Source organism: Fundulus heteroclitus, chromosome 22, assembly GCF_011125445.2.
Source record: "Fundulus heteroclitus isolate FHET01 chromosome 22, MU-UCD_Fhet_4.1, whole genome shotgun sequence".
NCBI lineage: Eukaryota > Metazoa > Chordata > Actinopteri > Cyprinodontiformes > Fundulidae > Fundulus > Fundulus heteroclitus.
In genome coordinates, this window is record NC_046382.1 from 24,000,234 (window position 1) to 24,144,412 (window position 144,179).

The 144,179-nt window shown below is 40.6% G+C and overlaps 1 protein-coding gene across 24 annotated transcripts; it reads left to right on the forward strand.

Moving 5' to 3' along the window:
- Positions 1-40,137: 40,137 nt before the first annotated feature.
- pax2a (paired box 2a) lies at positions 40,138-80,243 on the forward strand. Of its 24 annotated transcripts, none has more exons than XM_036126275.1 (13): positions 40,138-40,245; positions 40,803-40,951; positions 46,885-47,015; positions 47,967-48,164; positions 51,372-51,457; positions 51,576-51,695; positions 52,624-52,668; positions 64,432-64,607; positions 67,289-67,409; positions 75,633-75,848; positions 76,701-76,802; positions 78,060-78,146; positions 79,850-80,243. In XM_036126275.1, the coding sequence occupies exons 4-13, from the start codon at positions 48,079-48,081 to the stop codon at positions 79,969-79,971; spliced, it is 1,161 nt and encodes a 386-aa protein (XP_035982168.1). In that variant the 5' UTR covers positions 40,138-40,245; positions 40,803-40,951; positions 46,885-47,015; positions 47,967-48,078; the 3' UTR covers positions 79,972-80,243. The 24 variants fall into 24 exon arrangements, with proteins under 24 accessions (XP_035982168.1, XP_035982149.1, XP_035982158.1 ...); XM_036126256.1 differs by lacking the exons at positions 40,138-40,245; positions 40,803-40,951 and adding exons at positions 45,019-45,665; positions 47,542-47,562 and having other exon boundaries at positions 46,870-47,050; XM_036126257.1 differs by lacking the exons at positions 40,138-40,245; positions 40,803-40,951 and adding exons at positions 45,020-45,665; positions 47,542-47,562 and having other exon boundaries at positions 46,873-47,050.
- The last annotated feature ends 63,936 nt before the right edge of the window (positions 80,244-144,179 follow it).

A 144,179-nucleotide genomic window follows, 5' to 3' on the forward strand; every position in this document is an offset into this window, starting at 1 on the left:
GCATGGAATGTCACAACAACAAGCGCCATGTTTGAGCACAACACAAACATAAATGTACTTGCTACCAGGCCACTTTTGGATATGTTGTTATGTCTCTTCATCCATTTCTCCTAATTTAAGTATATATCCTCCTTAAAAACATACACATTACATTGAATACAATAACTTTATTTGACATGTCTTTGAACACAGCTTAAACCAGGGATCACCAACCTTTTTGAAACTGAGACCTATTTCATCGGTACTGTGCCTGTACTTACCTTTGAACTACAAGAGTCCAAGCTCATCTTAACTTTATACAATATAAATCTTTTTTATTGCATTTGTCATTTTTAAATCTATGTAAATACAAGTATGATTAAAAAGAGTGCAGAATAAATTTTAAATGCAGCTCACTGAAGGGTTGTGCGTTTTCTTTGAACAGGCTTGAGGGCATGACATTCGGTCCTGGGGGCGTTACCTGGTGCCTGCGGGCACCATATTAGTGACCCCTGGTTTAAACACTAAGCAGAATTCTTCACAACAAGAATGAAAATGAAAACACAAACTATGAATTAGGTTGGAACAGAAACCTAACTTAACAGAATACTTTACAGAGACCGAATTGCATTTGTTTTCTCAGGAAAACTCATCCCTGTAAAAGGTGGTCATGATTTCTATCTTTAATTCACGCCACTTTTTGGGTGAAAGGTTTCTGAGAAGTGGAGTTAGGCTTAAAAGAAAGAGGTCCTCCTCATCTTCAGACTGGTTGAGGACTTTCAGACCTTACCTTCACACTCATCCCTCTGTCCCTGCTGTTTTTTTTTTGGATTTCTGTTATCCTTGTGGAGCTGTGGGTGCCTGTGAAGTGCAAGGCACTGAAGGAGCATAGTAGGCAGCTGAACCTGCAGGGGCATGGTAGGATGAGGTAGTACATTGGTGCACCTAGGACACATCAACACCTGCTGCTAAACAATGGGAGAAATTGTGCTAACAACAAAAATTAAAGCCAAAGCTAAAATATAGGTATGTTTAAAAAGTAGACTTTTCAGGAGGCTTTCGCTAGAGAAAAAAAAAGAATGAATAAAGTAATTTATACCTGACCAACCAGACTTAATATCATAATCTGCAACCTCTAGTCAACACCCAACCCCCCCCCCCCCCCTCCCCAATTTTTTGGTATGAGCTGCCGCTGGTTATCAACAAAACATCGTTGTGTACGCTCTACAGTAACTCGAAGGAGACAACATTCATCTACTTTTACTGGCTTACTTTCACTCCTGAATACAAAAGAGAAAAATTGTTTGTATGATTCAACTCCCAAACCACATCTTGAGTCATCAGAGGGTCTGACTCGAGTCTGAAGTCCTTTTTTCCGCGAGTCTAAGCTTTGAATCTGAGATGCCAACTCTGCCAGTTAAAGACATGGAATCAGTTTTAAAGTTTCCGAAGAACACAAACCAGTACATCTCTGATTAACAAAAATAAACATATCAGAAGTTTCCTCACCATGGTTGCTGAGGCGGTCTCTTCATCAAAAGGTTTTTTTTTTTTTCAGTATTATAATCATCATAAACAATGTTGATTAATTATCTAGTCAAAATCACTGAGGATTATCTGTGCAGAATACATCACTGTCAGTAAGAGTGTTGAATATTGCATCTACACCAGGAGCGTTTTAATTACAGAAGTCTTAACGGATTAATTAGAGTTCAGAAGAGAACTGAAAAAAGAAAAAAAAACATTACATCGTACTCACAAATGGAGCCGGTTTTATTTATCTAGACACTGGGTTTGATTTCTCTTTGCAGCATAACTTTTCAGCCTTTGGTTCTGTCTTATTTCTGTTAGTGATTTCTTTGTATAGTTCTGTTTTTTTTTCCTATGGAAGAATGGGAAGAAAACACAGAAGAGGTCATGACAAAAACTGTATTAGTGGCAAAATGATGCCTGAAAAAATGTCTAATACAACTGTCAATCACATTAAAAAGCCAAACTGTGCATAAAATGAATAGCATGTGATATCTAATAGTTATAACCATAGTTTCTGACAAAAAGCACAAAGTTTATATTTTATAATTATACCAATACTGATTTTATTCAGATAGCCCCCTTATTATATCATATTGTTTTGTATAATCGTGGCACCATCATATTATTCTTCAAGGAGTAATCATATGAGGTGAGAAAGTTGAAATGTAGCACATACGTGCATGTACATCCTGACACTAGGACACTGATATGTTCGTTCTCTGCTAAAGTGATAATATGAGGTCCAAAAGGACAGCTTCAGATATAATAACTGTGAGATATATGAAACTTTTACCACCAGGTGGGATGCTGTTGAAGAACATATTTTAAAGTTGGAAATTAAGATTGATGTCTTATATTGCTGTTAATAATATATTGATGATCCTGTCAAAACATTACAAATCAGATTTTTTGTTAATATTGATACATTAGCTGAGATAATTGATTAGATTTCTGTAAGCCCCTTAATTGTTAACCATCTGCTCCAATTATAAGAGCTCCCATGGGAACGGTCGTAATAGGTGCAAATTAGTGGTTTGAGGAGACTGAACGCTCCCAGTAGCTATTTTTTTTCTTCTTCTTTTTCTTTCTTGGATAACATTAGGTATCAGGCATGAAGCCCTGATTCAGGTTTCTGTCTTTTGGCTTTACTTTTTTGATTCACTCATTTTGAGATTACTTTGTGTTCTGTATCTGTTTGGACATTTTGAACAAATGACATGACCTCAGATTATTATTTTGGGGCGTTTTATAGTAGGACAAATTGTGTTTTATAATAAGTTTAAAAAACCCGAAATGCACAAATTGTATTCAAAGATGAGGATGATTGATTTATGTTGTATGCTAAATTAGCACACAGTCAGCTAATGTCCACTTATACTTGTCGCCCATATGTTCTAAGCAGAAGCCTCCTGTGAAATGATTTGCTAAAATAAACTGCATTGTCCACATGTAGGAAAATTTTTTAACTAATGCTTACCAGAGATGTTTTGGGGTATTTCTGCTCATTCAATTGAACCCAATTAAAATTGTTTATACAGTACTTTTCCAACACAAGAGAAACTCAAAGTGATGTGCAAAGCAAACGGGCAACATGAATCAAATAGACATTTAAGTAAGACAATGAAATGCAGTCAGGATAAAAAGTTCAGATCTGGTGCCCTATACCTTTCTCGTTTCAAAATGTCATGTTTTTCCATAAAAAAAGTTCCTTCTTTATTAGTAGTTGTACTTGTGGGTTCCACAAAACATCCGATTTTTGAAATATGGCATTGTGACCTTTCACCGCTTTTTTGGCATCTGGAAAACTTATGACCAGCTCTTTTTCAAAATCTATAACTTGTGCTTGTCAAATAAGGACTGGAGTATTCTTTAATAAAAAGCATGTTTTTTAAACTACAAATTTTGTTGACAACATTGGAACCTTTATTTGATTTGGTACATTGCTATAACAAGCCCTCAACATTTTAACCAGACTCAGCTGAAAGACTATGGGTCTAGTTCAACCTGGACTTAAAGTTCTGTAAAAGTCCAAACAGCAGTAAACTGGTCCTTTTGATTTTTTTTTATTTTTTTTTATGAATATGCATTCAGTCATTAAGTCCAAAAACAGAATTCTTATGGGCAACAGATCAAGTTGTGGCATGTCAGATTGAAATGGATGGATGGATGAATGTTATTTAACAAATAATTATTAATATTATTCATATTTTCTTGAGTACAACTTGATTCTTGAACATAACTTGATGCTTGCCCTCGTTTGCCTCCACCCCACCCCCAACAGTGACCATGCTTGGAACCTAAACCTTGAAATCAGATGATCAGAAATCAGTGGGTTGATCTGCAACAATACCTATAGGTGGAGGCTAAGTAACATGACAGCTAACAGCTTATTTTTTAGAACCAGCATTAACTTCTTCTGAAGTTTGAGTAAGACCTTACCTGTGTTCATTTGTACAGTTTGCTAACACAAAGAAAATATGACATTAATTTGGGCATTCTATTAATTTGGGAAGTGAATTTACCCAAACGTTGAGTGTTGATGCAGAATACTGAAAGTCAAAATTACATTCTAATTTAAAGGGTTGTCCTTCAAAACTATTGTATTGTATTGTGTTTTTATCATTGCATGATGAAAAATTGCAAGCCATAGTGCAAGCTCACCCCATGAATTAACAGACAGCAAGTTTGATTTTTACCGATTTTATTGATTCTGATTTATTTACTTTTTTGCCACAGTAGAAGTGATGGCAAGGTAATTAACAACCATGAAGTTAAACACATGAGACTGCCACATATACTCAATAACTTGTACTTAAAAACACAAACATGCTTAAACTCTTGACTTGATTGTTGGAGGAAGACTGGAGAAAGCATTTAATCTTTCAGTAATCATGACAGGCGTTGATGTGAAATGAACTGTAGTTACTCTCCTTGGCCAGTTTGCAGTGGTCAGCGGTCCACGTCCAGGAGACTAGATTGGATTTATTGCTGCTGGGCCAAAGGTAACAAATACATGCAATATAAAAGGTGAAGATGCATTCCATTATCACTGGATAGATTGTGTGCCCATCATCAGGGGCAATCACATGGAATAGATTGATACTGCAAGCAATAATTTTATATTAGCCTTCTATATCTTAACCGGACAATTCACTTACAGGAGGGCGAAACAGGATGCAGACTAACAAACAGGCTCACGGGATTAACTTTAGGCACCAAAAAGTCTGTTGACAAAAAAAGTTCTTATAGATTACCTTTAAATGTGAAGAATCTGACGGGTCAAACTCTGACTCCTGTGGTTACTCAGAAACCTTCGTCACCCCTAGTGGTCTCGCTCAGCTGAGGCAAGAATATCTTCATCTCATGTGCAGAGCTGACCGGAGGTTTCCTGGATGCCTCAGAGGGATGGGATGAGGTTATAGGAGGTCATGTAGAACAGCTCGGCGTGACAACAAACCAGAGCCCACCCTTCTGGTCTTGGTAAAGGAAGCCAGGAGATGAAACCAAAGATAACCCCACAGTATGTGAGTGTCTCACTTTGTCATAAACAGAAAACTTAAAAAAAAAAAATTTTTTTTTTTTGATAACATTCAGCTGTGCTTGTTTGTAATAGTAATCATTTATTTGGAAAACAAAGACATGCCACATATATGTTTTAAAGTGTTTGGTAATAGATTTTTAATGTTCATTTGTCTGTGCCCTGCAGGCTTGTATCTTTGACATTTGAAATAATTGCCGTTCGAAGGATCATCACCAGGGGAGCGTTGTGAATAGTGCAGGGACGATTTGAGTAAATGAGTGTGTCAGCCTGTTTATTTGTAACGATACTGCCTCTGGCGCTGCCGCAGGACAGCTATTAGAGGGTCTGGCCATAAAGAGCTGGAAAGAAAAGCCCAGAGATCACCCAAAACTTAGCACTTAATGTGACAACTTATCAAACAAAAGCTCCCCCATGGAGAAAGGAAAAATGATGAAAGGAGGGAGGGAAGGAGGGAGGCAGGGAAGAAGACATTATTGTCCACCAATAGAATAATACGAAATGAAGCTGAAGTAACTGGATCATAATTATTTCAAGCGGCTGTCCTGTCAAATATCACATGTCTATTCAGACTGTCAAGCATGTCCCCATATGTTTTCACATGTTGCAAGATGGCGCCAAATCCCTTCAGGCCTGAGAGGACGCAGGGAGCAGGGTGGGACGTCCAGCACTATATTTAATTAGATATTTCTGGTTCCTCACGTCTTTGCAGTGCCTCAGCGTAAGTGTGCCTACGATGTGGTCTTTAGGAGCTGCTCAATAAACACAGCTGGTGCCAGCAGTCCTGAAATTATAAGAGGATGTTGCTCCTAGCATTTAAATACTGTAAGACTCTGACCTCTTGATGGACAGAAAGAAGAAGGGAGGGAGATAAAGTCATGGATTTTTTTTTTCTTCCAACAAAAACATTTGTATGGATCACAGAATAAACATGCATCTTATTGTTTATTTAGCTAATTTGAAGTACAATGACGGGGTAAAGCTTCCTCAGTTAGACTGACATGTACTTAGATGCTGAATTATGAAATTCAAAACGTTCTTGACTTTTTTCCTGTCTTAACAGTGACCCTGGGTAAATTCACCTCTTCAACAAATTGCCTCCACCTTCATCCATATCTTACTTCCAAGATTTAAAATCATCTTTTAATTTTAACGGCATGTTTCTTCTAACTGGAAGTAATATGTAACATTTTGGAGTGTATTTACTCCAAAACTTAACTCCATTAAGTTACATCTTTGGAGGTAACTATAGATTAGGGTTAACAATTAGTTCATTACCAAGATTAATTGTCAGAAATACTACTAGAAACAAGCAAAACGTTGATCAGGGGTTATAAGCAATTCTCTATTGCTGAAATGATAATAAAGACTTTTCAATTCATTACTGAAAACGGTGTAAATTAAGTTAATTTGATTAGTTTAGGTCCAGTTATGAGGTGTTCCTGGCCTGCACTGATTTACATTGGTCAGTATTTTTCAAAAATGGTCCACGGAAAGAACTGTGAGCAACCTCCAATAGAGTGAAGAGTGGACAAGGTTTAGTGATTCAGTGATTTGTGATTAGTGATTCAGAGTTTGAGAAGCTGAGCTGGCCTATGACTCTGATATCAGCCCAATCAAGTATCTTTGGGATGTACTGAACAGAGGATGTCGATCCATGGATGTACAACCTTGCAGGGCATAAAGCACCTGCTAACCTCTAGGTGGCACAAACCACACCCCACCTTGGTCCAGTGGAGTCCAGGCCTTGACAGATCAGGGTTAACTTTTGGGGCATATATGTCTGGGGGACATATATAGTGGGCTTATACCATTTTCCAGTCTTGGGTGTTCAACAACACTCTTGCTTAAAAACCTACCTTGTAACTATAGGGCATTCAAACCTTACTGAACCATGAGCCCCGTTTACACTACCCTTGTTAAACCGATCCATGCCGAGCTCGGACCGAGCTTGGATCAGTCAACCGTGCCGAGCTTGGTTCTGACAACCGTTTCCACATCACCCTAGAACGGTTCCTCGCCTCCTAGTGACGATCTGCGGTACTACTGCTCTCAAGGATTGAAGGAGGGACTCAAGCAAATAAAAATGGCGGCGCCGTAACATTCAGGAAGTTATGCTTGGTTATAATTGTGATATTTCATTGTTTGCGGCGAGTCAGGCAAAGAAGGCAACCTTTGGTGAATTTACTTGACAGAGTCGGCTTTTGGGAAGTGGATAAGACAAACGAACGTCTAATCAGGATTTACAGACGCAGGAAACAACGACAGACGCTGAGGTTCATCACACTGCTAAGCAGAATCATCACTGGAAACCGTGTGGCACGGTAAGGAAGCTAGTATTATTATGAATGTCTGAAACCGCAAAATGAGTCAGCTGACTGTAAGGAGATAACGCGGTCTGCTCATGCGCTCTTTGTTATCAGAGAACCGAGCGACTGAAAATCCGGGCCGAGCCCACCCATCGAACAGCTCTAGATTTAGCGCGGTCCGGTTGTGTCCGGCACGGTTCAGTTCAGTTTGCGTCCCATTTACACTCGATAGTTATCTCAGTTACCGAGCTCGGACCGCTCTCGTCATGGTTAAAAAAGGGTAGTGTAAACGGGGTAATACTGGGTCAGACGTTTTCAGGTTGAACAGGGCTTGTGTCAAGGCCACTTTAACAAGAAACGGACTACTGAACAAAAACAGCAATGAACACGGGAAAAGAGAGATAAAGGCACTGTTGGAAGGCTACTATTGCAGTAGACCTATGAAATGAGAAGACTGTAGCAAACATGGATGCTTTGATTTCCACAGCCCAGGCTACCACTGAAACATCTAGTAACCTAGGGTTCCAACAACCACAAATGGCAGTTGTTTTCGCAACTAGACACTAAGGACATACAGCACATTAGTGTAATGGCAATAAGGAGGACACAAGTTTAGAAGGGATAGTTATCATTACCTCTCTCCGTATGCCAGCCCACAAATGCAGGAATGGATAGGAGAGTGACTGACCTGATTTCATCACCTGTCAACCCCGATATGACTAACAAAGGTGGTTGAAGTACTAAACGATGTGAACTCAGCACCAGGTACAATTCTTACTGTGACCATCACAGAAACTAATAAGCTGATATAAAGAACAGTAACAGTGATCCTAGGGGCACTTGGCAAAGGCAACGTTCAGGGCAACCAGAGTGGACAATGTCCACCACGGAAGAGAAGGTTGGAAGCTAAAATCAAGGCAACACTTAAAGAAGTAAGCCAACCAGAAACAGAATACCAAAGAAATGCAAACAGATGTCTGAGGCTCTAGAAATGCACAGATCTAAAGTCTTGGCCACCCGACTGAAGAGATACACATGGGGGACAGAAGCCAGATTAATAAACCGGCTGTTCTCCACCAAAGCAGCTAAAATGTACTCCCAGTGGCAGAGTAATGACACACTAAAAAAAACACTAAGGCTGGAGATGAACTGTACTAGAAAGACATATGGGAGAAGAAAGCATCACATAACAACGCTACACTTGCTGACATTTAAGCTTGATTTTGAAAACGGTTTAAGTTTTTCTATGCACTGGTATGTAAACGTGTATGCAGCATGCAACTGAGGCACTTAGATAACCACACTCTCTGATAAAGATTGGACTATAAGACTAACTGTTTTTGCCTGAACAATATTTCCCATAAACTTCAGTCACCTTGTCCATTTTTTTCTTTTGTAAGCGTTTGTTTTTACTGTGGTGTCCAAAGCTGGACTAGAAGCTGAGCAGGTAACTGCAGCCTTCTGCAGCAGTATGGACTAAGGTTGAGCGCAGTAGCAGAGAGTTGGAGGCTTCAATTGCAGCATTAATAGCCTTGATATTCAGTCACAATCTATGACTGATGATTTTGACAGCAATGCACTGCAGAAAGGGAACTAAAAGTCAGTAAAATCTTCTTGAAATTAGTGTATTTGTCCTCGATACGAGTAGGTAAATAATATGGTCTGCCAATAGAATGAGTATTTTTACCACTAAAATAAGATAATTTGATATATTCACTTAAAATAAGTAGATGGAGATGAGTTGTTGCCCTTTTAAGTGCAAAAATCTTATTTCACTGGGAGATCATCTTATTTACCTGCTTAAATCAAGGGCAAGTACACTCATTTCAAGAACATTTTGCTTACTTTTAGTTCCATTTTTGCAGTGGGACAGCTTTTCCAAACCTATACAAAGTCCATGGAAAGGTCTAACTATAACAAATTTTAAAGAGATTTCACCAATGCACACTCTCTTGTTCTTTTGCTGTTGAAACAACTGGTAGGCATGAGGAGGAGGAGCTGCAGTCCAGATTAAAGTGTGATATTTAGGCTTTAAACTCCTGGTCATTTCACAGTGTTTACACTGTGAATCTGAATTAAAAGGTCTTCAAAGTCAGAGCAAGTTTGTAACATTCACAGCTAATAAACAAAGCCTAAGAGACAAGTCCCAAAGGAGTACAAACAACACACACACACACACACAGACAGAGCGGTAGCAAATGCCGATGATTAAAATCAATTAGAGATAAACTGATATGCAATAACACATTTTGACGTGGACTATACGGGCAATTTCTCAGCGGCAAAAAATATAACTCTTGTTTCAGCTGTGCCTTGAAGACGTTTTCTACTGCATTAATGCGCAACCAGCCTGTCTGGTTTTGACATTTCCCACTTGCTGCAGAGAATAGAGAGACTATTTTGTGTACTTTGTGCTTGACTGCACAATATTCTATCATTTCCCATCATTTAGAAGACGTCCAACATTATGATGGTCCAGGGTAAGCCCTCCTCTTGCTTCACAGCTAGTAGGACTGAATTATATAGTTGAAAAAGTCAACAATTTCCATTGGTTGGCACCATCCCTCCAAAACACTCTAACCAAAGCTCCCTGGTAAATAAAAACGTATTGCTTCACATCCAGAGCATTTTTGCCTCCAATTGGGGTGAAGTTCTACAATGCTAAATGAAACATTTATCATCAATCCTGTTCAATCAATGTTTAGATTCTGACTCAGGTTTTTATCACATTAAATGAATACTTGTAATCTCCTCTGGCAGGGATAGATCCCATGGTTCAGGCAGGCTGTCAAGTGGACGATATTATTGTTGCCTAAAATCTCAGAAAGCATGAAGATGTGACAGTGGGCTGGATACCAGAAGAGGAAGTGTCATCGTAGGTATTAAATATAGCTGAAATAGATGAGTTGATGGTGTGGAGATGATGCTACAGTTCAAGTCACATTTTTAATGAAACCTCTTTATAATCTTCATCTTTTCTCAACAACTCTCTTTTTCTGTCATTGTTTTCCTGTATTACATGAACTGTTCTGTTTAGTTTTAGAAAAACATCATCCTGTTGACTGGAAACATTAATTAGAAGTAATATGCAGCACAAAGTGTGTGTGGGTGTGTGCGTGTGGCTGAGAAAGGCCAAAGGGGAGGGCCCAAGGTTTTTGGAGATTATGCTAAATCAACTCCAGTTAGAGGAGGGGGTGGAGCAGAAGGCCAGACAAAGGCCGAAGAGGATGCTGCTGCTGGTAGTTAAATGAGAAAGAGGATGAGAAATTTAAAAAAAAAAACTAAAGGAAAAGAGAGAGAGATAGCCAGAGTTTCTCTTCGACACCAGATACTGTTTTTCTGCCTCCTCAAACAGATGCTGAGGCAGATGGTGGTGAATTAACAGAAGATGGGAGAAGAAGAAATGGAAAAGCCTAAAATGGGCCCATGGAGGAAAGACATTAAAATATCAAAATGTGCGTTTGTGTGTGTGTGTGTGTGTGTGTGTGTGTGTGTGTGTGTGTGTGTGTGTGTGTGTGTGTGTGTGTGTGTGTGTGTGTGTGTGTGTGTGTGTGTGTGTGTACATACTTCTGTGTTAGTGTGTTTGCGAGGGCTTGTGTGCAGAATACATGGGTCCAGGAGACAGACTGTTAAACAGTATCTCAGCTGGGAGGACTAAAGAGGATGGGTGGAGGATTCCCAGTCAGAGACAGAGCTCGCGATAATAATCACAGGCGTGAAATTACAATGCTGATATTTGTTGCACCCCAGGGTTTGGTTTGGAGTGGTGGGGCTATCGGAGCTTGGAGAGCCCACATATCACCAGAGGCCCCGCGCTGGCTGACGGTCGGTCATCAATGATCAGAAGAGCGGCCCCTCACCCACACCTCTGCCAAGCGAGGGATCCAGCTCATTCACCAGAGTCACAGTGTTGAAAATAATAATATTCACCTGGGAAGTGAGAGAAAATACATTAAACTGAAGTTTTATTTATTGCAACCCCAACAAGTATTCAAATCCTTTTTGACATCTCTAATTTGCAGTTCAGTTTTGTAAACAAACCAGAGTTGTAATTAATAACAATAAGTACCAGTTGCTAAGTCAGAGGTGTTACTTGTTTGCTGGGGAGAGGAGGATTCAAAAGCTCTTTAGTTTGTTTTATTAGTAAATGCAATTTAGCGTCTCAGTTTAAAATGTCCAATTAAAATTGTAATTTCTAAAAAATATATCCATATCTTCACTTGAGAAAGCAGAATTCCACATACTTTTTGCAAATGAAATGTGTAAAGTATTTTAAATCAAAATACATATAATATAATAATGACATAATATCAAGTCAGGCTACACATGTGTCAGGTTTATTTTATTTCACTGTTATAGCATGTTTTGAAAATTGAGATAAAACACTATGTCATAAAAGTGAGAAAACCGCATTACCTTTTTGCAAATATTTTATGATATTTTTTCATGGGACAAACCTGACAATATGACACATTAATACTATGTAAAGTAGTCAGTGTGCAGCTTGCATAGCAGTGTAAATTTGCTGTTCCCTCAAAATAACTCAACACACAGCACTTAATGTCAAGATTGCTGGCAGCAAAGGTGAGTTTGCCCCTAAGTGAAAATATCCAAACTGTGACTAAAAGTGTCAATATTTTGTGTAGCCAACATTATTTTAAATAACTGCCTTAAGTCTCTTGGGCCTGGAGTTCATAGAGTTTTACAGGTTGCCACTTGGAGTCCTCTTCCTCTCCTCCAAGACCAGATCACAGAGCTGGTGGATGTTTGAGACCTTGTGCTCCTCACCTTTAGTGTGAGGATGTCCCACAGATGCTCACCAGGGTTCAGGTCCCCAGTTTCTTTAGCAAGGCAGCAGTTGTCCTGGAGCTGTGTTTAGGGTTATCATGTCAGAATACTGCCCAGCGGCCCAGTTTCTGAAGAGAGGCAATCATGCTCTGCTTCAGTATGTCACAGTCCACGGAGGCATTCATAGTTTCCTCAGTGAAACGTAACTACCCAAGCCTACAGCACATGCAGCCCCAGACCATGACACTCCCACCTCCTTGCCTGACTGTAGGCAAAACCCACTTGTTTTTGTACTCCTCACCTTGCTGCCACCGTACATGCTTGATACCTTCTGAACAAAAATAAGTTTATCTTCATCTCAGCAGACCACAGGACATGGTTCCAGTCCTTAGTCTGCTTGTCTTCAGCAAACGTTTTGCAGGCTTTGTTGTGCATCATCTTTACAAGAGGCTTCCTTTTGGCATAACAGTCATGCAGATCAATTTGATCTAGTGGGCTGCATGAAGTCTGACCCTACCCCTTCAACCTCTCCAGCTACGCTGGCGCCACCTTTACGTCTATTTTCAATAGACAACCATTGGATATAGTGCTGAGCACATGCATTCATCTTCTATTGTTGACCGTGGCGTGGCCTGTTCTGGGTGGATCTGTTAGTATTACTCTTGTTCTGATTTACACACCACATGTATTATTTTCTGAAGGAAGAAAGTAATTACAGTTTAAATTAACAACAGTAGTTTTCTGTGAACAAATCCAAGACGTAGTAAGCATTGCTTACAGGCAGTTAGGTGTACACACCTATCATTACTGCAGTCTCTAACATGCGTTACCATAAGTTAAAACTCACACAGTCATTTTGTTTTTTTTTACATTTTCTTACAAATAATGTGTGACGTGGAGTAAATCTGCTCTTTTACGTCCACTGATCTGGTTTGGTAGTAAAATCAGAAGCAGTAAAGAGGCTTGAATATCTTCTTGGCCCAACACCAAAACTCCCACATATATGACACCACATTTTTTCAGTTCACTCTGTGATGGAGGGGGGAAGAGAGGAGCTAATTTTCATGTCCATCATCGCTTAGTCCTGCCAGTGCCTCTGTGAAAGCCCAGTTTGCCTCCTCCATTTCTGGGGTGAAAGTGAAAAGTAGATGCGTTATCAGGGCAAAACTGATAATGGCTGGGAGGCACAGACTGATCCCAATTGCCCTGCTTTCAGCCCCTGCCACCCCCTACTCCCTGACACTAAAGGGTTCACTGACAGATGGGACTGGGGAACTGTCGGACAGAGTGCTGATCTGGCATCAAAAAGCCCCCCAAATAGGCTTTTTCTTTCCTGGCATCATGCGTATGCAGACTTCTTTTTAGCTGCTTGAATCATTATTTTAGTTTGTACGGTTCTCATCTGCAAACATTGATTTAAATTAATCAATTAATTTGGTTACTTGAGCTCCTGGTGCTTATTGTTAGATTTGGGATGCATTCAAAACTGGATTCCAAAACTCGAGGAGCTGAGCGACATTGCCCTTCCTCTGCCCACTGTGTTTAATTCCTGCCATTTGTAAAGTAGCCGAGTGGCCATAATGCCTGGTGGTTATTACTTCACAGGCACTTTTCACTCAGATAAGCTTCACCTCTCAACAGGACAGAGAACTAAAGGGATCTATCAGCAGGGGGAGTAAAAAGTGAAGGTTATTATTGTCACGTTCTGGTTTATGTTTAAGGTATTTTGCCCTCCTTCCTTAGGTTCTCTGGTTGCTTTGAGTTTTGTCTTGTCTAGGTTCTTGTTTACTGTTAGTTTATCCTGTTTTGTCATCAGTTTTAGTCTTAGCTTTATTTTCTGTTTTAGGTTTGTATTTCAGGGTTGTTTTGTTCTTTATTAGATCGTGTTTGTGTAGTTTGTTTCTGTCCACTTATCTTGTCAGCTTTTTATATTTGTCTGATCTGTTCTTGTTTTGAGCCTCAGCACTGATGTCTGGTCTAATTACTTATTCTGCACACCTGCCTAACTCCACCCCTGCTGCAATCACTTCTCACCGGTTTCACCTGCTTCCACCTCCATATAAACTGTTGAGACCAGACATCAGTGCCAGGTCGCCTGTTTGAGTATGGGTGAGTCTCCTGCTGCAAGTTTCTGTTTATTGGTTTAATTTTGGATTTTTGACCCTTTGTCCCCAGAGATCTGAGCCACCCTGTTTCTGTCTGTTCCTGCCTTGTCTGCCCAACTGGACTGTTTGTTTCTCTGCCCTTTTTGGTTTTTGGATTTTGTTAATAAATATTATTTTACCGAACCTCTGCTGGCCTGGCTGAATTCTGGGTCCCTTGCCTCCGATTCATGACAGAACGACCTGGCCAACACAGGACCCATCGCCAGACCAGCACGTTCACTTTTTTGTTGTTTTTTCCCTGACTTTTTTTTTTTCTTCTATGATGAGCCTGCTGCGGCCCTGGAGCTCTGTACCCTACAGAGCTAATTTGCAGTGGGCCTCATTTGAGGGTTCCAGGCTGGCGTTTTGTCCCCCTGGTGTTGGTCCCAGACGCCACACCCAAGGGAGGAGCACTCTGCCGCAGCCGTCCCTCCGCCGCAAACGCCGGCGAGCGGTTACTCTGGCTGACGCATCGGCTCCTGTCCCTGAGGGGTCGCCGCCAGCAGGCGACGTGAAGACCCAGGAGGGTCCGCCTCCGCTCGGCGACGAGGAGGGAGATTCCGAGGGTCCGCCTCTCCCCAAGTCTCCAGAGGGGGCCCTGGAGGGTCCGCCTCTCCCCAAGTCTCCAGAGGGGGCCCTGGAGGGTCCGCCTCTCCCCAAGTCTCCAGAGGGGGCCCTGGAGGGTCCGCCTCTCCCCAAGTCTCCAGAGGGGGCCCTGGAGGGTCCGCCTCTCCCCAAGTCTCCAGAGGGGGCCCTGGAGGGTCCGCCTCTCCCCAAGTCTCCAGGGGAGACCCAGGGGGGTCCGCCGCCAGCGGGCGACGAGGAGACCCAGGGGGGTCCGCCGCCAGCGGGCGATGAGGGGGTCCAGGAGGAACAGCTTCCACCCAAGCCCCAAGAAGGGGTCCTGGAAGACTCGCCCTCGATTTCAGCTCCAGTGCCGGCTCACCGCAGCTTTAAAGCACTGCCTCCAGTGCCGGCTCCCAGCAACTCAAAGACTCAGCCTCCGGTGCCTGCTCCCCGCAGCTTTAAGACACCGTCTCCAGTGCCAGCTCCACGTAGCTTTAAGGCACCGTCTCCAGTGCCAGCTCCACGTAGCTTTAAGGCACCGTCTCCAGTGCCAGCTCCACGTAGCTTTAGCGCACCGTCTCCAGTGCCAGCTCCTCGTAGCTTTAGCGCACCGTCTCCAGTGCCAGCTCCTCGTAGCTTTAGCGCACCGTCTCCAGTGCCAGCTCCTCGTAGCTTTAGCGCACCGTCTCCAGTGCCAGCTCCTCGTAGCTTTAGCGCACCGTCTCCAGTGCCAGCTCCTCGTAGCTTTAGCGCACCGTCTCCAGTGCCAGCTCCCCGTAGCTTTAGCGCACTGTCTCCAGTGCCAGCTCCCCGTAGCTTTAGCGCACTGTCTCCAGTGCCAGCTCCCCGTAGCTTTAGCGCACTGTCTCCAGTGCCAGCTCCCCGTAGCTTTAGCGCACTGTCTCCAGTGCCAGCTCCCCGTAGCTTTAGCGCACTGTCTCCCGAAGCCTGTAGTCAGGCCCTGTCGCCCGTAGCAGCCTGTAGCCAGGCCCTGTCGCCCGTAGCAGCCTGTAGCCAGGCCCTGTCGCCCGTAGCAGCCTGTGGCCAGGCCCTGTCGCCCGTAGCAGCCTGTAGCCAGGCCCTGTCGCCCGTAGCAGCCTGTAGCCAGGCCCTGTCGCCCGTAGCAGCCTGTAGCCAGGCCCTGTCGCCCGTAGCAGCCTGTAGCCAGGCCCTGTCGCCCGTAGCAGCCTGTGGCCAGGCCCTGTCGCCCGTAGCAGCCTGTAGCCAGGCCCTGTCGCCCGTAGCAGCCTGTGGCCAGGCCCTGTCGCCCGTAGCAGCCTGTGGCCAGGCCCTGTCGCCCGTAGCAGCCTGTGGCCAGGCCCTGTCGCCCGTAGCAGCCTGTGGCCAGCCTCTGTCTGTAGCAGCCTTTAGCCAGGCTCTGTGTGTAGCAGCCTGTAGCCAGGCTCCCCCTTCAGCCTGTAGTTCGGCACCTCCGGTAGCCTTTAGTCCGGCGCCAGTTTTTGTTCTCCCTCTCTCCAGGCGTTGGCCTCTGAGGGTCTCGTTCCACCGTCCGGGACGCCCGCCGGAGAATCAGACACGCCGGGGCCGTCGTCCGGGACGCCCGCCGGAGAATCAGACACGCCGGGGCCGTCGTCCGGGACGCCCGCCGGAGAATCAGACACGCCGGGGCCGTCGTCCGGGACGCCCGCCGGAGAATCAGACACGCCGGGGCCGTCGTCCGGGACGCCCGCCGGAGAATCAGACACGCCGGGGCCGTCGTCCGGGACGCCCGCCGGAGAACCTGACTCGTCGGGGCCGTCGTTCAGGATGCCCATCAGACTCTGTTTTTTGTTTTTCGACTTTCGCCCGGTTTGGGTTGTTTTTGTTTTGACTCTGGCCCTCCGTCCAGTACCTCCCTCCACCCACCCGGTCTAGTCTGTCTTGTTTTAGGGCGTCTGGAATCCGCCCTTAAGGGAGGGGCTCTGTCACGTTCTGGTTTATGTTTAAGGTATTTTGCCCTCCTTCCTTAGGTTCTCTGGTTGCTTTGAGTTTTGTCTTGTCTAGGTTCTTGTTTACTGTTAGTTTATCCTGTTTTGTCATCAGTTTTAGTCTTAGCTTTATTTTCTGTTTTAGGTTTGTATTTCAGGGTTGTTTTGTTCTTTATTAGATCGTGTTTGTGTAGTTTGTTTCTGTCCACTTATCTTGTCAGCTTTTTATATTTGTCTGATCTGTTCTTGTTTTGAGCCTCAGCACTGATGTCTGGTCTAATTACTTATTCTGCACACCTGCCTAACTCCACCCCTGCTGCAATCACTTCTCACCGGTTTCACCTGCTTCCACCTCCATATAAACTGTTGAGACCAGACATCAGTGCCAGGTCGCCTGTTTGAGTATGGGTGAGTCTCCTGCTGCAAGTTTCTGTTTATTGGTTTAATTTTGGATTTTTGACCCTTTGTCCCCAGAGATCTGAGCCACCCTGTTTCTGTCTGTTCCTGCCTTGTCTGCCCAACTGGACTGTTTGTTTCTCTGCCCTTTTTGGTTTTTGGATTTTGTTAATAAATATTATTTTACCTAACCTCTGCTGGCCTGGCTGAATTCTGGGTCCTCTGCTCCGATTCGTGACAATTATAATGTCATCACAAGTTATCCAGTCCCAGGGGCTGAATATTGCCCTCTGGAGAGCAGAGAAAAGACATAAAAAGGAAAAGACAAGGGACAGTTATAGAGGGAACGAGGGATATGTTGACAGAATGGGGAAAAAAATCTATGCAAATGACTTACTAAAATAAATTAAAATCCAGCACAAATTATTCCAAATGTTGTTACATTAGAATAAGTAATGTTTAGGCCGGCTTTAAGACTTATGCCACAGAAAATAGATGTGTATGATGCCTGTTTGTCTTGTGGACATATGTGGACAACGGATTAAATATTCAGTCTGAGATCTTCTTTTTATTATTCTTAAATATTACAGTGCCAGTGATCTCTTTCAATGTGGGGCCTGACAGCCAGTCAAGTCTCCACACACACACACAAACACACACACACACACACACACACACACACACACAAAAATACAGTAGGTCAGGATTGTGTGAGTGCCTCAGTATATTGCTGTTTAAGCTTTGTATCCTACAAAATCCCAATGTAGAAAAACGCAAGTAAAGGGATCCATCATTTAAAAATGAAAGTCAAATGAACAGATTTACAGAAGAGCAAATACTCCCTAAAGTGATTGCTCTTCCTTAATGTTATTTTCTAACGCTCTGCAGCAAAAGCCCTGCGAGTTTTATGTGTCTTTCTGATATTTGCGAAGTAATAGAGACAGATGTCCAGTTACGACTTCACAGTAACACAATAAGCCTCATCAGATATTGGTAATTGACCATTAATGAAGTCCCTGTGATAGCCCCCTGTGGAATACACACGTGGGCCCTGGGGAACACGGGGCAGTGGGAGGAGAAAAAAGGGTCTTGTGGCATTAGCATGTTCCCAAGGCTATAAGAGGCTTTTAAAAGGCCAATCAATACACAGCATTGGTTCATCATGCCCTCTGAGGGACCCCAAAGGTGTTTGTTGCTTGTATTAAGAAACACCACAAAAAAAAGGTAGAACTGGATACCCAGGACCCTCATTCTTCGGTAAACATGAAAAAGGCAAGCTTAACATGGGCTATGTTTGGTTTTGAATTTTCCAAAACTCAAACTGTCCACACTTTATCTTTAAGGTTGGACGATCTAGAAAAAAAGCATATTGCTAAAATAGTGATTATACTGATCGATATTGATAATTAGCTAAAAAATTCAAAACAGATATTTTAAGTGCAGCCCAGGCCATTTTATGCTGTTGCTTAATGACATATTTTTAAATGGATTCAAACACAACCCTTTATTCAACCAACCTTTTAACAAAACTGTAAGTCTTAAAAAAAGGAAAAAGAACACGTGCTCTCTGATCTCTTTGAAGCCTGGTATCTGTGTTTGTGATTGGTTGGGAGGATGTAGTGACTGTAGTATTAGCCTACATTATAGGCTAGAATAGACTGTTCCTTTATTGAACTTTTATTGAGCCCTTTTTTTTCTATTGAACCACACGTCTATCGATCGATATATATTGTTATTGAATTATCGTCCAGCCCTACTTTATCTATTAAGAGCTGCAACTGCATCTTTAAATCCAGGACAAGGGCATCACAAATATTGAGTGACATTTACTTTATCTCTCCCGTTAGATAGCGATGAATAAAGCCGGACTTGCTTCTCACTGAGCAGTTTTATTCTTAATTCTCTCATTTGTGTTATACGACACAATGAAAGGGAATGTCATTACATAGAATAGCACTATCATACAAATACACCCTGTGTCCTTGAATGCAGCACAATAAATGCTTCATCACCGGCAACCAAATAGCAGGGAAAATTTATGGCCACTGATCTCTTCTCATCATCAGAGCAAAGTACTCAGTAAAATTTCATTGTAACTTCCAGGAAAATAAATAAATTTGCCCCTTGACCTTGAGAGAGAAAAAAAATCATCCCCTCCCACTCATCTCAGCTGAGATGATGGACCCCTGCCTCCATCTCTCCCCCACCATTCTCTATTTCTATCACCTCCATACATCTTACCTTCTTTGGCACTGTATCCATACATATATAGCAGGCTAAAGATAGGTTATCTCACCTCCACCAGCTGTAGATCCCCAGAGATTTGTGGATCGTCTCTTCCTGCCTCTGCCGAGGCTCCAGCCACCCCTGAAGAGCCCCCCTCTCTAAGGAATGGGGAGCAAGAATGCAGAAGACAGCGCATCTGGATGGAGGAAAATGAGTGAATAAAAGAGGAGTGGAAAAGGCGGAGGCGGGTGAGAAATGACAGGAGAAGAATATGCAGAAAGTCTCAGTTTAAATCATGATAAAAGACAGAAATAGAAAATAATAGAGGAACAAACCCCTGGATGCAGCCCTCCTCTAATGGAAACACATGGCTGAGGGCGAAGGTGTTGTCAGCAGTCTGCCTGAGCACAGTGACATTCGTGCCTGATAATCCAGACTGCCACAAAATTAGAATAGCAAATACCCCGTTGACAGAGATGCATGTCCTCCCTCTCTTGCGCCACATGAAAAAAAAAAAAAAAAACTCCTGCCGGTGTCTCAGAGCAGCGCGAACCTCAATTTAAATTTACAGCACTGCAAAAAGGCGAGGTGATACGCATTCAAAAATTTTAATAACCTATTAAGTTATGACTTCAATTTTCTTTTATGAATATTTTCCTTGGGGAGTGCTGCCGTCACTAGAGTAAGTGAGGAATTTAAAAGAGATAAATAGTGCCATTAATCTATAACATTTCACTTCCATTATTCCTGAAAGTGAGAAGTTAGTTTTCAGATTGTACATAATTAGCTCCTTATAGACTTGACACAAAAAAAAAGCCTGGTATTCGACTGGGGGAAAAATTATTTGTTGAATATTTAGTCTTTGTGAGCTTTTAGATTTGAAGACAAAAAGGTTTCCACGGCTTTGTTAAAGGATATATAATAGTAATGTTTTGTTATCTTTTCTTCTAAATTGGATCAGGCTTGAAGCTCCCGATAATTTTATTCTGTTTCTTGTCCCAAATTGAGAAACAAAAGGCATCTACTATGATGTGAGCCATGGGCATTAATGTAAAAACACAATGGCTACCCAAGAAGAAAGTGATAGTAAAGTTTGCAGCTCAAATGTACTTTCATGAGCCAAGACTGTACAGCATATGTTAATCTTTCCAGTGAGGAGGAGGAAGTCAGGAATAAGGTTGCTTGAGAACAGGAGCTTAGAGACCCAATAAACCGGCACCCTACTCAGCTTTTTAATGGCTGAAATTAAAAAAACGCAGCATTCAGATAGATATTTGAATGTCAGGCATGCACTTGAAAGTTTCTAGGCGAGGCAGTTTCAGCCACTGCCTCGCCTTAATAAACTGCTTTATATTAGCGAACCATGTAGTAGATTGTGTCATTTACAACTTTCTCCATATAATCAGTATGTTTGATTTGTAAAGGATTTAACATCACCACAGCATTGTTGATGACATTTTTCTGAGGTCCCCATCTTTCATGCCATTTAAACTGTGTCAGTCAGTCTAGTCAGTTTTCTCACAGTAAATGTCCAAATGTTCAAAGATACACGTGTGTTGGATTTAAGTAAAGTTTAATGGCCGATACGCAATCAGACCGTGGCTGCGGTCAAATGCTCTCTTCCTCATTTAGCTCAGCCACGAAGAAAATAAGAATTAGTGCTGCAGTGCTTAACTTCTTTATGCTAAATAATAAGTAAATAAAAGCCACTAATGTCACTCCGTCTGGCGGTTGACTCCCTGTTAAACCTGTCTGTCATGGCCATGGACTGAATTGTGTTTTGTTCATATTTTTTTATATATATAATTTTGGGGTAAAAGTGTTTTGAATAAAACCGCTCTTCACCTATTTATTCGAAAAAAAATCTCCCATCCCTGTATGGAGGATCTTTGAAGAAAGTAAGAGTGTCGCAAATATACCCAGTATGTTACTTTTTAAAAAGGTCTTTTTGTGGTTTCACAATGACAGGTTTTCTGTCTGTCAAGTATGATAGTATTAGATTTTTGAACAGTACTGTTCTGTTTAGGAAGTTCACTTCAGTATGCTTAAGAACGTCGAAATGAAGCAGAACTGTGGCAAAGACCTGGTCCCTTAGAAAACCCCCAACCACATAAATTCTCTCACGTTTATAGCCCACCACCATGCTTTACTGCATAAACTTGATATAAGCCGCAAAACTATTAAACAAGTCATCATAACTCCACTTTGAGCAGGGTAAGTGTGGGAGTGCAGCAGGGAATAATGGCTTTAATCTGTCTGTTGTTTGTCTCATGGGCATTAAACACCATCTTGATATGAGTGAGACTACAGTGCACACAGGAGGGGGTCCTCATAATATTTAATAGGTCATCAAAGGGAATGGGGGGCTGACTGCTGACATTTGCCTGGATAGTTAGGAGAGAACCCCAGGAGTTGTCATATGACTCATTACCAGAACATAGTCGACTTGGTTGCATCATCGTTCAAAGAGACTGTCTGGCAGGAAAAAAAAAAAAAACATAATAATAATCAAGCTGATATGACTATTCAAGTCCCAATGGCCCCATTAACTTACATGAGATTTCTTGTTTCCTCTCTGAAAATAGAGACCAATCACTTGACAAAACTCTATTACTGCTAATGTGAATTACGTGTTTTAGTTGCTGTCATTAGGTTGAAAATCTCTATAAACACAGCGGCCTGAGAGCGTCACAAACTGCAGGGTAAACAATGCTTCCCTTCAGAGAGACTGCATCTTGACAGCACTCCCTGAAGACCAACAACCCCATGCCCACCTCCTCACTTCTTACATCTGGCCAAAGATTAAAAGCTGGAGCCCTGAAACTCATAGGAAATGAAAGGCTATCATTTGGAGCTGCTAGATTTTCGTACAAGAGGGGAAAAAAAGGGAAGCATGCTGGTTGGGCCAGCTGCTGACCTCCTGAGGCCTGTCGGACAGGAGGTGTCATGGATGATGGTGAGAGAAGAGGTTAATGTGAGCCTCACTGCCTGTTGTTGTGCCCTTAGTTATGTTTAAACAGACAACAGATAGCTGTTGAATGGCAATACAGAAGACTACAGGAGTTGACAGCTCTTTAACATGTTTTACCTTAAACATCAAACATTTTTATAGTTAATAAAATGCACCTAAAATGAGAAAATTATAACCCTAAAGGGCTGCATACTGCTACAGTTTTGAGCGCCGTTGCCTCCTCATAGTGGGTTCAAAACCTTGCTGGGGCATTTATGTTTGGAGCTTGCTTGCCTCGTCTCCCAGAGCCTGAATTGGTGTTCTCCATCTTCCTCTTAATAATAATAATAATAATAACAATTCCCAAAAATGTGCATGTTTCAGCAGCTGCCAGTTCTGAAATGTCCATTGGTTTGGAAGGGAGCACATATAGTTGCCCTGTGATGGACTGGAGAATGCTTCAAGGTGTATCTCACTTCTCAAGTAAAGTGGTCTTGTCATAGCAGAACAAGAATATAGCAACCTCGATAGAACTGCTTTACTTGTCAAGATTATGTCGATGTTTTAGTGTTATTCTTGAGATCAAACAACATTAGCAAGGGGAACAGCAGCTGTTGCATGTCTTGATGTCAAAGCAGCCGGAGGACTTTCTGAAGAAATTAGTATGGCTTCTTGCTCAGCAAAGCCTGTTCTAAAGGCTGCATTCAGTCCATGGTAAATGACCACTGTGCAGACAAATAATTGTTGGTGGTCTCTACTACTTCAGTTTTCACCTTAGATATATGCCACAACAGCAGACCATGGACAAAAAGATGACAGTTTACAGTTGGTTACATCCACAGATGCTGCTATAAAGCTGCAAATCATATCAGTGTTGTTCATGCTGCTGTAATGAAAGTTTTCCGAATGACATACATTCAGGGTTTAAAGTAGTAGTATAGTTGTTTCTCGCAGGTCGTGCCCTACAAAATATTCTGCAGCTGAGCCTTGGTCCCCAAGTAAACCATGGTCCTTTTATCCCCATTGGGGCAGATAAATAGGAGTTCCCCATAAAACTCATCCTCCATACCAAGCGATCTAGAATCTTTCAGATATTATCCTTGTTGCTGTTGAAAAGTGGAAAACATGCAAACTCTGGTTTGAAGAGCATGCAGCCAAAATAAACTTGTTATTCCAGCTGTGTGCAGTCATTCTTACCTATTGGCTGGAGATAGGCTCCAGCAAACTCCATGCAGAAATACTCCGGGCAACAGTGTTACCAGCTGGGCCACTGTGCAGCCAAGAAGGCATAAAGAGTTATACATCAATAGAATATTATTAATAAGTTAATGTACATCTGTAACTCAATTCATCAGGAGAAACACAATATATAGATTAACATAGATTGATGATGTTTTAAAGCCTTTGTTTCTGTCAAATAGGGATGGGAATCGAAAACCGGTTCCTGTTCAGAACCGGTTGCGTGTTTTTCAATTCCGTGGCACCATTTGGCAGCTCGCTTAACGATTCTCAGTGTCAATTATGATTTTTTTTAAAGAAATTTAAGAAATCATTATTTAAGATTACAATATCGCATCAGGTGAAAAAAAGAGCAAGCTTTTTTTCTCCAAAAGGTACTATTAATCAGACCACCAAGCTGTTTAAATAATTATACTCTAATTTATTGAACATGACTGTATATATATATATATATATATATATATATATATATATATATATATATATATATATATATATATATATATACAGAGAGAGAGAGAGAGAGAGAGAGAGAGAGAGAGAGAGAGAGACATATAGATATAGATATATTCAATCTTTTATGTTTAATTTTAAATAGAATCTCATGTTCAGGCCTTTTACTCAAATTTTAGCATCGAATTAGATTTCTGAGTCCCTCTGACAAAATCCTGTCTCAGTCGGTAGCTCCAAGGCTTTGGACAACCCCCTCACTGCTGCACAACAACAACAGCACTCAAAGGCCCCTCGCACATTGATTCCATTCCCAGGGGCCCTAACCAATTTCTCTTGTTTTCAGACATCGTCCCTTCCAGAACCTGAAGTGGCCATCAAAGACATTCATCCATCCACCTGGGATGACTATGACTGATCTTGCCACCAAACGATCAATTTGTGTTTTGCTTTCTTTCTTCCCTCCTTTCTTCTCCGTGGCTTTCTGTCCCGCTTTCTCTTCCTGTATTTCACCCCCCTGCAGTTTTTCTGATGTACAGAATATGATAAAACAGCGAGAGGGCAGATCATTTGACATTGTTGCATGCGAGAGTTACAAAGCAATCTTTGTTTTACCATGAAGAGCAACTCATTCAAATCTTCATCCATCTATATGTTGGACACATGTATAACTATTTCAGCAGCAGGAAACAGACCCTCCATGTAAACAGACTGTAATTTCTCACAGGTAGGTTTGAAAAATTCATCCGCAAAAAGGGAGTCCTGCAGATATCAACATTTACAATGAATTGATTTCTAATGGGACTATGAATATGAACTTAGCACCAGATGCCACTAACAACCCATGTATTCTAAACATACCAAGAAAGCAAAACAAACAAGTTCAAGTGTGGTGATATGTCTAATAAAGGGAAATACAACGTTGAAAAAACATTGAAAAATCTTACTGAAATTTATTTAATGCTAAATCTTTTGTGATCACAGGTTCAATTCATGGTGAAATGTAGGGCTGAACTATGTAGAAAATGTTTTTATACAATAGAAATCAGATAACAATAAAAATATACATATGTATATATTAAGTGTAGCCCTGGACATTTTATGCTGTTGCTTAGCCAGCTATTTTTAGATAGAGAACACACAAACACTGAATTCAAATTTAACTCTTTATTCAGCCAACTTTTAACCATAGCTGAAAGTTTTTAAAAAAGAAAAAAAGAATGTGGGATCTCTGAACTATTAGAAGGGGGCGGAGCTTGGGGTGGAGGGTTCCTGGGTCTGTGTTTGTGATTGGTTTAATGATTGTAATATTAACGTATATGGCTAAAATGCAAAAGGAAGGAAAACTGTTATTCTATTGAACATTTTACTGACCCTTTTTTGCTATCATCGATAAAAGTCTATCAATCGATATATATTGTTATTGAATTATCGTCCAGGCCCAATTCAAATATATAGTAAAGATATTATTTTGATCCATTCTTCCATACAAGATGCATGTAATCTTGAAGGTTCTTGGACCTCTTCTGTTTTTTCACAGTTCATCGTGCTCTTGAGTTCTTTCCATGACTTTTCAATTGGATTCAAGTGAAGTGATTGTCTGGGTCATTTTAACAGCTTTATGCTACTTCTCTGCTTGACAGTTTCCTCATTGATGTTTTTTTTTTGTGTGTGTTCCTTTTTGCCAGTGAATCCATCCAATTTTCATCTTCAGATTCTTATTGAGAATGTATTAGTACGTCTGTTTGTTCAGCCTTTGTTCATATGAAGTTCGAGACACCATGATGCTCCCACTTACAGATGTCACCGTCAAAGTTGTTTTTTGGGGGTAATGTGCATTGACATTCTTCCTCCAAATGCATTGTGGACAATGACACCCAGAGAGTTTGGTTCTGGTGTCATCTGACCAGAATGTTCTCCAAAGTACTTTTCCTAAACTTTTTCAGCATACTTTCATTCGAAGTAGCTTCAACACAGAGATGGTGAATGTTTAGAACATCATGGTTGATTGCATTACTTGACGTTTTTGTGTGGAAGCTGAATTTGCTGGTTCCAAGTTGATGAAGCTTTCTGCAAGTACTCCTTGGCTTTTGGGAGACCTCTGTGGGTATTCTATTGAGTAATAATAATAATAATAATAATTATTATTATTATTATTATTATAACAATAATGTTCTTTATATTTTTCAAATCATGGCCCCAGAGCTAGAACTTCAGAAATATGTCTGTAACCAGTGTTGCAAATATATTGTATAATAATGTTTGATATCTGGGCAATGAGAAACCCTTCATAGGCCATCAGTTAGGACTAAACCAGTATATATGGGAGGATTGCTTTGTAATACACACATTTCAGGTGTTTTCTTGGCTTTTTGACACTTTACAATTCCTTTAATTCAAGCATTCCAAAATTATTTCTACTGTCATTCCACTTAATTGCACATAACTTAATAATCTGTGATTATTTATTTATTTTTTACTTTTTTTTTGCATGAATGAATTACTTGGTTTGTTTCCGACTTTCACCAACAGGCTCATTACAAGTATATCTACTGAGAAAAATGTTGATGGTTTTCGACACTTATTTTCCAGGCTGTAAATTATCTCTATCATACAGACAAAGAAAATCATCTTAAAAATATACAGCAAGTTAATTTACAGAGGATTAAATCCGCCTAAATTGTGCTGCAAGTCTCCCCTTCATTCATAAGCTGTAATTGGATGTGATTCTCATCCAGGAGTGCAACATTTTCAGATTCCTCCAAGGCATGGAAGGTGATGATGAAGACGCTTGAAAGAACAGTTAATCCATCTTGTAATTGCGCCGAGCAGATTAAAGGCAGCACAGAAACGTTTGTTACCAGATGTGAACAATAGCTGGTATTGTTTATTTAGGTGTATTAAAAGCTTTTAAATGTGTTTTTTAGAGGATCGATGATGTGTGTGTGAATCTGGTCCAGCAAAGTAAAACGGAATGATTTTTTTCCATATATATTTTGGTGTGTGTGTGTGTGTGTGTGTGTGTGTGTGTGTGTGTGTGTGTGTGTGTGTGTGTGTGTGTGTGTGTGTGTGTGTGTGTGTGTGTGTAAGTGGGGGTTCCCTCTCCTTACCATTCTCAAACAATTTGTAAAGCCGGCTGTTGAAGTCAGGCCGAAGCCCGTGGAACAGCTGGAGCCCCTCCATGATTGATAAACGCGGCAACGAGAACTTCATCTCCCCGTGAATGAAGACAAAAGCCCCACAATGCACAGCCAGTGTGTTACGCCTTTCTATCGTTAAGTGTGGATCGCGGACCTGCCCCGGTCCTCAGCTGGGGGAGTCGGGGCGCCAAGAGGGAGGTCAGGACCCAAACTAATTACCATTTTATGACAAAACGGTTCCTTTGTCGCAGTTATATAATTGATTTACCTTTCAGGGGGAGATCATTATGAAGTGGCTTGGAGAGGGGAGGGATTAAAGGGTTTCAAGAGGGTTTTAGCTTCAGCATGTGCTCAAAGCCATGAAGGAAGCATAGTGATACAGTATGACTACAAAGATAAATGTATTTTGGAGCGTTGTTAAGGCGAATAAAGTAAATAATGACTTTGTATTTGGAAAAAAATCAAGAATACAATTTATTTACAATTTAAAAAGGAGAAGCAACATTGTTTTAAAGGGGACATATCATGCAAAATCCCCTTTTTAAAGCTTGGATAATTTTGTTGTGTACTGGGAGCCTCAAGGACTGCAAAAACTGTGGATGTAGTCTTTCCAGGTGCTGCATAGATATCATTTTTTTTTTGTTTTGGGACCCTGAGAAACTCCAGCTCCAAAGCTCTCCGTATGCAGCAGCAACCTCACAGGCTCTCTCCTCTGCCTCAGCCTCTTGTTGCTGGTGTTGAATCATCTTGGGAGGAACCCTCAGATTTCCTTCAGCTCCTGACACCACATGTAACATTTGGCCAACCAGTTGAAGGAGGACTCACAATCTTGATGGTTTAGCTGCTGCCGGTTTCATGGATCACAGCAATAATTAGGATTGGAGGCTGAATACGGAGCTACACTCCTTGAAAATCCAGAAATATCATCAGCATAGGGATTGAGAACTGGACGATGTCTTTCTTTTTGCACTTCTTCCGTTAAGGTCATATTTGTGGACTGAACAAGTAATAGTTGTCTGGTCAACAGATTACGCACAGATTGAATATATTTATTAAACTGGCAATTTCTGAAGGCTGCATTCGATTTTATTGAGGGATCTTAGGAGGGTAAATACTGTATACATGCAGGTCACACTTTTCAGATATAATTATTAAATTACTTTCTGTTGTCTGTCACCTAAAATCCCGATAAAATGCATTGATGTTTTGGTTTGTAACATGACAAAATGTGAAGAAGTTCAAGGGATACAAATATGTTTTGGGCAATTTATACTTATTTTATTTTACGATGTGAATCAAAGATAACTAAGTTTAAATGAGCAAAACGTCCCTCTTGTACCCTGCTTATCGCTGCTTTAACGCACCTCAACATATTATCATGTTGCATCAACAGTGTAACCCAAGTGTTACAAGTATTTTTTCAGAAAGAAACACCAGATTTTTTTCGCCCACATTCTTTGTTTAATTCTAAGAGCAATGTAGCACATATCAACCCTTAACCCATTCAGTGTCTGAGCTCTGTTGAAGAGCCTTCGCCAAAACGGAAAAGCTTTCTGTCAGTAAGTAAAATGTATGGCTCCGCTTGCTTCCATATTAATTCCAGACACAATTTCAAACATTCATGACACACACAAGAAAGGGGATCTGAGGCCCGTGCTTGTTGGCATTTCAGCTGCCGGCACACACACCATGTTTGAGTGAATACTGATGAACAGCAAAGATGTTCAAAAGCCATTTTTCCTTTATTTTGTTGGTGTGGCGGTGGAGTGAAGAGGAGAAAAGCTGTGCCCCTGTGGATCCCCCGGGAGTGTCGAAGCCCTATCCGTATTCAGATTATTCCCTGTGAAGTTCAGAAAGAGATATCAATCTCACTTTGAGGCTCTGTGCCGTCATTTGTTTGCAAGAGATGCGGCGTGCTGCTCAGATGACTGTGCCAATTCTTCAAATCCCACTTACAGTAAGGAGTTCACATGAGCACACTGTGCACTGAAGAACATCTGCCACTTCTCAGAGTGCTGGGGATCGGCAGTGCTGGAGTCTGCAGCCTGAAGTGCTCTCAGTATCTGAGAGCCGAGAGTAAAATTGACTGTTTGACCTTTACGTCAGCAGAGTTTATTGGCTAAGATTTTCTTTCTCCGTGTGACATTCGCAAAAGGTGAAAGGAAAGCTGGAGAAAGAGCTTCCGCGTGTTAGAGACAAAGACGGGACATGGTCAATTTATCAAAAACTTCACTCTCAGTTATGTATGGCTAATTTAAATGCACAATTTTGGAGATTGAGAGTTACTAAAGCAGGAGAGAGATATATTACAAGAACATAATGTAAATGCCTTTTCAAAGAAATAATCTAAAAGGCATCTCTAGGTGGTAATGCATTTGTAGTGACAAGGGTGCATTTAAGGATCATTGCATCTTAAACTGTGAGGAAAAACAGGGCAGATTTCCATTAAGTAAGATTTTCTTACTTAACAACATTGGAAAGAAGGAATTTTAGCACCTCATCATATCCACCTAAAAATATTCCCTTTTGACTAAACGGACCTCTTCAAGTAGGTTTGCAAAACTGTTTCTGATTAGCCTTGCATCTTAACTGAGGCATTTTTAAACATTGTATATTAGGCATTTATACATTTTATTTTATTTTACTTGTTCTTCTGTATTTCTTTTTTTATATTAGCTCTTATTTTTCTTACAAAAAGTTCAGATTTTTTTTAATTATTCAAGTATGGTAGTAAGCTCAGTTCTTTCAAAGCGGTTGAAATTATTATGGTTTGATTTATTTTTATTTTATACAGTGAAAATAGAATGTAAACAATACGCTTGTGTCTGACAACAAGGGCTGTAACCACCAGCCAGAACTACTAAATGTAATTGTTGCAAAAGTTATTATATATTTTACATCTGGACCTATCTTTCATGACCCTTAAAAACATTTTTATGTCAGCTGCTACCGAGTGATAGATAAAGATGTCAGTAAACATAAACAGTAAATGAGAAAATTTTAATTAACACAATTTGGACCTACAGAGGCACATTTTAAGGTTGCTGATTTCACAAATATGTCAGCCATGTGGACTTGGAACAATACAGCACCAGGTTTCAGTAGCAGAGATGCCCCTTTTAGTGTGTGTTGTGGTGCTGTGCATGCGTGATAATGGGGGGGGGGGGGGGGAACAAAAAACTTTTTTTATAATTTCAATGTAGCTTTTAAAAAATGTTAAGCCTCTTTTTTTAAACTGGATAAATAAGGATATATTTATTGAAATAAGTGTAGGAGAACAAAACTGACTAATAATAGCACATCGTGTAGATAATGTGGTGCTTTCCATGACTTTGTTAAACATGCAAACCCAAACAAATTAGTTTGCTTGAAAATGTTGGGGGGTGTACTTTATCTCAGAGATCTGGGTTGAGGACAATTATTGAAAGGTAAGCGATAAAGTTGAAGGAAACACATGTTAGATGTCCGTAGAGCAATGTTGCACCATTACCCTGTTAACCCCGTCCATGTATATTTTTAACTGCTGACAGAGGGGCAGGAGGAAACAGTACTGATGCAGAGATGTTAAATAATTATTTCAACGCAGGCACCCAATGTTGACCTCAATTAACTTCTCACTGGGTTTCCTACAGTGCATGTTGAATTTCTGGATTCCAGACTACTAATAAAAAGAAAACGCATTAATTGAAGATCATGTTGGTTTTTACCTTGGGCAGCAGAATTTGAGGAAAACAATTGTTGAATATTATGAGAATATTGGTTGCAACTAACCTTCATTTTTCTCACCTATCTTTCTTCATCCATTACCGTGATGTCTCTACTTGTCTCTGTAGGTTTTATCATACATATCACTAATGCCTACCACAGGTGGGAACATAAAGGATGGCTTAAGTCCTTCTAAGTGAGGAAATATATTCTAGGCATGTAGTATGAATTCATTTCACATTAAATAAAGTAGCGCTGAAAATGTTGTATCCAAAGAGACATTTGTGGTGGTTAAATTACACACTCCGATTTTGTGATGTTGTTTGTGATTTGCTATATTGGGCAGTTAAGGTTTTAAAACTTTCTTTTTTTCACTTTTGTTTGGATGTGTACTTTTAAGGTTTAATTTGAGTCTTTCTGTTTGTTTTGGTCTCTTTTTCTAGGACAGCAGCATGCCAGGCGCCCAGCCTGGCTGTGTTGTGGTTTTAACAAGGCAGTGGGCCGTGCAGGCCCCACACAGGGATTCTGAGCAGAGGTTTTGCCCTCACATGCATTCTGTTGGGCCCATTTTACCAACACTATTGATTGCAGGTGATGTTCTGGACTCTGTCCAGCTGACCTCGAAGGGGAGTCAGATACATCATTGTCCACAGAGGAACCTGTGGGACCTTACTGAAACAGCCCATGTACTAAGCAGTCCCACTCTGCTAGAGCACCTGTCAGCGCCGTGGAAATGCATTACTGCTACTTAACTCATTTTCTATGACTCCAAACAAAAGCGGCTGTGCAGAAAAAACATGTTTCAGCTGTTGTGCTGTTGGAGTGATCACCCATGCATCACATATTTCTAAACCGCTTCACCTTTTCCGTTTGCCTGCTAATTACAAATCTTCCCGCACAATCCTGTCAACATTGGGCCTAATTTGTGCTTTGCGCCTCTTTGTTTCTTACACACCTCATAGCAATTGATGGATATCCAATGAGACGCAGAGTCCCAGCCAAAGGGAGCAGCTCTGCAGCTTGTGACATATCACTGTGACTGGGGGGGAAGTACGCCTTAAATTAATTAACATCGGACCTCTTGTAGCTGTTCACTTCTGTAAACAAACATTTTAATATGCGGTGATTAATTAAATCTGCCAAGCTCCTCTGCCCCTCCCATGGATCTTCCTTCACTCTTACTTTCGCCATCTTGTTAAAGAGTTTATTATACTGCATATTGTGTGAGATTCACAGCTTTGTCCAGCAGGATTGCTTCTCAATACAAATTTCAAAATGGTTATCTGGAACCTGATTGGGTGTTTTTCATATGACAACCACAAACTTCTGGCCTTTATTGAATTGAATTGAATTCAATTCAATTTTATTTATATAGCACCAATTCATGAAACATGTCATCTCAAGGCACTTTCCAAAGTCAAATTCAATCTGATTATACAGATTGGTCAAACAATTTCCTATATAAGGGAACCAGTTGATTGCATCAAAGTCCCGACAAGCAGCATTCACTCCTGGGGAACCGTAGAGCCACAGGGAGAGTCGTCTGCATTGTCCATGGCTTTGCAGCAATCCCTCATACTGAGCAAGCATGAAGCGACAGTGGAAAGAAAAACTCCCCATTAACGGGGAGGAAAAACCTCCAGCAGAACCGGGCTCAGCGTGAACGGTCATCTGCCTCGCCCGACTGGGGGTTAGAGAAGACAGAGCAGAGACACAACAAGAGAAACAAAAAAGCACAGAAGCACACACTGATCCAGTAATCTGTTCTACATTAGATGGTAATAGCGGGTGAGCCGTCTTCTTTGGATGATGTCACAGCTAACAGAACGTCAGACCAGGTGTACCTACTATGAAGAGAGGAAGGAAGAAAGTCTTTGTTGAAAGCAAGACCAAAGAAGTCCACTACAAGTAATGTAGCGGACAAAACAAAGATGTGGAGGAAGGAGTTCTGGTCAAATGAGACTAAAACTGAACATTTTTGCCTACATGCAAAGCACTGTGTGTAGGAGAAAACTAACACTGTATTGCCCTGAACGCACCATCCCTTTGTTGAAACATGGTCGTAGCCACATCATGCTGTGGAGATAACCCTTTTGAGGCAGCTAAACACTTCAGATTGGGGTGAAGGTTCAGAACAGTGACACTAAACTCACATCGGGTTTAGATCACAGCATATCCATGTGTTACAACGGTCCACTCAGAGTCCAGACCAAAATCCGACTGAGGAGACTTGAAAGGTGACGTTCATAGAGAATTTCTGGCCAGTCTGATCGAGTTTGAGCTATTTTGCAAAGAACGGGCAACACTCTCTGTCTCTAGGTGTTTAAAGCTGCGTAGAGACACACCCCAAAAGAACTGACCCTGGGCTCACACTGAACATGGTGCGGGTTACGGTCCCGATCCAGTGCTGTTTCTCCGCAACCCCCCCACCCCCCTCACACCGTTGCTAGGGAAACAGCGGCCAGCTGCGGCTCAAGCTACGGAAAGGTCACCCACAAGAAAAGAAGTTAACGTGGTTCTTTCTGTTGCTGTCTCTCATAAATTATTACAAAACAGCCATGGTTTCTGTTTTCTAGGGCAAAACTTGTTATCCGTGAGCATAAATATCCTGTTTCATCCGCCAAAAGCCCCTCTGTGTGGTCGTTTTGTTTACACTAGTCAAGTTAGCGTAAGTTGGTGGGTTGAGTTTATTCTGAAATTCAGTGTTACTTTCTCCTGTCTTGCACATGACATTTCCTGTTTGGCTCATGAAATTCGGGAGTTTGACCCGGGGAACGCTGCAGCGTCCGGCCAAATTTCCTTCTTACTGATTTGTTTGCAGCGCCGCAGGGCCTCGGTAGCCAGACCCGGACCCGCACCATGGCTAATGTGAGTGTACACACTAATTTTATTTAGTTGGGTTCTTTGTGGCAGCCACTCTGTATCTGCAAGGTATTCAGTGTGAGCCCAGTGTTACAGCTGTATTTGCAGCAAAAGGTGATTCTATAAAGTGTTGACTCAGGGGGAGCTGAACAAAATTTTCAAATTGTATTAATTAAAAAATAATAATTTAGAAACCATGTATCCTGTTTTTTCCACATTACTGTTATCCACAACTTTTCTTTTTCTTTTTTTTTTGGGTGGGGGATAGGATGGGGAATCACATAAACTCCCAATAGAACATACAAAATGTTGTGGTTGTAACGTGAAAAAAATGTGAAAAGGTTCAAAAAGTATGATTCCTTCTGCAAAACACTTTTATATGGCTTAGATGCTGCTGGATTATTACACTGTACCATCCTCTTTAATAGTTTCTGGGTTCTGGATCTAAGAAAAATAAAAGATCCCAAAGCCTTTTGGCCTTCTGTGACCAAGCACAATAAACAATATGTGGTGAACAAACAGTTGTGTTTTAGTGTTTTCGGCATTTCAATATGCCATCTACTAGCGACCAGGGACCAATCTGTTTTCATTATTCAACGGTATGATTTCATGAAATAAAATGTTATTTTTAAGTGCAAGTGCTTGAACTCCATAAGTTCTCACCCAACATAATCAAGATTGTCTTCATTGTTTAAAATCTTTCAAGCCATTTGGAGTTTATCCTTTTTTTTCAAAAGATAAACAAGAGAAAGAGTAATAGAAGTTAATTGAGCTGGATCTGTGTGCCAGCCAACACAATCCTGACAAATATTTATGGATTAAGATTTATTTTTAAGTCAAGATAAATAAATTCAGGCACTTAATAAATCCCTCAAATTATCTACAGTGGATAGTTTTTGCATTTATCACATATGAAAAAAAAATGAATAAATGAATGAAAACCCTGCACGAGTTTATGGAAATCCACATCAGCGGGGGAGTGGATGCAGACTCAAGGGGCATCACTGCACAGGTAAGCTGCTTTTGGAGGGTTCATGTAAATCCTAAAGTCCAAAAAGTCAATTACTGGGGCATCTCAAGCGTGTGTTACTGAAAGACTCTGATGTTTTATTGAAGAGAGGCTTTAATTCATCGGGCTTCTCGGCTCCCTTTCATGCAGCTTGGAGAGGGAGAGCATGGTACCTCCTTCAGATGGCTAGTGTCATATATCACACACACACACACAACACACACACACACACACACACACACACACACACACACACACACACACACACACACACAGAGAGAGCAAAGGAAAGAAAGGGCCAGCAATGGGAGAACACACACTAATGCCCAAAAACAACTCTCAGGTGGTCTGCTTCACTCCACTGACCAGACCATTACCCCTCACACACACACACACACACACACACACACACACACACACACACACACACACACACACACACACACACACACACACACACACATACACAGTTCTCTCATTGTGGACCACACAGACTAAACAAGAAACTCATGTCACCCTATTTTATATTATTGACATTTAAAAAACCTAAAGATAATGCTTTCAGATCTGACCAAACTCCTTTTTTTGGGGGTTTGCTGGAAAACATCCCTACTTGGCGTGCTTGATTCTCACTGGAATATTTATAAGCAAACGCAGACTGATGCAGAGCGAGCGCTCAGTCTGGCTCTAATGTCTCCACAGCTGGAATAAAGGCTCACGGTGGCATTGCCCAGAGTGAGGCAGGCAGACAGCTTATTTTTCCACTGTGATTAGCCAAACTGTGCCGCTCATATACAAATGGAAATGGGATGTGCATGAGTGTGCCTCCTCTTCTCATCCTCTCTCTCCCATCTGTCAAGACAATAGATTTTAATCTTTAATCCATGAGCAGCCATTGGATGCTGGAGAATCACAAATTACAGATGTTTTTTTTTTCCTCTGTGCTTCTTCTTTTTCGCCTCCTCCTCCCTCTTTCTTCTTCTGCTGCTCCTGCCCCTTTGTCTATCTGCCTGTCTGCCAGTTCAGGCCCTTCAGCTATTCTCGCTATCAGGATGTTAACACACAAAGGTGTTGCCACAAACAACTAAACAACGAGCAGAGACAGCGACAGAGAGAGAGAGAGAGCGAGAGAGACAGAGAGAGAGAAAGAAAAAGACACACACATTTTAAACACTCTGTGCCATATGACACTGTCATCATTTGGTAATTAAACCCTTGCTGGCTTTAAATATGAAAAGCTGGCAAGAGTTGATGATGATGATACTGGCTGTCGCTCAGCCCAGATTTCAAACAAACCATCCAGACACCAGGCAGGAAGCATATTGTTTCATTGTTGTCTTAGTTTAGCCCATCAATTTCCTCTTAGATGAGGAGAAACAGATTTATTCTGCCATTCTTATGTTTACTATACCGTAATACAGTTGTGGAATTCAACAGCGGCAATATGGCTCTCTGCCCAGGGCGTCGTGGCCTAGGGAGTGCCAAAAGACAAGCAAAAAAATGTTAATTTATTAAAACAGAATTTTAAAAAATGCTGTTTTCTTTTAACCCAGTTTTCTATTGGTTATTTGTCCAACTAAGAGCAATGCACAAATGCCATGCACAAAGTAAGCCCTGAAAGGATGCAAGTGGTGTTTCCTCGTGGCTGGCAAATCATACTAAAGCAAGTGCCTGCTTTGCATTGTACGATTCTGAATAAAAGGTCTTCTGTAGTTTTTAGAGAGTCAGGACTGGATTTGTTCATCTTTATTTCAATATCTTAGTTATAGGCTCCTTAGACCTCAACTTGATCCAAATGTTCCAAATCAAACAGAAAAATTTTCAAAAACTAGTCTTTTCTCAACATTAGTGACACCGGCTCAGCATGAAACATCTGCATCTCAATGCATTGAGTTGATAAATATCGACTTTTCCCACAGTGACTACAATTGTTTCAAAATAGTTCCTCAGTTAAATTCAATAAAATTGTATTTATATAGAACCAATTCAGAGTTCATGTCATCTCAAGGCACTTTACAAAGTCCAATTCAATCAAATGATACAGACAGATTGGTCAACAAATTTCCTATCTAAGGAAACCCAGCAGATTGCATCAAGCAGCATTCACTCCTCATGAAAGAGCAAAGAGCTACATTGGACAGTCATCTGCCTTGTCGATGGCTTTGCAGCAATCCCTCATACTGAGCAAGCATGAAGCTACAGTGGAGAGGAAAACTCCCCTTTAACAGGAAGTAAAACCTCCAGCAGAACCAGGCTTTAGTGTGAACGGTCATCTGCCACGACTGACTGGGGGTCAGAGAAGAGAGAGCAGAGATACAAAAAGCACAGAAGCACACATTGATCCAGGAATCCTTTCTATGTTATATGGTAATAGCGGATGATCTGCCTCCCCTGGATGATGTCACAGCTAACAGAACACCAGACCAGGTGTACCTACTATCAAGAGAAAAAAAAACAGAGAGCAAAAAGTTTAAAGTTTAAATAACAACAAACAATGCATATTAGAAAACAGTAAGAGAACTTGGCGGAGTGAGAAAAATCAATCTTGATGTCGTCCAGTCTGCTAAGCCTATAGCAGCATAACTATAGAGGAAGCTCAGGGTAATCTAAGCCACTCTAACTAGAAGCTTTGTCAAAAGGGAAATATTTAAGATTAGTCTTAGAAGTAGACAGGGTGTCTGCCTCACAGATCAAACTGGGAGTTGGTTCCACATGAGAGGAGCCTGATAGCTAAAGTATCTGCCTCCCATTCTACTTTTAGAGACTCTAGGAACCACCAGCAGACCTGCAGTCTGAGAGTGAAGTGCTCTGTTAGGAACATAGGGGGTAATCAGAGCTCTGATATATGATGGAGCTTGATTATTAAGGGCTTTATATGTGAGAATGAGAATTTTTAATTATATCACTGATTTAACAGGAAGCCAATAAAAGGAAGCTAAAATTGGAGAAATAGGATCTCTCTTAGTTTTTGACATGTGAAACCCTAAGAAGTTGATCAAGAGTCCAATTATTTTTTTATCATAGAAATTGCAATAAAAGTTAACCATGCAAGAACCAGCAATGTTGGAATGTAGAATGTGACATGGATTGTTTTTATACCTGAAAAGGAGCAGAAATTAGAGTATCTCTCAACACTGTGACAAAGGAAACGTACAACCTGCTGAACAGAGTCACAGTGGCTTCAAAGTGAGGAGAGGGAGGAGTTGTCAGCGAGAGATGGTGGAGCGAGCAGGGTGAGAGGTAGGAGGGTGTTCAATGTTCAGCACATGGGCAAGTGGCAAAACGGAGGGGAGGGGAGAGGTGGCTGGGCCGGAGTTTTGAGAAAAAAAGAGGAAATGTGCAGGTGAGAAGACATGAAATGTAGAGATACCTGAAGATCACATCCACCCTTCACACTACTGCTGCCTTCCTCCCCACATGGGCGGCCCTCTCGGACATAGTAGACACTGTTGACCAGTCTAATGGACTGCGCCATAAAGATCTCTTCCTCCAGTAATCACTTCTCTTCTTCAGTTTCCAATCTCTCTCTCTCCTCTCATCGCCCAGAAATGTGGCGTGTGGCTCTGAGAAGACTTTAACTTCCATTGCTAACAGCTTTATCGTTTAGTTTGCTCTGTTTTTGCTTGTCTGTTTGCTTGTTTCTGCATCTTCTGCAGATGGAAGCTCATACTGTATCTGGCTCTGCTGAAGGTGTCTCCGGGGTAAAAAGTAGTCATTAATTTCTTGTATTGCCATATGTTTCGTTCAAGGGGGGGGGGGGGGGGGGGGGGGGGTTGCTGCAAAGTCAACAGCTCAGTGCAATCGCATGAAATGCAATTGGTATTTTATTTGTCAGCTGACTTTGATTGCACAGTAATAATCAAGATCAAATGTTTATTAACTGGATCTGTTCATTTTGTAAGGTGACTTGACATAATGTTTGTTGTAAAATGGCCCAGAATAAATAAACACAACTGCATTAACTGCATTTCAATTTGACACAATTATTGAAGAGCATGGTTGGTTACTTACACTGATTTTATTAAAATTTGGACCGATTTTGATTTTATATTTGGACAAGAATTTGGACTGTTTGATTAGTAAATGACATGTGTTGTAATGTTTAAGCATATAAAAAAGTTATATTGAGTTGAATTAAATAATCTTATTTTTAATGAGGCTCACTGAGTTGTTTAGAAATCAAACAAATAGAGATGACCCTAGAAAAGAAAGATAACTGTTGGTCCTAGAAACCTGAGCACACAGGCTGTTAGTTACGAATTATATTGTTCAGTTTAAAACACATATTACAAAAAAGTAAATATAAAACAAAACTCTTCATTGTTTTTAAACTTATTCACATAGATCACATTGTGAAATAATTAATTTAATATCCCACAATATTTTCCTTTTTGAGGATAGTTCTTTATTCTTATTTTTTGTGTGTGAAAGATTTTTTTTTTTCCTGTGGCTTTAAATCCATGAAACTAATTTAGATGTGCAGCACGCTGTGACATTATAATGTTTTCAAAAGCTGACAGAAAAGTGTCCCTCTTGTCTAAATGACATTTTAAGTAAGGAACAGATCACTTCCATCTGAGTATAAAGCGCTCCACAATATCCATTACTGGTCCTTGGTCCAGTGGCAGCCTTATAGCCATGTCTGAACTTCAAGCACTGTAAAGAGCCTTATAACACAAAATGTTTGTTAAATAGCCGATAGAAAAGCTATAATCTTTTAATGCTGGCTTTTATGGCTTCACCACGCTCTGCCGTTCTTGTGGATATTGTAATATTGCATTTTTACTGGTTATTCATCTGTTAATGTTCCACTTACTAAGTTTTATACTCTCCCCTTATACATTTTTTAGTATACCCGGACACTGTTAAACACACAAAGAAAGTTTCCTGTTCAAGAGGCTTTCCTGAGTGCTCAGCTCTGCAGCAGATGAAAGACACCACAAACAACTGATATGAGATTAAAATCAACCGATTGATAATTGTATCACACTCTGAGTGTCTGAGAGTTAAACAACCACAAAATCAACCACAGCGAATTATAAATTCAATGAGTAGGGCCAAGATCATCACATGATAACAAAAAAAAAAAAAGGAAATGCATTTTCATCGTGCTGAGTTAAACAGTGAGGGTGCAGCTGTATGCAAACTAAAGTCTTAATTTTTATTCATTATTGGCGAGTTTTACAGTTCCATTTTAATTCAGATTTCTTTTTTTCTTTTTTTTTTCTTCTTCTTTTTTTTCTTTTTCTCGCTCCTTTATCAGTTCGTAGCTCATTGGAGCAGGGTTGCTTCCTCTTTTTGTTGTCGCCCAAACCGTTTAGTTTTGGATGATCGGTCAAAGATTCTGACAACCAGCGGGGAGAAGCGCGCACTCCCAGCCGGGGAGGGAGCGCGGGAGGCCGGGCAGATCTACTGGGCTGCGTCGGAGGGAGACGCACCATTAGACAAGGGAGAGCCATGCCTCACAGCGCGGGTCGATCAGGTAAGGATCTCTGCCTCTCTGCCTTACACTAATGTCAGCATTTGTTTTCAGGCATCAGACATCCTGCTTGTAAATTTGTCAGGAAATTTAATTCAAGCCATTTTTGTTTTTTTGTTTTTGAACATAAAACAAAACAATTTATTTTAATCGATTACCTAATTTTATTTTATTTTTCTTTCTTTCAATCATGTCAATACTTAAGGTAAGATATATTATTATTATTATTATTATTATTATTATTATTATTATTATTATGATTATTATTATTATGATTATTATTATTATTATTATTATTATTATTATTATTATTATTATTATTATTATATTATTATTATCAGTCAGTATTTCTTCCGAATATATTTGTTTGTGAGTTTAATTGAAAGCATAGATCACTAGCTAATTCACCTCTCAATTTTGGGGTTTAATCTGGGGAAGATCAATGGGAAAACAGTTGTAATGATCTAATTAATTATGGCAAAATTAAAAGCAAGTACAAAATCAATCTGGGCTGGTGTCGAGAATGGAGTCAAATTGATATCCATCTGCTCCCGTTATAGAGCACATGAATAGGCAATCTGAGGACGCAGCTGATATCCTGCAGTGTGGCAGAGCCTACCCATATGGTTCCGGGTGTGTCAGGAGACTTCAAATCATAGTGGGATGCTGCGAGGGACTCCTGATATGATGCTGATGTTTTAACTAATAGGTGCGTGTGTCTTATTATTTTTTTGGATGGGGGGGGGGGGGGGTGGAGGCAAGGGGGCTCTTGATTTTTAAAGAGCTCCAGCCATACCTTCAAGTCAGGGTTTTCCCACATTTTCTTCAGTACGAGTAAAAACAAAACTGTCTGACTTTATGACACAGAGGATTTCAGATATGCGTGGTTTGAAATGTGTAACTATGCAAATACATTGTAATAAGTTTATTTTTTCAGGTGCCACCAGGGTTTCTCTCCACATTGCTTATGAAATTATTAGCTATGAATCATATGGAATACTACTTTAGATCGGTTAGGTAAAACCCGTGCATGGGTTCAGATGACAACTTGAAAACGAGCCTTATCGATCGTTGCATGTACGTGTGCGTCACAGGCCATATGTTTTTAAAACGGAAGTAAAAGATATGTTTGGTCCTCAATAGAAATTCGTCACCCTCCCCTTCCTCTTTAAGCTTCCATTTCCATGTTTTGTTTTTTTTTTTCTCGTTCTACTGATTGGTTTAATTATTTTCTAGATCACCTCCAATTAATCCGTGTTGTTGTTTTTTTTCCGACAACACCAGTAATTTTGGAAATGTGTTTAACTCTTTAAAGTGTCCGTAAACACTTGGAAGCTATTGTACCGGAGATCTTTATTGCACAAGAATCGAAAAGGTTGATGTCACCAGGCCCCTCAGTGGCCGGGCTTTTTTTTTTCTTTCATTCTTTTTTCTTTTCTTTTTTTTTTTTTTTTTTTTTCATGGGGCGGGGGGGTTGGAGTCAGGACTAACAGCTTCTTAATCATCGCGCCGTTTGTTTTGCTGTAGCGCCGTGACACGGGAACGTCATTGTAGCAGTGCGGAGAGGTATACGGGGGCAAATAGGGCTGTTGTGGGCGAAATAGCAGCAGCTTTAGGGCAAAAGTGCACTGACGTGTGAAATTACAGCCGATGGTGCTACATATTGTACCAGAAGCTCCTTTCCACCCCCTTTCAAAAAAAGGGGGGGAAAATGCAGAAACAACAAGAGACATCGTCCTCAAACTTGTCCAGAGGGGTACGGTGGACGCCATGAGCAGCCATTAGTCCATTAAAGCTCTAAATAACAAGTAAAGATTGTTCTGGTGATGGTTTTGCTCCAGCGTCTTTAAAGTGTTGCTGCATAAATATCAGATTGAGGAAAAGAAGAAGGGTGGAGGGAGAATGTGTTGCGTACACTATAAAAATGAACTTTGGAGTGCATCAAATATAAACCATTAAAATGACCTAAAGCTGGCATATGTATTTGTAGATGTAATGGCTACTTTTGCTACTTTATGACAACTCATGTCTTAACATTTTGAATAGAACATATCTAAAGACGTTTTTTTTTTTTTCAATTTCATGTTATTTTCTATCATGGGTGTGCAGCATCCAGCAGAGAGCAGTAAAGCTTTTTGTTCTATTTTCTTATTTTTCTTCTTTTTTTTTTTTTTGGAGGGTATCACGAATAATTATATCAACTTAAAAAAAAAGTTAAGAGCAATCATAAAAACTTGCATTTGAAAAGGTCATCCAAAAAGAGACATGTTTACACTTCAGCTTGTTTAAATAGGTGTTCAATTTTTATTACTGGTTTAGTATAAAGGTGTAAGCCTTAATCACCAATCAGTCCTTGCACAAGCCAACTGTTATTTTGAAACATAAAACTGATGAAACATATATTTTATTTGGCTTTTTATCAATATTTCTGAATGGCATTAACCCAAATCGAACTGCTAAAATGTTTCTAAAAAAGTTAGAGCTCAAAGTTTTACATTGCATTTACTCAGCAAAAATAGTTCAGTTGTAAATAAAATAAAATAGTTTACTTAAAATAATGAATTTGATTATTCAAACAATTTAGATAAGTTCTAAATCTTATATAAAGATCATCCCTAAAAACCACAGCTGTTTATTCACGATAAAGGCTCAGCCTGTTAGCATGTTGAAATATAGCATTAGCTCTATCGCTAAACTAGGTAAAGCTGCATGTAAAATTCTGTCCTTGCTCCAGCTAAAAGATTTTCTCAACCATAAGTTTTTAACTAATAAAAATGTGTGGTTTTTATTAGCAAATGTACAATAAAATGTCATGTAAAGTGTACTGGTGGTATCTTATTAGCAGTGGATACAGTATAGTGAGTGATTGATAGTTAACAAGGTTAAAAGGGCATGGCCAAAACATCTCTAGTCTCCATTTTAATGGGAATTTCAATTCACCACTAAAGGAAGCCCCACATAATTTGAGGTTGATTATTACCATCTATTGTAAAATTTGCAAATAGCTGATCAAGTTATTAATATTACCAAAAGTTGTTATGACACTTTGTGTGCTTTTGCTGTTTTCTGGCCTCCCTCTATCTGCTGTCACTTGCTCTTCTCTCTCGTTCCTCTCAGTCTCAGTTCGCTCAAACAACAGTTTGCAGTACGGACATGATATGACAGCATCCTTTTTATTCCTGCAGGATTTCTTTTTGTTTTTGTTTCTATATTGCTTAAATATATGGATCCTCCCCACCCCATCCCATCTCCACCTTCAATAAAACTGTAATTTTGGATGCATTTCCAAAAAAAAAATTCCAAAAATAGTAGCTAATAATGCTGGAATCCATTCACTGGACAATACATTTATAGATAAAATGCTTTATTAAAATCTGAATTATTCTAATAACTAATTCTGAGCACACGTCAAAGTAATTGTTTTTAGTGGATTGCAAACTGAACAAACTTCACCCTGAACAAGTGGCACATCTTTGCTGTGGCTGACAGGGAAATGAGTTGTATATCCCCTTGTTACATCAGATTTAAAATGTTTATTAGTATTTCAGCAAAGTGTTGTTGAGGGTCTAATCATAAACCAATTTTTTATTTGTTCTTCAATTTTTTTCCCTTGCAGAACAGACAAGATATACAAAACTTTGTTAAATATCAGCAAGCATTCAATGTTGCTCACTATGTAAAAAAAAAAAAAAAAAAGCAGTGGTAGTTTAAAAGAAATATTTAAGAGCCTTTCAGCTGTCACAGGTACGCCGTTTCGCTTCGGAAGAAAATAATCTAAACAGAAAATGTTTGTAAATTGTTATGCTAATTTCATTGGTTGGGTACCCTACAGTTTCATTGGTGAAGAAATGCAGAAGTTATAACAACTTCATACATCTTATTCCGATTTACACGTGTTTAAATGTCTGAGCGCTCAAACTGTTTCCTCTTCATTTTCCTCTTACTTCCGGAGGAGATTAGGGGGCGCGTAATTCACTGTAGTCTCGGCATCGACCTTTGACCAGGCCGCCCTCGGCTGCTCCTGCCCAGTAAACGCCGGCATGCACGCCTGCATGTTCCAGCACAGCGGGCTGCCTATCCTACTGTATGAGCGCCATCTACAGAGCAGAACTGGGCACAGGCAACTGGCAGACGATGATGATGATGACGATGATGATGATGATGGGGGTGATGATGACGGCCTACTCTGGCTGACTCTCTCACCTTCTCCTCCGAACACTCTCAGTCAAATAGCCTCGCGACAGAAGTGGCTTACAGTCTGCAAATGGCACTTTTATTTTACGTAGAGTGTTTGTTTTTATATGATTCAGGTGAACAAAGTCAGTAATGGATTCGTGTAAAAAGTCCAACAGTTTTGTGGGATAACTAAAAAGAAAAAAAAAAACATCCTGAAAGAATCCCTGAGTGTTTCTTCTTGGCAAGCCTTCATGTAGGCCTGCACATCTCATAGAACATATCCTGATAGCGCTTTACCTCTCCTCTAACCCCGTGCCTTTAATTTCCTTGATTCTTCACCCCAAAGTCTCATCATTTCCCATTCCGTCTCCCTCCCCTTCCTGGCTGTCGGATGCAGGGACCTCCTCGTTTGAGCTGCAGGTTTTTTTTTTTTTTTTTTTTTTTTTTTTTTTTTTTTTTTTACGTGGGCGAATCACAAAGTGTTGGAATCTATTGCCTTTGTCTGACAAGTCATCCATCTCTATGCAAGGGGATCTGTGGGATGGAGGTAGGCTAGGAGGAGAGGAGGGGGGGGGGGTGTGAGTGGGGGGTGGGTGGTATGGGGGTGCGATCTGTGGGACTGCGGCTTTTAGAAACAGAGACAGAAGGAGAGGGGCTTCATTCTAAGCCCAAAGCTTCGCACAGGCACAGCCCCGTTCCGGAGGTTGAGGGTGGACGCGCTGCTCTGTCTCCGCCGTGTCCATATTGTTGTTGTCATCTCCGCCCCTTATCTGACCGACGCGCAAGAGCCCCGCCGGTCCAACACGCTGTCAGAGCAGAGAGGGGATTTTCTCTTTTTCCTTCCTTCCTTTCTTCTTCTGAGTGGAGCCTCAGAGCTTTACGTCGGCGCTCGTTTCGTTTTCCCGCACGATGTCCTCCAAACACGCACAGTGACCCGAGTTTAAAGCCAAATGTTGGCGCAGCCGGTGCGCTCTACACACGCGTGGGTCATGCGCTGCACCTGACAGGCTCTCTTCCAGACTTTTCTTTTTTTTTTTTTTTTTAGGAAAACTCAACAGGAAGAAGTTGAATCACCCGCGGACGGCTGCTTCCTACGCGGACTGTTTTTTTATTAGACAAATCTAAATTTTTTATCCGTTTAAAGCTGCATCCCAAAGGCGAAACGGCGACCTCAGTCGATTACCTTTCTTTCCTTTGCTATCCCATGGATATTCACTGCAAAGCAGACCCCTTCTCGGCGATGCACCGTGAGTATGCTGAATTAGTTTATAGAGCGAAACATCTCTGTGATGTGGCTTTCACCCCGGCTCAAATTAGATTATCTGCGGCAGTTAGCCTACTTACACCAAAAAGACAGCTCAAGTGATTGAAAAAAAAAAAAAAAAACAGTGTGCATTCATGGCCCCAAACCCATTTGGAAACTATTTTTCTTTAAGAGTTAAACGTTTAAACATCAGTTGAAAACATAAATCCTAACTTTTTCTTAGTTTCTTCGAAACGCCATTTTTTGACTTATAAAAAAAATTAAATCGTTTATATTAATAAACCAGGATTCAAACAACAGCAAAAATATCAATCAGGAAACTGGAAAGAAAAAAAAAAAAAAATATTCTTTCGACTTTTTGATACTTAAACACGGGGTAGTTGGGGTTTGTTTTATTTCTTTATTTTATTTTATTGTATCATTATTTTATTATTAACTAACTTTTAAAACTTCCCCCGGAATTGACCATTTATGAACACCTCGATTTAAATACAAAGCATTTTATTACCTGGGGCTCCACCAGCCTCGTCGTGAGCAAACGAGATCTCGCTGTGTGTAAATGCACGCAAACGTGTCCCATTATTCACTATTTGTCTCACTTTAAGACACCGGGAAGACGAGAATAAAATTGAGCTGTTGCATGTATTATTATTATTTTTTTGTTCGATTGTTCTGTTGTTGTCGTTTTTTTTTTTGTATCCTTTTTTTTTTTACTCCATATGATATGGGTAAAAGAAGACCCGGGCTGTGGCTAAATTATTAATATGTCCTGCTTCGCACAATCCGCGTTGGTAATATGAGTTATCAAAGCTTATTTTAATTATTTACAATAATTGTAGCGAGGAAAATTAAACAGGTTGGAAAGATGATACTTGCGACATGTGTTCAGCTACAGAGGGAGAGATGCTCATGGAAAATATTGCCTCATTCGCAATAAGATTGTTATTAATATCTGTATTATAAACACGAAAAGCTTGATATTATGAGGCCATTACTATTATTATTATTATTATTATTATTATTATTATTATTGAATAAGAAGAATATTGCAGATGTAAATGGGCGTTTGTTTTTCTTTAACAGTAACCTTTAACTTTTTTACTGCATTCGTTTAAACGGCCCTGCACATACAGCAGAGTGTGTCCTGTCTGCAGGTATGTAATGTTATGTCCCCCCTCGCGTTGTTGTTGTATCCCACGCAGGGCACGGCGGTGTAAACCAGCTCGGCGGGGTGTTTGTGAACGGCAGACCCCTCCCGGACGTGGTGCGGCAGCGGATCGTGGAGCTGGCCCACCAGGGCGTCCGGCCCTGCGACATCTCCCGACAGCTACGGGTCAGTCACGGCTGTGTCAGCAAAATCCTCGGCAGGTAAAAGAGAGGGGGGCCCATCATCGCGCGCGCGCGCGTGTGTGTGAGTGTGTGTCCGCGTGTGTCCGTGTGCGTGTCCAGCATCAATTTTAGAGTAGGTTATAAATGCACATCCCGCTCTGTCTCCGCTTCAGCCATCGCTGACAGAGGCAGAACCTTTATGTCCTCCTTTTTTGGTTCATTTTTTTTTTATTTATTTTTTTTCCTCCAATTATTTGGCGGATTGTGACACCTTGCATGAGAAAACACACCCCGACCATGTCAAAAAAAAAAAAAAAAAAGCTGGAGATTTTGTTAACAGTGAAGACTAAATAACAAAAAAATTTCCAATAAAACATAAGAATGTGTAAGAAGTGAAATCGTATCAAATTCCATTTTAGTCAGAGATTTTTGCAGTCAGTCTTGTCCAGGAAAACAGCGCCTGCAAAAACATCTAAACCAGGTTTTTTTCTTCAGAGCACCAATAATTTTTTGACATATATTTTTTTCAGCTATCAGAAGGCATTTCAGAGGTATTTCATTTCACACACACTGAATGTTTGTCACCAACATTTACCAATAGGTCACGGTGGCATTTGGTGCATGCTACTAATATAGTGGTGAAATTTAGAAATTAAAAGTGGGCTCCTAAAGCATTTGTTCTGTCCTGTCTGCCCTGCTCATATTTTATTTTAATTACACTCCCTTTTTTTTTGTGCTCGCCTTCCAGCTGACACTCAATTAGCTCCAAAACGCTCCCGGGCCAATTAATAGATCCTATTCGGATTTTGCCGTAAATGTGCGTTAACTGCCGAAGCTCGATGGACTAAGCGTTGCTAAAATGTTAAAAAGCCACCTTTCTTATTGATCATATAACATTTGAAGTTGACCGGAGGCGGGGAATCCATTCAGGAAGGCTCCCTCTGTCCCCATGCAGGTACTACGAGACCGGCAGTATTAAACCCGGAGTCATCGGGGGCTCCAAACCAAAGGTCGCAACTCCGAAAGTGGTGGATAAAATCGCGGAGTACAAGCGCCAGAATCCCACCATGTTTGCGTGGGAGATAAGGGACCGACTACTGGCTGAGGGGGTCTGCGACAACGACACGGTCCCCAGTGTTTCATCCATCAACAGGTAGGTGCAGATTGTTGTTTCCTTTTAATTTACGACAAGGATTCAGTGCGTGCCAACGTCGACCCCGAAGTGCGTAAATTACCCTTCAATCAAACGTATATATATATATATATATATATATATATATATATATATATATATATATATTTTTATTTGGGATGCATTTAAAAAAAAAAAAAAAAGGAAAGTTGAATTTTGAAAAAGAAGAAAAAAATGCCAATAAAGACTCTGGTTGCCGAGAATGCTCGGGGGGTGGTCCCCCACCTCCCTCCCCTCTCCCCAATGTGAAGGCCTCCACAACACGCAGGCAGCACGGGGCCGCGAAGGATCACATCTGTCTCGATAAAAACCGATCGATACCTGCGTAACCAGATCCAGAGGCGGAGGGAAATACCCGACACAGGCGTTCGATACGCGGACCACACTGCCGCAGAGGCGGCTGCAGCATCGTCGCTGCCAGCCAATATTTCTGTTGTCCAACACAGTATTGTCAAATATAACATTAAAATGACCATATTATTATTATTATTATTATTATTATTATTATTAATATTATTATTATTATTATTATTATTATTATTATTATTATTATTATTATTATTATTATTATTATTATTATTATTATTATTATAAATAATAAATTATTTGAATAGTAGTTTGAGCCTAAAAGAGTATAACGTGTAAAAACCGCAAACAATAATGTATTTTGCATTGTGGAACAATATATCCACTTTCCTCGTTGCACGTCAGGCGCCAGCTTTGGAAGGAGTTTATTTTATTAGGATGCAGGTTTAAGAAAATAGCCCGCTGAAAGGCTTGCAGAATTAAAGGAAAAAAGTCCCGCGGTGCATGCCAGCGATGAACTTTAGTTAGGAGGCACTGTTCCAGAGAGCTGGTCCTCGGCATTACATTTTAATGAGCTGAAAAGAGTCTCATAACACATCCAGCTAAATTCAAGAAAAAGTAAACGAGAAGAAAAGACCTTTCGGAGATTCATCAACAGGTTCCTGAAAGCTATTCTCTCTTTTTTAAGCTGGTTAAGAAAATAAGGAGTTGCAATTATTTGTTTCTGTGCCGCTTTGTTTCATGTTACTGTTGGAAACATTAGTAATAATCTGCTATGAAGAAGAATGTGTCCATAGAAACCACATTGTTTTCTAGTTTGCATTTTAATAATTAACAGCACGGTTGTAGCCAAGCAACTCTAAGATTTCACCCAGAGTTTTATTCCTCCGATGTGCTCAGATATAAAACCCGATTGAACTTAACTATTCTTACTTTCAAAATGACAAAGGCTAATTGTAAAGCTTGCACTCGTTCCAGCACGATGAAACGCTAAAGGCGCAGAATGTGTTGCTGTGTTGTTGTTAGAAGATAGAGAAGAAAATGCATGGAGGAGAAGCTAGAGAAAAGACCCCTGGTGGTGGTCTTTGTGGTCAAGTGTCTGACTTCTGCTCTGTTGACTAAAGAGTTTGGTTTTAAACACAATTTCCCTCTATGAATTATTAAAGATCACACAAAGATGGGGTTGCCCTTTGTGATGTAGTCCCATGCCCACTGGAGAAAAGCACAGCTACGAGGCTTTCCGTCCACATTGATCAGCATTTTAATATTTCTTTTACTTGATGGATTCGTTTTACACACAAGAGAGAGAAACTCCAAAGTCGTTAACTCAGCCACACAGATTGCTTTTTCAATACGAGCAGCAACACAACTCGAAACAAAGTCCTTGAATTTACGAGACTCCCTCAAGTCATGAGGTCAGATAACTGTTGTGATGAGATGTTGGGAAATTCAAATAAAATATTGATGTGGGATTTTGTGGAGGAGGAGGAGGAGGAGGAGGTGGGGGAGGCTACTTGCCTTTTGTTGCCCTGCCTGAAGGAGAGAGTTGTTGAGGACAGAGTGAGATAGTGGGGAGAATGAAAAGAGTCTTGAGTTTAACCCTTTGGCTGACGGATTCCTGGTCACTTTGTGTTCGTGTGGGTGTCAGTCACCTCATCTGCAGGCTGTGAAACGTCTGTTTTTGACGCACGTTTGCAGCCAGATGTGATTCCACGTGGGGTTTATGTCGCTGTCTGTTAATCAATGATCTCATGTTCTCCTGTCAATCAAAAGGATCATGGTTTAATGCGATCATGTCCCAGAAGAGCTAAGGCGGACTTTACAGCGTGGCAGCAGGATTTGGTCAAAGCCTTTCTGTGAGCTTATGCTGCAAAAGTCTCTCTTAATTCTTGCCAATTCAAATAATTCTTCTGCTTGCTTCTTTTTATATAGATTTGTTTACTATCTCAAAGTGATTAAAACAACGATTAAAACACGCTGGACACCGCTTGAGCCGTTGAGACACTATTGCTAATCTGTCACGTTTAATTTATACATCACAATTTGCATTAACCGTGCCTCTCCCGGCGTTTGTCGTCAACTTTTCTGTCTGAGAGTTCGAATCAATAGGGCCTGAACACATAGGACTTCTGAGTCCGATTTTTAGCCGGTAAAAAAAAAAAAAAGAAGAAAAAAAATAATACAGCGCAGACGTACAAAAATGGACGAGACGATTGTAGAAAGAAAAAGTAAGAAAAGCCAGGAGAAGTGGGTTTGAGAGGCAGTCGTTATAAAGTACAGTAAAGGCAGCACTTGACAGAAAAGAGAGGAGAAATGAGAAAAGATGGAGAAGAGAGATCAGCTTTGAGAGATGGCGGGAGAAAGAAGAAAAAGAGTGTGCGGGCTGCAGGGAGAGGGAGATTATTAGAGTTGGCCAGGTAGAGCCAGTGAAGCTGATCATTGAGGTGAATTGATGTGATTTCATGCTTTGTTTGCAAGATCATTCAGACCAAAGTGCAATGAAGACTTTCCCGCCACATCACATCTTACTTGTATGGGGGGGGGGACTTTATCATATTTCTAACCTCAGAATCCGGCTAGATTGAATCCACAATCTCCAGGGGGCAGCCCTTATTCAGCTGCACACAAGGAGCAGGGAGATTGGCCCTAAAGCCCAGAGATTGGCTATTTGTGACAGGGACAGGCCCGAATATGAGGATACAAGCGAGCCCACAAATGGCGGGAGCGCTTTGTACATGCACAGACATAAAGTGGACGTGATGCGGCGTGTTTAAGCGTCCGAGGCTGGGCTGGTTTGATGTGAAATCTCCACGCCGTGGAAACCGGTATCGATTGATCCGTGTCTGTTGTTCGCTTTATCAGGATTATCCGCACCAAAGTCCAGCAGCAATTCCACCCGTCCCCCGATGGATCCGTCACGCCGCTCTCCACGCCCGGCCACACCATAGGTGAGCAAATGAATGAAGCAGATTAGAGGACAGAAAAAAATATAAGACAACTGGCGCTGCTGCTGAGACAACTCAGGGCCAACTTGAAAACACACCCTCACACAACTTTCTCCATCAGTGCCCAGCACGGCGTCGCCTCCCGTGACCAGTGCCTCGAACAATCCAGTGGGGTCCTACTCCATCAACGGCATTCTGGGTATCCCCCGCTCCAACAGCGAGAAGAGGAAACGGGATGATGGTAAAGACAAAACACAACATCCCTTTGTTTGTCATCCTTTTTAATTCATCTCATCTCTCTTCTACTTATTTTTTCCCTCTGTGTGTGAAGAAGTTGGCATTTATGACAGTGCTGCAGCCAAGAGAGTGCTTCTGTGTGCCCCCCAGTGACTTGTTATTTGTTACATCAGGCAGGCCCGAATGTTGAGAGAGAGAGCACTTTGATCCAATCAGCTTTCCTTTTTTTTACCCTACAGATATATGGCTACAGAGAAGCATCTCTATCTGATATCACTAACACTGCATATAGCTGTCATTACAACTCTAATCCCCCCTGACGAGTCATCAGCATTGCTGCCTCTATCCCCATAAAGTCACAAAAAGGCAGAAAAAGCTCCTCTGTGATCTTGATTTTCTCAGTTAACTTCTGGTAGTTTCACATTCAGCACTGCATAAAAACTTAGGGACATTTTATTTTATTCTTTTCTTAAAAAAGGGACAAATAAACAGTTTTTTTCACTGTAAACGAAGGCTGAGAATTGGCAAGAAAGCAGACGTAGACACACTCAAAGATTATGTGAAAGGTTTTCCAGTCCAAGAAAAGATTTTTTTTTTTTCTATCTTCATTACTGGGCAGAGCAGGAGAGTGGACACACAACGCCCGAGGGCTAATAGATTATCGGTTGTGCAAACAATTGGCTTTTTTAATGCCTATGAATTAACATGTCCCCGGTGGAGGCCTGAACAGGTGTAGGAACAGACCGGTGGAGGCAGGGCAGGGGCTGTGTGTGTGTATGTGTGTGTATGTGTGTGTGTTTGTGTGTGTTTGTGTGTGTTTGTGTGGGCACATCATTGAGGTTGCTGGTTGGGATGATGTGGTTTAAAATGATCTCAGAGAGCACTGATAAAAACAGGCCACTTCCTTTCCTTTTATGTTTCTGTCTCTTTAGTTCTCTGGAGTGGCAACCACTTGGATGGAAGGAAAATAGGACATTGTAAGTTGAAGTTAGACAACCTATTTTTTTTTTCTTTTTTGCTTTGCTCAATCAATCCAACCACACATCTTCTCCTCTCACCTGCAGTGTTTAGTTTCCTATTTATTTATTTATTTTTTGCTCATCAAGTGTGGCAGGAAAATATTTTTTTTTCCAATAAATAATCTCCAGGGAAATTGAAATAAATTAAGCTAAAGTAAGTGTGGAAAATCATATTTTCCATTTAATGACAGGCAGTTCAATACTAATCTACTCTGTGGGGTTTTTATAACATATACTTGCTGAGGTTTTTATGTTTATGAAGAAGAATAAGATGCAGTATATTGCTAGCAGACCTCTTATGTCCTTAAATTAAAATATGTGTTTAATCTGTTGTTTAACACCATGTTGAGCTTTTATGTTTGGCCTCAGTCTCACTTTAAAAAAATATAATGATAAAAATATCTTGCTTTGCCAGTGTGTTTTTTTTCCCCCATAGCTCTCAGGGATGGTCTCACCTGCTAGACTGCAACATCTCTAAATTTCTTAAATCAAAAGTTAAACAATTAAGCTACAAAGCTAAAGTGTTTTATCAAAAGATGATTTAGTAAATATCTGGAAGTAGAAAAGTTTAATACTAATGATAAGAAAAGATTGAGTGCAGCTTACTTTCTACTTTGTTATAACTTTATGCAGATGACTTACAGGTGTGTTTTGTTTTGGAAAAATAACTATTTCATGTTTGAAAGCATCAGTCGTCCCGCTGCTCTTTAGGGTTAAAATTCTAGTTCAGATTTTTCTTTAATTAAAATCTCTATTCAGTTCAGTCAGTGGCAAAACAGTGCAGCTTTGGTTTTTAAGCCAAGTTTTAAAAAAAATAATAATGATAGACTCTTTATTCAATAGAATATCTTTATGTTTTAAAAGCATTTGGGGATGATATTAACTGCAAACTGTGGTCTTTGTAAACTAGTTAAATCACGTTATATCATACAAGAAATCTTAGTGAATACATCAAAGTAGAAATAAGAACATGAGTTCCAGTAACAACAAGAAAAGACTGAGTGCTGCTGAGATTTTTCTTTTACCCTGTTACAACTCTTTGCAGATGACTCATTGGTGTTCATTGTGTGTTTTTGCATAAAACAATCAACTATTTTAAAGTATCGCGTGATTGTCTCGGCATATTCTAAATCCTGACAGGGCTCTTTATAAGGAGAGTTGTACCGTCCTAGTACGGCTTGTGTCACAACGGTGTTGGCTTGTGCTCCTTGTGTGACTGAAGTCAGCGGTTGCCCTTTCAGGAAGAAAAAGGTCCCCATTACTGCAGCGGTGTAGAGATAATGTAGTGTGACACGCGTTATGTACACCTGGTCCCCCGTAAGATGAGCCTCAGGGACGCCGGTGCTATAAGAGCTATTAATCTGTCCTTGTCATGTGTTATTGCAAATTAAAAGTAGCATGTTACACAGGACAGCTCATGCAAGAGTAGGAGGAAAAAAATCTGTTTTGTGAGGAAAGGAGGGATAAGGCAGGTCCTGGCAGACTAAACGAGAATGGAGCGGGGATTAGTTTTCGGATTTGTGGATGTTTATGACTCCCACCTTTACTTGGAAATGCGTTTGCGCGAGAGTTTGCGGCTCCGGATGCTCTTTGCATCCAGAACATAGTGACATTTAAAAAGAATTTGCAATTCTGCAGAGAAAAGCTATTAATTCACAAATTAACCCCCCTCGTATGCCCCCAATCCCCTCCCTCTATCTTGGATGTGCAAGCTATTGAAAAGACAAAAGAAATAGCCTTAAGGGGGGAAAAGAGAGAGTCTCGGCCCTATCTGTGGAGAGATTGGTTTGCATGTCTGCAAGCAGTGATACCAATTATGCCAGGGTTGGGAGTCTGTGTCTCAATGCACCCCTCTCCTTTGCACCCTCCCCTCCCTCCCACCATCATCACCACGCACACCACCACCACCACCCAGCTCTGAATCTATCCATAGCCAGATTTATTTGTGTATCTCATTACAGGGAATGGAATGCTGTTCCTGCCAAATGCATTAATAGTAAAGTGGAGGAAATTAGCCTGTTGTACAGCATGTTCTCCTTCAGTCATTTAAACCTATAGCGTGGAGTGGGAGCCAAGAAAAGTCAGAGAGGATTGGGCGGCGACTGCTGAGTGTTAAAAAGTTTCTCCCATTCAGTTAAATTTTTAGGATTTAGAGCCAGTTCATATCCAGACTCGCTGCAGTTTCATTTAATTTCTGTTAGTTTTATAAAGAAATGGCAACAACCAGAACAAGGCTAGAGAATAAGCAAACTTTGAGATTTATTAGGTCCCCTGCTGGCCTTAGGGCCAGAACCACACTTGAATTAAAAAAGGGTAGATTTACAAAAACATCAACTGTATGCGTACAATGGAAACCCTTCAGGACTGTAATAGTAATTTAGTCATTTTTGTTGCTGTTTGTAAGTAAATCAGTGACAGCATTTTTATTTCTAGAAATGCACACCAGTCAGAGTTTGGAACCAGCCAGTTGTTGATTAGTAAACAATGTAGTAAAGAATCAAAAATCAGATTTTTTTTTTCTTTTTTTGTAACTGCATCAAAACTAAGAACTCCTAGAATGTTTTTATCAACGTTGAATAAAAAATTAGACTAAAGTTTACTACATATAGTTTCATCCATAAATGAGGATAGTCTTATAATTCTTAACTTTTCCGTTGAATAGAAAATAATTACCTTGATCCAATAACCGAAAGAACATATTTTTTTCTTTCTATGTGTTGTAGTCTTTTAACAGAAAATCAGATTTAGTCAATAATTGAAAATGACAAGCCAGACACTGATGAATTGTCTAGGAATGAACCTGATTAGTGTATCTCTACACCACGGCTATTTGTAAACAACACATACATTTTCCGTCTATCCCCCCTGACTCCTGTACACTTGCAATCGGCTTCACTGAAAGTTGCTGCGTCAGATTAAATTCTGATTAGTGACTCACACAGCAACAGCTTAATGTAAATTTCGTGCTCTCCTGGTCTTACCACGCAGCAATAGGTTACCCCTCGACACTCTTTGCAGTCAGGTTGATGTGACCTAACGCTGTGCCTTCTCCTCATGGCTGGACGGAGCCCAGAGGAGCTCCTGGGAGGACAGGCAGCAGGGAGCCAGAGTGATAAATTATATGGAGAAAGCAAAGGTCATAACTTGTGATTGTAGCGTGGGTGTGGGATGAGCGCAGAAGGGGAGCTGATGAGTGTGTGAGAGCTGAGAAAGAAATATTGCCTCTTCATTCATGACAAAAAAGAACGATCATGGTCAGCTACCTGAATCATATCAACCTCACCCCCCCCCCCCCCCCCCACAAAAAAAAAAACAAGAAGCGAAAACACAATTTTGATTTGTTCACATTCAATATTTATTTATTTTTCGGACATTGTATGGACTGAATCGTTCAACACATATGACCCATTTGTGAAGTTTAAATCAGTTAGTGTACGGATTTGAACCCGGGCCTACAATGGTTGGCTAGTCAAGCTGCTCCATGACAATGAGTCAATAGAGGATCACTTTAAAAAATAAATGCATCCAGACTGAGACAGAAAGAAATGGAATCATGAGCGCCATGATGGCCTTGATGGTGGTGTGTGTGTGTTGGGGGGGGGGCAGGTTTGAGAGGAGTCACAGAGCGTAACATAGAGACAAGAAGCTGTTAGAGCCAACAGTAGAAGAGGCACAAAAGGGGTCCACACCGCTTTCCTCCCCCCTCCTCCTTTCTTCAACATTTCATTTCTCCTCCCATTGTCCCCTTCTTCTTCATCTGTCCTCAAACGGCACGGCTGCTTGAGACCGCATGTATCGCTGTAAACAACGCACAACGAGAGCAGTTTGAAAAATATGATATAGTAAAGTGGGGACTAACTCGGTGGAGAGGAATCATGTCAGAGAAAAAAGTCAATTATGGGCATCAACGCTGAGAATTAATGGAGCGACACGTTGCTCTGCATGAGGAGGGGAGAAAAAGGCACAGAAAAAGTAGGGAATTCATTAATTGCATTTCCTGAAATACACACCATGCAGGATGGCAACGCTAAACGACAGGCTGGTACACAGGAGGGAGAAGAAAGCAGAGGAGAGCAAAAAAAAAAATAGAATCAGAGATAAGAAACGAGTCATATTAGCAAGCCAGACATGTAAAATTGGGCTTGTTGGCAAACTATACTCACTTTAATTCAATCTTGAATTAAGATTTCTGAAAAAACAAATCAACTGAACACAGACGTAAATGTATGAACATTTATATTTTAACAGCGGTGACTCTTGGAAAAACTGTGAATAGAAATCCAATTTACATTAAGGGATAGCTCAGGATTTTTTAATTGGGGTTCTGTAAAAAAAAAAAAAAAAAAAAAAAAAAAAAAAAGTTTGACAATAACACATATATCAAAAATGTCATAAAATATTTTCGGAGCCTTGAAAGAATAGTTTCTCTGAATATCTAACATGAAAAGTAAAGGCAGAAGCACGCCAAGTCATCCGATCTGTCCGAGCTGACGAAAAATTGCGTCGTAGCAATTAGATCTGGTAGAAGCGAATGAGGCCGGGCAGACCGGCTTGCAGTTTTCAGCAGATGCGCTGCGTAGCTCTGAACAAGGTAGACCCCTGCGCCATCTTGGTCAGAGATATGTAGCAATTTGACAGGAAATCCAGGAGCCAGACAGGAAGAGAGACGCTTTGGCAAAGTAAAATACGCCCACTTTGGGGAAAATAAAAAATAAAATCTCCGAACCGCAAGGTTAACGGTACACATCCTCCAGCCAGGTTCGTCTCCATATAGTTTTTCCCGGAAAGCACTCAGCTCAATAACTAATCAATAAAACATTTCAATAAACAGTGTACTTACCTGTGGTACGAGCTCAGAAGTACAGCGTGGAGATATGACTGTGAAACAGCGATCTTCTTTGAGCTTTTAGCAACTTTACGTTTTCTGCCCGACTTGTTTTAGCTGGTGGAATTTCGGGATCTTGCGGTACTGTATTCTCCAGGGAAAACTCGATCTTGTGAGTCCAGTGGTCTGTAGAGGGAGCCTCTACGCTGTCAGTAGGAGAGGAAAAAAATCTTTAGGGGTCTGTTCGTCGGATCGGACGCTTTTGTGTGTTTCAGCCTTAAGCTTTGGATTCAACTGGATTGAAAAAACTTTGTACCATTGTACAAGCCCAAGTATTCCCATATTTTGGAATGATGGTAAATCCTTGGTGCTTAGCTTTGCTCTTCGGTTCATTATAGCCATTAGGAACTCTGTTGATACTCTGTTGGGCATGCTCCGATGGCACAGGGGTAGTGAGCACAACCCATGTACGGAGGCCTTAGTCCTGTCAGCCTACTTTTAAAAAATAAACTCAGAACAAAATGTTAAAACCAAAACTTCAGTTGCCTTGCGGGCTGATGTGGGCACAAGAAAATTAAATAAAGTTGATTAAAGACCACTTAGCACATAACAATAACAGTTAGGTTTTTGCTAGAAGCTAAAGAAAAGCACAAGATGGAAATTTTGTTTATTCTCACCAGGCTTTTTGATGTCAGGTTTTGCTAAAAGCAGCAAAGCAGTTAATATCTCACATGCAGGAGATAACTCTCTTTATGTCTTCATTTATTGCAAACCAGATTAGATGGTCCCGGAGGCTGAAGCTAATGGCAAGTCCTAAGAGGGGCCAAGACCACAAAGGACTTTTACCACCTTAAAACTATTCTAATCTGAAAAATAAGTCCTAGTGGCTCATATAAACAGAGTTTTACTAACCTTTAATTAATGTATGTTTCCGATATCCAGGTATATATAGAAAAGTCTGATTATTTACATTTAATTTGAATGCTGGAGACCATGAGTCATCAGCGAACTAGCTTTTGCATAAATTGTTATGTTTATGATAGTATGATATTTCAAGAAAAGTTGTTTTAAGATAGTTGATCTAAGCCCCTCTCAGAAAAGCTTTTAGTTTCAGTTTCTAGGACCAAGTAAGGTCCTAGAAACTGAAAAAGTTATACTAAATAAAAACGCCAATCGAGTTATGCATGATATTAACTGCTTATTGCCTTTCAACAGAACCTCCGTTCATAAATCCTGAATAATTCTTTTAAATGCCTGGTATTCCTGAAATTATGTATGTGCTTGTGTTGATTGTAAACTCTCTGAATCAACTTCACAAGATTAAGGTCTAAATAAAATATTATCGACACCTCAGCGCTGGCAGTGAGAGCAAATATCAAGTCTGCATCACTATGCCTGCTGACTGTCAGTACATTGGTTGGTGGTGCTAAATCGAATTAATAAAGCTCTTAAACACGCCACAACGTAACAGAATCTTAACAGCCATGGCAGTGTTGCTGCCCCCCCCCCCCCCAACCATCACCACCACACCCCCACCCAGCTCTCTCCTTTCCGCTTCAGAGGTTTCATAAATATAGCTAGCTTACAGGGAAGGAGTGTTCACCCTCTGGGTATACCAGTTTGTTTGTGCTCGCTCTCTCTTGTTTTTTTTTTCTTCTCCTAAGCTCAACAGCATTTTAAAAATCATCAACAAATGATCCACAATTTGCTATAGCATCATTTCACCTATCAGCGCAGGACCAATGCGCGAACGCCTGACTCGCAGCCTCTGATCTGGGAAAACCCCACATGTCATTGATTTATGGAGCGAGCCGGGCCGTGCGTAGGAATTCATTTGCCTTTCAAACAAGCCTCCTCCTCTACTCTTCTCTGAGTTATCTTATCTCAGGAACAGAAAAGATGAAAGAAGGACATTTAGTACCACCGTGCCGTACCAAGTGGCCTGTTTTGTACTTGCGGCCGTTAACAGACGTGCGTATGCATGTCAGTATTTCTTTCTGTGATGCTTTTTTCACTTGAATGTGCATCGTCCACTCCATCCTCCAGTAATATCATGACCTTGTTGACTAGAAGGTCAAAAGGCATCCGTTTAGGCTGATCAAAGGAACCGTCTTCCAAAACTAAAACGTGTGAGCGTCCCTGTGGGAGATTCTTGTTTTTATCTCTTCACACGTCGGTGTTAAAACAAAGGGATGCAGTCAGCTGGTGCTTTGGGAGTGATAAGAGAATACCTGCTGAGACACCCGAAGGGGTTGAAGAAACACTGGAAGAAAACGAAACGAGCCAGTCAATGAGACACACACACACACACACACACACACACATACACACATACACACACACACACCCTCACAGACGCAATCTGACAGTCGGGCTTCACACTCCACTTGACACACTGACTGTCAAAGGATGGAGCTGATTTATTTCACCTATCACATGATATATGTAAAACACAAACCTTTTAGTGGCAAATTCTAAAAGCTTTAGAACTTGGATTTGAAGATAAAATGAACAAACTGAACATTATTTAATTATATTTTTACTTTAGTTTTAAATAGCGTAAAATTAATCATCGGCTAAGCCAAAGAATGGTGTCCGAGTCAAATAGCAGTTTCCAGAGTTATCTCTTGATGATAAGATGGAGAGTGCTGTTCACATTACATCACAGGAGGCGTACCAAAATTAAGCATATGATGAAAATGTGGCTGTTATTTGCTGCCTCGTCATAAATGTTTGAGGAGAAAATGTATGTGCTTCTGTAGTGATTGACACATACTGTCTATTGATTAAGCTTGACTCTTTGTTTCACATCAGCAAATACAATGTTCAGGGTTTTTAACATGAGGTTCTGGTAAAAGACTTCAAGAACTTCCTGTAAAACACCCTAATTGCATCTTGATTTGGCATATGGCTAGATTAGTTAGTTCTGCAGGCTGAAGCTAGTTCGAGAGGGGCTTTTATAAAAAGCTACAAACTAAAAAAAATTTATTAAAAAAAACATCAAAGCTATTTATTAGGATGCAATTTTATGAACCTTTAAACCACAGACACATTTGCACTGGAATGTTTTTCACAGAGAAGCTAATGATTACTTACGAGGGAAATGGAGGCAGTGTGCTGCCATTTGAGTTTATTTTGTGAAAAATATGTGAACAAAAGAACATGAAGAGCATTTCTGGTCACAGTGTAAAAAGCAGCAATAGCAGTTTAAATGAATGCTAGTTTATGGATTATTTCCACTGCCTGACTTTTAGATATTTACCATGACCACATACATTTAGATGTGTTTTTGTTACAAAAGAAAGGTCACTAGGATCTCCTACCTCCTCTTTCTGTATAAACAACCAACTAATTCTCTGTGAATATCAGTCCAACACTTGGTGATAACGGTTTATAGGTTCATAAATTAACATTTGTCTAAACCGCTACCTGCAGCAAAAATACTTTCTGAATGTCTTCATTTTGCATAAAAGCAGATTAGGTTGCTGCAGAGACCATAACTTATTGCTAGCCTGTTACGGGCTAACACCAGCGAGGACCTCTACCATCCTAAAACAGCTGAATGCTCAAAAATGTTATAGTGATTTATGCTACAGAGAAGCCAATGATCATTTAACAAGCAAAGGAAGGTAAGAGGCAATGCACTTCCGATGATCTTTCTGCATTAAATGCACAAATATATATATATATATATATATATATATATATATATATATATATATATATATATATATATATATATATATATATATTGTAAATGAGGTTCAGTGAGAATAACTTCTTAATAGAAAAGTAAGCCAGTGTGAAAATCATTAAATTGCTTTCACTGAAGCCACAAAAACTGTTTTTGCTTTTTTATGGGCTGAAAATAGTTTGCATGTTTTTTCTCTCAGTACTTCAAGAGGGCCACTGGTGGCACGCCACATCCTTACTTCCTATTTTCTCATATAAAAAAGGCTGTTCTGTCAATAATTGAAAGAAAATTTAAGGGTTCATAAAAGAGTGTTACTATACATTTCTGAGACCTATTTTGAAATTGGATCTGTTTTAATACAGGATAGGTTCCTTTTGGTCTTGGTCAATCGTGAACAAGCTTTCTATTCAGCCTCTGTTTCCGTCTTATGTGGATTTATTATAAATGAGGATCTATATGACCCATCTGCTGCACGTAAGATATTAATTGCTTATGACCTTCTAAGAGAACCTCGCTTCAGAAATCCTGAGCTACCTCTTTACTGTCTCTGGCTTCCTTCCTGTAAGACACAACTACTTAGTTTCACTTAACAACATCGCTGCTCTCCATCTCAGAGAGCTGTTGGGAGATGGAAAAGAGCTAAAATATGTTGTTAATCCATGGTTGGAAAAACACATGTTGTGGGAAAAATGCTATTCCTCTGTCAATGTTACCCAAGGATAAAGTCAAAGTGCTGTATTTTCGCAGCAGAACTCCGATCTACACTCTACTCATTCCCATTTGCCGTCCTCTATTCCATTCTCTCAATGGATCTATTTCTCGGAGCGAATCGGGTTCATCCCGTGGCCTCAGCCATTGAAAAAAGGTCAAGCAGCCGAGCAGAATGGCAATAACGCCCCTGAAATGGTACCATCAGTGGAACATGATTGATCAATTGAATTCCATAGCACAGAAAAATGTGGGATTAAGTAGAGTATTATACGCACAATGAGTTGAGGCATGATGTTCATTCCAACTTCATTTCGCCTCCCTCCTCTGCGAGCGGATCAGGCAATCAATAGCGGCCTTGCATATCATATATCACTGCTGCCTCGCCCAGGAGAGAACATAATCTGCTGCAAATTTAGAATGACAGATTTGTACGGGAGCTGAAGCCCTCATCCGCTGTTGGTGGCGCAGTGTGAGGAGGAGAGGGAGGGTTGGTGGTGGGAGGCAGCCAGGAGAGAGTGCAGGTTCCTGGAATACTGGGCAGGAGGTTTTAACTTAAGATTTTTTTTTTTCTTCTTTTAGTGCTCAGGACATGATGAGTGAGCAGAGGGAGAGTTGCGGCGGCGGCGGCGGCGGCGGCCGGCTCCCTGCCTGGGTTCATAGGGTCAGAGATCAGAGGAACCAGGAAAGCATAGGCTCATTTGTTTATATAGTGTGTGACCAAGTGAGGAAATGCATACGCTTGCCCTCGTCGCCCCATCCTCATTCGGTCCCCGACTGTTGCATCCCCGCTCTGTTCTGCTTTCCAAGAGACAGGCAATATGTGGGGGGATGGAAAGAGAGAAGCGGGTACGGGTAATATGTTCAGGAGGAAATAGTTCAGTTAAATAATGGCTCTCTATTTCCCAGAGGCAGAATGAGAGGCTCTGTATATAATCGTCAGTCCTACTTTCTCTCCTGAAACACGCGCTCTCCCTTACAAGTATATATTTGCACTGAAGGTAATCCATCAATTACCATGGACCTATCAGATGATGACTGTGCTGATGGCGGCAGCGTGGGGCAGTGGGGGGGGGCGGGGGGGGGGGGGGGGGGGGGGGACGCAGCTTGAGTGGGGTGTTGTGTTTGGAGAGCAAGAGAGAGTGACTGGAAAACAAAGAGAGAAGCTGAGAACAATCAGAATTTTGTAGCTCCTGTTTTTATCAAGCCTGACCTACTCAAACCAATTTTATTTCTCTATATGACTGAAAAGATTTTAAAAAGGCAGCGCTGAATGTTTGTTATCCTCCTTGCCATGATCAGTCATTAACTGTTTATTTTAGAAGTAGGGGTGGGGGGGGTGTCACTGAGCTGTGTAGGTCACAGTGAAACTCTGTGTGATGGTTACTTTAAATCAAAGATAAAATTAACATAGAGTTTATATTTTAATGTATTTACAGTGTTTCATTGTGGATTAATATGGTTCGCATGCCTAGCATTGCAAATACAGCCAAACAAAAACCCTTACGTTAACTCTGACATTTATGAAAAGCCTACATCATTTCTAAGCGTGCTCCATGATCGATATCCTGTTCAGCCTTCCTGTTATCGGCTAAAATTCTTGCACTCTCCCTCTCGTAGCCTGAACAAACCACAGACATGTCTCGACACATCCTAGAAAATATATTCATTATGAAAAAGTTTCATAAAGTCAAACAAAACCCTGGATATTTTCTTTTTTCATTCATCCTATAATGGCAAACGTGAAGTATTAATGCTAGTAACTTTGTACCAAAGCACACCTATATAGAGTAAAATATATTGTATTTTGTTATCTGTTCTGTGTTTTTCACGGGTGCTGCCGCCTTGGGATCCTCAGCGACTCAAATAACACGCTGTCGCTCAAACCACACCAGAATATTCATAATCGTGAAATACCAACTGCACCAGGTGCCGGAATATGACCATGCACTATATCTAAACATGTCCGAAAGCCAGGCATACCGTTGCAAAAATAATTATCATTTGAAGAAATTCTGCCATTCTGCAGACAGAATTTCCTTCCTGCCTACCGGTTCAGTTAATAATGGCCGCTCTCGAGGCTTATGGCCTGCAATCGCAAACATTTTTGGGGGACGTCAGGAGGTTATTATGTAGCATGTGTCAAATATGAACGCACCAATGTGTTATACTAAAACTATGGTGCGCTTTACATGGAAATGGTTGTATGCTGCTGTTTGACTTTCTTCTGACTTAAGTTTGAAAAACAAAATGTTACTGAGGATAAGCAGTCCAAGGTGTTCCCCACCTCTCAAATCAACAAAAAAAAAACCCTGCATGGATAAAGTGGATGTCTGGATGGAATATACTGAAAAAAGCTAACCAGGCCTTCCTCACTTAGTTACAATGTCTACAGCGAAGAGTGCCGTCATCAGCAGGGCATAGTAGCAGCACATCTCTTGATTTAAAGTAATGGCTTGTGAATAAACTGGTCCTTCCTCTCTTCTTTCTTTAGATGGGTCAGATGGCTCAGGCCCTGGCAGCGACTCTCAGGGCAGCGTGGAAAGTTTGAGGAAGCACCTGAGAGCGGACGCCTTCACCCAGCAACAGCTGGAAGCCCTGGACCGCGTGTTCGAACGGCCTTCCTACCCTGATGTCTTCCCCACTTCAGAGCACATCAAACCAGAGCAGGTCTGTCACTTTCTATGCAGTGAACGTTTTCAGTCTGGATTATTTGAGGATGTTTTCTGAGCCGTCAACAGAACCAAAAATGTTTGCTTCCCCTTGATGTGGACCACCAGTCAGCCGTCTGAAAGGAAGCAGCCACATGTTCCCCTCACTTACAAGAAAGACAAATTAGTTTTCTGAAAAAAAATCCTAGTTCTGCTGCATTATCTCAATGTAATATTCAGTTGTGTTAAATTATTTTAAGCATAGTATAAGTACTTAAGGCAATGAGGTCATGTTATGCGTTTGTTTAAATGTTACTGTGATCCCAATAAACCATGGTAGTTATACTTGATTCAGTCTCAAACTTCAGGAGTCTGACAGTGACTTGAATTGTTTCATGAATGTCTGAAACAATGACTGCCCGGGACTTTGAACTGCAAGAGATGGCCTGGATATCCACCACCAGTTATTCAGAAAAGGCTTAAACATGGAGCCATAGTCATTAGACTGTAGCCAATTGGTTCCCAGATGCCATGGTAATAAAACCATCCCAACCACAGGAGCGGCTACAAGTTTTACATTTAATTTGGTTTACAGACTGTAGAGTCTTTCTTCTTATTCATTTTTTTCTACAAAAAAAAATCTGCAGATGTCAAAACTGACAGTAAAAGTTATGATGAATTTTTCTGGAGTTTTACTTGCTTTCAAGCCTACTCATCATGACTATGTTGGCCAATTCTGATTTAACCAGATTTATGGTTCTCCATGTGGACCAGTGCTTTCTTTTTGAAACATATTTGTGTTTTTGGTCAAAATATGCTGAAGCTACTGTTAATTTTTGGTAAAAAAAAAATGGCATAACCTCTAATTGCAAACTGGTGCCTAAAAGTAGCCTTGAAGCCTACAACCTATTACAGAGGATAAGCTTTATTTACATTCATTAGACTGTTAAACAACAAGAGACTATTAATTTTTCCATTGGAACTCTATCTGGGTGCCCACACAGCCTTAGCTGTGCCCTAATTGAGTTCATTTTCATCTCTTTGCGATCGTGGGGAATTACAGCGGCGATAAATCAGAGGGACAGCCCCTCAGCCTGCTTTACAGCCCCTAATGCAGCTAATTACCAAAGTGATTTCTATGGCAAGATCAATACCAAAACGAATTGGAAATGACTTGCAATCACAAAGAGTGGAGGAGAAGGTATTAAAAAGCCAAGAGGGGGGTGAGGGAAGGGGGTGAAAAACGGCGTCAGAATGGTCCAGAAAAATCAGTTTTAATTTAATGTAATATTAATCAGCCTGCTTTCCACTCTTTCCATGCACCTCCTTTTTTTTTCTGCCCGTTTCCAACACCCCCTCCTTTTCTTAAACTGATGAAAAGGTGGGATATTAGGCTATTAGGGGCTTGTCTGGTGTCTGCATCAGGGCATTAAAAAGCCATTTTGAAGAGGCCAGGCTGAATAGGCCTCATCCCTCCCACACTTCTGGCAGCCATGTGGTCAGGTCATTCAGTCCCCTCTGCGCTCGCCACTCGCCCTCCGCCCAGGCTCTGCCCAGCCCCTACCCACATCCCATCTGCATGACAAAATGGCTCTTGTGCGGCTGAGGCCCAACGGGACAGAGAGGAACATCCAGCCTAGTGCCAGGGAACAGTTGTAAGCAGACAATTAGAGTTTATCTGGGATAGAGGGAGACAAGACTGGGGTCACCATCTTGCCCCTCTGGGACCCCATATCCATCCACACACCCCCACCCCCAAACCCAGCCCTTTGAGACAAACAGATGCACACACGCAGTCTGACGCAAACCCTCGCAGACGCAAATGTGCAAACACTTATCCTTTCAAATAAAGATCTGGGTCAGGAAATGTCATCTCATTAACAAACAAGATTCATCACAACTGCAAACAGAGCCTTTAGCAGAGATTAAGGTGCACAAAACAAGAGATTATATGCTCGCACCGAGTTGTCTATCGCAGCACAGACATAATGAGATTTGTAAAACGTCAGAGATGGAATTCGCAGCAGCTGAGATTAAACGCTTCCAATAAAAAAAAAAACAAATAAAACCATAAAAATCATAAAACAAGATGCAAAATCCTCTTTTTATGCATTTATCCTGAAAGTGAATCGCAAAGGCAGAATTTAAGGTTTTACACCCCCATATATTTTTTTAAAAGAAAAGATAAAAATAAAAAAAATAAAAAAACACACCACATGTCTCCTGTAACAAAGCCCTGAATGTCTCCTCCCTTGACTGGTCACAGGGATGACTGCAGTGGAGCACAAAGAGCCAGCTGACACCCCGTCCTTTCACTCCTCTTCCAATCCCTCTCTCATCCCTCTCTCCCTCTCTGCCATCTTCTCAGACAAGCCCTAATGCATGCATACATCATCACAGGTCTCGCTGAAGCACAGGGAGCACAGGCAGGGGTGATGTTCACAGAATTTGCAGGAAATATCCCGCGTGGGAGAATACAAGATACACCAGGAGGTGTCAGTCAATCATATTTGCACGTAATGTCATCTAAACTGGGGAATCTACTCCGGCGACTGGAATGAGCCTGTGCGCAGTGCACGAGCAATATTAATCAGATCGCCACCTGACCTGGTGGAATGTGAAATTAAATAAAGGCAAAGTGAGCTGCATGTCTGTGATTGCCACCTGCTCATGTGTGTGTGTGTGTTTGTTTATTTGCAGGCGAATGAGTACTCCCTCCCGTCCCTGAATGCCAGCCTGGAAGATGTGAAGCCCAGCCTCTCCACCAGTGCCAGCTCCGACCTCGCTTCCAGTGTCTCGCAGAGCTACTCTGTTGTGACAGGTACAATCTGATTCATGCTGCACTGGGTCTTGAAAGACTGCGCGCAGGTGCAGCAGTGAAAGACATATATACGCCAAGGTGGTCAGCGAGAGGAACACAGCAGAACAATGTCTTCTGTGTGTTTTTAACTCCCTAAAAACTCCTCCCTTGACGCCATTCACTATACTAACTTCCTAAGTATTCCTAAGTATAAAACTACATGATATAAAAGCTCTTAAACTTAAAGAAACGTTTGGCACAATGCCCTGATAACGAATCTCTGACCAACACATTTTAATACACATCGTTTTACAGTTGAAAAAGCCTAAAAGTTTAAAAACAAACACTTTGCATTGCAGAATATTTATGCGCTTAAAACGTTTTCCACATTTTATCACACAATCACAAAATTCCAGATATTCTGTGGAGAATTTAAGTGGTTGAACAACACGTGTTGCATAGCTGTAAAATCAAAAGAATATGACAACAAGTTTTTAAAATGTGTTGCAAAAAAAAGAAATAAAAAAAATGAAAAAGCTGTTCCATGCATTTGAATTCAGCGCCATTTGCTGACATACTCCTTAATAAAACCCAGTGTGATTTATTGCCCTCAGAAGTCAGCAAATTAAATGAAATTACCTGTGTGTAATTCTGTCAGTATAAGTGCAGCTGTTCTGTTCTTCTTTTCTAGAGAACATTAATGAAAAAAAAAAACAGAATAACAAAAACCAAGGAACATAGCGGCAGGTCATCGAGTAAGTTGTGGAGAAGTTTAAAGCAGAGTTAGGTCAAAGAACAATACTCTAACCTTTGATCGACTCAACATAGAACTACTAAAAATCCATCAAGATATAGCCATCCACCATAACTGACAGGCCGGGCAGCTAAAAGTAACACTTATGAAGACAAACATTGCAGTTAGAGTTGTGATAGGCATGCCCTTCCTCTGCAAACTGTTACTTTGTTACCAATTGTTGAACACGGGCAGATTTTATCTGCAGCAACATCCACTGTTTGAAGCAGGAACTGCATGGAATGTCATGCTCCTGCGGTGAGGGACTAAAGGTTAGACGTCAAGTTGAATTTTCTCCAGAAGTCTGGGTTGCAGAGGTATTTCAAAGAAATAGCCAAGGGCCCCATAGCAACCTAGAGGAGCTACAGATATCTGCTGCTCAGGTGGGAGAGTTAGTCGATAGGACAATCAGCCGTGCACTGCATAAAACTGCACATTATGGAAGAGTAACAAGAGGAAAGCGTTTGTTGAAAGGAAGCCGTACTGATTTCAGTCTGGAGTTTGCAGCCATTTAGGAGACAGCAAGGATGTTGGGAAATGTACATTGCACGTCACGCTGAACACGCCGTGCCCATAATGAAACATGGTGATGGCAGCATCATGCTGTGTGGAGGATATTTCTCAGTAGCCACAGGATGGCTGGTCAGAGCTGATTGGCAGAAGGAAGATGGTAAATACATGTGTTGCTTTCCTTCAACACTTTTGGCAACAATTTTGAAAACCACGTGTCGTTTTCTTTCCAATTGGTCTATATACTGCATTATATTTCGAGTCTTTTAAATTCTCTTGCAGGGCACCGTAGATTTACAGATTTATACTTTTTCCAACTGCATCAGTTCAAATTACTTAGAAAAAAAAATATCTCTCTCAAAGCACTTTGTGTGGCTTTTTGTTGTGTTCATCTTTGAGGTACAGACTGAGGGGCGATCCACCGCCTGAGCCCATTAGAGCCTACAGGCCTTTCACAATTACAGCTCCTACCCTCCTAACTGGCTGCTGTTTGCCCACAATCGCTTGCTAACAGATTGACTGTGAGTGTTTCTGGTGAGAGACAGCTGCTGTCCTCGCCGCTGCCTGACACCGCCATCTAAGGCTCATATCTCGCTGACTGACAGTAGCTGGGATGGGACCGTGGCTGGCTGGCTGGCTGGCTGGCTTGCTTCGGACAGATGCACTCACATAGAAAAATATTCAGAAAGCAAAGATGTTTTTTTTTTCTTTTTTTTTCTTCAAACTGATGACGTGTTTGCACTTTTACCTTCCTCTTAGAAGAGCCAGCAGGCAGGTGCAGTGTATTAGATGTCTTGTAGCGGCTGTATTGCTCTTTGGCTTCCTTAGCTCTGCGGTCCAGGGTGATAGCCACCTGGGTAATTGAAATATTGCTTTATTGTGACGGTCGAGGCTCTCTCCCTGGAGAGGTTAGGTTTACCGAGGGCCACGCTGACTCTCTAAATACGCTAGGGTTTTAATAAAAGTCCCATAATGGTGCAGTGGGAATCAAAGTCAGTGTGTGTGTGTGCCTGTGTGTGTATGTGTGTGAGCTAGTCAGGAAAAAGGACAGCATGATTGAAAAACTGCAGTCGCCCGTCTCATATGATCCCTGTAGTCTGACCCCAGACTCAGGCACGGAGTGATGGGAAAAGAAAGACCCCCTTTTTACTCCTGAATATGTGGGAGGTAGCTTTGCCCCGGAAAGTCGGGCCTCAGGAGAAGAAAGGTGTGTTTTTGTCTTTTATGCAGGGCTCCTCCTATGAAAGTGGTCTCGCTCCGGGGAGCAGACTCATAGCAGGTGGCCTCCAAGTCCAGCTGGGGGCCTGGGGCCTCCTGAAGCGATATGTCGGAGGACCTGAGGTTGCGTTAAGAGAAGGCGAAACTTTTCAAGAAGTGCAATTTCACAGAACGTATCAGCGCAGCCATTTAATTAAACAAATGTGTCTGGGTGCCCTGAACACAAACAAAATTAAACTCGCAGGCAATATCCAGTAAACTTTATCACTTCAACTATACAAAGTAATACATGGAAGTAGTGTGTAGGTTGTTAGGGGGCGATATTATTATTTTTTTCTGCCATTAGCAAACCCTGTAAATAGGAATGTATGCCAAGGCTGAGAAACTGCTAAATTACCTTCCTCACTTAGGCTGGAATCCAATTATCAATAAATTATGCTCTCGTACTGGATGGAGCAATGAGATTATATTCATTCCTTAAATGTTTTCTACTCCCAATTAAAATGCATACCGTTATTGATCTTGTTGATTTTTATGTCCTGGAATTTGCATAATCTATTAAAGATGAATGATTAATGAAGTGCTCAGTTTTGCATTCCAGGGGCCCCCGTAGAGAAAGCAAAGTCGGCCATCTTTTGTGTCCTCTGTTTACCCTAACGGGTCAAACGATGCAGTTTATCTGGAGGAAGGGTGGCAGCAATGTCACAGAGTTAGTTAGCGCACTGAAGCACACCGTTGGCATTTAGGAAGATCATTAAAAATATACAATGTGGCTGTTAATGTTAAAAAATGGAACAATTAACAAATTAATCCAGGGAATCACACATTCAAACACAGCGCCCTTTACGTTTCTTGGCACCACTGGTAAAGATGTTTAAAAAGCCCTAAAATAAATCCTTCGATTTTTGCATTAATGTAAGTATATATAGTGGAGGGGGGAAATCAGCAGCAACACACTGTTCTTAATAAAGTCTTCAGTGGCACAATTATTGACAGTCAATACTTTGAACAACCTCTTTTTGCCAGTGGGACAGCACTTAGTCCTATAACGTTTCACAATGGTGCATGCATAAGTAGAGATCTTTGATTGCTCCTCTTTGCACAATTTCTCTAGATCCTCCAGATCTAAATAAGGGAATAATTGATTTGGCTTCAAGTTTTGTGCGAGTTCAGAGATGTTTGTGCAAGCTGGGTTGGATATTCACTGTCAGCGCATCCGTCCGGGAGGGCCAGGTGTAAATGGGCACCCCTCCGAAGCTGAACAACCAGCAGATGTAAAAATAAAGCTGGTAGTACTACATTTATTTTTGTCTTCTTTTTTTTTTTTTTTTTTTTTTTTTGCATCCACTTCACACCCATTCTGGGTGACAAATGGTAAAGCTAATCAGCTGAAAGAGCTGAGTGCTTTACTTTAGAGGACATTCAGCTGCACACACACACACACACACACACACACACACACACACACACACACACACAGACGCGAACTGATAGAGGCTGGTTTTTTATGACTTGGCAGCACCAGCTTTTTCTCTGCTGAGTTGCAAACAATAAGCAGCTACCTAACCTGCAGTGCCTGGTGTGTGGCCTGGTGACAAATGGTTCGTCGCAGCTCAGTTAACGCCTGCAGCCCCGAGCTTAGAAATTAATTCTTTGCCTCCCCCCCTCCTCCCTTAATGCTCACGCTAACCTTTAAGTACACATTTGATAACGAATTGTATTAAAACTGTGGAGTGTAGGTGCGTAATTACACTTTGCAAATATTCCTTGCTCAACCAAAAGTGGACGCGAGCTTCTACTTCTGCTCCTTCGTCCCCTAAATGTAAGTAGTCGTAAATAAATAATACCATCATTGGTGATCCAAGGCATATTTACAAGCCTACCGTTGAATCACTATTTTCTGCACAGGACGGAAGTTTTGCTTGCTTGAATGGATGGAAACTGTTCTCTATTTGAAGGAAGAGCTCAAGCAACCAATGTGCACCAAAGTTCCTCTGTGTACATTTAAAACTAAAGCGCTCGCTTGAGAGTAGCCGGTTGCAGCTATATCTGAAAGCATCTCTCCGAGGATTGCTACAGGTTCTTAACAGTTTATTTCTATGGTTGATGGGGTCTGTAGATGCGGTATCAGTGGCTGAGCGGAGACAGATGTTGGAGAACTCTATACCATCTTCCCCTCTCTCAGAGATGTGTTTGCAGGGGAAAAAGGTCCCCATGGACTCCCAAGTTTATCTTCCATCTCCATCATCAGGGCCCGGGATTTGACAGCCTCCCCTTTCTCCCCGGCACTGCCTCGTCTCCAGGACAATAAGCAGCACCATGTCTGATTAGTTTCAGAGTTCAGTGGTCTCGAACGCAGCATTTGTATCAGTTGTTGGCGCTCTGTTACTGCCGAATGTTTCACAACGGTTGCTCGGTTTCTGAGAAAACACAAGCCAACGGTCGTATATGCAGGAGGCCTCGAACGGAGGGGAAACAAATTTGGGCTGGACCACCAACAAGCCGATGAAATAGTTCACTAAATGTGTTGTCTCGAAGCTGCTTGTCGCACCTGACCAAGCAGCTTTAAATTTCCCTTTAATTTCATATTGTTCTTCAGATTTAAGATCCAAGATGCAGCAATGCCATATCTTAGTTTGAGGACATTTAAGTTTGATTCATGTTTAAAGTGAACGTTTAGGAGTCTGTTATTAGGTTAGAAGCAACTAATACCATACCTGTAGTGTGGTATTGGCGTAGATAACTCTCTTTGTGTCGTTTTTTAAGATAAATCCAGATTAGTTGTACCCAGAGGCTGAAGGAGGCGACAACAAAGGCTCCTGAAAACAACTACAATCTTAGAAATATCACAGTGGCATATGTGAATGTTGTTTTGTGAACATTTAAACAGTTGGCAAGTTGGCAATGAGCGTATTTTTACACGGAAGCTGCTTATTATAGACACAGAAATGGATTATGGAGGCAGTGCTCCTCCCATGTGGAACTTGTGGTTGCAGCAGAGTGCAAAAATGCAACAATACTAATCCTTGTAAGATGCTACCTGTTGTAGATACGTATGTTTCTTAGTATCTTCATTCAGTATAAATCCAAATAAGTTGATCCTGTATTTCTGAAGCTAGCAGCTAGCCTGAGAGGAGCCAGAGCACTCTTTACAGTCTTAAAAATACTTTAGTCTCAAAAGATGTTGGTGGTTGATGTGAACTCTGTGTTTTTAATCTTTAAACCATTGTCACATTTATTGTGGGCGGCTTTAAACAGATGACATACATGTGAAGCGCTCTAGGAGATATGTTGAAAATTATAGATATTCTAAAAATATACCATACAAAAATATACAAAACAGACTAAATCCTGTAAGTAAACAAATAATAAGCAGCAGAAGATGAAGGTGACACTGGGACACAGCGGCAATGCGAGCGGCATGTAAGCTGTATGAAAGTGGCCAGTATGGTTATGGCAATGGAAGAGACAATGCACTGAAAATGCTAACTGAAATGTAGAAGGTAAAATGTGCTGGTAGTGGTTTTGTCCGAAGCTAATTCAGGCAAAGATGCAGAGCCTGACTGAGGAGCTGTGGGGATAAAGGGTCTCCCTAAATCTGTCATTGTTAGTTGTTAGTCAGTGAATCAATAAGCCTAAGTTTAGCAGCCTCAGCAGACAGTAACTGCGTTGGGAAGTGTGCCTAATGATTTTGATGCTCCATCCTCTAAAACCCTTAAAATATTAAGGTATTGAAGTACTTTTTTCTTTTATATCAGACAGTTTTACTGATCAGAAAAACGGTACATATTCAGTTCTCAATCAGTACATATTTCACGCAGGAGGATCATTGGCGGAGCACCGGATCCACCCTCCATTTCCTATGGAAATAACCATTAATCTCAGTGTGTAAACAACTCCCGAATGTGAAGTTGAAAATAGCCTAAAAGTTCATTAATCATGTTTTCATAAATCGTTATGTTTTTGAGGTCAGAGGTGTTTTGAGAGCGTAGAAGCCCGCTTTGGCTTAGTCCCTCTCTGGCTAGCTGTGAGCTTTAGCCGCCTGATCATAAATAAAGACAAAACAGTCCGAAGCTTACAGGAAATACATTGTTTCTAACCTTTAACCATAACCTCACTTCAAAATGTCAGTTTAAGGTTCCCTGTGATTATGGATATGGGATACAAACCTCATATCGTTTTTTTTGGGTTTTTTTTTGTATTTTTAGCAAGAAGCTAACTGCAAATGTTATGTGCCTTCCTAAGTCTGCAGGTTAACTAGACTTTTGAAAGCTATTGGCTTAGATGAGTACATGTTGGGTATAATTAACTGAAGAGCAAGGCAAAGCAGAGCACCAGGGTGTTGCCATCATGCCCAAATATGTCCTCCTTGGATTTAGTGTGTGACAAAGTTTTGGTCCATCCAATTAAATCCCAAGCGGACTCGCCCTGATTTCAAATAAACTATTTTTAATGACCCGATTTTATGTTAAAACCAACATTTGTCAGTTTTTCTCTGTTTAAGTGAACATTCAGAGCTATGAAAGGGGATGTGAAAAGCCCGCTACAAAGCACTGAGCTGCGCTCCCTGATTCTCTCGCATTAGCTTCTGAGGGCTGACAGTGTTAAATCCCCCTTCAGCCCTTATCTTAATGAGGAATCGCAACGCACAGTCCTGTTGTAAAACAACAATGATGGGGGAAGCAGCTAATGAGGCTATCATGGTGTCGGGAGGGGGAAAGAGCCATCTCAGGCCCCGGCAAACAGAGCGGGGCTCCACAGCTCCGGCGTGGAGGGACCGGAGAGAGACAGAGCTTACATTGATTGCACAGGTTCAAGAGGCAGAGCCGGATGAAAAAAAAAAACGAAAGATGCCAAAACTCATCAGCCGAATTAGATCAAAGCGTGGCGTTTTGAACTGTCTGCGAGCTGATTGTTTGGTTATTTTTGCTCCAAGAGAGCCGCCGTGAGATTATGCTGTTTGCTTTCCCAAAACCTCAGGGAAATTTTGCATGCATTTGAGCTTGATTGATCCGACGTCTGATCAATCATTCCACCGATGTATGTTTCCACTCAGTTGGGTGAAATACTGCAGGGTGCAAATAAGATTATTAATATAAGCTATGTAAATTAACAAATCAGACACCACATACTGTTTTTTTTCTGCTCAGTATTTATCTCCCATTCCTCATCCCGAGTTCCCAACAAGGTATAACGTTTAAGGCAAGGCAAGGCAAGGCAAATTTATTTATATAGCACAATTCAGTACAAGACAATACAAAGTGCTTTACATGATTAAGATATACCAAAATAATAAAATGTAGATAGAAAATAGAATAAAAGCAAGTAGGGATAGAATGTAGTAACAAAAAAGAACATTAAAAACAGTAAAACTGTTTAACTAGAACAGTCAAAGGCAATTTTAAACAGATGTGTTTTTAATCTTGATTTAAAAGAACTCAGGCTTTCCGCACTTTACAGTTTTCTGGAAGTTTGTTCCAGATAAGCGGAGCATAGGAACTAAATGCTGCTTCTCCATGTTTAAGGAGGATGACTTTTAAATTGTGTATGAGTAAATCTGTGTGTTTCTATTACTATGCAGTGTTTGATTGACACAAATAGTCTCCATCTCATCCTACATGTGTGACTGACTCAAATGTACAGAACGTGTGGCAATGTATGTTTGCATCCTATCAAGTTTTTTCTTTTTTTTTTTTCTTTTCTTTTTTTTCTCCACCTGCCAGACTCTCACCCGTCATATCCGCCTTCCATGTGTGTAAAGCGGGAGCCCCATGAGGCATCCTTTGCCCCCTTCACCCCCTCCTCTGTTGGGGATTCGGCTCTAGCTGACATCTTGCCCCACCAGTCCAGCCTCTCTGTAGATGCCTCCACTCCCAGCTACCTCCCCCATGCCCACGGCCCCTGCTACAGCCAATATGCCAGCCAGCCCTTTATAGCAGGTACAGCCTTACCCACGAGGCCCGAGAGCCGAATAAAAACGTGAAAAATGTCCAACTTATTTACCTCTTTGCTCACTTTTTCCGCAATTCTTAGCTGTGCGCCGACTTAAAGCAGCCACCTTCTCGTGCTGCCTTTTTTTTGGCTCTGCTTGTTGTGTATACAGGAGCCGAGCTGACTGTTGGCCCTCATTATCGGCAGCCATGCTCGTCCCCTCTCAGCTAAACTTCTCTCCACGTCTGACCCTCTGCTCATCTCTCAGGTCTACAATAGACCTACCAGTCCCTCCAGCCTCGTGACAGGCTCAAAGTCAGAGGGGTCAGAGGAGGTCCAAAAAAAAGGACCCTTGCTCACCCAGAGCCAGTGCTGTCACTGTTAATTAAACGGCTGAATATGGAGCAGAGAGCAGCGCTAGTTGTCACCGGTACAATGCTCCTGTCAGTTTCAGCTTCTTGGGTTGTAATTAAATAACTAGTGTTGTGTTGCAGTCTCTTGTCAACAACGCTGTGCATCACTTTATAGATTTTATGTCTCTGCGTGTTTTGTTAGCGTGCGTTGCAAAATATAGAAAACATTTTTATTTATTTTTTTCGTTAAAACCGGTGCTTCACTTAGATGCAAACCGTGCGTCTTAGATAACATCTGCAAGAAACTAATTTTGAAAAGTAAATCCATTTGCGCATGCAAAAGAGAAATTTCCCACACACACATAGCATTTTATTTAGGAAAACTTATATTCTTTAATGATATGTGAAATACAATACTCGGTAGAAACAGTATAGTTATTCAGTTGTATTGTTTTTTCTTTTTTTATTAGAGCATCTTAGTAATGAAGTCTTTCTGTGCACCTGCAGGTCGAGACATGGCAAGCACCACTTTACCCGGCTACCCACCCCACGTCCCCCCCACAGGACAAGGCAGCTACCCCACCTCCACGCTTGCTGGCATGGTTCCTGGTAGGTGAAGCACATTTCTTTCTGGGATCCTGATAATTACACTGCTAATAGGGCCTATGAACCCTCCTTCAAGGAGTCTTGCAGAACTTTGAGGTCATGTGGGAGTAAACACCTGCTCGCTACACATTAAGATAAAACAAAGGAACAGTGAAAGCGGTGTAACGCCTTCCTCGTGGATTGAAGCAAGCTCGTTATAGCTTTAGAAGTCTGCGGTTAGCGCGCGGTTAGCGTCTGTGGATGAGGACATTAGATGAACTCGATAGGCGATCACCACAATCAGTGGCCGTGAGATAGGACAGTTCCTCTCAGTTACACTCCAGCTCCCAGCGCTCATTACCCTCGCCGCTTCCACATGCAGCGCGCTCTCACCAGCCCCGTCGATAAACACTGCCTGTGCTCCTCGCCTCGCCTCCACGGACACCCAGGGCTACAGAGCGTATCTCTTTCCCCTCTACTTAACCTGTAGTTCAGGTTCACAGCAAACAGTTAAGGGTCAGAACACAGAGGCGTAGAGGGCCTGTAAATATTTAAATCACTATCTCTCTCAGGGATGAGCTCGAGTTACACAAGCAGCGGCGAGGATGCTATGGCTGCCCGTGTGTGTAAATCTGTCGTCCAAACAGCTGCAGACACAACTCCCTCTGTTGTTTAAAGACGCGCACGGCTCCAAGCGCAGGAAGCAGCGCTCGAAACAGTCTCGCAGACTGTGCCAGTCGACTTGGAGAGCGCGATTTGTTATGGAGCCCTGGTGCAATGAATATACAGTTTACCAATCAACAAAGACCAATTAAATGGAGGCAATTTTTAATGTTCCTTACTACAGAAGTAAAATACAAATACCTTGTTGTGGGCTTTCTCTGTCCATCAGTGACTCAGATTTACTGACTGGGCCTGAACACAAGACTCATTCTTCAGCTACCTGATGTAAAACTCAGTCTGCATAGTCCCATAAAGAAAAGACACCTGGAAATCTGAACATCACCCTCAAGCCCCTACATCCTGGACAAGAAAGACAGCGAGAGAACCTGAACGTATTAGGATGCTTTAACGGAGAGGATCGCTGCATAAAATGACAGACAGGATATCTGGATTTATTGCAGAAGAAATCTAATAGAATAATGAAAGACTGTTAAAACAGAAGGGCCTGATGAAGGAAGAGAAATATATAGCTGTTGTGGAATGTTACCTTTAGAAAACATTTTTTTTCCTTTTAGCAATTATCGTCAGTAATATCTGATTGTGCCTGTTTTTCTCTAGGAGGGGACTTTTCTGGAAATCCTTATTCTCATCCCCAATACACAACCTACAATGAAGCTTGGAGGTTCAGTAATCCAGCGTTACTGAGTAGGTACATCCACTGACTTTGTCCTAATTACTGTGCCTTGTTAAAACATCCCTACCCCTTTACACTTTAACAAAATGTCACACATTATAATCATAAACGTTAATGTTGATTAGGAGGATTTTATTTTGTTGACCAACATACAATAATCCCTAACCATGATATGAGGGAAAAGGACAAAAGGTTTTCAATTTTTCACAAATAAAAAGAAAAGAATGTGTGACAAGATGTGCATTAACATTCTGCCCCTTTAATGTGATAACCCTAATTAAGATCCAGGGCAACCGATTGTCTTTAGATTCAGTTATTTATTAAATAAAATCCATCCAGATGTTCTATGAAGGCCTCAAAGGTTTGAGTTAGAGAACATGAGTGAACAAGCAGCACGGTGAAAACCAAGTATCACAGCAGACTGGTCAGAGATAAAGTTGTGGAGAAGCTTAAAGCACATTACAGTTTAAAGCAATATCCCAAGCTGTGAACAGAACTTGATATAGTGACAAGGAACGCTGTTCAATCCATCATCCAAAAACAGAATAAGTATGCACAAATGCAAACCTACCATGACATGGTAAAAAAAACTAAATAAATAAAAAACAGGCAAGATGAACAATAATCAGAGGAGAAGCCAAGAGATCCATGGTAACTTTGGAGGAGCTGCCGAGATCCACAGCTCAGATGAGATAACTTGTTAATAGGAGGAGAAAATGGGTGAGCAAGAAGAACGCTGTCGAAGAAGCTTCTAAGAAGTTTGTGGGGCAGTTTTCCACAAACCACGTAGGAAAGCACCTTAAATACGTGGAAGTCGGAGCTCTGGTTGGATGAGGCAAGAAAAATGTACAATATTGGCCTGCATGCAAAACTCTGTGAGTAGATGGTAATCAACACTCCATCTGAATAGTGAAACACGGCAGCAGCACCATGCTGCAGGATAGTGTTTCCTCAGTAGGGCCTAGAATGCTGGAGTAGATGGCAATATGGGTGGAGCTAAAGGCATGTTAATCCTGGAGAAAAATATTGGGGAGACTGCAAAAGACCATTCAGAAGGAGACAGAGCGTAAAACATACAGCCAGAGCTATAAAAGGATGATTTAGATGAAGTCACATTCATGTGTTGGAAGAGTCTAGTCACAGTATAGCCTTATATCCAATTCAGAACCTGTTGCAAGCCTTAAAAAGTGATCTTTACACACACTCTCCTTCCAGTTTGACTGAGCATGAGCTGTTTTGCAAATGAAAACAGGCAAAGGCTTTATTCTCCAGATGTGCACAGCTGGTAGAGATATAGGCTACCACAAATGATTTGTAACACTATTCTCAAAAATATTGTTCCAAAGACAATTGACGTAGTGGGGCTGAATACAAATGTATGCCACAACTTTCTGTGTTTTAATAAAGAATTTAGAAAATCCTTTTCTTCCGCCATACAATTGTGCACTACTTTGTGTTAGTCTATCACAGGAACTCCCACTAACATACACTGATGTTTGTGGTCGTAATGTGACAAAAGTGGTAAGGATAGTTTTGCAAGGCACTGTAACTGTTGAGACTGACATATTCCCTTTTTGCTCCTGTAAAAACCAAAAGACTGTAAACACCCCCCCAAGCTGTGAAGATTCCCTGTGTGAGACGTTTATCCTGCATAATGTTTCCAACGGTTTCCAACGTTCTTCTGTTAACTTTCAGGTTCCCCTTATTATTATAGTGCCGCATCCCGTGGCTCCGCGCCTCCCGCTGCTGCCACTGCCTACGACCGCCACTAGTCACCCCGGAGACCGGTTCAAAGCGCAGGGCCGGAGCTTCGGCCTCCACGTTGTTCCTGTCTGAGAAACACTGGGACCCCGCTTCATCTTACGCCATGTGGAGGAAGGATGCACGGGGCTGGAGCCGCTGGACCCCGCTCTGGCTTTACACATTTAGGGACAGAGATGGGGGAGGGAGGCAGTGGGGGGGCTGGGGGGAGATTGGAGCCTGTAAATCTCTCACAGGCCTGAACATTTTCAGAATGACTTCAACAGAATCTATAAATATATATATATTATAAAATATAAATTGAAGAAAAAAATGTGTGAAGAATACCATGTGGAAAAAAATGTTTGTTGGATTTATAATTTAGTTGTTTTTTTTTTTGTCTTTTTTCGTTGCTGTTGCTGTTGTTGTTATTTTATTCATGGATCCTCACATTCCTTTGTGTAATAAACTGCAGTATTTTTGGTCTGCTCTGAAGAGACAAGTCCGGGAGAGTTTAATGATGGCCCCACAGCTTGATAATGTAGCAACTTACACCAGTGTTGCAGGCCTGCTTCTCACTCCTAAAAGACATGGGTGCTCCATATTTTCTGTCGATCAAACCGTTTTTTGTTTTTTTTCTGGTGCTTTGACAAAATCCAGCGGCTCCCTTTCTTCTCCAGTCCACCCTGAGCTGTCGGCACGTCCCTCGATGCTTAATGGCCCGGCGTACCAACAGAAACGTCACATCGGTGGCAAACAATCAGATGTAAAAATGTAAATCTTTTTGCAAAGTAAAAGACGTGTGGTGACCATGAATTTATAAAGGGTCATGTCAGAATTTTAAATACTTCTCAAATGTGGGGGGGGGATTTTTTTTTTCTGTCAAAGTCTTTAGGGGAAAAAAATTCTTATCAAATATTTTCTGGATTTGTTCCTGTCATGTTACTTTGCTCTTTTTTGCACTAACATCTCGGCTTTTTGACTTTTTTTAGTCATCTTTTTTGTGGAACATTTACCTAAAACATACCAGTTTAAAAGCACATAACTGAGACAAACAGACACATTTCAGGCCACTACTCTTTGGCTAAATGAAGCCTCCTGTTTCTGTTACTTTTGTAAAACCTGCAAGATGCCCACAGCTTAGTAAGCAGTTGTGACAAAAAAAAAAAAGTAACCATAAATTAGCTTCAATAATTGCATCACAGACTTCTCTTGTCAACCTCAAATCCCACATATTCACCTCACCATGGTGGCTGAAAGGATTCTGCATCCTGCTGAGCATTTGTTTTCGTTCGTTTGTTTGTTTGTTTTGGGAGGACATATTCTGTGAATGGACTCCTCCCACCGCATTTGCCAAAGACTTAGTTTGATATTTAATGTTTTATTTACAGTGAGTTTAATATTTCAGTATTATCCTTTAAATGAGTTAAGACTCAAAGTGCACGCCGCGACAGGTGAACAACACGATGCATACGAGGGAGGCGAAATCCAGTGGCTTAACACTCCAACAGCTGCAAACTAAGTGCTGCTTTAGAGAAAGATTTGTGAATAATGTGAAGACAATTCGTCTCTGTAAATATATAACGTCACACACAAACACCGCTGCAGTATCGTACTAATGTACCGGCTCACTTTGTAGATAAACAGACTGAAGCTCATATATATATATATATATATATATAAAAAAGAAAAACAAGCATCACATTTGTGTCTCAGCGTAATGTTTTTGGGGAAAGTATAACCTATGGCCATAACAGTGGCCGGTTTCAGATGCTAGCATCCACATAGGTTGTCCTTGTCTGTTTTTTTGTTTGTTTGTTTTTTTCCTTGTTTTTTTTTTTTTTATTACTATTTGTTGTCATGATGGTGTTTTATGTCACTATGCAATGAGTTGAATGGCTTTTTTGCCGCAGTTTTGTTGTCTGGCTCAGAATAACCGGTCCCCATGGAGAACAGTATAAAGATTAACTAAAGGGTTCAAAAGACCTGTGGTGAGAAATTATGTTTTTTTTTTTTTCCCCTTTTATCATTTTTGCTTCGCTCAAATGAAGACGTCACTGGTAACAATCAAGAGTTTCACCTTGTTTGCTGTTTGTAGATGTAATCATCCCCCCGGTTTAGAAGATCCGTGTCTCCTTGTGCAGAAACGGAGACTTTCCAGGCACCAAACTTTCCACCATCCCTCCATTCTGCCATCGATATGACTGTTAGCAACGGGCAACCAAGCTGAGACGTAATCGGCTGTTGGGGAGAGAACCAGAAAAAAAAAGAAAAAAAAGAGAAACAGAAAAACACTTAATCTACAAGCTATCTTCTACAAATCGCACTTGGGATTTGCTCGGGATTTCCATACCTGAAAACGTAATGACGTGGTCTTTTCTCTTGGACATGGAGCACCATTGCTGGACCGGGTCATCCGCTGCTGTAAAGATGATACAGGACACGTGTCACGGACATTAAAAGGATCTCTGATGAAAATCTATAAGGAAAGCCTCGTGGCCTCAATCATTGTTCCTTTTCAGTTCTGTTCCAATTCTTTTCTTGTGCACATGAGAAATAAATTCTTTTATATGTCCGCTGCTGACTTGATGTGTGCTCATTATTAACCTCATAAGAAATGATTCAAGGATCAAGGTTGCGGGGAAGGTGGGGAGGGGGGTGTAGTAGAGTTCCTCCTCAGGTTGTATTGATGTTTGGCTTCATGAACAATGCACTCATAGATTATTACTCTAAAGTATGAAATACACAAAGTTTCCCAGCAGGACCTTTAAGTGTATGGCAGTGAGAGGCAATGATATGAATTATGATTACTGTTTAATTAGCCCATGTCTATCGTAAAACGAACAACAGCGTTTTATGGACGTGCGTGTGAGCACAGGCTGAGAGCAGAGAGTCAAACAAAGAAGCAGGACAGTTAGGAGGGCAGGAGAGCGTTGCCCCGGCTTCTGACTTCCAGTATTTTTAATGATGCGTTGGTCTCACCCCACCGTAGCTGTATGCTGCTGCTGCTGCTGCTGCCGCCTCACTCTCACTCTGAAACATGCAGTCAGTTGTAATTCAATTTCTCTGCTTCCCTCTGCCTATTGTTTATTTCATGGATCCCCTGTGAAGCATCAAAAGCTGCTGTTTCTGTCAGCCCCTAACTGTCCTACGTGTTTGTCATTCAGGGCTTGTTAAAAGATAAAACACACACACACACAGACACAGACACATTGCACTCCCTCTTCCCCCAGCTGAGAATTCCCAGTGGTAAAATTATTCCATTTAGATGGGAACTTTTTTGTCACTACCCTGTCTAAATTGGCATATCTAGCTCTCTCGGAGAAACCAATAAACTGTGAACCCGGATGCATCTGTCAGTCAAGCTCATCTTTACTTTACTGGGGCCAGATGACAACAACAGCAGCAGCAGCAGCAGCAGCCGAGAAACACACACCAGGCAGAGCGCGGCGCACTGATTGGCTCTCATCAGTTAGGCATTACGAAAAGCACCTGTCATCCTCGGGGCTTCTCAAAACCGACACGGAGAGGCCCCTGCCATGGGGCCAACGGGGGCCGGGGCGCGAGATTTACTCAAACATTTTACCCTCATTGTCAGGCTGGCCCGCTGATGCCCCACAGCTTGGCCTCTCTGGTGTGATTCATGTCTGTCACTGCAAATATATACAGCGAAAAAATATGCCTCAGCTAGCAGGTGGAAACAGTCCAGGGGAAAGGCTCGGAAATAAAAGGCTTCAGGCATAAACTGACGCATCAAATGTTGGTTTTAAATATTAAATCTTCCTAAACTTGAATAAGCTTTGTGAAGTAACTTGATTCCACTTATTGTGTTTGCTTAAGATCAACATTGTGCATTAATGAACATTTTGAACACCCTGAAAGCATCCAATTACAGCCAAGGCTGATTTCCACTGGTTGTCCCTCTGCCATGTGGTACAGCCAGAATTACCTAAATGACTAAAGGAAATAAAAGAAAATATACAGATAAAACACATCATATAAGGAACAAGAGCGTTCACAACACTTCAGGCTAGTTCCATACATAAACTATACATAATTTCACAATTTGACATTAACCACACATCCCATAAGGTCCCATATACACATTTATATATCTGTGTTTATGTACGCACATGCCCTCACATGTAGAAACACAAACACACCATATATTATAAATAATCCCACTCTGAATTAGTTTTGATAAAAATGTTTCCACGTTCAGGAGGATACTAGCTTCAGTGGTTTACACAAGTACAGTCCACTTTATGTGATCCTTCAAAGGTGAACCCCCCATTTGCTGTGGTTTCGATACTTGTCTTGATGTAAGGGGGTCCTAAAGCCAAAATAAAGAATTACCTTTTCACCAACGGAAAAAAATGGTTTCATAAATCTCAAATACTGTTTTAGAGAACTCAGCCCATTGTAGGACAATACTCTTGAGGTTTAATAAGTCTTATTACTTTTGATTTTGATTTTGATTTTTTGTGAAGTGGATGATGAAATGCAATCCAGATTTCTTTAAAGATAACGTTGACGGTCATTTAATTTAGAGCGACGAAAGCTTCTGACTTAGTGCCACTGGTAAGCCGTGGCGTGCAGGTTGCCGGTGGTGCCGCCTGTGCCATGTTTCCTTTGGCAGTGCGTCACATCACCAACAATCAAAAAACATGTGCTAATCACATTTCTTTTCTTTTAGAACTCATTTTCTATTGTTTTCCATTTTTCATTTCCCTTTCCTCCTTCTATTATGCTTACACACAAAGAAATCATGCTTCGCTTTGGTCATGTCTTGGCCCTAAGCGCAGGATCCTGACATAATATCCAGCTCAGCAGCGGTTTGCACAAGCCAAGAATAAAGTCAAAACATTTTTAAATGGAATTGGAGGTTCACCTTCTAGCAGCAAAATGACCCAAAACGTACAACCAGAGCTGCAGTGCAATAATTTACATCAAGCAGATTTATTATGTTAGAACAGCTTAGACCGAAATACAAGTGAGAATCTCAGGCTATACCTGAAAATTGATGCCCACTATTTTGGAAAGAAGAATGGAACTGGTACTCCAAAAGACATATATAATAATCATGTTATTGTCATTGCAACCCACATTCCTATGAAATTTGTCTTCTCCGTCAGGGAGCAGTGGGCTGCCACTGTGTAGTTCCCGGGGAGCATTCTGGGGCCCTGCTTTCCAACTACTACGCCACTACTCCACCTAATGTGGCTTGCAGCTCATATTGCAAAAATACCAAATTTGATTGTGCTACACTTTGGCTCAATGGGACTGAAAGTGCATGCCACACCTTTCAGATTTTCTTTAGGGGGAAAAATTATTTTAAAAACATGTAAAACTTTCCTTTAGCATCACAATTCATATTCATATTCCTTTAATAACTGTTTGGCATTTGATCAAATTACAGCTAGCATGTGACCAAAGGTCGAGTAGTTCAAGGACCAGGAATAATTTTGCAAGGCACTGAGCCGGATTTTTGTTTTTGTACCGGGGTTAAAGCTTCTTCCCATCTCGTCTTTCAGAGTTAGTGGCAAATGCAAAGAGGGTAAAATGTATTTCTACTTGGGCTTAGAGCAGATGTAACTATTAAAGGTACAGCATTTTACTCTTTCCCGACCTTCATAGAAGTCTTGTGAGATTGGTTAGCTGAATATAAACTCAGCCTACAGTACACTTACCATTCTTCGCCCAAACGTATACAGTGCTAGACTTGATGAATCTGGTGATGTCTTACAGTCTTGTTCAGAGACGAGGAGCGCCGGTGGTCTGGCTGTGACGTCCTGTCATCCGCCTGCATGGGAGCCTGTCATCGGCCTCATCATGTGGTTGTCATAGTTGATGCAAGCGAGGGGAGAGGCCAACCCTCTCGTGTCAATCAACGAGCCCTCATTAGAAGCAGCTTTAATTAGTGGCTGCAAGGGAGCAGCGCTGTTCACGACGCTGTCTTCGTTAACTCTGTTAATCCCACATGAATTTGTGTTAGGAAGACAAAGTGCTGCATTAATCCAGCGTCGCATCTTTAAATCAAAAAGATGTATGCGTCTTGTCATTTATGTAAAGAGAGCGTGTAAGATGTTAAACCGTCACGGGAGCAGTTACTCTTCCTCATATCCCTGCCTGAGGAGGCGAAGAGCTTGGAGATGATCAGGGTGTTGCGGCCGAATTTCCATTCTCTGATCTTTGTAAAGCTTCGACCGTCTGAAACCGATTTTAGCCAGTTCCAAAAAAAAAAAAAAAAAAAAAAGTTATTTAAAAGTCCAGCATTTAGTGTTGTGATGAGTCAGTTATTCACGTAAGAGACAAACCCTCACCGCTATGGACAAGACCAGTTGCTGTGTAATGCTGTATTGCTAATATTTTCAACGGCAAAGTGATTACAGGTTGGAGCATCTCAGATTAGCATCGCGCATTCCTGAAAATGTAGACTCTGAAATTTCTACAAAGCTGCAAAGGTTTCCGAAACAAAAAGAGCAGTTTTGCTGTGCTACGTTCAGCCTTCCTGTTATCTGCTCAAAGTCTTGCTCTCTTTCGCTCTCTCGTAGCCTGCGGGAACCAGAGACAGGTCTAGATTTGTCCCAGAAAAAGCAGTTTATTTAGCTTCTTCTTCTCTTGTCTGTATTTCTTCTGACTTCATTTTAAACATCTCAATAATGCTTTAAATGCCTAACTTTGAACTTTCATCCTTTAGAAAGAACATTTACTTGAAAAAGCATTTTTAGCACTTACTGTATGTATGTGTGGTCACAAATTGGAAAAAGTGCTCAAAATGAAAAGCAGCCAATTGCGCTCAGCAATGGATTTCTCAGCATGTCTCCCAAAAGCGAACCAAAAACGAAGGTTTGCCAAAATGTTTATCTGAGAACAAACCATCAGCTCGTTCCACAGAGGAAGAGCCGAGGAGTCCAGGCCTGATTATGAGCTTATTTTCCCAGTTGGCGGGTGAGACCATCCAGGCGACAGGAACATGACTTTGTGATGTTTGTAATGAGTGAGCATTGATTGACTCAACGCAGCCTAAAGAGGTCTCCTACCATGTTCAAGCTCAGAGGCTTCTCCGGCTCCGTGTGCATCCGGTGCTTCGGCGTGCTTCACAATTAGAATAATGAGCGTTCCAAGAGCTGTTGCTGCTTTTCTCACCCGGGCCTCATCTGCCAAGCTATATGCGATTATAACGTTCCCATCCCTGTTAGGTCGGTCAGCAGCAGAGAGCAATTTCCCTTCAGGAGCTAAATTATCTTTTTGAATGGCCATTGGGTAACATGTAGCGTAATTAAGCACCACCCTGCTATCTGATTATGTCACTCTGCAGAAACGGCTGAAGAGCTCGGGGGATGATGTGCTTGTGTTGGTGTGTTGGCGCCAAGCGGTAAAGAGATTCCAGGTTGGGAAAGGAAAAGATGTGCAACAAAAAAGGGGGCAACAAAAGGTGAAGCAGGGCAGCCCCGACCTGCATGCCCTCTTCAGGCTGAGCGAGAGCTTTCTGTCTGGCAGAAGCTCGGCCTCAGGAGGGGGGGGGGGTTGATTTGTCTCACTCCTGCCTGTTTTGGGGAAACAGTTCAGCATAAGCACAGATATGTCTGCATCTTGAGACGGACGAAGACGAAGAAAAGAAGAGGGGGGGGGGGGGCATGACAGACAACCCCCACAACCTCCGACTGGCTCCTTCAAACTGCCTTAACCCCACCCCACCCACCCCCCTACTATCACACACACACACACACACACACACACATTCTCTGGCACACTCTCCTACATCCCCAACCTCCTCCACCTCCTCCACCCAGCACCCAGTCACTGTCAGGCCAAACACATGATGAATTGCCCTGTCAACAGAATTCATTCAGGGACCAATTAATTCAACAGAAATGAACTAGAGCCATCAGTCGCTGAAAAACTCAGTGCAAAGAGAGCAAAGTAGACCCACTTCAGAAAAAACGAGGAAGCGAGGGAGGGAACGGGGGGGGAGAGAGAGAAGGGGTGAAAGCACGGTGGAGACAGAGGGCAAGCGTAAGGGAGAGGGAGAGGGGAGCGTGGTGGAAGTTAGTCTGACAGAAATTGGTCATTTAATGCTTTAGCGCACTGGAGACAGCCCCTGTCATAGACGAAGGCATGGCAGGGGCTCCCCTGGTATTTTATTTATTAATTATGCCAAGCAGTGAGGGGCCTTTAACTGTCTTCGTCCAGCCTCATCAGCCCGAGTCCCTGTCATTTTCTCTCCACAAACAGATCCTTTAACACCGTGCTCCAGGTTAATGGAGACAAAGCCAATATCCAACCAACCTTGCCGTCTCCCCCCAAATACAGTATTCATCTGTAACTTATCCAGGTAATTATGTCTCGGGCAATCTCGTGAATATGTCGTTGGGATGCTAATAAAACACTTTAGATCTCGCGTGCCGAGCACGTTTGACCTTTTCAACTCGTTACCTCATGGTGGTTAAACCTCCTCAGGAGGGCAGCAATTATTTACACCTTACAAGGAGCTGCATATCACTGGCAAAGAACAACAGCTCCAAAATAATATCCCCGATGGAGCGTCAATACAAAAACCGTGTTTGCTTCACAACGACTGACTGACGAAATGCCACAAGATTCTGAGTGAAACCTTTTGTTTCCTCAAAAGAGATGCTTGCCAGAATTTGTTTCATCGGCGGTGACAAATTAGCCCTCTGAAGGGCGATATCAGCACCAACTAATTAAGGTGTCGTGTGATTTTGGGCTCCAGATCAAGAATCTGCTGATTCATCCCACGGGTGATTATCGGGTCCATATGGTCGATGTACAGCAAGCTATGTTCAGAAATACTATCGGGCCGCCGCAGCGCTGCCGCTGCCAAAAGTTTGACACAGTCTTTTGTGGCCGCGCTGCGTGGTGTTCATCACAACCCTGAATTATTTACCGCATCTTTTCTTTAAGCCTGGGATGCTCCAGTGGAAAACATGGGATGAGGGTCAGCTGGGAGGCTGCCTGCGACGGGTTGTTACTCTTCTTTGACGTTAGGAAGTGAAACTCAACACTGTTTCCACTGTCGCTCTTTATGGGCTTACATACCTGGTAAGCCCCCATTTTAGAATCACTCCGTTTTGGGGGATTATCACACCTCCAAGATACATAACGATGCCTGTAGGATGCCTATGGGTGACTATTAGTGTAAAACATTATACTTACTGGATGCATTGTATTTCAATTGGAATTTTATTTAACTGGCCAAAACAAAGCCACGCATAATTATGAAGTAGAGGGGAAACTATGAAAGCTGTGGCATGTTTAGGAAGTTCCTCAATTCCTACAAGGTCAGGGATAAAGTTGTGGAGCACTTTAAAACAGAATCTGTAGCAAGACATACAGATTTGATGCTCACAGGGTCTCTCAATTTAATTTGAGACTGATGTAGTTTGAAACGGACAGACAAAAACGTGAATTTCTATAGACGTCCAGAGCTGGTAGAGACAAATAAGTCTTTTGGGGTAAAACATGGCGGTTCCGCAAAATATTGACTCAGGGGAGCCTTGGATACAAATGCTTGAAGCTTATATGGTATTATTTTTGTTCCACTTCACAATTAGGTACTACTTTTTGCTGGTCTAACCAATAACGTCCCAACAAAATCAATTGAATTGAGCTTTTAGCGCGACAAGATGTGAAAGATTCGAGAGGGAGCAATACTTTTTCAAGGATCTGCATTCGAGTAATCCCAGAAGAAAGATTTTTGCTACCAACGTATTCAAATGTTGTGTGGCGCACATGTGAAAAGGTTTAACAATATGTTTTTTTTAACAGCTGCTTTTCTCATATGGCTGGGAAATTAGAAAGTAGAGCTGATCAACAGTTCGCTGTGGATCTTTTCTACCTTTTGCTGTTTTACTTTTGACACTTTTTTCACTGATTTTTATTACCTTTTAAACTTGACCAATGAGGCCTGGGAAAGTTAGGTCCAACCACTAAGCTGAGACAGAATTTGGACAAAAATTTCAGTTTCTTTGCTTTTCCTTATCCAACAAGAAAACAATATTCTTATATTTTTCAGCAAAAATTATGATAAAGTATCATAAAATAAAGCAGCACAAATAATACTAAATTCCTAAAAGAAATAGAATCCCATCTTTATTCAAAAGAATGTGAAAGCTAAATTGAATCAGCAATTATATTAAAGAATATTAATCACAAACTCTAATAACCTGAGATGAAAAAAACGATGGATAAGATACATTTACTGTTTTTTTCTTCATCTTCTTGTTTGGACGAAGATAATCTACTGTAGTGCATATTTTTAATTAAAAGCCATTTTTGAAATCACCCTATTAGTGCTTAAATATGTTTCCTCTCCAAACATCTCATCTTTGGTGTTTTTCATAGATTCAGCTGAACAGTTGGGCACAAGTTTGGTCTTTGTGAAAATCTAAGAGGTACAAAGGGTCTCAAGATGTCAGGTATTGAGTGGACAGAGTGCAAAAAGAAGGTGAGCAAGATCATAGATGGGATTTAATAAAAAGGAGAAGTGGACTCAGAAAAATTATGAGAGATGAGAACATAGCAGGGCAAAAAACAGCCAAAAGACAAAAAAGTACACAGGAGACTCCAGCAGTTTGTGGAAAACAGGAACCCTAAGCACTGGCACGGTATTTACTGGAGTGGGAGCAGGTGAGACTGATTAACTGAATGCAGAACAGCTGTGGGGCCCATGAAATGAGCAGAAAACTTGCAAAGCGCAAGACTCAGATAATCTATGGCCTTGTCCACACAGAGCTGGTTATCTGGGTTAATCGACACATTTTTATGCGGATATGCCTTTCATCCTCACATAAACAGTGTTTTACTTCCCTAATAATTGATGATTCTGAATACTCCGGCCAAAGTCGAGGTTTCTATAAACTCAGTCTATGAGCATGCGCGTGTACATGACAAGACAAGAGTTTTAGTGTCCGGCACATCATGCCGCTGACGTCACATGTGTAGCCATTGTTTTAGACTTGTCCATGCAGTGGAGTAAAAAAATGTATGCTGTCAAAGAAGTGCTGATTTCTGCCTTGTTTTTGTGATTGACTGGAATATGTGTATAATCAATGTTAAACTGTAAAGTTTGTAATATTCCATGTATGCTTTCACATTGATGTCTCAATGCCAAGGTAAAGACGGGAAATGTTTTGTGCTGCTGAGGTAAGGTCATTTGGAAATAAATGACCAGAGATGCCATAGGCTAGTGAATTTGGCCAGGTTAATGCTGATTAGACACATATTGTTAACAGTCAATCCCAACACCAACGGTGAAATCAGCACCTCTCTGATAACATTCATTTGTACATTGTATGGCCAAGTCTATAGCTCTGGCCACACATGTGACGTCAGCGCTGTGACGCGCCGGATCCTAAAACTCAGGCTCCATCCAAATACCCTTAATAATAGCTTATAGCTCCTGTTCCTGTACCCTCCACAGAGTCAACAGTAAGAACTCTACGGTAGGAAGGAAAGGAGCTTGGGGCTGCTGTGCCGAATTTGGACAGCCTTTAACTGCGACGTCATGATATGACGGAAACGCACATGGATGATGCAAGTCAGTATTGGGCCTACAGCCATCCGAAAAAGAACTACAAAGTGTGCACACTCCTCTCTCTGGATATTGTTGTTGATTTCTGTGAGGGGGCTCTGCTGATACGTCATGTCATGCAAAGGATTCTGGGATATGTTAAGGCTTCTTAGTGCCGATAAGGGAAGATGCGGGGTTCCTACGCAAAACTAGCCATGGGAGGGAGCATACGGACTTCTTTCCCTACCTCCTTCCTTACCAACTGCACTATTCGGACAGCACTTATCATGGCGACTACTGACGCACTTCCGCTTTGGTTAAAGAGCCCTTGGTTTATAAGGGTATTCGGACTGAGCCACAGTCTTTTCATGTACACATGCAGGCTCAAAACGTTTTTAGAAATCTACTTTTACTTTTACTAAAATTTTCTGAGTTTTCAGAATCATTCGTTTTAGGAATGTAAATCGCCGTTTACATGTGGATGAAAGCCATAACCGCATAAAATGAATCCGTTTTCCCAGATACCCGGCTATGTGTGGACTAGGCCTCAGGAACAAGTGAACCTGTTCCAAGAAAAACCAAGAGATCAGAGCGCACGTTGGCGACCAGATTACCAAAGAAAAAACACTAACTAAATCTTGAAACATAGCTTTTAAAAAAAAAGTACAAAAGAAAAAAAAAAACACAAAATTAACATAAAGTCCTTCAACTCAAAGGCTCAATTCAAAATTCTTTGTTTTGTGTTATTATTTATAATTTCAAAGAAATGGTCCAGTAACAGACTAAAAAGGAAGTTAAATGTAGAGTAAATCAAGGGAAAATAATCTAGGACCTTGAAAAAGCCTTAGCTATTTATCAGGTCTGGTTCCTTGGACACAAAAAATAAAATTAAAAAAATAAGAATGACTCAAGACTTTTGCCCAATGCCTCATCTGACTTTGATAGCACTTCAGCTCAATTCTTTTCTCCTTCAGCATTGCTTGCCTCCACTTGGTGCTTTACCTCAGAGCTAAGCATGGTGAAAACACTCCTAATAGATAACAGTGGCGTACAGGCCAAGTGAACCTGACAAATGGAACGGAGACGCTAACAGAGAAGAAAGAGGTGCTTAGGCCAACTGTTAGAGGTAAAGTGCTTTTCTGATTTCTGTTTACTCACCAGCCTTGAAACCTGACTTGTTTTCCTGCAGCTTACTGAAGAGATTCTGCCTGTGAGTCAGCTGGTTGTCAGGTTGTCTTAGGAGGGAAAGAAACTCCAGTTTGGTGTCTAATTTTGCTGGAGAAAAAGTTACAGCTTAGCTGTCTAAAGGCTATCTTTTCTGCAGCTCGGTCTCCTCCTTTTAGAGCTATTTTGGAGAGAAACCTATAAGCAGAAATGTCTTCAAATAGAGAAGATCTGTGCAGTAGAATATAATTAAATAAATGAGACTAATTAGGAACATGAGAGCAGGTGCCAGGCTATACGCTGACAGGGAAGACAGCAAGACAACATGCCTGCAAAAAAAACCTGAAAATAAAAAAGCACAGTCACAAACACACACACACACACACACACACACACGTGCAGGAGCACACACACACTCACACATATGTGCACACGTACACACAGCTGCGGTTATGAGGGTGGATCGTGACAGGCACGGGGACAAAACAACTTTCTGCGTTTTGTCATGTGAAACCCCGCAGGAATACTCATGACAGGAAGCAGAGACCCAGGCTCCATGGGGGTCTCCTGTTCCTTTGTCTCACACGCATTCTCTTTATTATTTTGTTCTGCAGCAGTGGAAGGAAGTTTGCACAAGCCAAAGATTTCTCTTCCCTAATTATTTCAGCTTACTCGAGACGGCAAGCTGTGTAATTCACAGGTTTTCCTCCTCTCAGGCCTGTTAAAATGCTCCTTAGGCTGAAGCTGCTTTAACAGGGCGGGTTCAAAATAAAGAGTCAAAATTGGATAAGCCTGCAGTAGATTGAAAATAGGAGAAATGATCCACCTCCATAATTCTGTTGAAGGAATTAAATGGCATAATGGCTTGATAATGTTTTGGTAATATAAAAATCAAAATATAATACAAATTAGCTAAATACATTGTAAATGGCAAATGGTCGGCACTTGTATAGCGCTTTATCGAGTCCTGAGGAAAATAACAATCACTTTTTTTTTGTATCAACGGCAATAACTTAAATTTTTACAAATTAAATTAAATTAAAAAGCTGATAAAAAAATCATTATTGTCTGAAGAAGTATTATTTCTGGCCTTTCATTTAATTGACTATGCAACCATCCTGAGCTGGGGAAAAAAACATCACCTGAAATCAAGCAGTTTTACAGATTTTTTATGCCCGTTACAAGTAAAATGTTTTTAGGATTTTAGTACATTTAATCTGCATTATTTTATTCCCCTTTCTTTACCTTTTATTTGTTGTAACAAGTAAAATAGCGCTTTAAAGAATTACTGCTATAATATATTTTAGGAATAAATTATTAAGTTTTAAATAAAGATTTGGAATGAATGATTAATATAAGTGATATTTAGGCTTACAGTGATCATATATGTAATATAGCATCCCTTATGAACACCATCTAGTTTTTTTGTGGACGATTGTTTTGGTCAAAGCTTCTTGGAGCTCAGAGTTCACAACATAAAAATAAGATGTAGACTGTGGTGGTTTAATTTAAAAATAATTAATAAAAAAAAAATACATGACTGAATACAGACTGGGTGAGGAGCTCAGTCATCCGGGGAGGACTCAGAGTAGAGCCGCTGCTCCTCCACGTCGAGAGGAGCCAGTTGAGGTGGCTCGGGCATCTGGTCAGGATGCCTCATGGACGCCTCCCTGGTGAGGTGTTCCGGGCACGTCCCACCGGGAGGAGGCCCAGGGGAAGACCCAGGACACGCTGGAGGGACTATGTCTCCCGGCTGGCCTGGGAACGCCTTGGGATTCCTCCTGAGGAGCTGGCCCAAGTGGCTGGGGAGAGGGACATCTGGGCCTCCCTACTGAAGCTGCTACCCCCGCGACCCGACCCCGGATAAGCGGAAGACAACGGACGGACGGACGGACGGACTGAATACAGACTAAGAATAACATCCCAACTCAGATCAGCATTTTTCATACATTTCATCTGTTGAACATAAACACTGTAAACAAAAACGGCAAACACAAAATTCCTCACATGGCGAAATAAAGTCCAATGTAAAAAATGCCCAAAAATGTTGGTAGAAGCACAAAAAAATCAAAACAAAAAAGCTGCTTAAGTGTAAGGATGTATGAATAGAAAGAATCATCATACTAGACTAAAAATATAATTCAAGCACATAAAAATTTTACATATATGTATATAATAACGCTGCCCAATATATCACAACATGTTGTGTTCACAGTAGGTGCTACTGTGACTGAAGTATATGCAATAGTTTGTCTTATAGATTGACACTAACAGTTTTCTACAATACAAATACTAATTCTACTTTCTGTCTAGTTAGATTGATGACATCCCTCGAGGCACAGGAATAGGTGGCACTGGTAAACATTCTAGCAGACAAGCACTTTGAGAGATTTTGAAATAAATTGAGAAGCGCTGTTGTAAGCAAACATTGCTGAAATCTATACATTGTTCCTGCATATGGCTCAACCATGTTGCTGCTACCATACAGAATAAAAGTAAACCTTCTCAAAGGAGGATTTTACTGAGAAGTGCCAATGCCAAAACACTGAAACTTCAATGGCAGTTCAGTCTTGTCTAAACCTTCGGGCATTCAGCTGTAACGTTGCGATCCAATTGGGGGTCGAAACTCGGAAATGCTGACTTATGAGTCTGAAGAATCAATTGGAACGGCGCCTAAAGTCGGCCCTCCCACTCAGAAAGTCAGAGACGTTTTTTAAGGCGAATTTCAGGATCCAATATGGCCGCTTCTCATGTCCACGGTAAGCTGTGATAAAAACATGCTCATTTTACAAGACACCATTGTAAGAGTGCACCTAAAATCAATGTTACATGTAGAGGCTACAACAACTCTGATAAGTTAGAAATTGTGCTACCATGTGGAAAGTACAGTTTTAAACGATGCTGGTAAGAGGTACTATGAGCAAAACAACAGCTATGCCGTTTCCATATTGGAATCCTGACTTCTCCGACTGTTTTAAAGGTTAGGTTAGATTAACAGGAATATTGTTAACTCGGGTGTTACACCATTCCCATCTTCCAGATCCGACTTTTGAGGTAAAAGGAACGCAGCATCTGACCATGGACAAAAAACTATTTGCTGAAAGCCAATAAGATAAATTGTGTAATTTTTTGGAAAGATTCCAGTGTCAGATTGTGGATCCTCAGGTCCATCTGCTTCTGTTAAATCAGCTGATAACCATCAATTAAAAAAAAATGTTCAAAAAGGTATTTCTCTTCATTTAATTGTCAATAGATTATACTGGTTGCTCAAGATTAAGAACAAAAATGATTGCAATAAAAGTCAGTGAACATTTTGACTTTCCAAACCACCAAATACAAATCTGTACAGATGTTTCTTTCCAGAAGGCACACAACATAACAGCATTAAGAAGGCTACATGATCCTGCAGCTAAGGCTCTGCAGAGCAGACAGCTCAATATCTGGCCTCAGTGCAGCTTGTCAATGCAAGACCAAACTCAAGACAGGGAGAGATGGGGGGGGTTGGGTGCAGGAAAGGCTTTTTTAATTATCTGTGGTTGGGTCCGACTGTGCATCATCATTAGAGAGACTAAATAGCAGTGGTCACTGACTCAGGTAGAGGTAAACGGCACAATTAACAAGCTGAGGAGGGAGAACTGTATTCAATTTGAAAGCCTTCTCTCCTAATCCATCTCCAGTGATCAGCAGTGCTGCTGAGCTACGCCCTTTTACATTCAATTACATTAATCACGTTATTACCCTGCAAAAAGTCAACATTTTAATCAAGAGCTGGCAAAGTAGGGCAGGACATTACGCCTAAGCTGGAACGTGGCAAACCAAGGGAAGTTCTTTTAACACGCAGACGTTTTGAGTTTTATCTGATTTGAAACAGTCTCGCTTTGGCATAATATCGTCATGTTTACATTTGGGCATGTCTGAATTTATTTAATCCTTTGTGCGAAACTTCACAAAGGTGCACAGCGCTTGTCAGGAATTCAAGAACCCCCCCTTCTCACAAATCCTCTTGGCCATAATCCTTGCAGGTGTGTGCAATAACACAGCTGCAAGGTTCACCTCCCAACACCCATCCTAAAGGGCGCAAATTCCTTTGACGGGCTTCTATGGGACACTCGGTAAGCGCACTCCCCAACAAAAGCTCTTACTCATTCATGGATTAAAACAACTTGTCTGAATGTATGCAGAGCTGTCCAGGACGGTTAGGTTCGAGGGTTGTTTAAAAAAAAAAAACAGCAGCAGAAAAAAACAAGCCAATTAATATGAATGTGTGCTTACTACACCCCCATCTCAAGTTGACTTTGCTGACTGACTGCTGACTGAACACACAAAGTGAATCTAATTTACTAGAACCTCTGGCTAAGCAGTAGTTCCTCACCAGTTTTCCCCACTAACAGGGAAGAAATCAATTCTCTGGCCTCTATGATATTCAGGAGATGCTTGTCTTGTTTTTATTCCTTTTATTTTTTTTCTTTATCTCCACGCTGCCTTTTTGCATTTTGGCTTGTTAGGAGTTCTGTGATGGCTGACCCGGGGATCAGGTTCTGATTAATGGGAGGGAAATTCTTGTTGTCCAAACCATAATGAGAGAAGACAGAGGTGAGAACAGCTCAATACTGGAGATAACCACTCTTTGATCCAAACGGTCATGCAGAACCTGTACTCGCTGCATCATCAGAAAGTGCACAGCCGAGCTTCTTGCTTTCAAGTAGTCCTCAAAAACTTTAAAAGGAGAGAACATCACGGCACAATTTGTTTTTGTGTTTTTCTATTATGAAACGCGGCATCTTGAAAAAGTATCCATACTTCTAGAACTTTTTCAATTTGCATCATGCTACAACCACAAATGTCAGTGGGTTTTATTGGGATAACAGGTGACTGACCGTGTCAATAAGTCAGTAATATAAATGCCATATAAATGAGTATTTATATGGCAATACATCAATCTGAACTATTTGAAAGCAAATATAGCTACGATATTTGGTAATGAATTATAACAATATCAAAATGAATGTGTTCCCCATGAGGACTCAACAACGATCATCCACTTCTCAGAATACTATTGCCCAGACACAGAGTAAGACTTGAAGGTAATGGGCTTATACTTTGTTGAGCTCAGAGTAAATGTGCCTGCTACATATATGTAAATGTATTATCTCAAGACATCCTGGAAGACTGAACATGCTCCTGTTTGCATACATGGGTAAGTGGTGGAGTGTGTGGACAGCATATAGTTCCTGGGCATTCACATTTCTCCTGACCTCTCTTTGACTGTGAACACCTCCCCCCTGGTGAAAAAGGCCCAATGACGGCTCTTCTCACTCAGAAAACTGAAACAGACTGGACTTTCCACCAAGCTGCTCATAAACCTATATGCACAATCAAAAGTATTTTGTGTCTCAGCATGACAGCGTAGTACGGGGGCTGCATGGCACTGGAGAGGAAGGATTTTGCATGGGTGGTGAAGTCAGCAGAGGTAATTGTGGGAGGCCGTCTAAAACATCTAAACGCAGTTCATCCTGCAGAAGTCCAGAAAAGGGCCAGACATAATTCCACAGATCCCACCCACCCAGGCAATGCACTGTTTGACCCACTTCCACCAGGGAAACGATTCAGGAAGATTAAATAAAAAAAACCAATAGACTTAAAAACAGCTTCTTTCCAAAAGCTGTGAGAGCTATTACCCCTTGTTGATAATCAAACAATACTACCAGCCCACTCATAGTCTGTTAGATATTGACAAACACACTACTGGTTCCACATGTTGTTGACCCAATGAGAATCATTCACATTGTCTCTCACATTGTAATGTCTATTTGCACACTTCAGTCTGTTTAGACATCCATGCAAACTACACAGTTCTGTAAGTTAAAGATTTAAATTTATTGCACAGTATTTTCCTGTGTGCATGAGTGTGTCAAACAATGAAGCCTCTTATACTCTCATGCAATTGCACAGTAATATTGTCTGTAAAGCTGCTGTCTAACTTTTTGACTCGGGAATGAGTCGTATTAGATGCTAAGGACTATTTGCATGTCATGATTTGAAGGTGACTGATTATGGTTTTGATTTAGTTTCATGTTTTTCTTGTCATTTATTTATGTTCTATAACTCTTGCCTTATTCAGTTACTAGTTTTGCCATGTGGGTTTTGCCATAACGTTGCTTCTTCATGTTTTAGATTTGTTAGATGTTTTTCCAAGTTGCTGCGTTGTCTTACTTTTTGCCTTCTAGTTGTTTATTACATTCATTTTTACTTGGAGTCTTGTGCTTGTGTTTTCAGACATATTACATCCCTGTATATCTATTCAGCTCCATTCATGTTTGTTTCAGTTTGTCATCTTCTGACATAGCCCCAACCAATAAAGCTTATTCAATTCACCTGTTGCCTTGTCATCACAGTCATTCTTACCACCTGTTTCCCCTGCTATTTAAAGTCCCATGTTTCATTTACTCCCTTTGGGTTATACTGTGTGTTATGCCAACCCTGTTATTGGCCCCACCTAGCCTATTTGTTGTCATGCTGGGTTGTTTTGTTTTGTTGTTGTTTTTTTGTATCACCGCTGTCATTAGTATGTTTTTACTTTTCATTAAATGATTTTACTCACCAAGTCACTTCTGCCTGCCTATCTGCATTTGGATCCTACTTCTAAGAAACACTTGCTTGACAGAAGTAAAACTTAATGCAAGAAACAACTAGAAGGCAAAAAGTAAGATAATGCAGTAAATACGAAGAAACATCTAAAACAAAAGAAAATCACTGAATATGGAAAGACTTATAGAACATAAATGAACGACAAAAGAAACGGGAATCTAAATCAAAATCATACTTAAGCCAGACTAAGCTTTAAGCTTTTCATGAAGTGTTGTTGATTAGTGCAATCAACTGATTTAGGAAGAAAAAAAAAGGGTTTGGAAAGGTCATGCCTTGTATACATGTTATGTGTGATCTGTGCACACTCTGAGCTGGTGTGTGTCTCATCAAACATGTCATTATGTCCGCACTTAATGACAAACATTCTTGATTCAAGCAATAAGGCCATTGCTATGTGCATAGAAAATCAAGTGTGTCCAATTAAGCGAGTAGAAATATGACCCGTTTGTAAAAACAAAAAAAAACAAACAAAAAAAAAAACAGTTTTTTTCTAACTTTCAAAGAAGAGTCTAAATTCACCTCTGCTCCCACTTTTCTGTAAAGTGCTTTTGGCCTTTTTCAACAGAAGGTTATAGACACGCAAAGAGTCTGAGTCAAACTAAAATGCAACACAACAGGCTCCCTTTCAGCAAGAATTTCTATTTTGCATGTCACAGTTTTACATGCTAATGCAGGGTTACATGCAGAGGTGGGTTGTAACTAGTTACATTTGCTCAGTTATTTACTTGAGTAACTTTTTGAACCAAATTTACTTTTAAGAGTAGTTTTACTGCACTCTACTTTTTACTTTTATTAGTCATATTATTACCCAAGTATCACTACTCTTGAATAAAGTTTCTAGCTACTATACCTAGCTTGAGTAACTTCATGAATAAATAACATACTTGTTTTAACCAAAAATGCACCAGAGAGACAAAAACCTAGAGTGCATGTTAAAGTGAGACACCTTATTTGTCCACAAATATAATTATTTTAATGTTATTTTTTATCAGTTGAGCTCATTGAGCTATTTGGAGGAACATTCAGGAAACAGTAGAAACTGTCATTGGAAGTACTTAGCACCACCATACTGCAGAACAGTAACTGCTTAAGTATTGTTTTTAAGTTTAATGTTGAACAATATTATTTAGAAAAGTGTTTCTTCTGCCCGAATTTGTTATTTTGCAATTTTGTTATTCTTTGTATTTTTTCATTTTTGTCTTTAAAATACCACAATTTGCATATAACATGTTTTTCTCTGTCTGCATAATTTTTAAACATAACATTTTAAGCATTTTAAACATTAACAATCACCTGTTATGATTAGTGACAGCAAACTCACCAAAACATGGCTGCCATGGCCATGCTAAACTAGATAATGAGAGCATTAGAAAAGCATCCGAGAGAGCCATGAAAACTCAGGAGGAGCTGTCTAGTTAGGTTGATGACTTAACTAGACCATTGGTCATGAACTTTATTCTGGCTTTAATGAAAGAGCAGCAAGAATAAAGCTATAAAGCAGTGTAAGGGACACAGTGGACATGTTAGAAGAGAAAACGCACTAACTGGAAAACAAACAAAACATTTTTTGTCTACGTGAAACTGAGACATACCATACTTGAGACTGAAGCAGAAGTTCATCTTTCAGCAGGATAACATCTCTGGACAAAGAGCCAGAGTTAGAATGGCCCAATAAAAGTTCTGACTGATACCCTATGGAATCTATAGCAAGAAAACACGTTCACTGATACTGTTCGTCTATTTTTGATTGAGCTTCAGCTATTCTTACAGAGACTGGTCAAACAATTCAGTTTGATTGAAAAACTGTTAGAGAGAATGCCCAAAAGATTGGCACCAAAAAAGTGGGTTAGGGTGACTGAATAGAAATGCAAGACACACTTTTAAGATTTGAGTTTTTCATTAGAAAACCATGTATCGTGTTCTTGAAATGTCATAATTTTACAATGAATTGTTTCTCTCCCATAGTGTATGAAATGAATGAAATCCCCCTAAAATGTATTGAAGGTTTTTGTTGGAATGTGACTAAATGTGAAAAACGTTAGGTGGTATGTACACGTTTGCAAGGCGCAGTTAAAATGAAACAATCACCGGGGCTAATACGGTGGTTTGCAAATCATAGCAACTCAAACTGCATATTGTCGCGACACAATAATTGATTTCACACAAACACCCGCCTACACATTTTCCAAATATTAAACTGTCTAAGTGCCATTTCTGAGTCTCCACTAACAAGAGCCATCTCAACTTAAGATGTCTTGTTAAACTGAGACCTTGCTCCCTGGTGGACCTAAATGTAAAACACATCTCCAGCCTTGACAAGCAATGTTAATCCATTTAGTGTAACGAACTAACACATCCCTAATTAAAATATGCCTTTTAATGATACATACTGACATCCTGGAAAACACTGTCACGCTTACCTCCTTTAATACAGGAATATGCTAATTGCCTCAGTAACACTGGTGTTCAAATCCCAAGGCCACCTCTGTAGCGTCCTGAGGGAGTTAAGGCGCTGGGCTTTTTTTGTTGAATTAAAAAAAAAAAAGCCCTTTGAACGCAGTGTTTCATTATGACCATCTTTTTTCTTTTTGGTCACAGGAAAATGTTAGAGAGCTTCAGGGACTGCAACAGTTGATTTCCATTCATTTACAGACATTCAATTTACCATTTGGGAACCTTTCGGCCTCACTGTGGTCCAGGAGCCTGAGGGCAGAGAGACAGCATCAAGCTTCCACCACATCCTCATGGCAGCTCATTTAAAAGGAATCAAGCTGATTGCCGAGTTGCTGCCCTCACAAGCCCAGGTGATAAAGCAATTAAAAGCATCTAATTCTGCACCTCACATAAGGGCAGTAGGTAATTAACTATATATAATGTGATTCCTTTGTTACCTCTGCATTTTTCAACCGGTTTGATTTTTTTTTTTTTTTTTTTTTAGTCCCTTGATGTGCAAGGACGGTTTGATGGGCAGAGAGGGACAGGTTTGTGGGAGGGTAAGGTTTGTAACCCTGTGTAGCAGGGACCCTGGATGAGAGCAGGGGACTAGTTAATGGGCTCTCTCAGGACAGATGAGGTCCATTTAGAGGTTAATTTAAAAATGAAGAGAGGACGTACAGAAAGAAAATGGGACAGAAACAGAGAGGACTTGGTATCAGCGACACAGATTTCTAAGACAGCAAAATGTCCCCTAAAACGTCTCGGGTTGGGAACTAATCACGATCTGAACACCACCTTTCAGGCATGGACTCATTGAATTATATAGAAAAACAGACTTCCCACCTCACAGATTTTAGCAATATTTTGTATTTATTTCTGATATATATTCACATGTGTTATGGCATGATGTAAAGTAACAGAAGGCAGACCTTTTGCAAGTGAGCCCCATCTTCTGCACGAAGAAGCCCCCCCTCTGTAGCATTGAGGCATTGTTCTGATGCGAGTACTGCAGCCCCTGCCTTCCAATTTCCATTTCCTTCCCCCCATGCACTAAGGTTGAATCTGATCTGGACTCATTGGTGTGTGGATAATGAAGGGGTTACCAGGAGCTGGAAGAGGCCCACTAATTCCCTGCACCGGGGAACTGGGTTTTTGGGTGGGGTTTGGATGAGTACCCCTGCTCCGTGATGCATGCACTCATGTGAGCTTGTGACAGCCTTTACCCAAATCCGAGGCCCGAGAAGAGATGCTTGCACGACTGTTACGATGCGGAGAAACAGAGCCTGGCTTTAAACGTTTTATTACTTGGGAGGTGCTTTCTCTTCTTAGAATTCAAGCTGATGCTTTTCCCTCTGCTCACAGAATCATAGTATGATCAATTGTTCGAATAAAAGGTAAATAGAATTAAAAAAAAAAATAATGTTGAGTTAATCATCCCCTTTAACACTTAATGTGGGAGTAACCTATTCAGCCTGGGGTCACTAAAATTAGCATATCATCTGGCCACACTGTTATCCAATGAGTGGGCGTCTCCCAGAGGGGGTCACCTTAAACATCAGTATTAAGGCACCAAGAGACCCCAGCCAACTGCAGGGTCAAGTATCTCCTCTTCATTATGATAAAGATGTGAACAACCAGCCAGCCTACTAACACTCTCAATAGCCTCTGAACGCCTGACTCATCCTCTCTCAGGACCCGGCATTAGTCCCCATCCATCATCTGAATACTCCAGGCAGGAATCATCTACGATCATTATGGTAACAGGGAGAGTCCCGATGATTGGCCCTGATTATAAGATCACAGGAATCTGAGGAGTGATCCATCATGTCTGGTGGCACACTAACACCTCTGCATGATGGGGTTCACCTCAGGGGTCAGGGCCGGGTCAGTGAGGAGAGACTGCTTCTGTAGACGCTGTTATCTGCAGCTGTATACAGGGGCAGACCCGTCTCCCAGCCCATGGTAGAGAAGTGACCGCAAATGATTAGGTGTTTTAAACAAGAGCATTTTTATACCTTTTTCTCTTATTCCTGGCATTTTATCATTTTGCTCAGTGAAGCATTGAAACCTTTTTACATTTTATTGTGACACAGATCTGAAGGTCTATCTATATAGTAGGGGTGTAACAATAAATCCACCCACATCGATATATCAATTAAAAGACCAACAATCCAATTACATCAATGCAAAATGAAAATATCGATAATATCGTTATTTTTAAGACAAGCTTTTATGTTGAAATGCAGGTATCAGACTATAGAAAACAGGTAATCTATTATATTATTATTGTTATTATTATTATTAAATTAGAAGAATGCCTGATATATGTGACAGCTTGAAAATAAAATGGTCTAATCATACTTAGTTGGTTTTTTTTAAGTTAATATCAATGTAAATTATAGTAAAAGGCCAGATGACATTGCATAATATTGATCGCATCAATCAAAAATCGTAGCAGACTTTGATATCGGTAAATATTGTATTGTAATCCAAACAAATCCATATAACCTATGGTGATACAGCTGGTTATTTACACCCCTACTATATAGTCATGTTTCCATCAGCATGATTTAGTGTGCATCTTTGAAGAATAGCAGAATGGAAATTGGTCCATTTGGGGTTTTCTTTAAGTCTTGGATTCATAACCAGAATCATTGTTGCTCAATCAGCTTTTGCTTATTTCAAGAGGACTGTATTGCCATTAGACCAGAAGCTGAAGCTAAAATTTTTATTCTAAAAGAAAAAAGTCACTTTTTGTGGGTATGTTCAATGTGAATGTGCTGGTGAAGGAACCAAATGAAAGCAGGAAGCAGGCTGAGAAGCCAAGTTTGCGTCTTTTTGCAACACAAACAATGCTTGAACAAAAATATAAAAAAAAAAAAACAGAAGGATCTGTCCAGACAGTCTTTAAAAAATTGTGGCTAGGCTATATGCACAAAGAAAATTTGATAAAAACGATAGCTGGTGTGACACTGAACAGGGAAAATAAAACAGCTCAAAGCACCAAGGGAAAAAAATAAACAAAACAAAACATGAAGCAAGGATTTCAGAAGGACAGCCAACCATAATACATAATTGGAAACATATACATGTAACATAAATTTAAAATATATGGAGAGGTTTAAGTGTTATGACCTAGCACTTGCACCTAAGCATAAGTATTTGTGTCATTTATGTTACATTGAAGAATGTAGTTTCTTGTGAGGGAAAAAATAAGAACTTTAGGTAAACAGATAAATGCTTGAATGAAACAAACTCAAAGAGGTCTCAAAAGAACTTGAAGTCTGAAAGAAAAGTAGAGGGCAATGAAAATCACTGCCAACTTGTTTGGATCTGGATGCTCGGTTTACTCTGAAAGTAAACCCCAAGATGCTAACATAGGTTTCCAAAATCTAATTGTTGGACATACAGCAGCCTCTAACAACTGTTGATATAAAAGTTTATGACTTCACAATCATAAACAGATATACTAATTATGTTTCTGATTGTGCAGTCAATTGTGCAGAGGTTTGGCATACAGCAAATTCAGAACTCCAGGAAAGAAACCTCACATTAGCTCTGAAGCACGGTGGTGGAAGTGTCATGGTTTATAGAAGCCTTGGTGCAGAAGGACCTGGACAGCTTATTGCTGTCAAATTCAGAATAAATTCTGCTATGTATCAGAGGGTGCTTGAGAAAACTGTCTGACCATCTGTAACAAAATAAAGTTGATGCAGAACTTGACCCTGCAGTGACAATGACACAAAACATACCAGGATATCCCCTAAGGGCGGGCTGAGAACTGAGGCAAAGTCCCAGGCTGAGTAAGCCTGTATCTGGATCTCATTGAGATGCTGTGGGGTGACTTAGCTGTACATGCCGGATATTCAAACGTCTCACAGCTATGAGACAGAGATAGTGAGGATTGGGGCAATGTCAGAGACTGGTAGAAGAGTCTCATTGAAGTTAGTTTAGCCAAAGGTGGTAAGACTAGCTGTGAAAGGGGGTAGGTTGTCGTAACTTGCATAGTGGATAAAGAGAATATGTGATCGTTTCAAGATAGAACTCCATATTTAGTGGGACGTCCAATGTTTTTTAGTTTTGTTTCGGAGGGAGGGGGTTGTCTTGCATAGCTCTAAGATCTGCTGGTAAAGACACTTTTAAGTCCAATGTATTAGTGAAATAATCAAGTTAACAACAGAACATATTTATGTTTTTTTTTAAATAAATGGTTTAAATGAGCTATTGCTTCAACAAAGCAAAATGTTTACTGGTGTGAGTTATGCTCATTGCAGAAGTTTGCTACATAGCAGAATTGAAAGCAGAAGAAGATGTAACGGGAAGTACACTCCTCAGACACAAAAACAAAATGTTCTGTATGAATTTAACTGCAATGCATGTGCCTCTCAAATTTGCAGCACTTCTCAATGAAGGATGCAAAGCTATTGCTGTTGCTTCTCTTTTATCCACTGATCTATCTTATTTGTCTATTACACCGCGTTCAACAAACCAGAGGAAAAACTAAAACTTTGTCACTCTTTGGAAAGAAATTAATCGAGAAAAACCCATTTGTAGCCACAAGACATCTTTGAATATTCCTCCCCCTCGTATAACAGATTCAACTACTTTGGTTTGCAAATTGCGACCACTATGTGGATGTTCATCTGCTCGTTTATTTGCTATCCCAGGAGGTCATTGAACAAAATGCAGTTTTTTTGTAGTCCATCACAGAAGCAAGACAGAGACACAAATGCAAGTGTGCACTCTGAGGCATCACATGCTCCAAATTTCCCAAAAAAGTGTGTTTTCGGCCTGTGGAAAGAAAAAAAAAAACAACTAAGACAATCACAGGGACAATTTGCTCAAGCAGAATGTTACACCTGAGGTATGAACATGTAACCACCTTGCCTATTGAAGATAATGCTAACATCTAATGTATGATTATACGGCTAGGAAGAGGTAGAAAGAAAGATATATCTCATCCCTGTTAAACGGGGAGTGCAAAGGAGGACCCACTGACCCGATCCGCCTGAAAACTGGTGCAACACCACAGAGTAGCCAGAGGCTGTGTGTTGTCATCCAAATGAGATAAGTTTATTTTCCCGAGACCGGCATTTGTTCCATCAGCCTGTAGGGTCACACACCACGCTAGGAAGCAGTGGGGAGTCCTCCTCAGCACCTGCAGCTCCAGCGAGGTCGCCCGCAAGCAAGGAAAGGCTTTGGCCGCTGCCCAAATATCTGCTTGCACCTTCTGTGCAAACGCTCCAGCCTTAGGAAACCAGGAGGCAGCAATATTGTGGAACAAATGTCTTCTAATCTCAACCTGCTGGTCTGGGGGCCTCAATAAGCCCTCCTAGTTGCCCTGTCTTTGAGTTTTTGCTTTTAGAGTGGAGTCCCGCTGCAACTATAACTGTGCAATATATGCTACTAACAGTGAATCGTTCATCTGTACGGCAGATTTAAAGATCTTTTGTGGGATCATTTTAAATCAAAACCCTTACTTTTTTTAAAACTGCTTTAGTGTGTTAGTGATTAGCAGATACTAGCAATGAATTGCTAGTGTTACAAAAAAAAAAAGCAGTTTGCCTCGATTGTAAATTATCACCCTAACTCTGAGATTTATAATAATAGACAGCGGTAGACAGTTCAAAAGGATAAAACAGCAACTTCATTATTATACTTTCAGCCTTCATTGTAAACTACAATAAATTGGTAATCAAATAATATTACCCAGGTGTTATATTCTACCAATCAAACAATTACCCTATTAAATTATACAACTTGATTATTACATTGTAATAATTTTGCCATCAGCATAGTTTTACCATTTTATAGCACTTTTGTGGCCAAACTCCTTTATTCTTCTTATATGTTAACTGTGGTAGGAAATGCTACCTGTGGGCCCAGTCATTATTAATTAACATAAACTGTTTTAAGAGCCATAGATCATATTTATTCCAAAAACACAATGTATGTACAAATGGTTGTAATTTAAGACCTTCTTTTGCATTTAGAGTCAGCCTGATAAAATTTAGCAAATGGTTTGTAATACAGCAGAATGAGGATGTGCATTTATGTTTTTATCAACAACTATACTCTCTGCAGGCATTCAGAAGCAGCGGCAGTAGAACAAAGATCTAGATACAGTTGTTCTGTATACTTGGAAATAATTGAAAATATATATCATCTATTTAGGTTTGCTCACAAAACACATTAATCTAGTGAACATAAGTAGACCACCTTAAGATTATAGATGTTTATTTTCTATATATATATATACAGGTTTGGCCGTTTTTCCTCATCAGTTTTGGCCCTTTTGTTGAACTTTTATTCACCAATTTCCAATTCCAGCCCACCCAGTCTTTGAACAAAAAGCCAGCAGTTTTTTAGCCTGGAACACCAGAAGTTGCCCCATGAAGTGTGATATTGGAAAAATAATATTTTGAAATTATTTTCCTGATCACTGACTTATCTCTTGGAATATTTCCACCACGGAAAAGTTCTGCAGTTTGAGCAGAACAAACGGAAATGTTCTCATCTACGGCGAATGGAAATTATTTTTACTCTTCCAAAAAGCGACTTTCAATTTTTCCTAATCAGTTCTAATAGATAACAATTAAACTTTGTAGTGCATGAAAGAGAAGCTGTTTCTGCTTTCGGATCCAAATTCATCTTGTTCAGGAGTTACTTTTTTATTATTATACTGACTTCAAAGATAATATAAGGCGTGAAATCGTTCAAAGATATATAAAAAAAAAGAAAAAAGAAATGGTAAGTTTCAACTAATCCACAGAATATATAGATAATGTCACATTTGAGTTATTTTGATATAAAGAACATATCAATTGTAGAAGTTTAGTCCCCAGCTGTTATTGTGAAACAGAGGACAGGTCCCATGAATAAAGAGAACACTTAACCCCAGCTGCTCCTCAGCTTAAAGGAGTCAAGATGTTGCTGAAACCCTCCCAGGGCCTCACTTAACACGCAAACAGCACACCCCATTCTATCTGATGCACTGATAGAAAATAAATACAACCCTGTCAATGGGAGAAAAAAAAACTGTAGCAAAAGCTTCTCCCTCACAAGAGTTTTTTATCAAATGGTCCAGTAAAGCAGATGTTTTAGAGGTACAACGAAGGGGAAACAGGAAGCAGCTATTTGACTTTAAATGGTAACGGTTCTGAGAGAAGGATGCTACTTTGCTGTAACCATCTGTCAGCACTATGTGGAGTTAAACAGAGGGAATACAAACTGGTGGAAATTATGCAGCACAGGGAGAGGTTTTTAAAAGGAGACCATGCTGGACACAGTTTGCAACCTAGAAATTACAATCAGACATCTTGTGCATCAAATGCCTCTACAGAATCCACAAAAACTAAATACATCTGTTTATTTTGTCTAGGTTTAGATGTTAAAGCTCTAAAACTCGATAGTGTTTTTTTTTCTCTCTCTTACTCAAACCTATGGTGATTTCTTTTTGAAACGTACTACATATTTGTGAAATATTTTGTAGGACAAACTTATTTAAACTGTTTTTATTTTTTTCAATGACATAACATATAAACTATAATATAATATAATATAATATGTTCACTGGTAAATGAAACAAAAAGAAAACTGTTCCTACTGTATTGTAACTGTACTTATTTCTATTTTTATACATAGTCCTGTGAAAAAGTATTTTTCCCCATTACAAATTTCTTCTGTTTTCACCTTTTTATCATAATAAAGTTTCAGGTCACACAACAAATGTAATTATCAGCCAATAATAATTCCCATTTATTAAGATAAAAAAAAAAAGCTATCCAAACCAATTCAAGGGGAAAAGTGCCATCTAAGCCCGATGACTGGTTATTTCTAACTTTTTCACAACTGCTAAATCCTTTGAAAGCTGCATTTTTGTTATTCACTCAGTTTAGTTTTACTGGTATAATTTCCAACTCGAAAACTCTTTGGATAAATTAAACTTACTTTATCATTGAATGTGCCAGGAGTATGAACAAACTGCTGTTAGCATATGGCCATTTTTTTTTTGACTGCAGAACTTTTTGCAATTAAACCAGCTAAAATGTTTAATTGGTATATCTAGATTGAAGAAAATAAGAAGAAAATAATAATAAGAAGAAGAATATGACAATAATAAGAATTTCTCTCTTGTCTGGGTTAGACATTAGGAAAAACAACAGAAGACCTCCAAGGATAATATTTGTAATACAATGTTTGGTGTGTGTATATATATATATATATATATATATATATATATATATATATATATATATATATATATATATATATATATATATATATTAACCAAACAATAATCCAAGGAAATATTAAGGAGCCAAAAGTTAAGCCTAAAATTGAGCCTACATTAAAATGAAGTATAAAACCATTGTGACATTCTATTTTTTAATGAAATATGAAAACACTAAAAATTCTATAACAGAAATTAGTAAAATAAAGTATCCTTTGCTCCTTTTGAGGATAATGAGGATGGAACAAATTTGTTTATCACACCTGCTGTTGACAAAGTGAATAATTCGAGGGTCATTAGAGCTGAAAATGTTGGGGGGGGGACGTATGGAGACGAGCAGGGAGGGGTGAGTCTGACAGTGTCGTCATGGCTCTGACACGTATTGCCAGTGACAGAGGTTAGAGGGTCAGACTTAGGATGGTCTGTTGTCATAAAGGGAAAGCGGACTACATTGTTCGGCCCTCCCTGACTGAGCAGCAATGGCCTAATCAGGCTTTGTATCTGTTGTCTGACACATACAACACAAGCTCATCTGTGTTTTCCCCTTTTATCCACCCTTTGTTTCTTTGTCTCTGTTTCTCTCTCCCAAAGCTCCTTCCCGTCTTCTTCTTTTTTTTTTTTCCTGCAAGCAGTCTTTCCTGTTTTCCAACATCCTCCTAAATCTTTGCCTCCAGCGCAGGCATCACTTACTGTTCCTTTCTGTATGTGCATGCATTTGTCTGTGATAGTGTGTGTGTGTCTTAGCCTCGGGCCATCCCATGGGAGGCTTCCCAGGCTTTAGAGGCCAAATGAGGTGTAAGTCTATTAAAGAGGCAGCGCCAGTGTGCAGATTCCCAGCATGGCATGTCATTGAAGTGGAGATAATTTGCACTTGATCAACAGTAGATGTGCTGCAGAGAGCTAGACAGGTCAGCATCCAGCTCTCTCTGTTTCTCTTAGCTGCCTTGAGTGGAACCTTTCAGGTATTTCTTTTTTTTTTTTTTTGCGGCTACGGCGGCTGTCACAGAGGATTGTAGTGCGAAAACGTCCCACCTCGCTGTTCGGTCTGAGCTCATTCTAATGAAATCTGGAAAGACCTGCACGTTTCTAGGAAGCACGCTTAAAGTCTGTTAGTGGATGTGGCGCAAAACCTCATGGAAGGACAGAGAGATTAAGTATGGCAGTTTATTCATATGAAGATGACGAATGTAGCAAGCTGGAAGAAAAGGAAAGGCTTGGGGGACATACTGTTCATTTTTAAATTGCCTGTGGGTCGTTGTACTTTATCTGAAATGAGGTCTGTTTCTAACTCATGCCACCAAGAAACACACAGATACAGGCATCTACCTCACCTCATCCGTTCATACAGTGTTCATAAAGTTTTCATACCGCTTGGACTTTTATATGTTTTGCACTAAGAACCTCTATTCATATTGTATTTACTTTACAACACTAAGTAACTCATACTGTGAGGTGGGGAGGAAAGGGAAACATGATTTTTAAAGAGTTTTACAAATAAAAATGTGAAAAATGGGGTGAGCAGCATATGAATCGGCTCTCCTCTACAATGCACCTTTTCTGTTAATAGTAATAGTTTTCATTAGTTGTAAACTGGAAATCTTCATAATTAACAGAAAGAAAGACTTAAAAACATCAGTGTAATTCATCTATATGTGTTTCACTTAGTGAATTGAGTGACTACAGGAAATACACTTTTCTAAAATATTCAAATCTATTAAACACGACTGTATTACCTTATGTAGGCCTATCACAAAATTTCCTCATTTAAAATTATAGCTTGTGGCTGCGATGTAACAAAATATGAAAAACATTGAATGGTGTAAATAATTTTCCAGGGCATATAATTTTACTTCTTATTAGTTAAGTTAAGAATGAATAACAATGGTGAAAATGCTCATGACTCAACCCCTCCCCAAAAAAAGCAACAGCAAATCAGTATCTGCTGCGATCGGGGTTTAAACAGCCTTTGTAATGGGAGCAGACTGTGACATGAGATCGGTGTAACCAGAGTCTGTCAAGGCTAATTACAGGTGATTCTGACTGTAGCTTGCACTGCTAAAAAATTTAATTTGCTATTGATTTAATACTTAAATGGTCTAAGTCCATTCCTATCATTATAACATGGAAGCAGAGCTGCCAATACAAAAAAAAAAATCTACTGACTCCTCTCAGGGTGACTCCAAAAGGCTGTGAGGAAGTTTTGGTTTGCTCAGCACCAAATTCATTTTTGAGCATCTACGTTTAATCATTGATCCAGGATTGTCTTTTCTCTTGTGTTGGAATAAATTACTCTCTTATCTCCTCTACAGTTTGCAGACCATTTGCCCAGGCATTTATGCTTCAGTATTCACAACAGCATTTAAAAGTCATATAAACCTCTTTAATAAGTGAAAATCTCCTCAAAAGTGAATCTCGTTTTCTACATGTTTTATGTAATTTCTTGTTGTGACAATGTAGTGAAGGGAAGTCAAAAGCAAGATGCCGGAAATTCTGTCAGATTGGCGCAGATCTGAGGATTTGGAAAGTGTTAAATTTCAAAATTTACAGTCCCACAAAAAAGTATTTCGACTTACTCTAAAAACTCTTTCAACTAATACATGACGCTGTGTGAGAAGTCATGTAAACCTCTTTAAGAAATAAGAACATGAATCATCAATGAGCTGTGATTAACATTTTTGGGAAATCTGACACCCGTTTCACTAACCACAACACTCAGGTTTGATTACTGCCAGATGCATTGAAACAAGAAATCCTTTCCATTCAATACAATGAATTTTCATTTATACAGCACAAATTCCCAACAGGTCATCTCAAAGCTCTTTACCAACTCAGTTCTGTTAAATCATAAAGACAGATTAGTTTAAACAAAAAGATGTATCTTTGGAAACCCAGCAGATTGCATGCAATCATTGACTTGCAGCATTCACTTCTCTTGGATGAGCATGTAGCCACAGTGGACAGTGGTCTGCATTGTGTCGTGGACTTTGCAGCAATCCCTCATAACGAGCATGTATGTAGTGACAGTGGAGAGGAAAACTTTCCCTTAACAGGAAGAAACCTCCAGCAGAATCAGAACCAGGCTTGGTGTGAACGGCCATCTGCCACGACCAACTGGGGGTTTGAGAGCAGAGACAAAAAAAAGAGCACAGAACAGCTGATCCAGGAATATTTTCTGTTACAGAGGGTAATGGCAGACTACCTCCATAGCTGGCTTTCTCTTGGAATGAAGCACAGCTAAGCAGATACCTTACATAGAACTTGTCTGACAACATGGAGTAAAAGATCTGAAAAAAATTCATCGCATCCTGCTCCAAGCTGATAGAAATCAATGACTTTCTTTCCTTGGTGTTTTTTGGATTTTATCAGTGTAGAAAGTGGTATTACAAAGCTACTTCTAAGCTCTGGGACATCAGCAAACTACAGTGAGAGCCTTTATCCTTAAATGAAGAAAATATAGAACAGTAATAAACCTTCCCCAGTGAGAATGGCCTTTCGAACAGGAAGGACTTGTCCTGGACGGTACAAAAGAACCAAGAACAGCCTCTAAAGCAAAGCAGGCCTCATTAACTTCATAGCTAAGATCAGTTCTAATGATTCAGCAAAAGAGACTGTGGAAAAAATGGCACCATTTGGAGAATTTCAAGGTTAGAACTACCTATGACCAAAGAAAACCACAAAGGCTTATCTGGCATTTCCGAAATAAAGAGAACAAAAACATCCTGCGGATGGATAAGACAAAACTCAAACTTTTTTCAACGTATCCTGTTGCATTTGGTGTATAACACACACAACATTTTAGAGAAAGCTAACATCCTTTGTTGCTTCAGGATGTGGACAACTTGCCATACTTGATGGAACCGTGAATTCTGCTTTCTGTCTGAGAATAACGGGCCTTCGGTTTGTAACTTCAAGCTCAAGCACACTTGGGTTATGCAGCAGAATAATCACCCTCAGCACATCAGCATGTCCACCCCTGAATGGCTTCGAATCAAACTAAATGTAGCCTGGAGAAAGTCGGGACTTTGTGATGTGATCTTAAACAACCTGTTCATCCTCCAACATGCCTAAATTAAATGGTGCCAAGAAGAGTGGACAGATTTTCCTCCACAGTGATGTAAAAGGCAGATTTTACTGCCAAGGGTGGTAAAGGCTGAAATACACCCGATGCGGAAAATCAGATTATATGAAGATGTAGCAATCACATCTGGTTGAAGCGAATGGGGCCGGCATTGTCTGTCAGACCAAGTTCGGACCAATTTCAATGCATTCATAAATGCCTCCAAGAAAATACAACTTTTGTTAAAGTTTTTTTTTGTAAGATGAAGATCGAGTTCCCTGAAAGGCAACAAATAGCAGTTTCCAGTCTAACTTTGTACATTAACTGGGATATTACATTTATGAATTGGTGGGATATTGATAGACGATCCAAAATCTACGATGCATCAGAGCCAAAGGAAAAATAACACTGCTGCTTCACCTGCCTGTGAACAATTTATGATATGTGTCACTCAAAAAAATCTATTCTGATGTGGTTTTTGAATTAACTGTTCAACCATCTTAGATGACAGCATGACTTTTATTAATCATACTAACAATTTGAAATTAATCAAGACATTTATGAGGATTTTGCTTAGGCTTGATGTCACATTCATCCATCAACTATCCTTCAAATATTGAAAGAAATGTGTGTTATAAAGTCGCCTAAACAACAATATTAAATGCAGAAATCAACTAAAGGGCCACTTGTGCACTGCAAAATCTGCCAAATAATGAGGATGTGAAACCCATTTACATTTTTGCTCTTTCTAATTTTAATTGAGATTAAGTCCAACTTGATGAAATAATGATTATTATTTGTGTCTTTAAATAAAGGGGAGCAGCGTGTCGCAGCGCTCGCTGTGTTCGCCGCATCCTGCAGCTAGGGTCAGTAGCCAAGCTCTGACCTCTCTGGGCCCATTTCTTTGATAGACATTTGTCACTCTGTGGAGGGCGCTTTGTGGTGATAGATTATTGACCACCTCAGCAGTCCCATCCCTCAGTACAGCGCAGAACACCAGTACTGCTACCTTTATCAGCACACAGAAGAAGAGCACAAACACAGAAAGAAACACGTGCAATGAAAAAAAAAAAAAACTACCACATATTTAGACTGATCAGGATTACCAATGTTATTATCTATCCATCCAGTTTGTATACACACTTATCTGCGCAGGGCCTATCCCCATTGGAAGGGCATTGGGAGAAAGGCAGCGTCACATCGCCATCACAGGCCAACACAGAGAAACACAGGACAGACAAGCATGCATGCACTTACATTTCAGGGCAATTTAGGGTAAGCAATGAACCTAACAGACGTGTTTTTGGACAGTAGAAGGAAGCTGGAGTATGGACAGGGATTCCCAAGTGGTTTGAACCCAGGACCTTCAGCAGTGCTACCAGCTGCACCACTATGCAGCCCACCAATGTTATCGCTACTTGCTCAATGCCAGAATAATGATGCATAATCTTCAAATATGATGACACTAATGTTACCATGGCTTAGACAATTAGGAAATCATGGCTTCAACTCTTCTGAGTGGTCATTTTTCAACATTTGAGTTGGTAAGGCATTCCTCAAACACATTGCCTCTTGTGTGACATCATGGAAAAATAAAATTAAAAAAATCAACCAAAAGATCAGGAAGAGGACTGTGGACCTCCAAAAGTCAAGTTCATTATTAGCTAGATGTTTTAGATGCCAGAAGGTGGTGGTTTAATCTGTCCAAACAATTAAATTTAAGGATAAGCACCATGGGAAGGTCGAGCCATCATAACGTTCTGGAAGGAGATGGGTTTGGTGTCCCAAGGAAGAATGTGTTTTTATTAAACCTTTGTTTAACCAGGAAAGTCACCATTATTTGTCTATATACTGTATGTTTAAGGATATGTGAAGTAATGTGCTTCTCAACAATATATCTTTGTATTGCAGAAATCCTTAGAATTATTAGAAACCCTAAAACTTAAAAAAATATATATATATGAAAGAAGGAGACTTTGATATGTCTCTGGTGATTTTTTTTTTTCCATATTGCATGTTTTGTGTTCTGGCCCATTCAAGGCTTCTTAATAGTATGATAATTAATCTTGGAGCACTAATTTACCCCGTGCCAGTCGCTTTGAATGTTGGACCACTTTGTGAACCCACACTCAGAATTAGAAATGAGTTGATGTCTCAAATAAGTGGGTCTTCCACCTTAGGAATATAGTTCCTTCAATATTTTTCAGGTTTTAAAATGTTTATTTTGTGCTTATCAGAGCATAAAATATGTTTTTTTGCTTTTAAATTTTAAAAATAAAGCCCTTTTGCAACATAACAGTGAGAGAAAAGTGTGTATTGTGTGTAATGAAGCCAACACTTTGAAAAGAAAACCAAGATGAAACATTACTTTGCAAAATAAACAACAATAAAAGTGATTTAGAGCCAGTGTATTGTTATTCCTTTGATAATTGATTCACATGTTAGGTTTTCAATATGTCGCTCTCAAGCCATTCATATAATAAATACCTGCTGTTCTGATTCCTGAGTCCTGTCTGTTGTGATTGGGGGACATTTAGGCTTATTTTGCTATTGGTTATTTAGCCACAGGAGGCCTATTAATTTCAGCAGGGCCCTGTCCCTCTCAAGGGGCAATCGCTACCCACAGCACGCACATCCCATTGTTTAGTCCCATTTACATCTGTGGTCAATGAGTAATGACAACCCCAACACAGTAAAACACAAACTGCGCACAATGCACGTCGAAAGGCGCACACAGGCTGAGTACAGATTTCCCAGAGGATGGGTTTTACAAAAAAAAAGGAAAAAGGAGAATAACTGGGATTTCTGCGCTTTAGCTGCAGAAAACTATAATTAAAAGCTGCATAATGCCAAGTGAAGCTTCAACTTCCCTTTGTGAATCTCCACCCTGTTAGAAATGCTGCTGGTACGGCTGGTGTTTTTGGCAACCTCCCAACCGTATTTGACCCATTAAATTAGCTACATTGGCTGATATGGTGCAGCGCTAATGTTAGGTGGTGGGGGGGGGGGGGGTTCTTCCGTCGGGTGCACAGGCTCCTGGTAGCCCTGTCTCTGCTAACACATATCATAGAGTATTAACCCTTTTCTGTTACATGGCAAATGCTCCAGATGGCACCGCACAATAACAGCTGTCAATTTCAAGGCAGTGCCTTCTTGGTGGAGTTTTTTCCCTTTTGGTCTCTGGAATCTCTAAAGAGCTTTTTTATAAGACATAATAAGCAAGCTGATGTGCTGTTTCAGCTCGTAATGAATAAAATGTTGGAGGGGAACAGGAAGCGTGTTTCCTCTGAGGGAAACCAAAGAGGTGTTGCAGAGTCAGTGCAACAGTCAGCTGTGAAGTGAATAAGTGGAAGATGGTTTGCACATTGAAATGTAAGGTGAGGGTTCTCCGTCTTGAGCCCGAGTGATTGCAGCAGTCGTGAAGTGGAGTCCCTGGTGGCCTCTCAGCTGTCACTTTGGTTAAATTAAAACTGAGACCACCAAATATATTCCCCATTGTGGGTCTAAAACGAAGAGAAGTTGTATTCCGCCCAAGCGATGGCTGGGGAATTCTCCTGCTCGTAGAGTCCCATTTGCCTTATTTACATGATAAAAGCTGGAGAAGAGGAAAGTCTCTACCCCTGGGCTGTTTCTCTCTTTTTTTTTCATTTATTCTTTTTTTTTTTACCAATCTCACCTAGATCAGAGGGAAGTGGTAAAATCGCTGCAATTTGGATTTATCCTGACATGCTCCCAGGGAATTGCCTCTGTACGGGTCATGGGTGTCCACCCACATAAGACGCTGCAGTAAAGAAAGGAGAGAGTTCTACATATAGTTCTGAGCAAAAGTCATTTTTTTATTGCTTTTTTGGATACTTTCAGTATCTAAAATATATTCTGAATCCTATTAGTTTTTATAACAATATGATATTATGTGAAACCATATTTATTTAGCCCTCCTGAGGGTCTTTCAAAGGTTCCTTTGAACTTTTTTTTTACTTTTTCACAAATGCTTTATTTGTTTCTTCTTTGATCCTCCAAACTCTGGCCTTTAAGAGGAACAAACCAAACCTGCTCTTGGCATGTTTCTGGAACAATGATGCAAGAAAATTAATTGAGGGAATCTTAAAGGGTCATATAATAATTTTCAGTTCTTCCTTTTCACATTGAAATCATTCAGTTGTGGTCTATATAAAATGGAACTGCAATGTTTTGGTCTGAATTCTTCATCAATTTAGCTCCACGACCCCTCAGAACAGGCCTGTCCTGATGTGTGTCTGAGAGCAACTCGTGTCACTGATGTCTCTTTAAATGCAAATGAGGAACAGAGCATTCCACTCCACCCCGTTCAGCCATTTTTGTAGTATGGTGGGGAACGGTGTAATGCGTGGGTTAATGCACCTAACAACCAAACATTTTCACTTAAACACGTTTTGGCATCCTTAAGCTTGGACTTCAAAATCACAGAAAAAAATTTAAATTGCATATTTGCAAAATTGGTTAGCCCATGTACATGACCTTGTTTAGCAGCACCACAGCAAATACTGTGGCATTTAAAGAAATTAATACAGAGCAGAGAAAACTTAACTAGTTTGGGAAGTTTAACTGAAACAAGATATAAAGATATCTACACGATACCTGGATAGTCTAAATTCAACTTTTCTGCATTCACAGAGATTCCAAGTCTGGCTGTGGTCTGGGCTACTAGTAAAAGCCATCCTGGCCAGTCAGACTGACTTTTGCGTCTCTTCGATATGACTGAAGTTAGTCTGGAACTGCTCCCATTAAGGTTGTTTTTCTGGGCCGGATTTCACAGGCGCAAAGTAAACCAATCAGAGAAACTGTGGATGTGACGTAAAAAAGGCACAACCAGACTTCCGCTGTCAACATTTCACAATGTAATTCAACATAGTGAGCTGCAGTCGAGCAGAGACTATGGTGAATGATTCTTTTTAAAACAGAAGAAGTGCGCTAGCAAATGAACACTCTGTAGTGGTGGGTATCTTGTTTGTTTTGGGTAAGGGATTCTCGGGCGCTCTATGTCACTCAACATTTAAAGCCCGTCTATGCCTGTGATTGGTTGGTATCAGACTGTTCAACAGTCTGATGAAGAGAGAGAGTCTGATGAAGACAACAACAGTGTCTTCAGTCAGAGGCTTCTCCAGACCGCTACAGGAGATCCTTCCTGCCTGCAGCCGTTTCTACAACAACTCATTGAAGAAACCCCTGTAACATGATTAACATTTAATTTCCCTTTGGGCTTAGTAAAGTATTTTTGTAATGAATTAAAGGAGCTGGAGGTGTTGTTGCACTGTATAACTAACAACACTGCAGACTAATGCTGTCAAAAGCTGTCCATCTCAGGTGGTTGAATTTGCACACAATTCACATAGCCTTCTAGATGTTAAGTATAGGTATAAATGGACCACAGAAGTATCCCTACCAGTTTTTCCTTAAAAAAAACAACTGAGTTGTGTGTGCTAAAGCCCCATTTACACTACCCTTGTTAAACCGATCCATGCCGAGCTCAGACCGAGCTTGGATCAGTTAACCGTGCCGAGCTTGGTTCTTACGACCATTTACACATCACGCTAGCACGGTTCCTCGTCTCCTAGTGACGATCTACGGTACTACTGCTCTCTAAGATTGAAGGAGGAAATTAAGCAAATAAAAATGGCGGCGTTTGTAACATTATGGAAGTTATGCTTGGTTATAATTGTGATATTTCGTTGTTTGCAGCGAGTCAGGCGAAGAAGGCAACCTTTGGTGAATTTACTTGACGGAGTCGGCTTTTGGGAAGTGCATAAGACAAACAAACGTCCAATCAGGGCTTACAGACGCAGGAAACAACGACAGACGTTGAGGTTCATCACACTGCTAAGCAGAATCATCACTGGAAACCGTGTGGCACGGTAGGGAAGCTAGTATTTTTATGAATGTCTGAAACCTCAAAATTAGTCAGCTGACTGTAAGGAGATGACGCAGTCTGCTCATGCGCTCTTTGTTATCAGAGAACCGTGCCAGGGAAAAACCGGGCCGAGCCTACCCTTCGAACAGCTCTAGATTTAGCGCGGATTGGTTGTGTCTGGCGCGGTTCAGTTCAGTTTGCGTCCCATTTACACTCGATAGTTATCTCAGTTACCGAGCTCGGACCGTTCTCGGCACGGTTAAAAAAGGGTAGTGTAAACGGGGTATAAGGCTACTTCTTGCTGCTGATAGTGAAGCGTTTGTGACAGAAATGGATCCAAGAGCCGCTGAACAATCGGAGTTCAATCGTTCAAGCCACATGTGCTACACGATGTGTTGTTGTGTCTGGCTGTCTCTGCTGAAGGGGAGTGGGGGACACAGCACACAGTGAGAGGGGAAAACAGCAGGGAGGGAGGTGTGCATGTGAGAAAGAGTCACTGTAGAGGCAACATGCTGGAAAGGAGAGAAAATTTGTGCCTGCAAATAAGGTAAAACTCTGACACATTACAGTAGCATTAATAATGGAAAGGTGTGCATTACGCAGGGCTAAAATCTCCTATCAAACAGTGTCCAGCTAAGCGGGTACAATCAAAACTGTTCTTTATTATGCTTTTGTAGTACTCTGTGTTATGATCCTTGGTCGTTTGGGTTTTTCAGGTTTGCTTTTCTGTCTCTGTTTTCGTCCTTTTCCTGTTGCTTACATTTCATACAGTATTTTTGGTACTAAAATCAATTAATGCAGCAAAAAATCTGAGGAGGCATTTTTTAGCAAGCCTCTTTTAGTGAGCTAAGCCATAAAGTCCGGTTATTAAAAGAGATGAAATCCCAAATTGGGGGGGGGGGGGGGGAAGCACACAGAGTCAAAATAAATATGTGCAAATACCTCAAGAAAGTCTAGAAAACTGACAATCAAGAAGACCACTTTGAAAGAATACCGTAAAGTCTGTCATTGTTATCAAGAAGGTAGAGGAAACTGTCCCATTATTGTGCAAATGCCAAGCGTGGGTGAACCAGCTGTAAAAAGACGGAATTCACTATTTGTTCTGTTCTCAAGATGAATTGGCAAAACTTGAAGAGTATAAAAATGTGATGTGGATTTTTGCGGTTTCATTAAGTTTCTTTTTTTTTTAGCCGAAGCAATGAAAGACACATACAGTACTACTTTCACAGAGACCATCTATTACTCTCACGCTGTGCTTTGTAACTCAATTTCCCACCTGGCTTGAGCTGCCGGTGACACATAGAAGTCAATTCCAATAGCGGCTACTTAAAGTGCACATCTAATCAAGAAAGTCTGCCGTTTAACATGAACGGACTTCATCAATCGCAAAGTTAGGATAAATCAATGCGGGATTGACCAAAGTTCTGCTGCTCTCTTTCATGGGACACTGCTTTGTCTATATGCGATGGTTGTCCGCACCTGACTCGCCTAAACGAATCTGACCCGGTGGTATCCCCCCCGAAGCACAAATCTACCCCTTCTGTCTGTGATCCTTGCTCACTTTTCTTCTTCAAGGGTTTTTGATGCTACAGGTTTTCTCACCCAATGGAGGAGTGCCGACAGCAGGAGGTTAATTCCCTTCACGATTCCTGAGATTCCACCTGTGTTAGATCTCATCCTCTATAATCCTGCCAGCCTATGAATGTTGGTCAATAGCGAGTGTCACTGAGAGAAAGTGTCCTACTTAGAAGATTTACTTGTGAAGACTGTTTACCTCTGCAACAAGGAAAATTGGGTAGAAAAAAAAAGAAAAAACAGTTAGATGAAACCTGGAAAAATACAGATTAATATATTTCTGTGACAGCGCCATCACGTTGTAATATTTCTAATTAGCAGTGCACGTTTTACATCTGCAAAATGCCCTCTTCATATCCCCCCTGCATCTCAGTGAAAATGGTATCCTCCCCCTTGAAGATTAATTGAAGCTGGGATAAAACAAAATGGTTCCCAGGGGGGCGGCTCACTGTTTGTTATTCATGTGGGTCTGAAAACAGCAACAGTAAATCCTCTAAGTTGTTGTTAAGCTGGGGATATTACCATACGTGTGCCATTTCCATAGACTGACAGCTCCCTCTGGATCAACTGGGGACTATTGATCTTGCAGCACTCCATTTCAAGTTAATTGTGCTTGAAATGAGGTCCACACTCTCAGACATACCTTTGTTTGGAAGGTGGATATTCATTTTTATTTGGCAGGATGTTGATATCGGAGACATGGGAAATATTCCACATTTCGTTTGTGTTTATTCTACAGAGGCAGTTTCTCTCGTGGTGATTGGTCAAAAAGTCGAGCATGGATAATGGGTTGAAAACACCGGAGCTCTGTGTTGGCAGAGTTTTTCTCTGTTGTGATCGGGCATAAATAATGCTCCTCCTTTGGGGGAGGAAAGGAGCATTATTATTTTACTCTTGCATTAAAAGAGTTTGATGTCTAAGTATTAAACTTGAAGAGTAAGAAAAGCTGCAATCATGTTTATCCTCATCAGAAACGGGAACTGAAAATGTTCAAAGTAATATTACAAGTTAGAGTCAGAGCCATGTGTTGTGGGATTTTTTTGGGAGCATTAAAATGTGACTCACCATGCTGACATCTGAAACTGTATATTTGATCCATTTTTGTTATTCTCACTGAACTTTTTTCAATTTGATGGGTTTTTCGAAGCTGGCAGTGTCAAAATCTGGCAGCAGATTATGATGAGTTTTTATTCCTTGTGTAAAAAAAGAAAGAAAAAAACAATGTCAGCCAGCTGGGATTTAATGGAAGAGCTGGCTGGGTGAATATGGAAATGCAGCCTCTGAGGAATCTGATTGGCCGATAGCACGTGGGGCATGGAGGAAAACCTGCATAAAGTAAATATGTAATGATGAACAAGCTTTGAACAAATCAAATTATCATACGTCGTGGGCATTTGGGAATATAGATTGTACAGAGTTTTTGGGGGAAATATGTATCGGAGATCAGGGAAAGCTGACGATTAGCTGGAAGTTTAGGATGTTCAAAATAGTTTGAATAGTCTGTTTAACTTTTTATCAGGTTGGTCAATCAGCATTGTAACTGAATTGTTTGCCCCTACGCAACCGTCAAATCGATAATATGAGCCCAAAGCAGTTTGGCAAATGTCTATTTTGTAATGAACTGCTGAAAAGTATTCAGAAACATAATACCACTACAATAATTACTAATATTACTACTAATAATACTACTGTATATTTATATTCTTGCTGACGTTTAAGAGATTTCTTCAAATTTTTTGATGTCTTGATTATCTATATTATTATTATTATTCCCTGAATACGGTTGTTGTTGTTTACCTTTGAAGCAATTTAAAAAATCTTCTTAATTGGGCAAAACAGCCCACAGTTCTTATCTGAAGTTTGCCCTTCTTGAATATCGGCTGGGCTAAACAAAAGTTGGCAAAATATTCGAGATTTCATAATTTCTTTGACATAAATAAACGAGAGCTATGTTTTTACAATCTGGCAAGTTAGTTGATCCATTGGCCTGACTAGCCAACCTGCTGCTTAACAGACAGTCCACTTATATCTTGCCAACTTTGAAATGAACACCTTAAAAGTAACGGTTGCCATTCACTGAAAATACATCCAGGCACCCAAATTTGTCTTTCTTTTAACCAGTGGAAAAGTGTGGGAGATTTCTTTCAGTAACAAGTAGAGGAAGGCCTGTGTTGCTTTACTTCAATGCTTCAAAGAACTGTTCAGTCACATTTCCACCTCATTAACGAGTGAGCATATGGTGGAAAACTTAAGGAAACTGTAACTTTTTAAACTTTGGTATACATTGACATCTGTAACTGGCCTATGTCAATGTAAATTTCTATTTGTTCGTTTGTTGTTTATTATTCTTGTTCTTATTCTTATTATTATGACCAGCGTTGTATAATTTTTGTTTCACATGTCCGTAAGAATGATGGTTCATTTTAGTTGCTCTCGGCAAAAAGTAAGAATCTAAATTTACCAACAACTTTATAAACATACACACAGAAGTGAGAGCCAAAATTTAATGTACTCATATTTTGTGAACATTCAACAGTCTAAACAAGCAACCTCGAAAGCTACTTAAGGGCTCAGGATTTCCCCCACCTTGCCAGGCCGTGTTTAATTCCTAATCACAGAGAAATGGTCTGGCTCATTCTATACTCACAGGAAGGTGAACTTTGCCTCTGGAAATTCCCTTTAAAAAGGGGGAAAGTTTCACAGCTTTATATATGGAGTATTAACCTTGTCATGATTATGAGCAAATAGGATTACTGTGTGTGTTTTACAGGCATGTTTGACAGTCCAACAGAAACAGGATGTACGAGTGTTTCAAGTAATGAAGAACAGTACCTCATTAGAGGGAAAAAAAGAGAAAACAATGAGATAAATTCAAAAAATGTTGCCATTTCCCTTGATGGGAAACTCAAATACATCCCAATCCTGCTTAAAACTCACAAAGGCAAAGGAAAAAAAAAAAACACCTAGTGAGAGTAACAGTCCCAATCCCAGCACCGTTTTGGAATATTCCCACTGCTCATTCCTGCGAGGCAAATAGCACTTTGCTGCAACGAGAATGGATGCAAATTCCATCTTCCCCGGTAATCATTCCCACATGAGTCCGATGTCCCCGACTGTTGCTGGAACCATATCTGTTTGCAATATCAGACGGCAACAAATAAAATGTGTGTAATGGAGGACATTAGAGGGGGCCCATGCACGGAGGCAGGATTTAATTTGCATGGAAGATTAGGGGTTTTTTTAGTCCCACTGGTGGGGCCTGGCCTCCAGGGCAAAGCCACTGTTTTTCTCCTTTGCTCTATGTCTTTTATTCCTTTTTATTAATGGATTCTGTTCACTTCGAAACAATTAAGTCAATGGTGTCAGTACATATATTGTCAGATCTCAAAACCAGGATGAAAATGGTTCACAATTAGTTCTGGCACCCTGCTGATCTCAATACATGAAAGTGCAAAAAAAAAATTGCAGTTTTGTTTGTGAAAATAAAGAAAAAAAAATGTTTTCAACAGGACAGCAAAGCCAATAAAATACATTTGCAGTGCATTCACATTTACGGAGTGCGGAAAAACGATTCCCAAAGTGTTGTATACAAAATAAATACATGTTACATCTTCCAAGCTACCTATTTCCAAATCCCAGTGGAGAGAAAGATTGAAAGAGAAAGAGAAAGCACGGCTGGAGGCTTTTTGGTCTCTGCCCTCTGTGCACTGGCCTGACTGGGGCCGAGATACGCTTCGGTGCCCTGGCGAGCCACAGCTTTACACAGGCAGCCTAATAAACACACACTCACACACACACACACACACACACACACACATATACACACACACACACACATTCACAGCTGGGGTTAACAGTTATTAGACAGCAAGAGGAAAGAGCCAAGTGCACACTTTCACAAAATCACGCATTCATAAATACATTTACACTCCCTAAACTCTCCACTCTACAAGATGCAACTCAGTGACATGGAGGCGAGAAGCTTGACAGCTTGAAATGCAAAATTAAAGGTGCAGTGATCACAAATCAAAAAAACAGCAGCTTTAAAGCAAGTTTCCAGGGAAAAACTGTTTAAACATGTTTGACTTCATTTATATATATTTTATCTGATCTGGGACAGCGAGTGTCAGTGTTGTGACGTAAACTTTATCTTCATAGGCCAGTTTGTATTATAAAGGAAATATAAAAACACAGTTCTAATATAATAATGAAAAGGTCCCATTCAACAAAATAAAGCTTAAAAAAATCACTCTCTTGCAAAGCTATTTAGTATCAAACGACTAAAAACAACAGAAATGTCCCTACTCGATCAATGACATTCTAAAGCAAATACAATAAAAAAAGCAAAGCTTTCAAAACAAGGCATGAGCGCAGATTTGTTGCTGTACCAACCAAGTCTTTAAAGATGTTGCAAACTGTTTCCTGACAAACTCGGGTTGTTGAGTGGGTCAATTGAAACATTTGAATAGACTTATTAAATGATAATAAGCCATCAAGTCAAGAAAACTGCTGATTGACTGTATTACTTTTTTTTTGATTCATCAGGAATGCTTGATTGTAAAGAGACTCCACAGATTTCGCTGTTAACTGGTTGGTGAGTAACATAATTGACTTTAGAAACAATGATTCACATTAAAGACAATAAATAATACATGATAAAATGAATAAAAACCAATGGAACTTAAAATGGCTTCCTGTAGAATTTGTGTTTCAATTTAGATTATTTTTAAAGACCAAAAAAAAAAAATCTTGGATGAATTGTTCAAGTTGTGATTCAAATAATAATAATTTCTCAGATAGATTACATTTTGAGAGTTTCAAAATCGAAATATTGTGATTTAATACCTCAAATGCCCTCTTTAGATATCCTAAGAACAGGATATGCCTCTCTGAGAACATCAATATACTTAAAAAATATGGGACCTGAAACTCTTCCTTGTGGCACTCCTGTTTCATTACCTTTGATAAAGACACCTTTCTCTAAATGTCACTCACACCATGATAATGACTTCTCAGACAGAAAATATTTTGGACGTTAATGCCTTTGTCAGTACCTAAAATATGCCATTTTTCAAGGGATCATCTCATAGTTCCTGAGGGCACAGTTACACCAGCTCTGTCTGGTCCAGCCTTATCCAGGAATAAGGTCCGTTTCATTTATGCAGGGATGAAAGATTATGTGAACTCTGGTGTTTACCAAACACGGGAACTCTGGTAGATTTTGGCATTTTCTGCATAATTATACAGAGTCCCACGTACTATTCCTTTGCCCTAAAAATGCCCTAAAAGCAGGCAGGTTGTGTATTCTGTTGAGTTATGCATAAGCCCAACTATAGGAAAATACTGATTTATGGCTAAATGATCTGAAAAGTTGGTTTGAAACAAAATTCTCCCGGACTTTGGACACGACAGGAAGAAGAAAAATCGGTCTGCGTTGGCTTGATGGTATTTTATCACGCTCAAACGGCCTCGTACTAAATTGTCATTTATGAGGGAAGGCAGCGCGGTTATTGGGTTTGACTTTGAACTTTTTGAGTAAGGTCTGCCAAATGCATAATATCCTTAACTAAAGGTGTGATATGAATCTTGGGATGTCAGCCCTGAATCACATCTGCGCAGCCCTCCGTGGCCCCACCCCAATCCTTGTCTTATTATCATAGAAGGAAACAGCAGCAACAATGTTTTGCTAACAGTTCATGCATTACAACTCAGGGGAGGGTTAACACCATGCATCCTTGCATCTCAAACACGCGCACACACACACACACACATACACACACACACACACACACACACATGTTCCCCTGTGAGATTCAGAAGGAAAAAAAAAAAAAAAAAAAACCTGCTGCTGATCAGAGCTGTTAAGCCCGCTTGCTCTGCTCTCGGGGCCCCTGACAGAAGCAGTGATGTTTGAGGAGCAGGGAGCCCCGAGTTTGTCCATCACTGATTAGGAAAACCTCCAGCTCTTCCCACCCAGCTGCAGCTGATGTGCGTGCATCTTGACAAAGACACCGAACAAACTGTTTTTTTGTTTTTTTTTTCTTAACAATAAGACGTTAAGTGGACACACAGAGGCACGTATAAACAAAGACACACACAAACGCTCGGAGTGTGCGCACGCTCGGACAAATGCTCTGCATGCGCAGGGACGGCGGTTTAATTTGTAAAACACCGCTCGGAAAAGCCGGAGCAAAGCAGGCAATTAGAGGCTACCCCTCCTGAGCACTTGACTGTATTCCTTTAACCTTTAGACAAAGATTTATGTCAGAGGATTTGTCACCTTCGCAGTGGGGCCTTCCCACACAGCTTTTCAAAACACACAATGGGGTAAAAGGAGGGGAAAAAAACTTCAAATCCTCCTGCGCGGATTTGGGAACTTATATAACTCCCAATTATCAAAACTTCTCTTCGCAGGCCTCCCCCCTCTGTTTGTAAGGCTCGCAAAAAAAATATCTACAGTGGCACTGAAGAGTGTATAATGCCTGTGTGCCCACATGACTGGCGAAAACACTCCTGCTCTTTCTGCCCCGCTGAGTCCTGCTGCATAATGGGGGTCTTGAAGGCTCTGGGCTCAGAGCGGGCCTGCCTAACAAAGCCTCGGTGGCTTGCAGCAGACAGGAGAGTGTGTTTGCGAGCCGGTTGCCAAAAACTAATTTTCAGGAGGTTTTTCTGCGGATGCAGTGGCAGCAACATGACAGTGTGAGGTTTTAGATATCTTGGCGAGCGGGGGGGGGGGGGGGGGGGGAAGGCTGCCGCTGAGATACGCGGCTCCTTTGTGGAGGTCCAGAGAGTTGGTTCGGGAAGCAAAGTTCTAGCTGGCTATTCGCAAAAAAAACTCTTCCAAGCAGGCTTTCTCTACTCTTTTATTACTTTTTTGGTCTTTCGCTTAAATCCCTTCAAATGTCACAGCTTGATCAAGCAGATTATTGAATTAATTTTAGATTAACCAGAAGAAATCCACCCCCCTCCAGCCTGTCAGTCAGCATCGTATATATTTCACTGGCTGTATATCCATCTCTCATGAGCATTTTTATCCTCTATATCCCTTCAGCAGTCATTTTACCTCCATCCCCACAGTAATGTACCTGTTTACCTGTTGGGTGGTCTTGAGCTGGGCTAAGCTGAAACCCCAGTCTCTGCAATCTAAGTGTAGAGTAGCTACTAATCCGATTTCAGGAAACAGCCAAGCCCTCCCTCGCCAGACCCAACCCCCCCCACTACCCTCCAGCCCCCCTTCTTTACCTTTCGCTCTCCCCATAGAGAGGAGGGAAAGAGGAATAACTCTGAAGCTGGGACTACAAGTAACTTCTTGTTATTATTTATAACTTATTCTGCTTATTATTTCCTAAGCAAAGCCCGCATTGTCAGTATTTCCGTGCAGATCTCTCGCTTTAACAAGGTGTGACTCTGAGCACGTATTACATGCACACTGGCCCGGTCTCTCCCCGCAGGTCCGATCTGCCCCTCTCTGGTACGATACTGAGCCCAAACATAAAGCAGCGTTTCATGGTGCTACGGCTTATCAGGCCGCTTCAAGTATGTGAGACATGCCAGGAAACAAAGGAGCGCCTCTGCACCCGCAAGCAAGATCAGCGTATCCCGTTCCCTCTGCCGGGCTTTTCCTAGCTGACAAGCTCATGGAGAGCAGAGAGTGTGGAGGAAGGCTGGCCTGCAGACTGGAGCTGGATGAGATGCAGAAGCCAAACTGAGTATAGAACAGCACGATCTGGGTGCTTTTAAATTTCCACAGCCCATAGAAACGAAACAAGACGTATGATGTAGGCTTGCTTATGAGGCAGCATAAGCATTTCACCTCTGAGCATTTTGCACAATTAGCAGGTTTGAACAACTTCAACTACAGTTTGTTTTATATACAATTCCCCAAACTTTTTATGTGTACCATGGAGATTTAACTCACGATTTAAATAAAAATTATATGACTGTCTACTGTGCTTGGTGGTGTATTGTGGCTTGAATTAATAAGATATAAGCAGCAAGAGGTTGCTTAGAGCGATTAGAGTGTGATCTGGGATTATGATCTCCCACATTTTAACAATCAAGAAGACCACGTTAGAATCAGAACTAAAAAGTTGGAATGTAATGCAAAGCTTTCAGATAATAATAAGAATAATATACAACTGAAACAAAGACATGAGTTGATTTTTACGACTTTATGCCTCCCTAATTAATGCAAATACCGAACTAAACCAAATGAAAAAAACGATGGTTTAGTTACATTTTTCACTGTTTTTTAAAATGGAAGAGATAACATTGCCATGTGTAGGTACGAAATAGGAGCTGGCTTTAATACATGGCAATGTTCTCCATCTGCACCTAGTTGTAAAAAAAATGTAAAATAAAACACTAATAATTACTCAGGTATAAATAGCTTCTAAAGTCAAGGATGAACTAGAACAGATTTTACATGCAACATCCAACTTTACCAAAGATTTAGCAGTAAGGCAGGTTGTAAGGAGCAAAACGATATTTTGTGGCTAAAGGATTTTTAAGATGTGCTGAAAGAGTGCTGCAGACGACCAAGGTTTCCTAAGAAACAGGAAAGTGTAAGGAGTGTGTAACGCTTGAAGGAAAATGTTACCACTCAGTGATGAGGTTCAAGGACTGGAAAGAAAATGAGTAAAAAATGCAGCCAAAATCCAAAGAAAAATATCAAACACCTCACAGAAAACCTCATGAAGAATCAAGATTCCTAGATTCTTAGGAGCACAACATTAAAAATGTAAATGTATGAAAAAATTGTTTGGCTAAGAACTTTAGCAAATAACTTAACGGGGGGGGGGGGAATTATTAATATAAAAAAAAGCTTAAATCAGGTTTGTGATTTAAAAAAAAAATAGCAACTTAACATCTCACAGTAAACAAAAAATATTTTCTGTCCCTATTTAATCATTTAAACCGTTACTGTAAATCATCTTTAATCCTTTGGTCAAATCATGCAAAATGCATTTCACCAAATGCTACATTTATCTATTGTCTGTTATGGAGAGTGAGGTTTTTTTTTCTGTCATCATCTGCTGGGGCAGCAGCATCAGAGCCATGAATTTAAAATAAAAAAAGCGCCACAAGCTTGTAAAGGAGGCTGGTTCTGTTCTGGAGACTCCTCTAGAGTCCCTCAGCACTGAAGATTATAACGTGCTGGATTATGTGGGCAAAATCAGTTTTTGAGAGTATAAACAGCATCGATGTGTGGAAAAAAAGTATACCAAGTATGCTGAGGCTGAGACCAGACAGTGCTCACCCTTAGGTAAGCATGGCCTCAGCTGGCCAAACAGGAGCAGTACAACTTCAAGGAATTCACAGCCTCCCATGTGTCTGCGCAGGCATGTGGACAATCACAAGCCTTTATAATTTAACGAACGCAACGGCTTCTTTTAGACAGCCTTATGTCTTACACTCCGCCTCTGGAGAAGGGGGAATGTGATTTTAGCGTCGGTTTCAAGCTGAGAGGAACGGATGAGGTTGTGGCAACAGCGTGCGTTCAATAATCGCACAAACAGGTCCATTAGAACAGCTTCGTTGGTGACACGAGGGGATCGGTGTCACAGATGATCCTCGGTGTGACAACAGATACCCCCTGAGCCCTCCTTTACTGTTGAGGATACGGCGGTCCATACAGCATCTGCTGCACTGACTGACATACACCTGGGTCGCTGCGTATGCCGGGGGCGCATGGGTCTCTGCGTCATACGAGGGGATTGGTTCCCCAACTGGTGCCGTTGAAATGTTGTGCTTATACACTGCCTTGCAAAAGTAACCGTGCTCTGTTCTGTGAACTTTTTCTTTGGCATGTCAGAACCACAAAGTCTAGACTACCTGGTTGGAGTTCTGTGGGACAGATCAACACAGAGTAGAGTAGCGCTGAGTTATGATTAGGAAGAGAAATGGAAGTCATAAAACCTGATTTTCAATGTGTTTCACTGGTTAGGTTCTGAAAAGTGTGGCATTCGTTTGTTTTTGGCCCCAAAGAGACAAAACGTTGCAGAGGCACGCTTAGTATGGATGGCTTAGTAAGATTTAGCTCTGAAATTTTACTGGCCCATTCTAACAGATGAACATGTTTCGATATAAACCATTTCACTGATGTTCTGGTTGTGGGTCAAGGGCTGTCATCCCGCTGGAAGGTGACCCATCGCTGTAGCTTGGGGTCTTCTGAAGCCTCTGGTGTGTTTTTTTTTCTTGTCCTTGTCCATGCTTAAGAAAAGTATCCCCACACCTGGATTTCTATCGCAACAACACACTGCCAGTAGGGTCAAACTAACCTGTCTCAAGATGAACAATCCAAGTCTTGGTGAATTCTGCTTCACAATGATAGGAAGAGCCGACACTGAAGGATCAAAAAGCGACGTCGCTATGAACGCTTGGCCGCCACAAGCCGGTTATCCCTGTGGTAACGTTTCTATCACCTCTTACTTAAAACCCAAAATGGGATTGTGGAACATGAGAGAACATGTGTTGTGAATCGCCACAACATAAATGAACTAAAAATGAATTGGTTCTGGGCAATGTGCAGTGTTATTTGTTTTTAAAAAATGAGCATTTGGTGTTTAGGCCATAAAATGTTTAAAGCCTGGAAAATAGTTCTATAACCCAAGTCTGCTTTACTAATAAAGAGACATCTGAACCCAATTGAAACCACTGAACATTATTTACGGGTAAGCGTCTGAAGGGGCTAAAGTACCTACACTGTACTGGTCTTTTACAAGACCAGTACAGTGTAGAGTATATATATAGAGTATATATATAAATGCTAATAATCCCACCCCACCTGCTTCTCTAGTTTCCTATGTCCTCCGTGACCTGCCACTGGAGCTTCCTTACAGATTAGCCCCATTCTCCCAAGTTCCTCCTGTATTTATTTGTGTCGTCTCAACAACAGGTCACTCCTGTCGCAACCACTAATGACCTTGGTGTAGTACACCTGCCTCAGTGGGATTGCTCCATAAATGGTCAGGCAAGCCAGGAGGTCTGGGGGTTATTGACCCCCCCACCCCACATAATACACACAGCCACCACCATCACCACCCCACCACCCACAGCCACAAACAAAGGTAAGGAACATTTACTTGGTTGTGATTGTGGTATACGACTTGTAGTCCTATGGAGCAACCATTTCCTCTTGTTCCTAAACACACAAAGAGACTTTATTGTCTAAGGTAGGAAAGAGATCAAAGTGATCTTACTCCAGCATATTGCAAAGTCTAGCATCCATCCATTGTCTTTATCTGTTTATCCTACCCTGGTGCCATTCTCGAGCGGTTACTGGACGAGCCCCTGGACAGGTGGCCTCTCCATCACAGAGCCAAAGTAAGACTGAGATACGCTAAAGGTAAAAAAGCTAATATTTTTTATTATCATTCTTATTTGTTCTAATGTGAATTATTCCTTCTGGTATCTTTGGTGCATGTTGCCTAAACTAGTTAACCACTTTGGTCCAAATTATCATATCACAGGAGCTGTGGTCTGCAATGTCACTATGTTTGTGCAGCTAGAAGGGTGTGGACAATAGTTAAACAACCCTAAGCTTTTTTTACTTTTCCACTCGTTCAAAGAACTAGACTTTTTGGAAGTTTTTAAAGTGGCTTTGGTTGGTAGCTTTCCACGACTTTTTAAGTTTATCACAGGACTTTTGTTGCTTTTTCACTTAATCTTCTACCGGATTATGACAATATATTGTGCAATGTGTTTTGAATACTAGGAAGATGAAAAGGTAGGGGATTAAAGGAAAGGTGTCTCTCTTGAAATCCACAAAGTCTGGTTTGTACAAAGACCTTACTGAGAGAGGCATCATCTGTTAGATGGTCACGCAGGATTGACTGAATGCCAAATTTTCAGCCAATAGATCCAATCTCTTTCACAATTACTAACAATTACCTTGTTTGTGCAAAATTTCATAATATACTGGCTCTCTCAAATACATTTTTGTTTGTTTAGTTGTTGTTGTTTTTTTTTTGCAAAATTTTCACCCATCGACTATACCTGCTTCATGGTTGAAGGGGAACTGTCGCCTGTCTTCAGCGACCATTGGGGCAGTCCTTTTCAGAAACACGCAGGCAAGATTACCATGCATGCACACACTCATAACTGATGCTAATTTGAGGAGCCCAACAAATTAGTTGTAACTGGGGAGGAAGCTGGGGTACCGCGAGAGAACCCACGCAGCCAGGGGGTGAACCCACAAATTGCTGGGAATTGGACCGGGGAAAATCCTGCTGCAAGGCAACAGTGCTGGGCTCTGTCCCACCATGCAGCCCACTTTACAAAGAAAGAAAGAAAGAAAGAAAGAAAGAAAGAAAGAAAGAAAGAAAGAAAGAAAGAAAGAAAGAAAGAAAGAAAGAAAGAAAGAAAGAAAGAAAGAAAGAAAGAAAGCACATGTTGAGGTTTGTGTAAAAAAAAAACAGCAACATTTTGAGGTTTTCAAACCAAGTAAACACACAACAATCCCTGACCACTTATTTGTCTAACCGGTTGTGCCTTCAACTGAGAAAAGTGCTGATTTGACGCAAGTGGAGTAGAAACCTCTTGAAAAGGCACCGGGCAGCATGATCCACTGCCTGCGTGAGACGCAGACAGACTGCTGAAGATTAACTGGTTTTCCTAATGTCTCCTCTCTGGCCAAGGTTCCTTTTCAGGGGCTTGAGCGGCGAGCGGGCCTCGGTGAAAGCCTCACCCCCCATTAGTGAAGGTAAATGGCTCTTCAGTGAGCGACCAGTTAAAGCAGGCTGCAGATAAAGGGCCTCTTCACACACTTCTTCAGCCAGATTAGAGAGGTGACTCTTGTCTGGAGGATGTAAAATGTTTACACACGCATGGCGAGCGCCCGGCCGGAGGCCCCACAGCGGTGGGACTATTACGTCCGTCATGAAGAATTCACAAGGCTGTAGTAAGCAGAATAAAAGAAACGGCAACCGGTGATGACTTTACTTATAACACAACCCTCTCGTTGTGTCATTTGTCAGCGTGTGCTTTTAAATCAGACTTTGTTTTGATCAGCGTCTGAAATGGGGCTGGAGCTGTAAGGATGTCTCTCCTTAAAATGCATATTTCAGTTTTCTTTTTTCAAACAGCAGCTCCTGAAGACTCACTCTTGCCGTTTCAGACGTTGCTGCACCTGATCGCAGGTTTACTGCTTCCTTGCCAGCAACCAGCCGCTGATTGCATTTCAGCCGAGAAGTAAATACTACATGCTTAGTTACCAGGTGAAATCAAGCAGGCCGAGTGTCTGCAGCCTCAGTAGACATTCGCTGGAGCCCTCTCCTGTCTGCCTGAGCCACAGACCTGCTTTCCAGCCGAGTCAGCCGCATCCCTTGATCCGTGTTGCTTTGCGGCTCACTTAAAAAAGAAAAAAAACGAATCATAGTCATCATTTGGCTGACTAAATTAGTTTTGCAGAAAATAAAATCAAGGAATTTGTCCTGAATGCAATTTTCCTTAAATACTAGGATGCCGACTCCTTTGGATTCGCTTCAGTCACACAGAGGCTACAAACGTAGTGAGCATCAGAGGTATGAATGAGAAGGGGTGAGAATACAATAGGCCTTCTTCCAAGGGTCTGTAACCATACACTCTAATAAAGTCAACACTGGCAAGTTAAGAGCCTCTGCTCAGCTCAAGTTACAACAACAAAGCTGGTATTATCCAGGCAGCTTTGTTTTGAAGCACACTGGCAAATGTTACACAGCGACAAATACAAAACAACCCACTTTACCTAATACTGGAGATCCAGTCACATCCAGCATTGATCTAGTCCAGAGAACAACTGATGGAGATGACTTCACACTACTAGGGAAACTGTCCTTGTCAGTTTGCATGCTCCCATCATGCTGAGATCTGGAAACTGAAAATTAATACTAAAACAAAGCAGATAATGTCTTGCGAGAAGGGGATCGATTTAACAAATACTTCTTCACCAAGGATTCTTTCTCTTGCGGATTTTTTTTGGGGTTTTAGTCTTTGATTTATTGTTTGGTTCATCTGCAGTGCTTTATCTCTACCCACTGACACTTTGTCAGATTTGACACAAACTGAATTTTTATGAAGATTTCATTGAATACCCACACAACATTTTCAAGATATTTGAAATGGAAGAAGCATGCAACATTATTTACATAAGTTTTGGATTTGTGAAAATATGAAAACATTAATCAGAGATGCAGCCAAGAGACCCATGGTAGCTCTGTCGGAGCTGCAGAGATCCAAAGTTCAGGTGAAAGATTCTATTGACAGGACCACCGTATGCCCAGTACTCATCAAATGTGGCTTTTTTATTAAATACTTTCAACAATAAAACCATTGTTTAGCAATGCTTTTATTGCCATGTATGCAAAATGCTGAAAATTAACATTGCCCATCACACAGAACCCACCATCCCCATAGTGAAGCATGGTGGTGGCAGCATCATGCTGTGGGGTTGCTGTTCTTCAGCTGCGACAGGGGAGTTAATAAGAGTTGATGGGAAGACAGAATGAGCTTAATGCTGCTCAGAGTTCTGCTGCTGGAGAAGACACCACTCCTCCAACCTCCATTTGCACTTGCAGTTTTTGGCATGTGCACCTTATGTAAATATGCACTTTAAAATTAATAATAATTAAAAATTGTGCAAAAAAAGAATGGCCCAATGAAAGCCCATACCTAAATTCAGTATAAAATCTGCTGTAAGACTTGGAAGTGGATGTTTGTAGACACCCTCCAATCAGACTAAGGCTGAGAGACGAATAGAAAACATTTTCAGTTAATCTGAAAAGCTGGCAGAGAAAGGCTAGGGACTGTAATTACAGCAGGAGGGGGTTATTAAAGTATTTACCCAAAGGGTCTGCATACACACTTTTCAGAGATATTTTTAATGTGTTCAGATCCATGGGTCATTCGCCTTCCACTTTGCAACTTTGCACAACTTTGCACCACTTTGTGTTGGTCTGTCACATAAAATTACCCAGAAATATTTGGCTAAAATGTGAGACGGTTTTGAATACTTTTTGCAAAGCACTGAATCACAAAGCCTGTGATAAAATACACACATATTGAGACATGTGAACAATAACGGTCAAAAGTCAACAAAAGCTTATACAATTTAATTTCATAGCCTGGTTTATCGATTATGCTGCGTTTCTGATGTCCTGTCACTGGCACCACAATGTTGCACCAGTAAAGACATTTCTTCAGATATTTCTTTTTTAATAAAATTTAAAATGAAAGAATGCAAGGATTTCCCATAGTTGCTGTAAAGTAAAGTAACCCTTTCATAAACTTCAGCCAGTTTACCAGAGAGGTTTGATGAAGCCGCTCTTTGCAAACTTCAGGCCTCCCCGTTGCTAAAGGTTAAGGCCCAGCCTTTTATTTCTCTTCTGGCTGTTGGGTTAATGAAGCAACAACAAACTGGGCCTGCAGCTAATTTGGAGTGGCACTTCCTGGACCCTCCTGTCTCCACAAAGATGTATTTCATTTTCTCTTATCTCCGCCTCGGTCATGTGGCGTTCTGCATGGTCGCCCTTGTCTTCCCCTCAGTCGCCAAATAATGGAAACTTCGTTAGTGTCATTAATCTACGGATCAGGACATGGGATGGGACCAAACATATTTAGCCTCTCTGGGTCTGCCTTTGCCACCCAGTTGCAGGGGACAGTTGTCCATCCGCTGTAAAGCCACACAGTACCAACAACCGCAAACTTTCTGAAATGTTTCCAAACTGATGCGTTGACGCTAAAGGACATCTTTGCATCTTTTCTTCTAGTCTCCGCTTGAGCGATCGGTGTTTGTACGTGACGACGTTCTCACTTGCACCGTGCACATTCACAAACAATAGTATTGCCAAAAGACAGCTTAATGTTTGAGATTCATTCAGAGCTCTTATTCACATATTCCCCCAGCTCTATGAATGGACACTGAACCTCACATGTCATATACTTTCATTCATAAAGAGAGAACCACAGTGGGGGGAGGGAGAGGGAGGGGGAAAAAAAATAAAAGGGAGTCTCTCTGTTGGGATGGGTAACCCAGGGGACATTTTCCTTTGTGCGGTGCTAAGCTTATGGGGCCAAATGCCAGCAGGCTTACCTCCACACTGTCTATCTGTGTGTGTCCCCTTTCCTTTGCACACAGTAATTAGGAGGATCCTAATGGAGAGGGGCTTTATTAGTGTCTGAGGAAGGCTTTAAACGTCACTTTAATTAAGGGAGATTCGGCAGACAGCCTGTGTGGCGATGTCACCCGTTTTATAAAATCCTTGTTTGGTCACAACAGCAAAATAGAAGTGGGTCTTTAAAAGGAAGGAGAGAAAAAAGGGCTTTCCAGGGAAGGACTGTCTAGACCTGCGGTCAGGGGACAGAAAAGACCGCCTGACCCTGGTGGAGCATTAAAATGACGATCATTATCTGCCAAGAAATTCCATGTGTGCATGGGGGAAGTGTGCAGCCTCGCTCAAGACGGAGGCAAAAAAAAAAAAAAATCTGAAAAATAAACCCTCCTGCCCCCACAAATACAGCTTTGGTCAAAAGATAACATTACTGCTAAAAAAATTTTTTTGGGGGGGGGATTAATTTATTCTCAGCATATCCTTTGGTCATTCATGCAGGACATAAAATCCTAGATTATTTCCTGCTTGGTTAACCCGCATCCGGCCAGTCCCTCTCACAAAGCCATTCTAATGTTGTCATTAGTTATGCTCCTCTGGTGGCCAAAAGATTGATCCCGAAGACTCGGAAAGCAATAAATGCGTACATGAATGGCAGAGGGAGATAACGCGTTTCCCACAGATAGCGGAGGGACGATAAGCGCAGAGACGGGATTGGAAAAAGATGACTAATGATAAGTGATAAATTTCACATTAACGAGTAAGGTTTCTCAGGCCTCAATTCATGATGATATGCTGGACACATCATTCACACCTTTCAAATTTGACGTGTCGAACCTCACTAAAAGTGACTGAAATGTCATATTTTCAAAATATTCTCACACTAATCTCAATGAGTTGACGAGTAAATGGGTAGAGTTTAAAATCGGGACTATTTCCAACATAGAATCCAAGCTGGAGGCTCATATCACTGAACACTCATGTTAGGATGTGTAGGATTTACATATTTGGACCAAACTTTTCGCTTAACAATATTTTCACTTAATTTGCATTTAGCAATATAAAAGATTTAAGTTAAATGAACATATTCTTCCAATATGTTTAGTTCAAATATGTTTATATTAAAATATAGAAAATAAGCACCTGGACTTCCACACCCAACAACTATGACTATTATGTGAAGTTTTTACTATAATATATAATTAGACATACAGGAAAAAATCAATAATCAAATGATCAAAAAAAAAAAAAAACAAACAAAAAAAAAACAATAATTGAATAGTTGGAATAACTTTTAGATTTGCCAAATTTGCATCTGCATGTTGAAGTACAGTGGCATCTCTACATAAACACAGGTCTAATATTAGATTTATTAAACATGACATTTGTACTACTAAATGTCCAACAACTTAGAAATGATGAATAAACAAATACGTATGTAGCTCCCTGATATCTGTTTGGCACACATCACTCAGCAAGACAAAAACATATGCTAATTGTATAGGTGCTAATAATTACTTGTTAATTTAGCTAGCTTATGTCTGTTAACTCCTTTCTTTTTTTTCTTTTTTTTTTTTGCTTTATATCAGAAAGATTAGCAGAATTTTTTTTAAATTATGCAAGTTTATGATAAACAAAGGGTTAGTGTTGCATCATTTTTTATTTTATACTGGCAGGTGGTAAATAGAAAATATTAAAAGAAGCAAAGTAAAGGTTTTTTTTAGGTCTGGAAGTTTTACATTGCCATTAGCAATTTAAAAAAGTTTTTTTTTTAAATATTATAACAGATAATTTTGCAACTGCAATGCACATTACTGGGGAACCCGATATTCAGCCTGACGCAGAGCTTCATTTTTAAACAGGTTTTTTTGAAAAAGTGAATAATGGCAGACGTGGCAGGCGGGGAGGAATGGATTGGAGACCAGAAGATGCAGGTGGGATGGCAAGCAGAGCTAGGACAGGATTTGTGGGCGGGATCAGACAGACCAGCTGTTACAGGCAGTGACAGACCTGCAACCAACGATGACAGCAGGAGATCAGTGAGAACTGAACACAAGCACAGATTCTGAGTCCCGCAGGCTGAGCACACAGGAAGTGGGAGTACAGCAGTGCACATGAGACAAGACAAGACAAGACAAGATGATCAGGCAGGGGTGAGTGAGCTGAGGCAGGTATATGTAGACAGGGGAACAGGTGAGCAGAGTTGACTCTAATGAATTGTAGCAGGTAGATCTGATCAGGTGCAAAGTGGTGACTGGAAGATGACTGAGCTGATTGGGTGGTGTCTGTGGCTGAGAGGTCGAGAGACGCTTCTTGGGGTTCGCAAGATGATTTAATACTTATGTGCTAAAAAGCTTTGTCATTTCCTTATTTGTGAAACTGATGTCAAAGTGTAACTTTACAAGATGCTCAATATTTCTCATGCAGGGAGAAAGTAGCACTTTTTTTGTAGAAGTTCAAAATATTACTTTATTCTATTAATATTACAACTTTACATCATATCTCAGACAAAAAGGGGAAAAAAACAATCAAACTCACCAAGACGTGGTCACTGTGATTTTTGTTGCGGATTGAAAAGTTTGGGAATCCTTGGCCTGGAGGGACTTTAACATCTAAGGGAACATACATCTTCCAAGACAGCAAAGATCTGCCTCTTTCAAAATGGATATAATTTCTTTGCCACAGTCAATGAAAATAAGCATGCCAAATATCTGCTGAAGACACTGGATAACTAAGACTTCTGATATTAATCGCCATTTTGTCATAAATAGTCAAAGAAACTCAGACTGGTTGAATTATTTATTCTGAGGTGAATAATCAGTTGACATAACAATTTGCTTGGACTTCCCTAAGTAGAAAATAAAAAAAATTACAAATCTGCAATAACATAACACATGCGAAAACATAAAAATTAATAAACAAATCAAATTATCTTGTTTCAAGTTTAAAATAATTATGCTAACAACTTAATAACTGTTAAGTAGAAACTAGAGAAAAAGTTTTTTTTTAAGATCTTATTTAATTTCAAGAGGAAAATTCTCAGAAAGTTTTTTTGTCAACACAAAAAAATAAATTAGAAAAATAGGAACCTGCTATTCTAACAACCAGACAATATGTTCACTTGTAAAAAACAAACAAACCAAAATAACATTGTTGTCACAGACATCATGGGGCTGTAAAAGTAGTCTTCCACAATAACCGCAGCTGCTGAAGGCCCACAGAAGAGATCTGATAATGGGCCTGTGGGGGGAACGACAAAGTGCTCTGGGACCGGGGATTGTCTGTGAGACAGATAAGACAACACAGGAGCAGGTTATCAGCCATAGTTTATGAGGTGTCACCGCTCAAACATTCACCTGTTCCAGAGGAAAGTCAAAGGTGTAATTGTTAAGATTTCACACAATTCATTCGGCCATGTCTCAGTTATAAATATTGAATAAATATTCAAAGTTTTTAGATACCATTTATTGTTGCTTTTCCTGGAAAATGTTTGTTGTCATATTTATATAAAGTCTTTTTTTAATATTTTGAATTTAAGGAATTAGAGTGGAGTAGAATTTACTTGACCACTTTTGACCACAAACAATTGATGTTTGTTTGATTGATTGATTGATTGAGTTTAAAATCTCATTAAAATTATTTTCAATATTGCGATAAAACAAAGACATTTTATTTATCTTTTACTCTATTAATGAACATCTATGACAAATCTTGTGAAACAAACATATACTTGTGTTCAATAATTGTTCATTCTTAAATATGATTTCTATATATTTTTATTTTAATACATATCTTCTAAAGTCTTACAATTTACTGTTTTAAAGCTTTAATATTTGCTAGGAATATCTTGTGAAATAGATAGAGGTTTCCACAACACTATCAGGGAGAATTTTGGTTTAATAAAGTTCAAATAAGATGAAATAAAAATGGAAAATTGGACATGTATTCAGACACATTATAGCACTATAATACGAATATAACCAGAAGGTGTGTGCTGTTAAGTTACATTACATTAAAATATAAAGTTTAAAAGGTAACTAAATACTTCACCTTTGTTGAGAAAAAAACTCAGCCTGTTGTAAACTTACTTTTTTAAGAACGAGATAATAATGTAAAGTTGTCCCTTTCAACATTTCCAACCAGAGTTTTATTAGAAAGTTGTCACACGTGGTACATTTTTTTATAAAAAGACTGCTCATCATCAGAAACATCTGTCATCATACCTCAACAAGTATAAACTGTTGAGTTTAAACACTGTAATGTATCTTAAAAGTGCATCACTTTTAGTTAGTCTTACAGGGTTTGGAAAAAAGCTTGCCAAAACTTCCTGTTAGGGTGTACATCATCATATCACACTGGAGCATCCTGAAAAAAAAAAAAAACTTTCAGTTAAGTCTGCAATGTTTATTCATTTCCTGGTTATATTTGTACCAAAAAAGAAAATGCAACAACTTGTCAGACCTAATTAATAAAATTACCGTCTGTTAGAAGACTCGATTTATTAACAAAGTTGTTTGTTTACATCGTCCAAGTTATTTACTTAACGTGTTTACAATGCAACATCTTTTCAGAAGTATCTCAGGAGTAATTTAATCCCAAATTGTGTTTACATCCTGGGGGGGGGGGGGGGGGGGGTTGTCTGACAGAGCACTGAGACTGACTTGCTGTGTGCCTTGCAGCACTGGAGGACAAAAGCCGTCCAAACACTTCCTGCGTTGGTGCAGATCAGTGCCATCACAGCAGTCCGGACCATCAGGAGAGAACGTTACAACCCAAAGATTTTGTTGACAGTAAATTTAAGGAGGGAAGACTTCAGTTTTGATGGAATTTATGTTCTGCTTGTCTTTATTCTATCACACAAAGATTAAATGCATTTTTCAAATCATTGGAAACAACAAAAGGCAATTTCCTTTCCCACTGTTTCTTCCTAGAGAAATAACAATCATCCCATGAATAATTGAGGAGGTTTTTTGTTTTTTCTTTGTTATCACCTTTAAGCAGCTTGTCAGCAATGCAAAGGGAATGCACGCTTACCGAAAAGCTCAATTATAACGTTTTTTAAAAACTTTTCATATTCCTCAAAGTCATTATAGTTCATTTTTGCATTAAAAAAATATGTTATATTACATGCTTCAATGTGCAGAACCCAATGGCGCTAAAAAAGAGAAAAATGTTTCTTATCATAAATACATAAATATAACAAAAACCTCCTGTAGATAGCTCAACTGCATGGGTGCATTCTCCGGATTTCTTTTTTTTTATTGTTATTATTCTTTCACCCACGGAAACAATCAAAACAAATGACAATCTCCGCGCAAAGAAGAGATGGAGCCCACAAAAGACAGTCTGACAGCCATTTACACAACAGATGTTTTTACAGAGGGGTGTCTTCTCTCCGCTGAGCAGTCTCACACATGAGAGACCCCCAAAAGCTTCGGAGAAACGTCCAGAAAACCAACATGTAAATTTGTAACTGCCATGCCTTAGACTGTGGCGGGCCCACGCTTTGGAGCACCAAAGGGATTTAAAAAAAAAAAAAACAGCTCAGATGTACATACCAGCATAAAGTGAGAAGGCAGAAATAGAACTTCAACATCAGCAGAAGACAACAGACAACATTGTTACGTGTTATCACGAAAAGATAAGGTGCTATTGATCCAGGTTGTGGGCAAAGGCTGCAGTATTGACAGGAAGACAGAATGTGTCAGAGAAGCAATATTTCATACATTTGGCCCGGTCACTCCATCACTGAGCGAGGGTGTTTGTCTGGGCTGTATATTATAACATGTGTGCTCTTTATTTCCCTCAGATCAATGGTAATGAAAGTGGGGGTGGGGTGGGGTGGGGGGGGCACAAGATGGATGCCAGGGGCAGGTTAACCTATCGACTGCTCAACAGAGACACACAGACCAGGACAAGGAGGACCGATCCATTTATTTTTAGGGATCAACCTGAGCTTGTTGCGTTGTTGAGTCGCTCTACTTAGCGCGTCACATCTGCTTGTGGCTCCGAACAAAAACTTGATTCATGTCGTTTACTTTCCCACGTTCAGCTGCTTTTCCAAGAGACGTGCCAAATTTCCTTTTCAGCACATGACAATTTTTGAAAAAAGCGACAACATGTTCTGTCTAAACAACCGCTGGACCGACCACAGAGGCGTTCCCGGGAAGCATTGGGCCCTGAACAGCTCCACTTCTATCCCCTTTATAAAGCCCATGTTCTGATGCTTCTTCATTATATATCTAGCATTGTAAAGCAATGTCAGCCACGCAGTGTATCATCAGCTGACTTTAAGAGCAGGAAATGTGTTGCAAGAATCACATTTTCCTCCTTTGATTTCTGTATTAAAAGTATCTACAGCTTTTTTTCTCTTGAATAAAATGTCATGTTGTTTCTAAAACTTAAAAGTTAATGCTGGCTGGGTAATTCCTTTATTTCCATCTGCTTACAATTAATTTTTTCCCTGATTTTGATATAGTATTATGTAATTTTTTTCCTGACTTCTGCAGTTTAGGTGATTGCAACAAGTAAGGTGGAGCCTGGAAAGCATTTCAGCGACTAAATGTTTTATTCAAAGAAGTCTTTTTCAGTATGACCGCCCTGATTTACATGTATCCATTGGAAATATCAAGGGTCACAAGTGTTCTGCATGATTAGCCTGTACGATGAAATACTCGTAGAAA

Coding starts and splice junctions, on each gene's coding strand:
- pax2a (XM_036126256.1), top strand. CDS start 45,623: ATGGATATTCACTGCAAAGCAGACCCCTTCTCGGCGATGCACC. Junction 47,051..47,541: donor GTCAGCAAAATCCTCGGCAG/GTAAAAGAGAGG, acceptor TATTTTTTTCAG/CTATCAGAAGGCATTTCAGA. Junction 48,165..51,371: donor AGTGTTTCATCCATCAACAG/GTAGGTGCAGAT, acceptor TCGCTTTATCAG/GATTATCCGCACCAAAGTCC.